This window comes from Astatotilapia calliptera, chromosome 3, assembly GCF_964374335.1.
Source record: "Astatotilapia calliptera chromosome 3, fAstCal68.1, whole genome shotgun sequence".
In the NCBI taxonomy this organism is placed as follows: Eukaryota; Metazoa; Chordata; class Actinopteri; order Cichliformes; family Cichlidae; genus Astatotilapia; species Astatotilapia calliptera.
Window position 1 is genome coordinate 51,172,659 of NC_137424.1, and position 105,875 is coordinate 51,278,533.

The 105,875-nt window shown below is 39.9% G+C and overlaps 1 protein-coding gene and 1 long non-coding RNA gene across 2 annotated transcripts; one reads left to right on the plus strand and one right to left on the minus strand.

Moving 5' to 3' along the window:
• Window positions 1-10,889: 10,889 nt before the first annotated feature.
• LOC145421541 (uncharacterized) lies at window positions 10,890-13,919 on the minus strand. The gene is made up of 2 exons (XR_013902926.1): window positions 13,783-13,919; window positions 10,890-11,311 (listed from the first exon to the last, which is right to left on the minus strand). It is a non-coding gene; the product is annotated as an uncharacterized LOC145421541 (long non-coding RNA).
• A 366-nt stretch (window positions 13,920-14,285) lies between these two features.
• On the plus strand, window positions 14,286-82,186 carry tnfsf10l (TNF superfamily member 10, like). The gene is made up of 7 exons (XM_026162602.2): window positions 14,286-14,809; window positions 43,781-43,930; window positions 76,521-76,557; window positions 76,657-76,764; window positions 79,986-80,149; window positions 80,495-80,605; window positions 80,719-82,186. The coding sequence occupies exons 1-7, from the start codon at window positions 14,567-14,569 to the stop codon at window positions 80,902-80,904; spliced, it is 999 nt and encodes a 332-aa protein (XP_026018387.1). The 5' UTR covers window positions 14,286-14,566; the 3' UTR covers window positions 80,905-82,186.
• The last annotated feature ends 23,689 nt before the right edge of the window (window positions 82,187-105,875 follow it).

Consider the following 105,875-nt stretch of genomic DNA (forward strand, 5'->3'; position numbering starts at 1 on the left):
TTACTATGTTTTGACATTATTTATTGTTATATTTATTAATTTATCCTCTTCTTTTAAGTCATCATCTCTGTGTTGTTTCCTTGTTATGTTACTTGCTGTTTTATTTTGATAATCCTTTGTCTCACAGATCTTTATTTTAGTTATATTTCCCTTGTCTCATCACTTTATTTAATGAAGCCGCGTCTAGTTTCCCAGGTGTCTCCACTCTCAGCCTCAGTTTTGTCAGGTTGGGTGTTTTCACGCAAAGAAAAGTCAAAGTGAACTCCAAGCAAACTAAAATGCAGCTCTACAAACCACGTGAGAATGTTCAGCCTGCTAATTGGCCAGATGTGTCTGGGGCAGGAGCAACAAAAGTAAATAGAGGAAGAAGGTGCTGTGTTCTGGGCTATTGGAAAACACAGAGAACTTACCTTTATTTCATGGCTAGCTGCTAGCCTTTACAGATTATTACACATCTGTAATAGCGTCCAACAGTGAGAATACAAAGCATTCTAGGCTTGTAACATACAGTAATTAGTTTGGATTGGGGTCGGATCACATTCACACCACAAAAGTGATATTTTGGCAAGTGTGAAAGCACACTTTGGTATGCTTTGTGTGCTATATGTGTTTGTAAAGACTTTTGGAAACAGGAATTTATTTCCTGTTTTGGAATGTGACTTTCTTGGTCCCCTGTACTGAACTTTCTTAAAGTCCTTTTTTTTTGTGTCATTCTTCAAGTCTGTTTTGTGAGTCCTACATTTGGGGCCTTTTGTCCAGAAATCATAAGAGTAGAAAACATTTTTTCCTGTGAAGGGGTATTTTTTAACCAGCGATGGGCACCTAAAGTCTCAAAAGTTTAAAGCTTTACTTCTGTTTTTGGCAAAAAAGATCCAAAGTTTTGAGGCAAAGAACAACATCTGGTGGCAAAATGAAGGCAAAGCAACCTCCAGAGCACAACTGAACCACAAGCATACCTTATTGTTTCAATCTCAGATCATGAATAAAAGCTCTGAAAAGACTAATGAATGCATCACTATTATGCATTAAAAAAATAATTATCTGTTGTAACTTTCATTTCTGGTAAAATGTCAGTCTGTAAATGTACATTGTCGTGCATCTGGAGGAATCCGAGACCAACCACCGTGGGGTCTGACAATGGGTCCAAAAATTTGTCTTTAAACATGTCAGTCATCAAGGTACAAAAAAATCAAATCAAAAAATCAAAGTTGATTCTTTACTGTCCCAGAATCAACTATATGGGTCATCCAGATAACTGATGGCAGTCAAGGTGCAGTTGCCTAGAACTGTAGAATCTCATCTGTGAAATGCACAGGGTGCCAGTGTTGGACCTGCCAATTTTAGTATTCAATAGCAAATGTCAAATGGGCTCCGTGGTACCAAGCAGTGAGCAGCAGAGGATGACAGGCCCTCAGACACCCTCGTGTTCCTGTTTTGGTCAGAGACATTCTCACCATTGGCCTACTGGAGGTCATTTTGTAGGGCTCTGGCAGTGCTCATCCTGTTCCTCCTTGCACAAAGGAGTAGATACTTGTCCTGCTAATGGGTTAAGGGGCTTCTACAGGCCTGTCCAACACTCATAGAGTAAATGCCTGTCTCCTGGAATCTCCTCTCAGATATGATGCTATACTCTGATTTGAACTTTTTTGAGCAGTGTATTTTTATCTTCCAAAGAAAATGTTTTTGGTATGAGTTACAGATTTTTGTCAGGGCAAGCAAAACAGCAGTGCTTACTAGAGCAGGGCGATATGACCAAAAATATTTATCACGATACACATTTGAAAATTTGCAATAACGATATAACTGACGATATAAATGACACTAGACAAAATACTCCTCAACTTTATTAGTGCAAAAAAAACAAAACAAACAACCATCAATGTATTTTCACTTAAACAAGCAGCTTTTTTATGTGCATTAAAGTTATATAAAAACGTAACAGTGCAAATTCCTTGCTGACAGTTTAACCAAAAGGCATTTCCAGTGGAAATTGGCTGACATATCCTCAGCATAACCATGTATAATATCTACAAAACTTAAAAAGAGGTTATACACACACAATACAGTAATATTATGTTGAAGCACAGTACGTATCACTCCGCGAGGCGCCTGCCTACGATAGCCGTAATGCTCCGACAATCCATCAAGCGGTGCGGCTTCGTAGCTTAGCAAAGTTGTACTAAAACATTTGACAGATTTTTGAGCACCATGTACCACATAAAATCATTTCGAGGTCAGTAAACACAACCAGAATTCATACATAAGGCGCACGGGATTATAAGGGGCACTGTCGATTTTCAGAAAAATAAAAGGATTGATTTTAAGTGTGCCGTATTTTCCAAACAACACGGTAATAACGACGGCCCGCTAGCATGCTCTACCAAAAATAGTGCTCTGTTGTGTATCTGACGGACGAAAGCTAGACCAGTTCCACACCAGTGAAGTTGCAGCATTTTTACAAACCAATTCTGGTTCATCTGTTTCATTCAACGATCCGCTTTCACTCTTCTCATTCTGCGTCGCCGCCATGTGCGTATGTAAACAAAGGCACTGCGCATGCGCGTTTTACCCATATTCTATCGCGATATTTCCTTTTCTTATCGTTGCCCAACATTACACCAGTATTACCGTGAACGGTATGATACAGCCCAGCCCTAGTGCTTACCCGTTTAAAAATAGACATCGATTAAAACCTACCAAAGCTCTTTCCCTGCATGTCAAACAGCACTCTCTTATAAACCTGTTTGTATGCATTTAAACTCAGAGGTGTGGACTCGAGTCACATGACTTGGACTCGAGTCAGACTCGAGTCATTCATTTTATGACTTTAAACTTGACTTGAAAAAATGTTCTAAGACTTGTGACTTGATTTGGACTTTTACACTAATGACCTGGGACTTGAATTGGACTTGAACCGGTTTACTTGAAAAGACTTGATATTTCACCCCAAATATAAAATTTAACATGCATATTGTATAGAAAGTGTGCATCATGTATTCAAACCACACGCTGTACGTATGTGTGTGTGAACTGTAGCACAGCCAATCAAATTAACCAGATTTTTTTTAAAAGAAAAAAAAAAACGCTTAAAAATTTTATTTTTTTCAGGTACATAAACTATGAAGTAGTCAACAAAAAACCGAAATGCAATATGCAAAACATGCAAGAAGAGAATCACAGACAGATATGGAACAACTTCCAACTTTCTCCGACAGTTGAAGTTACATAAAGAACAGGAGGTGGTGCTTCTCTTTTGCTACAATGAGATAGCTGACTTCATCTAACTAGCAAATGTTGTCCAGGCTCCGTTGGTGATACAGTTTTTTTTAATGTGTATGATATTTTTGTCATGCTATTTTAAAGCCGGTCCTACAAGCGCATCCAAGAATAACATGCAGCTTATCTCAGAACTGTCGGTGAAAATTATTCTTGGAGCTAAGTTAAATTGAGCTGCATTTTATAGAGGTGCAACTTCACAATTTGTGTATATTTTCTAAGTTCACTATTTTGTCATGTGTTGAGAAAAACACAGATTTTAAAATTACATGATCTAATATTTACATTTAGCATATAACTGCAACATTCTTTTTTCATTTTTTTTAAAGACTCGAAAGGACTTGAAATTCAAAGTTTCAGACTTGTGACTTTACTTGGACTTTTACACCAGTGACTTGAGACTCGACTCTGACTTGCCTGACATTACTTGAGACTTGACTTGTGACTTGAGGATAAAGACTTGAGACTTGAGGATAAAGACTTGAGACTTACTTGAGACTTGAGGATAAAGACTTGAGACTTACTTGAGACTTGAGGATAAAGACTTGAGACTTACTTGAGACTTGCAAAACAATGACTTGGTCCCACCTCTGTTTAAACTACTGCAATATTGTGGCCACAGCTGGCTACAGTTTCTGGAAGCAGGTTTTTCCTCTGCTTAATTACAAGCTTTTGAAATCTGTAGCATCCATCAGTGTCATGGGTATGTCCGTGTTTTGTTATGAAGGTTGGAACTGGGCAAGCTGAGGTAACCTTTCCTGGTTTGCAATGTGAGGGTTCTGTCTGCCCAGGCCAATGAAAATTGTGAAGAATTTTATTGCTGTGTCCCCACTCCACAGAGATCTAAAGTCCTCCTGAGATGACTAAGGTAGATTAAACCTTTTAGCATATTTTGTTGCCTTAATGTCAATTTTAAATGCCTGACACAGCTACTACTAAAGTCTCTTGGCCTTGTTGCCTTGGTGATATAGCATTCAAGCACATCAACAATAAACTCCTCTCACCTCTACACAGCTGGCTAATCTTTCTGTGATGTTGAACAGTTACAGAAATGGACATTATCGGGCTCCTTTAATCAGACACTAGGGATGTATTCGGTCATCGAAACAAAAATTTTGGCCTTTAAAAAACGGAAACTGAAGATTTTGGACCTAAAAGGTGCAAAGCATACTTGCTGACTTAAGGTAGAAACACATTCAAAGAGACCACAATACACACACGCTGGCTTGGCTGCAGAAGTATGTGATAGTCCCTCAGCTCTGATACATAATATGTCATGGAATGCTTACGCTGAACTTTTAACTCCCACTGCTGATCACCATTGTGTTTTCCTACCACGGGACGCTAACTGACTGACACACTCACAAATATACACACTGACACACAGGCGCATAGATAAGCTGCAGGGCTGGGTGGACAGCTGTGGTGTCAGAGGAAACACACACATCTGGAGAAATGCTTGTTGTGTTGTCAGGTGGTTGGCTGCCAGAAAGACAAAGGGGGTGGAGAGGGGAGAGATGGAAAAGGGAAGAAGTGTAATGATACACATAGGAGGCATAGCAGGGGGGTTCTGTATACCCTAGTAGTAAATAAATTGCTGCAGCTGTCTCAGTCTATGGAAGGTAAAGCCATTGCTCATATGAACCCTGAATTAAATTAAAAAAAAAAAATAAAGAGAGCACCAAGATAAGCATTTTAGGGAAAACTAGGAAAAACTTGGGGTTTTACACTGTTATCACATTTCTTATGAAAGAAAATCACCAATGAGTTCGTAAGATTTAACACCAAATACTCAATGTATTCATAAATCAAGATAGATTTCTCAAAATCAAGCCACACAACAGAGAAGTTTCAAATAATGAGGTCTGTATATGTGCAAGTAATAATTCAGCTGCTTGTTTCAGATAGTTTGTGATCATTAAGGCCAAGTATAATTAGATAACATTTATTTGCAACTGTCACGAATTAAATTTAAAGCAATAAATGAGCATTTGATGCCTTCAGTACACACACATTGCTTTCTATGTGATAAATGTGATTTAATAAGCAGAACACCTTAAAATTCTTGGTCTCAGAGGTTTCTCAGTATTGCACGTAGAAAAGGAAAACTGCTGATCTGTGTGCTGATCTGACCATCCTCCATAAAGCTTTGTGGTCCAGAGCATTACAAGTGCCGTACCAGGTCGTGATATAACCAGACAGAAATCTCTTGATGGTGCATCAATAGAAGTTGGTGAGTATTCTAGAGTCCATGCCAAACCTCTTCAGCCATCGCAGGAAGCAGAGCTGTTTCGCTGCTTTTGTGATCAAATCCATGTAATGTGACCAGCTCAGGTCCTCACTGATGTTGACGCCAGAAACCTGAAGCATCTGATTCTCTCCAACCCTGTCCTGTCGATGTGAATGAGGGTGTGCTCTCCACCCCGCAGTTTGCTGTAATCTGCAATGAGCTCTTTGGCCTCGCTGATGTTGAGCAGCAGGTTGTTGTCCCAACACCATGATGTCAGGGCTCTCATCTCTGCTCTGTAACCAGACTTGTCTCCATCTGAAATGCAACCAATAATCGTGGTGTCATCTGCAAATTCGATGCAGTTTGGACTCTAGTGTCGAAAGGGCGTAGCCATGTTTTTTTCTCCAATTTTAAAATTAAGAAAAGGAAAACAAAATTGCAATAATTAAAATCTTTTATATCTTTAATAATCAGATTTTTAGATTTATGGAGTACTTGAGTGTATATTTCAATGGCAGACACTTTCATGAAAATCTCTTAGAGGATTTTAAGTGTTTCTTGCATCACCAAAGTGTTGCCAGCTGCGTTTCTCCCTTTGCTCCTTAAAGTACCTGACTACTCAAAGACCTTTTTCACCAGTCCTCCACTTGATCTTCTTTGATTTCATTTCAGCCCAATGCCAGGACCGCACAGCGTTGCCATGTGGATGGTACTTTTTGTTTTAAATAAGAACACCATGTCTTCTGATTTAATCCTGATCAAAAACACTGTATGAAAATCGTAACATTTGTTTTCAGTATCTTTCCAGTTAGTTATTCTATCATTTCACATAATGTCAGTTTAGATTAAATGGATTTGTTTTTTTAAAAAAAGACCCTTAAAGCTCTTTGTCGAGACCTACATTGATCTGATTGTGCAGCAGCAGGAGAACTTTATACACTGACTTGCTGTACTACTGGTTTCACTGCTTTGACTCACTGAGAAAGTGGTGTCTTTTATTCAACTTCAATTAAGTTGTTTGTTAAAGTCTTAAACCACCAAATTGTGTGCTGAATTGAATTTCTTAAAACAGCCAATAAAACTGAAAAACTAAAATCTCAAAATACAATTGAAGCAGGTATGAAGACAATTTTTCTTCACTGCCAAAATAGCCTGCAAAAACCTGCGCAGTGTACAGATTGTTCTATTTTACGAGGGTAAAACTGGCTCAGCATTCATAAATCAGAGTGAAGTGTAAGTTGGACACATGCTGTGCAACGATACTCGTATCGATATTGAACCGTTCGATACAGTGCTTTCGGTTTGGTGCGCATATGTATCGAGCAATACAACGTTTTTAATTTAGTTTATCAACTTTCCTTCTGACGATGCTGTCTGTGTTGAGCGCTCAGTGGATCTGCGCTCGACAGTGCAGCCTAGGCGGAGTAGTCGAACGCAGATTCACTGAGCGCAGGGCAAGCTAGCCAGACAGAAGTTAAGCTCTCCTTGCAACATGGCAAATTGAACCTCCCCCACCCTCATTCAGATCTGGTGTTTGGAACTATTTTGGTTTTCATGTGACGTATGACCCTGAAGGTAAGCGCGTCATGGACTAAAGTAAAACAGTATGTTGGATGTGCCATGCAATGCTCAATTACATTAGTGGGAACTAGTGTGTTAGCGCAGTTAGCTCGTTAACGTGTTGGCCGTCCAGCCCCACGCACGGGGCGATCCGCGGTAGCTCGTTAACGGAGATTTGCCGTGTTGTGGCGTTAACGTCATTTCAACGAGATTAACGCTGACAGCACTAGTGGGAACACAACGAATATGACTGCACATTTACGCCGACATCATCCTAGTGCAAAGACAAGTGGAAGCAGACAAAAACAACAAGCAAGCATGCTACAAACGTTACCCGAGTCATTTAGACAGCCGTTAGCACATGATTCTCCTCATGGGGACCTGATATGTTTAATATGCTGCTGAGAATATAGCCCAGAAGAAGCGGATAGTATAGCTTTTATTTTGGAAAGAGACATTTCTCTGTAATAAACTGTCTTTTCCAAAGATGAGTGATTTCTCGATCAGATAGATTTATTTTTTTTATTACTTTGTTGTTTCAGCAACATTAAATTTAAAAACTGTAATTTTGAGTTAATATATATATTTATAATTTTAATAAATGACAAATTAAAGAGGGATGAACACTTTTTTTTGTATCGAAAAAATATCAAACCGTGACACCAAAGTATCGAACCGAACCGAACCAAACCGTGAATTTTGTGTATCGTTGTACCCCTGCTGAATAGGGCTGATAAGTTAAACAGCTTTTCATCAGAAAAATGTACTGCCATATTTGAAAAAACAACAGACAATTTAGCATGGTATCCACTGATGCTTAAATACTTTTCTTTTTCCTTTCCTCTGACCATCTGGTTGTGAAAATACTCCAACTGTTTGGAAAGTTGGCACTTTGTTCCTCTTTTTTCCAAATTGAATAAACATATCAATTTTCTTGCTGACTTGTCCAACAGCGGGCTGGAGTCCATCCCAGCTTCCATAGGGCAAGAGGTCCTGAACAGGTCATGAGTCAGTCATGTGGCTACTACAGACAATCAGACATTTGCATCTATTTTGAATCACTGGTTAATCTAACATGCGAGTGTTTGAACTGCATAAACCCATGAAGGCACAGGGATAGCATGCAAACTTCACACATAACGCGCCCAACTTACTTGTTGCGCAATGACAGTAGTAATCAATTTAATTCAACCCAATTTTATTTTATTAATATAGTGCCAAAACACAACAACAGTTGCCTCAAGGCATTTGATATTGTAAGGTAAAGACCCTACAATAATACAAAGAAAAACAGAAAACCCCAATAATCATATGAGGAAGCACTTTGGCGACAGTGTGAAGTCAAAACTCCCTTTTAACAGGACAAAACCTCCAGCAGGCTCAGGGAGGTGCAGCAGTCTGGACTCACCTTGATTCCTCACAAACTGTTTGTATGAGGTTACTGCTGAGTGTAATCTAACCTGCTTACATGAATGACAATTGTGAACAAATCAGAGCTAAGGAGTTTTCTAAATATGTAACATTAAATAATGGTCAAATTTAAAATTTCACCTGAAGGAGCAGACATTGTCAAAGTTTGGATCAAGCTGTAGACTTTTGTGATCACTTAGAAAGAATAACCTGAAACTAAAGAGAAATGCTGTCTTGTTCTCTGAATATACATCATAGAATCACATGAACTGTGGAAGAATACATACAGCAGCCCATTCTTTCCTTGTCATGCTTGCAGGCTGCATTAAATGCTCCCAAGGGTCACTATTAAAAAATAAATGCAAAAGTGAGTTGAGACAAGGAGGTCCAGATCGCCTTTCTCTGGAAACAGTTAAGTCCACCTTAATGCATCATGACGTTATGTCAGAGTTGTTACCAAATTAAATGAAGATATTTTTAGAAGGTAAAAAGATTAGATATTGTTTTGTAACTGTGACAAAGTCCCAGTATTAGTTTTTTTAATGGTAGTATTGCATAAGTTTAAACATTAAGCAGATATTAGAGAACAATAAGGGACATTACCACTTTATTGCCCTAACTGACAGTTATGGACAGTTTTTCTTGGCTTTTCTGGCAAAGTTTAACTTGGATTTTAAGTGATTTGAAAATATCCATTCTACACTGATTGTACTGCATGCCAGCCACATTGTTTCCAGGCTGAATCACTTGCACATCTCAACACTTACAACTTGTCCGAGACTTGCATGTGTATCAGTGCAGGTGCTGTGTATTACATGTGGGGTCAAACCCATGACCTTGCAGTGCTGAAACATCATCCAGTCAAAGACACCTCCCACAGTGGTGGCAGAATCAGCCCACCAGGGGTTAACTTTTAAACCCAAAACAGTGTCCCCTCCATCATAACAACCATTTTTGTGGACATGGAAAGAATCTGGCTCTTCTTTCACCATCTGTGTTTTTATTTCTTTCATTCCAAATTTGATTAGGTCTCACCTGCAGAGTACATCACAGTCTTCTTGGACACTGAGATTTTAAAGTCCCAGCAAGATGTCCCAGTTGGAATGAATAGCTTTTACATCTGGTTCTAATACCTCTGGCACTTCTGTATCACACCACAACAACTTCCAATCTTCAAAAGGCTTTTCCCAGAAAAAGTGGCATTGAGAGCAGTAAACGCTCTCAGATTGTACTGCTACAGAGTTTCACACATAAAAGTATCACCTATTCTTCAATGCAACAAAACTGAAAGAAAAACGAAACACACGGGGAAGTGCCTCCGACTCTGGTTTCTCTGGTTTAAACATCCTCGGAGGCCAGTCCTGAAAATGTTTCAGTTTTTCTTCAGACTAAAGTTTTAAAAACAGAAGTGTTGCTCTCCAACTGGCAGCAACCCAAGGTTGCCTCCTTTGTCAACTCATTGCCTCCCATCATTGATAAACAGCTCTGATGCTGAACAGACACACGCAGCTGTTTGTGGCAGTGTGCAAAGGGCGTTGTTTAGAGCTGAACTGCAAACACTGTTTCTGACTGTCCACTAAAGCTTTAGATATGCACTAAATCATGATTTTATTTCCAAAGACAATAAGACAACCAAGACATTGGTGATTTAAAGCAGGATGGAGTCTTTATGCAACATTTTGACTGCAGACCCTAATAAAATCATCCCCAAAGGTCACATCTCTGAAAAGACCCAAACGCTGCTTTGTGATGTTTTTGGAAACTGATGTTAAAATATATAATTGTGGCTGCACAGATAAACTGGGGGGCGTTGGGTAAATATTTGCTCTCAGACAGGGTAAAGATTTAGAACAGACATGCACACAAATGTGGCTCAGACAGCCGCTCAGAGAATACAAAGATTACAAGACAGAAAAGGAAAAACATTATTTCATCAATCTGTTTCAGCATATTTATTAGTGAAGACTAAGTAATGGGCAAAAATTCAGGTTTGAGAAGTTGGAACCACAAGATTCAGTTGTGTGTGTGTGATTATTGAAAGGTTTTTGTAAACAGCAATCTGATTGGTCTTTCCAGATCTCAACAAGCAGAGAACCTTCATGAGATCATTAGAAAGACTGCGTATTTAAGGCAACAAGATCCTGTGTTGAATGTCACTGCATTTTTGTGCTACTCTGCATTTAAATACTAGTATATATTAATGTCTGGCTCTCTTCCACAGCATCTTTGTCAAGTCTTCCTCACACACAACCAGTTGAGACGGATGGATGCCCCTCCCAATCCTAGTTCTTCTGGAGGTTTCTTCCTGTTAAAAGGGAGCTTTTCCTTCCCACTGTTGCCAATACCTTGCTCATAGTGTCACGGACTGCGATGGCAGACCGTGGGGATGTGGGGAAGTAGGACCCAAACAGACTTTGTGTGATGAAAGCTGTGAGTTTATTTACAATGAAGTAAATTATATACAACAACAATAAATCCCCGTGCTTCCCCGACTCTCGTGCCGTGTCTTCTCCCTAGTGACCGTTCACCCCGTGCTCGCTACCCTCTCATTTTCGCAGTCCTCCTGAGATAAATCACAGAAGCAGACGTACGAACACTCTCACAGCGACAAGCTTACACTCAGACTGACTTGCCGGGAAACTGACGGGAACTCTCACGCAACGATCCAGCGTCCAGGGGAGCTGAGCCACACTGCTAAGTAGCTCCCCCCGATGAGGCTGACCAGCTGAAAGTGTGTGTCATCATCCTTGGGTGTGGCCAGCCACCTGGAAGGGTACACTCGCCGGGCCTGATGGTGCTTGTAAACCGGCCTACCGGATACACCAGCACGCACACCTGCAGCAGGGACACGGGGACATCAGCACAATACGCACACACCTGCCATCAAAAATATAAACAAGTCCAAAAAACACATGAGCTCTGGGTTCCCAGACTCAGGCCCATGACACATAGTGTTTTGATTGTTGGGGTTTTCTTTGTATTGTTTTGTATATTGTAAGGTAAAAACCCTACAATATAAGGTGCTTAAGGTGACTATTGTTGTGATTTTGTACTAAATAAATAAAACTGATTTGAACTGAATTAAATGTCTTGCACGAATGAAAGTGTGACAGTTTTTAATGACAGATGGATGCTGACACAGCAGGCTACAGCTGGTAGTTCTCTGCTAGGTTGTGACTCAGGATGTACAGCAGGTTATCTATTTATTGGAAGGTTAATAGTTTGATTTCCAGCTCATCTAGTCTGCATGCTGATTTTTCTGTTTTGTGCCCTGCTTTTAAGCTATGGAGTCTTGTTTATGTTCCTTATAGTTCAAGTTGTTTTTGAAATTTCAAGTTATTTCTCATATGTTTGAGTTAATAAATCAAAATGGATTGGTAAATATGTGGAGTACACATGCTTGTTTCCACAACAGCAAGAACATAAAATATATATAGATATAATCTTTATTTTTTATTTTTGCAGTTATGGAAACAAGCTTCCACAGTAATCTTAACAAGTCTTTTGTTGTGATTTTTTTAATAGACTATGGCACTCAGACTCCTTTCACTGCCTTTTTATAGAATCTGGCTCACTCTATACTCACTCTATAGAAGTAATCCTACTTACTTTCAGAAGAGATGTTTGTTGCCTAAGTACCTCTTAAGCTTTTGACACGGTGTTGGCATTAACACAAAACAATCCAGCTGAAGCCAAAAGGCAGGTAGACTTTTGCAGGAGCTCCTATTGACAGCCTTCTTTTTAAAAAAATCTTTCGGAGATGAGTCACCAGTCCACCAGTGGTTTTTGTGGTTTGCTGCACACGGCAAAATAATGTGTTCTGATCATCAATCTCCCCGTTGCTGTCAAAATGTTTTTTTTAATCACAGGATCTTCATAACAAAAGACCAGGGCACACCTTTCCTCACAGCACACCATTTGTGATCCACTTTTGATGAGTTGAAATGTGTTGTTTTAGTTGTACTTTACACACAGTCAAAGCACACACAGGTAAAAATGCACAGGCCAAAAAGTGTGTTTTATGTTACTTTGAAATTATATTAAAAATACAATTTTTGATATAATTTTAAGCTATTTAAAGACATGAATCGCATCACACCAAAAGTCAATTAAAAACAGCATTACTCAAACTCACTCTTCCACCAGTAGACAGGATATTTAAAATGCATAGTGGAGGAACAATAACCAAACCCAGTGCAACACACTTCAATCTGTGACAGGTGGTTTAAATCAACTTTGCAAATTCACATCTGAACTTTAAGCAGCTTCGCCTACCGCCTCCTCCTCATCAAACCAGGAACAACCAAACCAGCAGGCAGCTAACGCAGAGAAATAATAAGAAACGCAACTTAAACTACATAACAAGATAATGTCAACTAACATACAATACAGTGGAATATAATAAAATAAAGAATTATTATTAATGTCTGATTTATTTATTGATTGTAGGATGACAATGCTAATAATAATAATTATTGTTGTTGTTATTATTACCTCATGTGTTATTATGTTGTCATGTTGCTTCAGTTGTGTGGATGTGGATTCAGCTGTAGCCAACACCATTAAACAGCTGTCTGTGTCTGTGTGCAGTGCACGGCATACAGTTTGAGTGCAGGTTACTAACCCAGCTGACCCGTTTGTTGATATGTCCAAAAACGTTTTATTTATTTATTTATGGCCTTCAGCATTGTATTGGCAGGTGTCCTGGTCCTCTAGATCAGCGGTCTCCAACCTTTTTTGCGCCAGGGACCGGTTTATGCCCGACAATATTTTCACGGACCGACCTTTAAGGTGTCGCGGATAAATACAACAAAATGAAACTAGTACCGGTACCGAAAAAGAAGATTCATTCATAACACACGTGAAAAGACCCAGGAAAACCGAGTTAACGATAAAAACGATAACAAAATAACACTGAAAACCCTGAAAACCATACATTTCACACCTGAGCCTCAACTCTCGCGGCCCGGTACCAAACGACTCACGGACCGGTACCGGTCCGAGGCCCGGGGGTTGGGGACCGCTGCTCTAGGTGAAACAGGAAGCTACTTACATGTACCAGCCACAGGTTGGGTTATCTATCATCTGTCACCTTGTATAGCATACTGAAGGACATCAGTGTAAACATCTTGTATTCTTCTGTTACATCATTAGACACAGTATTCAATTCACATTTTATTTATACAGCCCCAAAATCACAACAACATAAAGGCCCTACAATAATGTAAAGAAAACAGAGAAAACCCCTACGATCATTTGCCCACCTATGAGCAAAGCTTTGGCAATGGTGGATTGGAAAAACTCACTTTTAACAGGAAGAAACCTCCAGCAGTACCACACTCAGGAAGGAGCGTCCATCTACCACGACTGGTTAGGATTAAGGGAGGAAGACAAAAACATGCTGTGGAAGAGAGCCAGAGATTAATAATAACTAATGATTAAATGCAGAGGTGTATAAACACATAGTGAGTGAAAAAAGGTGACTGAAGAAGAATGCATCATGGGAGTCCCCCAGGAGCCTAGACCTGCACACATAGGGACACCACAGATCATTAAAAATGATGTGGGCGTGTGTGAATGTTAAAAGGTAGATTTTTTAAAAAATCAGTAAGAAACAGTAAATTTAAGGAAATAATGAACCCTTGAAGTTGAAGTTAGTCTCTCTGTTTTAGTTTGTGTTTTTGAAACATTTGGCAGCAGAGTCCGCGCTGAAACTGAAAGAACAGTGCATGGGAGAGAGAGCGAGAGAGAGAGCGAATTCCTCCACAGCTCCAGGGTGATGAAGAGGTTAAACCAGCCCCTCTCCGCTGTGCTCTCTGCCTCCTTTTGCGGCTCCAGTCCCGCTTTAAACGGCAGCTGAGCGCTGAGCGGACATGGACACATCCGAACTTTAACTTTCAGGTCTTTCTCCTCTCTTGCCCGCGCTCCTCTCCTCTCTTGTCCTCCCTTTCCGTCTCCCGCTGGGCTGAGCTCCGAGTGAGAAGCTGCGCTGGCAGCTGCCGTCTCATGGAAATCTAATTTTGCTCTAATTTTCGGTCAGTCGCTCAGGTCTGTGGAGGCTATTGTCGTTTCGCTGCTCCCTTGGTTTTAATGGTTCACTCATGCGTCGGGAATGCCATGGCCACTCCGAGCGCACAGCAACAGGATTATTTCAGATCGGTGAGCAGCGAATCAACCACCTACATGATGGTCCCGGCAGGCGGGCCGACCGCGGCAGCGCGCCGGGAAACGCCGTCCAAGATGTGGGTGGCTATGGTGGTGATAGTGGTGGTAGTGTTGCAGATTGCTTCGACCACGGGACTCTTTGTCTACCTGAATATGTCGATATCACAGGTGAGAGCTGGTTTCCACTCACTTTAACCTTTTCCCCCTCTTTTGTTTGTTTGTATTTGGAGCCACATGTGGTTCCTGTGTTGGCCCGATTTACCAGAAAGCCTCTCGTGAGAGGTCCTCGCTGGGCTCGGAACTTCCAAGAAACAGATCCAATGTGCGTTCAAATTCACAGCTCAGCGTCACATGCACACTCTGAATATTGTTGCAAGGCTGAAAGAAAACATACACAAACACACACACACCAAAATCTGTGCACAGTATTTGGAGTATTGCAAAATAAATAAGTAAATAATAATAACAGTCACAAAAAGTCGAGGGAAACAAGGCATTTGACAGCAGAGCTGCTGCAGGTGATTAAGAAATGTTATAGGAGCATTGCTGCTGGTTTATTTATTTATTTATGTATTTGTTTATTATAGAGTTAAGCGGGTTTACACATTTTTTTCTTCATTTATTTCTGGAATGAGGTTTATGAGTAAAGTTCGCCCCGGGAGTTTGACTTGCCGGGCGCTCGGAAGGCAGATTTGCCTGATCGGACTTGTTAAACAACGGAACGCGGAATTTACAAGCAGTCAAGGTAGACGGAAATACACGAGCTTACCCGCGTGTGTAAAAAAAACCCAACAAAAACAAAACACACACACACATTGGAGGCATTTGGTTAGGGCGGCAAGTGGAGAGAAGCTGTAGGGCAAGAATGTGTGCAGAAATATGGACGTCGCTGGTGCATGTGTGGATGTGGGCTCCTCTTCCACTGGGTTCGGTTTTATTTACGCGTCTAGTAATCAATAAAACGCTACTGCAGCGACTTGTTCTGTTGCACATGTGCTCCTTAGAGGAACACAAGTGGCGTCAGTGAGCTGCTGCTCATTTAGTCCCAGCAGGGGAAAATACACGATGACAATCAGAGTCATTGCTGATGGTGCTTGAGTGTAGGAGGGGGCATAAAATACGGGAGAGATAGGCTTATCAGTCAGAACTGCTAGTTACACAGCAGAAGTTTATTTTTGGCATTAAGGAAATGTGTTGAGAAGCGTTGCCTGTGATTTCTGATACACTGCAGTGGGAGGTGCACATATATTGGTCTGCAGGGATGAAGGAAACTGATGTATGATCCTGATGGTGCATGAAATCTGCTACAGTGGTGCGCTGTGTCTATCTCTATATGAGATCAACAGCTGTAAGCGTGTGACGCATAGAAGACGAAAAATGACATTTTGCATTGGATACGCTTCATGGCCACTTTTTTCAATCATGATATTGCAGGTTTGCATTCAAAGTGACAAAGAGAGTCAGAGAAGTTTGGCAGGACTGAAATGGTCCTATCTGTGGTTCAAAGATGACATCATGTGAAAACATAAAACCATTATAAAACCATGTATTTTATTGTTTGTCCCCATCAAGTCAGAGAGTCCAGCTTTTATTTCATTTTAGTGAAAAGTTTAATACCAGTCGCGAATAAAAGTGGATGTAGAGACGTTAAAAAGACAAGGATACCCCGTAGTGATGGGGCAAGGTACTCACTTGAAACACATGACATTGTCTTAAGATTAGCAACGGGACCTATACACTATTAGATAGGTGGTTTTAATGCTGTGACCTGATCTGTGCTTATCCAACTTAGACTCACTTGGCATAAAAGTAACAATCCTGTATCAGAAATTGAGCAATTTACCATAATCAGGATTTATTGACTTTTAATGTCAATATAGAGATTCTTGTTATGGGTTTAAAAGGTTATTTTATAAGCAGTTCACTTGATTTTAGTCTTTCTGGAGTTTTTTCTTTTAAACTTTTTTTGTTTGACATGTCAGAGGTAGCAGGAAATCGCACAAGGAATAGTTTAGAGATGATACTGGACAGAGACTAAATGAATTGCATGTGGGGAATCCCCCGGTTCTCATGCGAAGGCCAGCTATTCTGGAAACAGGCCCTTCTTTGAATTGCAACAGAGTTACACCCCATGCCTGTGCTGGTTGTTTTAAGACAAAAGATGTTTGCAACAATAACCATCGTACAAAGAGGAATTCTCCGGCACTGCCTCACATCTGTGGCATTCACATACAAGCAAACAGACACATGTAAACACCGAAGCTTCTGAACTCATGGGTGTGTCGCGCGCCCGCGCTTCGTTTTGTGTCCTTTGCTGCTGGATCAAGCACGCTTAGCAAAACAGTGAATCGCATCAGGCATAAATATACATGTTCTCTGAATGTTGGAAGCGTTACTTTGAAATAAGCAGCATTTCTTAGAAGGAGAAACTCTTTTAGCAGAGTCACATCCTAAAGAGTTAACATGTAAAGACATAAACACTAAATTAAAGCCTGTTCAGTGATTGGTTAGAATGCCACAGTACTCGTCTGGGCCGATACATCATTCAAACCTCAATATTGGCCAGTATCGGTCTCGATGAGTAATATCAGTCAATCACCATTTACCAGTGACAGTGGACAATGACAGTGGCTTGCTAAATGTCCAGAGGTGGTGTGATAAAGAGCTTAAAGAACTTAAAACATTTTAGATATTTAGTTCTAATGAACATTTCTTTGATTACCAAATGCTGGGATTAAATAAATAAGACCAAATGTCTTTTATCAGAATTTTCTCAGTTTATGCGACTTTGGTTTTTAACAACCTATTAGTGTGTTAATCAAGAAAAAATTTGCATATTATTTGAGAAACTGGCTTTTAAGCCATTGTTTGTATTTGTCGGTGTTGTGGTTGGTTAGGTCCTGGTAAGAGTCCAGCAGACATAGCTGTATCTGCATTTATAACTGTTAATAAATGAATATTTAAAACGGTAATAAAGAAATAGAAGAGGCATCCCTTCAACCATAGTATGTCCACCAGAGGGCCCTTTGTAACTTCATTGTTTACAATATGTTTGAAATGTATGTATGAAATTTATGTAAATCTGTTTGTTTCATGTATCGGAAAGAAAAAAAAATTGCTAATATATCTGATTTTTAACTCACCAAATATCAGTATCACTTTTAGAATTCCTATATCGGTCAGGCTCTAGTCCGAGGGTTGACTCCACCAGCCCGCTGGGCCCTTCCTGTGTGGAATTGGACCTGTGTCTGGAGTCCAAAGGACATGCTTGTTAGAGAGCCTGATAATGTGGAATTGCCCATAGGTGTGAATGTTTACCAGTTTCTCCATGATAGCCTTATGATAGACTGGCAGCCTGTCCACGGTGTACCACACCTCTCACCCTATGACAGCTGGGATAAACGCCAGCTCCTTATGACTGTGAGTGGGATAAATAGGAGAAAATAGATGGATTGATGGGTGGCTAACTGAGCTTCCTAAGACCCGAACTCTTCCACAGCATGCATTTTTAATTTCTCTTTGATATTTGGGCATATTGGGGCCCGATGAATGTAAAAACAAAGAATTACCAGATTTTTTTTTACCCTATTTTTGTTTTTAGGAAAAATAAGAGCCACGTATTAGGATATTCATTTAAAATTTTGAAAGAACAGTAGCAGTATAATGTCCTCATAAGTGGATATCAGGCCCACTTATGAGCAAAATTTAGTATTTTGGTCTAAATAACCCAAAATGTGATGTCCACATATGTGGACGCCAGGTCCTAGGAGGTTACATACATTTTTTAACAGCAAAATCATCTGTGTTTCATCCAGTCAAGAGATAAAAGTTAGCGATCATGATGACGTATTGAAGACTTGGTTCTAAAGAATTTCACAAAAACTACTAGTGGGTTCTTCTTAAAATGAGGAAATTACTTTTTTGTACAACAAGTAATTTGTCATATATATTGGATATCTTTTAATGACTTTCTGAAGTTAAAATCTTCACTTCCGAGAAAGAGGTAGAGATTAGATTAAGCTGTGCTTGCTACGATGCAGTGAATTACAAGTCTCATATTTTTGTAAGGAAACTTCTTTTATCACACACAAGCCTCCAGATCCGTATCCTGTAAGACTGTGGGTTCTCATGCCATTTCTGTAAATTTGTGTGAAATTTGGGGCTTTTTGGCGTTATCTGTGCTTTTGTGTTTGACTGACTGGCATTCCATTCCTTAAACTTCACTGGTCCACTTTATTATTGTTTGGGTTCACTGATAGGGTCTGACTCACCCTTACATGCAACAATAGAGCCGGTGTGTGTGTGTGTCTGTGAGTGTGTGTGTGTGGCCAGATTTACACAGATGTCGTTTTTACTTATTGTGGACGGTTGTTAGGGTGTGTGTGTGTGTGGCCTGTTCACCCCCAAAGATCAGCACTTTTTGTAATCTGTATTTGTGCGATTTAAGCGTGTCTTTTTATGTATGTGTTCTCATGATTTTATCTGTGTTATGAACAGATGGGTTCCAAGCTCAGGAAGAAAGAATCTTCAAAATACTGAAAAATCCACGGCCTACAGCGTACCCTTCACAGTTTTGGTTTCAGGTGTAGAATTACTTTACATTTTTGATTAGAGATTAGTGTTAGGTTACTTTATAGGTTAAAGGTCAAAGCAGAAGCCAAGCCAAGAAGCTGGCTTCTGAGCTGAGCTGTTTGACATCTTGAAGTCACAATGCAAACAAACACCCGCTCAGATGTTTTTGAGGGAACGGCTAAATTTAAAAGCAATCTCTTCATTTTTGTTCTTAGATCGACTTGTTTGAGATATTCAGCATGGGAAAACGTAATAAAACTGCAGGTGATGGACATATTTACAGGAAGTTAATCAGAAACCGTAGTGCTCCACACATTTATTAGACCACCACCCAGTGTAAGAGTGGTGCCCTAAATGAACACTGTTGCTAATTACTAAAGGTCTTTTTTTTTTAATTCACCAGTATTCACAAACTTTGGAATCAAAATTCACATTTTTAATGCAAAAATATAAGTATTTTTGTTTTCCGCAAATGTTCAAATTTACTGTTTTAAAAAAACGCAAGAGAAAAAATAGTAGTAAGTTTCTATATTACTACTAAAATTATATATATATATATATGAATAAATAATTTTAGCGGTTGAATCTTACACTTAATTGATTTCTGTGTGTCGGCTCAAAATTAGGTATAAAAAATAAAAATGTGAATTAAGTTTCTTATTTGTCTAATAAATCATTTTTAGTTTCAAACAGTGATTTGGGATTTCTGGTTTTTATTTCTGTTTATTTTTATAACATGAAAATTGAATGTTGGTGATGTGTTTGTTGGTATTTTACAAAGTAGTGACAGTGATACAAACCTATCTTAGTTTTTGATGCTATTTTTAAAATGCCTTAAACCTGCTTTCTTTTAGATAGCCAGTAGGGGGCAACTCCATAGAAATCAAATTCTGTAGAAATCCATGGAAAATGACCCACTTTTCACTTGATTTATCACCTGAGTAAACATTTTTCTAGCAAATTTATGATCTCAGCCATTAGGTCCATTAGGTTTATTAATGTTCATTTTGTAAGCCACTGCTGCGTTTGGAAAAAAAAATTGATCCCACAATTAAGACTTCAAAAGAGAACAAACCAATCAGTAATATCAAAGTAGCTGTTCCCATCTTTTAAATTGATTAAAAAATATACATTTCTCCCAGCCTGTCTCAGAGAAAAAATTCTCAATTTAACAGCCGTAAAATTTTCTTTATAACACGGGGAAAGTAGAAGGAGCAGACTGGACAAATCAACCAGTTTAACATTCACTCGCACCAAAATTAAACCGGGAATCTGGTAGCAAGAACTTAATGTCCCTTCAATTTTAGAGTTGATTTAATATGGGCTCCGCTGTGTTTGATTGCTGTCTACAGCTCACACTGTTGGACTGCTGGATATCTGACTTCTTGCAGATCTCTGCACAGGGGAAGGCCATTTAATTCACAAATAACATCCCATCAAAGATGCCTGTGGCTCTTCAAGTGCAACCGATCCACGGGGTTTGTTTGGCAACTTGTTTCAAAAAGCACTTCACTAGACAAGCAAAAGTCTTGTTACCTCCCTGTGTGGCCTCGGACGTTCTTGCCAAGGACTTTCTGACGCAAACTCGGATCACAGGATTGAATAAGATGAGCCAGTTGTTTCACTGGTACATAAATCAGTCGTATATTTACCCCAGCCTTTCACACTGGATTAGGTTTTATTGGTGAAGGCCAAGGTTAAAGTTACCATTAAAGAACCAGTGGTTGCCCTAACGAGAATGGAAATACATGCATGTGCAGAGGGGGTGCAGCACGTGTGCATAACAGGGGGTTAGGTGTCAATGTGTGGGCAATAGTGTGTGTGTGTGTGTGAGAGAGACTGACATTCAAGCTTTAACTTCTCTTTTGCACACACTCGCATGTTCATGATTGGCAAACAGTTTTGAGAAAAATCAAATCTGTCACTGCAAATATTTAGATTTAATTCAAAGCTACTAGTAACTAACCACCCTACACCAGGCTCCACTGCCAGAATACACAAATCTCCCTCTCTCTCTTTAACCTCCTGCCCCCTCCGTGTGCTATGCTTCAGGTCCACATCGGGGAATCGAGTTACAGTCAGTTTCAGGACTCAAGGGTGGGATGGATTTTTCAAGAGTGACACAACCAGAGGTTTTCTTTTTGCCTTTTATGAGAATTGCAAGTTAAGTGATTCTTTGGCAGCTGGTGTGTGTGTGTGTGTGCGTGTGCGTGCATCTAAACAGGGCCTGGGCACAACTCCAAAGTTACGTAAGGTGTTTACAGTGGTGTAAAACATAAAACGAGAGAGAGAGAATGAGGAAAGAAGAGGCTTGCATGCACATGATTACTTCAAGAAGGTGGAAGACGAATATAGTTGGCGTTGCTTTTAACCTCATGTCTACGTGACTTAAATTAAAATGACAAGGTCCCAGTGACGTCTGTTAAATAACCTCTTGACAAATATGAATCAGACGTGTTGGCTGGAGCAAATAAACAGTTCTGGCTTTTTTCTGTCAAGAGTTGGTTGGGCTTAATAAGATACCATGATCATAAAATATTTTTGTCTTTTTTGATCCCATAAGAGAGAAGCTTTAAGAGAAAAAGGTGATGCCTCTGCTTTCTATATCACACACACACACACACACACACACATACACACACACACACATTGGGAGACTTGTGGAGACATGTCCATGGAACACAGTGTGGCGTCAGTGCCTGGATGTGCACTCAATGTTTTCATGGCCAGGTCAGTTGGAGCAGGATGAAAAAGAAAGCAAGGATTGCAGGAAGATAGAGGGAGGCAAGAAGAGAAATTGGACCTGAGAGTTGACAGAGGAGGATTTGATTTGAATATTTAAAACCGTTAACCTGCCGTGAAGCAGTATATACACAGAAACAAGAACAATAGGCACACTTCCTTGACATCCACATTGTAAACACAAGTTAAGCTATGAATTTTACCAAAAAAACTCCAGGGTTATTTTTGCTGTTGCCCAGTGAGAATATTGCCATTTAAGGCATCTCATTTTTAATATTAAAGGTAGAGTGTTTGTCCAAGGAGACAGAAAGTATGAATGTGATACTGTCAAACTCTGGGTTTAAGCTTTGAAGATAAACACGGGGGCCAAAGTTTAGCATAGCATAATGTACATAATTCTTTTTTCCCTTTTTTTGGAATTTGAAATTCTTCAAATAGCAAGTTAGATTTTTTAATTCCTGTTATTGTGCCAAAAAGCATGTTTTTTTTTTCAACTTTGTGAGTGAGTTAAGCATCAGTCATGGGCCTAGAGGCCAGCTGGTGAGCCCCCTGGGAACCTCCAGCCAGTGGGGAAAAATCTGTGTTCCAACAGACTGCCATAGTCACACAGGTTGAGATGGAAGATGCCGACATGCCTACAAACACAGTATAAAAACCTGATACAGAACCGTAGAACGTTCACCTCCAAAGTCAAAGCTGCACCTTATGAAATGTGTTGGTTTCAACAGCGAGGCACAACTCTTACTTACTCTGCGTGGCACAGTTTTGCGTGGAGTAGTTGGTGAGTGTTTACAGAAAAGTCTGCAATGCCATGCAAACTACTGGCAACCTGCTAGTGACCAAAACAGTCATATTTAAGGTCTACCATTTTGTGCCAAATTTCACACTAGAAACTATCCAGCAATAATACATACAGAGAAAAACCCAACAATCGTATGATCCCTATGAGCAAGCACTTTGGCGAAAAACTCCCTTTTAACAGGAAGAAACTTCCAGCAGAACCAGGCTCATGGAGGGGCGGCCATCTGCGAGACCGGTTGGGGTGAGAGAAGGAAGGCAGGATAAAGACATGCTGTGGAAGAGAGACAGAGGTTAATAACAGATATGATTCGATGAAGAGAGGTCTGTTAATACATAGTGAGAAACGTGAAAAAGAAATACTCAATGCATCATGGGAATCCCCCGGCAGCCTACACCTATTGCAGCATAACTATGGGAGGATTCAGGGTCACCTGGTCCAGCCCTAACTATATGCTTTAGCAAAAAGGAAAGTTTGAAGCCTAATCTTAAAAGTAGAGATAGTGTCTGTCTCCCGAATCCAAACTGGATTTGGATTCGGAAGAAGTTTCTTCAGTTCTAAAGGGTCAAATGGTGGAGAGATGACTGAGAACCTTCACTGGCATAATTTCGAAATATTTTATCGTTCAACTGTGAAATTTTTAAGTAGAACCAGCACAATTTTCAATATCATTAAAGACAAATCAAGCAATCAGGGGGGAAAACACTGCTCTTTTTCTTCTTTCTTTATGACAAATGCTTTAATGTGTCAACCTGCTAATTATTGCCATGAGGCAGCACAAAATTGTGTTTTTGGGTTCGTTTAACAAGTTTGTGGTTTTCATTTATACTTCCAGTCTTTCCCGCTTCTCACTGATGAGTCTGGTTTCACTACATGTGGCCATGCTCCTTAAAATCACTGTGATCTTAAATTGTAAAACTTCTAAAGCACAGGGGGATGCCTGGTTTCTTCACCAAAACATGTGGTAAAAAAGGTGTCTCTAAATTAAAATAACTAAAACGAGGAAGGAGTTGTGCTAAAAGAGGCAAATGATTAATAGAGTGATGTGCCGCATAGATTATTAGTAAGTTCAAAGGGAGCAGGACAGGAGTCTGCTGCTATACATTATGCTATCTGATTGAGTACAGATACAGAGACCCACCACACTCAGACACACACGACCTTGGGTTGACAGCTTGACACTTAAAAAGAGGATATTTGTGTTCCCACACTGGAATGCTCATTAGGCTGTGGCTACAGCTGTGTGTGTGTGTGTGTGTGTGTGTGTGTGTGTGTGTGTGCGTGCGCGCGCATGTGCCAACAGCTGGTGCAGCACTGTGTGTTATCACATTGTTTGCTCGGTCAACATGGCTATAAAGTTCTGATAAATGTTGCTCATGAGGTTTGAGGGCATTGATGCTCCTAACAGAGCTATCTCATAACTGTCATCCTTGCTGCTCATGTTTATAAACCTGTTTCAGTTTTTAAGAATCTCAGCTTAACTGCAGCGTTAGCTTTCGGTTTACTAAATCAATATGTTCACATGAGTTTTTGTATTAATTATTGATGCCTGATAACAGGCAGTACGTATATCAAACCCCCAAAACAACAACAGCAACAACAAACCCCTACAATTGTTCTATTAGAAGTCTTCTAAGAGAAACCATGTTTTTGGCTTTAGATTAAAGACCATTTTCTTTTAGTAGAAGCTTATTAAATTATACAAATGTTGTTCATTAACAGAGACCCCCCTCAAGCTAATAAGCTATAATAACCACCAAAACAGTGCCTGTGCAAAATTAGCCAGGTGATACACAGATACCTCTGCAGAGTTTTTTTACGAGTCTTGGAGTTGCCAAGAAACATGTGAATTTTATTGTGATGTAAACAAATTGCATTTGCCTTCTACAAAAAGTGGCTCTCCTCTCATTTCTAGTCTTCACTGTAAAGATCCACATGGCTTCCATCACATGGTAACTAAAGCCTTTTCATTATTTTCTATACATGTGTCATCAAAAGAGACCAAACCACAGCATATGGTATTGGAGTGGTTGTATAGGATGAGTAATTTTGGTAATGGTAAAAGGGTTTCTGAAGGATGAAAGTAATGGCAATGTAAAAACGAAGTCACTGTCAAATGTGAGTGTATTGTATATACAAAAAAAAATAAAGATAAACTCAAACGGAACGGTAAAAAAGAAGCAGATCGACTTAACTGGACAATAATGAAAGCTGGAAAAGAACAAAGAATGGAAGTAAAAGCACAAGAAACCAGTCTTCAAAGGGGCAAAACAGAAATACAGACAGAGGGAAACCTTATATCACTACTTCTTTTTAAATAAGAAAAAGTAATAGGAACAATACATGGAGAATAAAAAGACTACAACAGAACAATACACCTTTGTTTTTGAAAACCCTGCAAATTTTTATTGTACAAGTTGTGCTATAAAATGTGTCATATCAGAAACTCCATGGTTTCAGTTCTGAATGAGGCGCTCACCTAAAAAGGCCTTTCTGCTCGTCTCTCCCTTGAGTGATGATAAATTGAAAAAGACAAAGCAACAACTGAAGTCACTTGAAGTGAAATCAGGTTTCATATTGACATGTGTTGTTCCTTTGCATGTTGTGTTCAAAAGGGTTAGATTTTAAGTACCGGGAGCTTTCTGGTTTTCATTTACTGTAAGTTTGAGCAGGCTTTATGGAGGAAAGCAGTCTTTTTTTATACACTTTTTTTCATTTTCATCATGGAGCAGGAAGTCTTGGACTGGATAACCGCTAGCCTAACTATTACCCTTGAAATATTGGACATCATCCCCAGAGGCTAGGCCATGTAATGATAGTCGATGGGTTCCCAGACTGTGTGTTAGCTGATTAGCCCTTGGTTCATTAGATGGGAAGTTCTTAGCTGCTTTTACATTATCTGTCCTTGGGAATCGACAGATATATCTCTCCTGGCATAAAGAGGAGACCCTTTTAGTCATTGCATAAAGGTTTTCTAAATCCAGTCTTTTCCTTCCTCTCTCTGTCAAACACACACATACACACACTTATTCTCCCTCTCATATCAACATTTTGTTTCTGAGCTGAGTAATAAGGCCAGCCTGATCTTCTGTCAGCTCTCATTCCTTTACCAATTAAACAACCACTGAACTCCTTTCTGCGCTTTGTCTTCTAATCATTTCCAAATTTCTCCAGCTGCTCAGGTCCCACTTCTAAAAACAGTTACCTCCCTAAACCACAGTGTTGTCTATCCTTTTGTTTTCCCCCAGTCTGTCACTGACTGTAAGGAATACTGTGGTTTTGGCTTGTGATCAGAGCCCATCGTAACCTATCATCATTGCTTTTTCAGATCAACAAACCACAAAAATATTATCGCCGCTGTCCCACTTCCTTAGCGCCTCACTGAGCTATAAACCAAAACATATTTTTTTCCAGCTTCGTGTTTCACAAAATAACACTACTTCATTAGAAACCTCTAAAATTCTTGGACAGGCCATCCATGAATCAATGAATCAACCTCTGAGCGCTGATTTGGCTTTGTCTGCAACTGCTGGACGAAAAACCCTCAATATATAAAGCTCTGGGAAAAGAAGTGAAATCATGAACCTGTCAGGCAGCCGCTTTCCCTTCGGGCCTTGACTTGTAACTAATGTTGTCAGTGCGGGTAGATATTTTTGTCTGTTAAAAGCTGGAAGGAAGGAAATTTTGGAAAACAGATCTTGGTTTGATTGCTAAATTAGAGCACCTTTAACACTGACCTTTTAGCTCTCAATGTAATGGGACTTTGGATGAACAAATCAGATCTAGATCAAGATGTGAAGCCGGGTCATCAGAATACAAGAACTAAAACATTCCTCTGGCATGTATGTAAAAAGATTGCGATTCAGTGCTTTCATTTAAGGTTTCATTGACCTTATTTTCAGTGCCTTAATCAAATTTCCCAGACTTTCCAGAGGCGGAAAGAAACATTAACATGCTGCAGTTGTTTGGACAAAAAAAGACTTGTTTCCAAAAATAGCTACATGGATGTCTTGGCTTCTTGTAGGGGAGATCTTGCCTGAATATTATGAAAACAAGACCAATGTAGAACTGGGTCTTCCAAAATATTGTGAACAGGAGGGGACGCCAAGAAACCTCTAGATTGTAATTTGATAATGATTTAAATGATTTAAACAGCCTATTTTATACTGAAGACCCTTGTAGCCAACACAGAGGGGCTGTTTTTGCTTCTCCAAGAAGTCAAGATTTGTAGTTTCACCCAGTTTTTCTTAAAGGTTATCAGGATGAAAGCAGTAGTTGACATAACAGACTTACTCAAATATTGAGCTGGTAGAGCTGCATAGTCAACAGTAAGAGTGTCCGTAAGTGTTACTATTCAACTTAAGGGGAAATTAAGGATGATACCAAAGTGCATTGTACTACATCCTGTTTCTGTTCAAGCGTTTGACTTAATTTCACCTCAGGGTGGTGATAGCAGAGGGAGTTTATCAAAGGTATTAGGGTTCACTGTGTGGCAATCTTGGACACCCATTGGCCTCAAGGAACCTTTTGGTACTTCCAGTTTCACCAGAAAATATCTGGACTAAAACTTCCTGTTTTGTGTTGTTGTCACTGTTTATGAAAGTTGATGCATTTCTCCATAGGGACTGTTACTTGCATGCAACCAATGCGTAACTGGTCACTACTAACAGATATGTACTGGGACCACAGACAGAATGCAAATAAAACCAGAAATCTACCATTGGCATAGAGATTAATCATAAGAAGATTACCTATATCTTTAACAGTCTAGTCCTCACTGATAAGCTTAACTCCCAACCCTCATCTTCTCACGTAAAGGAAGGTTTTTAGTTGTCAGCAAGAGCTGGAGTAACTTCACCATCTTGCTTTGGATTCCAGGAAGCAGCATAATAGTAGCAAAGAATCACATCAGTTCACATGTCGAACAGGTTTTGGGAGTTGGCAAATTCTCGAGTTGGCAGCTTTAATCTTCTCATGGGGTGTTCAAGGTGTTTCTCAACAGACTGCACAAATACACAATGATTGGCTTTAACTGAATGGAGGAATTGGAGCGCATTGACAAATAGCAGCCGCGGAATAGGTTTTAAGTAGTGCCACGCTGGTGAAGCTTTGTATTGCAAGTCATACAAAAGATCTCAAGTGGTCTGGTTTTATTTAATAATGCCAGGCTGATTCAGTTCACGGCTAAAATGAACAACACGTTGAAAAGAAATTCTGAAGAGAACGTGTCGGAGCTGTGCTCTTGTAAGCAAAGTGCAAATGTACTGCACTTGTAGTGAAATCATGAAAGCTCTCAAGTAAGAAATCTGAGTATATTTCAAGGATCTGAAGCCTAAGGTCAGTCATGGTTTTAGCGACAGCTCCTGATAGCCTTTGACCTAGCAAGCAGGGAAATAAAGCAGACAGGATTTACTCAGTTATCCAGTGCTATAATGTTACATCTAGCAAATGTTTAAACTGTTCTCTGCAGGGGAGAATTTACTTTGGGAATTCTTCTGTCAAGATTTAAATAACTGCAATGTGTGCCAATTTGCTTTCTGTCCCCAAAAGTGTCCACAGTGTGGTATCGGAAACACGTTTATGTCTCCACAACATAGGTACTATAAGGACACACAAACAAACTGCACCATCCAAGTAGTAGAGTTTTGTATACGACAGTGTAGCCAGAGCGGTCTGTGAGGTCAACTGTGTGTTTATTGTGGCGGCTGGTAACACTAACAGCTACTCATGTCTGAACAGTAGCTTCGTAGGCAGGCAGTCATCTATGCATGAAAACAAAAACACAGAAATGGTGGCAATGCATTTTTACCACCAGGAATTCAGTTGAGATGTTTTCAAAGTCATTCAAAGAAGGGACACAAAAACTAACTTACTGATGAGGAAGTATTCATTAAGTACTAAGTAACTAAAGAACAACTGCTAACACAAATACAAACTAAAAACATAGCAAGAAGGGCTTCTTGGGGTTATTGTATATTACAAGAATAGTTACCCCTTTAGTGAAACTAAAGGTTTAGATTAGGACCAATCAGCAACACCTAAGTAAGAAAGTGTAAATGAATTTACTAAAGTTTGTAATACAATTTGCTCTGAAAGAGAGGTCACATTACTTCTGTGTTAGTAGCCCTACTTTCTCTCCGTGGACAACATTTAAAGCCTTAAATGATTTTACTCCTGCTTATTTGGTACATATGTTGGATATGTACACTTCCTTAATGACTAATTAATGATTCATTAATATTAGAATTTCAATTGTTTTTCTGTAAATAGTAACTACCGAAAGACTTGCTGTTGCTAATGTGTTCCTCATTTGTTCTTCAAGGGCTAATAATGTTTTTCGGAGGGTTGGTAAAAGTTGTCTAATCCTAAATAATTTTAATTAAAATAGTCATGGAAACAAATTTAGTGCCACTTTTTCTCTCTACTATTATTTAATTAATTTTGAGAATTAGGGCTATAGCGTGTTCACATCACTCCCATCTTATATTCTTTACATTGGCTCCCAATAGAGTTTAGAATTCGCTTTAAAATTCTTGTTTTAACATACAGAGCACTAAATGGCCAGGCTCCAGATTACTTATCCAAGCTTCTTATAAAATACACTGCTGCTCGTCATCTCCGCTCACAGACTCAGAGTCTCTTAGTTGTTCCCCGTACACGATTGAAGACAAAAGGGGACAGAGCCTTTCAGTCTGTTGCACCAAGGCTGTGGAACAGTTTACCACTACATTTATGTTTGCTTGACTCTGTGGATTCTTTTAAAAAACAGTTAAAAACTCTTCTGTTCAAACAAGCCTTTTGTTGATCTACATATTTTATATTTTTTACATCATTTACATTTGATCTTTTACATTGTTTATAATGTCTATTGATTTTATTGTTTATTTTAATATTTTAATATTTGTGTACAGCGCTTTGTGATTGTCTGTCTGTGAAAAGCGCTTAATAAATAAAGTTTACTTACTTACTAAGTTTACTATATGAAAGGAAAATGCACTTCTAACACAAAACCCTAAGATAACTCAGACTTTCCATGCTTTTTCCTTCTTGTGGAGCCGCCTGGACATCAGTAGAGAAAACACATCAGCTACAATTTGTACCATTATAGTAACACTTGCATAGACTCCTCTTGAATCTTACTTGCTCAGCACCTCTACACAAAAACACATTTAACTTAACACCCTTGCCCACACATGGTGGACTTGCCCACCCAGAAGCATCTACAGGACCCCACAGCAGCATTCTGACCCACTCTGGTTCCCATAGTGACATTTTCCCCACACTTGCTGTGTATTATTTGGTCTAACAGCTGCTTTTAACTGGTCGTATTGCGCACAGTTTTAGCATTCTGTTCACTTTGATTTTTCCCAAGTATGATTCATGATGGGACGGTACAGTAGTATAACATCTAATCTATAATTTGGGTTTTACTGCATACAACAGAAATGTTAAGTGGTTCTTTGGAAGAACTACAGCTAAACAGTTTAGGGTTACTTCAGGTAAAAGTATACATGTGGGCTGCTAATGATATCCAGCTGTTTGTCTGATTGAAACTGGTTGTCCCCACAACCAGTACACACATGTCAGCTGGTGCTTTCCCACATCGGGGCTTGTGTGTTCAAATATCTACACAGACTGTGTCATGAGTCTAAACAGATCAATATAAATGAATCTTTTAAAAAAGTAGAATGAAAATCATCTTTGTAGTAGTTCTTCTAACACAAAGCTCATTACGTTCAAAGACAACAAAAACCAACCAACAAACAAAAATATCTTCAAACATTCGAACCAACAGTTAAGCAGAAACTGAGATTTTTAATGTTGCTTTTGAAACACTAGATTATAGTCAGCAGGAAAGTTGTTCCACAGGAAAAATAAAATAATCCACTCGATGACCTGGATTTTAAATAGTGAGTTAGATGGACATATGCCAAGGGGCCGGAGCATTAAGTGCTTTATGCGCTATTAAATGGATTTTAAAAGTATTTTTATTTCTGTAATTTACTGACAGGACTTAAATTGTGAAGTATCCGGTTTAAATTAGGTTTAAATAGCACAGGTGCTAACTTGTCTTGTATACACCATTTTCTAGCGTGTGCTGAAATGCACCAAATCCTTTGCGAGAATCTCCATGCTGATCAGAATAAACATTTTTTTGCTTTCGCTGAGACTCGACTCGACTTTCATATCAGGCATAATTAACACATTTACTGTAAGTGTTTCTGTTGTCATTTGTGCACAGGTGCCTGAACCAGAAAGTCCTGATCTCTTCTCTTCCTCGGCTTCGCTTTTGTCACAATGTCTTTTTCCCTTTCTTTCTTCTCGGAAAGATGATGAAGAAACAGAAACTTAACCCTTGTAACCAAATCAAGCAGCAAAACCAACTTAGATAACGCAGCTCGCATAACCATAGCCTTGCATTACAATAGGCCCTGTGTCCTTATCACAACTAATCTTAACAGCTCTTTCTTTCTTTTTTTAGTTAAACAGCAATATTCTCAATTGTTTTACTAACAAGGAAGTTAAAAAAGAAAAAGGGGACACAGCCAGAAGAACAGCATGCAGGTCCGCCCTGCTTTTGTATGTCTTTAAACTTTATTTAAACTGGAGGTACTCCAAAACAGCAAAGCTGACAAAGAAAGGTCATAGTTCCACACGCTAAAGCTGGGAGTGGCGTTCTGCGTTCTCGATGGGGGTTGCGTACACTGTCACGCATATTGGCAGGGAAAGGCGTGCATGAATGCATACGCCCGAATGCACAGAGATGCATGCATACATTTGTATTGTAGCCGGCAGGTAAACTAATGATCAATAAATATGTCAAAGGCCTCAAAAAACATACTTGCTAGATAAACAGAACAGATAAGTCATCCAAACGCACATACGGGAAACCAATAAGAGCAGAAGGAAGTAACTGCCTGCGCCTGATGTCATTAATGCCTGCAAGCAGAAGCAGCCCGTCTTCTGGATAGAATTAAGAAAGAAGCAGCTATAGCCTTATTGACATCTTCCAAGCATGTATAAAATCCAGACTCTTTGTGATTTAAAGCTCAAAGAGAAACCTTTGACTTAACAGTGGGAGACGAGCTTGTTCAATTGTGTATTTATGGGCTTTTATTGGTGCAATTCATCTCTTGAATATTTATCGAATCAGATTAGGTGAAGTTTCTCTGAACATGTGTGCTGTCTTTTGTTAAAATCATGTTCGCACATGGTTACCTTCAATTTGTCTTGATTTGGAGGAAATGATCTAGTTCCTGAGTGGATCTGGCTGCGGCTGAGTATCTTTTCTCACCAGGAAACTCTGCAATAAAACACTCATTGTTTGAATGTAGCGATATATCCATCCGCGCTATACCTGCTTTTATTCTGGAGAAACTGTGGGCAGCTGGAGTCTGTCCTGGGCGCCAGCGGGGTACATATAGACAGAGAGAAAACCACATGCTTCTCATGGTCAAATTCAAAGGGAACCTGGAGAAACTGCACGGCTACAGGGTGCACTGGCAAAACACAGCCACCCGTGAACCCAGAATAGTCTTGCTGTGAGGCAATGACTGTGCTGTGCATTGCAAAGCACTGCACCACCTGTAGTAACATCTTCTGAAGCAATTATACACATGCAATGTAGCCCTGAAATGTTCTTGACATTACTTGATGTATGTGAGAACCAGTTTAACTGGACATAACACAGTCTTTAACCAACCAGCTTCCTAGTACAAAATCTGTGTGAAGTCCCACGTAAGAAAAGAAAAGGTCACTGTGTGAATTCAGTGACAGAGCAGACAAACAAGTGTTTCCAGTAGTGAGAACACATCTGGAGCAGATTTCGGACACTGATGTAACCTGAGTGACATTGTCCGAAGTTCCTTTCTGAATAAGTAGCACTGTGCCTGAATATTTGACGATTCGACAATTTGTTTTTTGGCATTTTTACCCAATACCCAACAGCAATCATGATATTTCAGTTCACATAGTAACTCTGCCACAAGATTCAATAACTTTTCATAGCTTTTTGTGACATTTTTTTTTAGACAAAACCATCCAGGACTCTGTTATACTCATGTCACATGGATCTGTGTACTCTTAACTTGTCTTTGAAGGCTCACTATTATTCTCACAGAGCCTGACTTGTTCTTTGATTGTGATTAAAAATCAAGATTTTTCAGGACCTCCCTGATTAATTTATAAAATTGCCCTTTTGGCTGCAATCAGTGGAGCTTTTTGTGTAGGAGCTAGCGGCTAAATACACACTCATTAAAGGCAAATAAGCAGAAATCGAACTTCAGAAAGATCAGAGTCAGAGAGACGTCACGGTGAAGCAAAGGTTGTTCTAAATTGGGGAAGATTATGGCAACAGCGTGATTGAAATTTAATGCAGAAGAAATTTAGGCAAAGCCGTGTGATCCGTTAAACCGATAATGGCTTTTACATAGTATTTGCGGCTCATAATGAAAGCGCTTTCAGTGCTGCACTAGGGCGACGGGGTCAGCTAAATGGCACCGAAAATGCGGTGTGAAATGGCAATATTTCCTTATCACAGGGCATGAGTGGCGATCTTGTCATTTGAACTCTTCTTCTGTTTATTCATGTCATCAAAAAAATTGTTTTGAAAAATATGGTCTCGACCTTGACAGAGTCCGCTCATCTTTACATTTTACGGCACCTGCTGCTGCTGTCTGGGGGAAATTTGCAAAGACCAAACACTGACTCCCAAATAATGACTGGCATGTCACTGCAAAACAAGCGAGTCACCGAGATGGGGAAGAGGATGTAGAGTTTACAAGTCGAGGATTGGTTTTCGTGGTTTTTAATCACTTCCATGCCAGAACTGGCACTTCCTCATGTTTTCTGATAAACAGTGAATCAAGTTCTTTTGGTCACAGTGGGACCTGAAGGACGAAAGAAGATAGCTGCCTTCCCTGAAGTTAGTTCAGCCTGAGGTTTTTCTTTTTCCTGTTTACTCCATCGATCGTTGCCAAACCGTTACTCATAGTGGATTGCTGTGTCGTTGGGTTTCTTTCTATAATGTTTTAGAGTGTTTAAGATGTTGTTGTAATTTGGATTGGTTGGAAATAAATCTTATGCCACCAATAGTCAGAATTTTAAATGATGATTGCAAATGTAGTTGCATGTTGATGCACACTTTTTTCAGTTTATCTTCTTTAAAAATGTCGGCATTTCTCCAAGACTTTCCCGGGTTGGTTACTCTCCTGAAGCAAACTGATGTTGGCATGTGAGGCCCGGCTGGGACTCATGTGGTTGCATGAACCCATGTTAAAAATGGTGGTTTCTGCTCCCCGGTGCTCTAATGATTGTGTCTTTGGCTCGAGTTTTCAAAATACTCCCCTGGAAGCTGTTTTGTATTTTGTGCTGCAATCTGGCAGGCCTCATGTGGGGGAGTGTCGGCCTTTTCTCTCCAGACAAAAACTTGGCCCGCACATTGGAGTGAGGTAGAAACTCGCAGTTTACTTCACTATTTACAATGAAAGCAGCCTATATTTTTATTTTCCCTCGTAAATACCATTTGTGCCTTATTGGCAATCAAGAGCTCCTTAGCAAAAAGATCCTGGTGTTTAACGTGATGGATTGCTGAAAAAATGGCCGGCCATTAAACGTGTAACGGACAATGCTGTCGAATAAATCAGTGTCAGCACCACCCTGGCTGCCTGCCAGATACAGCAGATAGTGAAGCTTGCACACAGTGTGCTAATAAACCTGCAGACACGCATGCCTTTAGACTGAAAACCGTCTCAAACCTATCTGTTAAATATAAAACTGCTCTTTCCCACCCATGCACAAATAACCAGAAGCTTGTACACCGATGCAAACACATGACTACATTCACTGCAGCTTTTAATGATTGCTCTGGGCCTTTTACTTAACAAAGGAAAGTGAGTAGTGGATGAAGAGTCAGACTCTCTTGCCAAAGGCTCATCTTTACAGTGAGCTGGGTGTTGCTTTTAAGTGCCGAAGTAATAAATCACCACAACGCCTACAATACTCCAGTGTTTATGACTGTATAGACTTTCTCTAAATTAGTTAAACGTGTACTTTTCTGAAGGTGTCACAACCTCCAGAAACATACGTGCTAATCATAGGTCTGAAGTATGTAAAAGCTATTAAAGCTAAAACATGTTGCCTGTTTTTTGCAGCATTTACAGATATCCCTTAGTTTCTCATGTTATTGATTTTCGTGTGCGTGACTGACCTGCTGTTTCATTGAACTTTATTGTTTCAGTGTGGTATGGTGTTCTTGTTTAGCTGTTTGTATTCAAGGAGGCGGCTTATTTCATTTTCCTTTGCATAAACCAAACAGTGGAAAGTGACATAGCCATTACTTCCAGTTTACCAAACAGCTGTGGTTGCAGTTGCTAGAAACAGTTTGGATGAGGTAGAAACAGATTTCACAGCTGTGATAAGCTCTTTCTTTCTTGAGGTTCATCCTAGCTGTGGAAACGGCTTTTTGTATAGTTAGCTATTCAGCAAGACGAAATCATAGTGTATCTTAATACTGCCAAAACAGGATACAGGCTACACTGTGAAGTGACATAAAAGAGATTTTTAAAGTTGATAAATTTACTGTTCAAACATTTTGAACGTGCGTCAGTTAAATAATAACCGAATGCACAGTTTCACTCAAAACTTTCCCTCTGGCATCTTATATGATTAAAAAAAAGAATATTTTCTTTTATCTAATGTGAAATGATTGTTTAGGCATTTTTGTGAGTGGCAAGAAAATGATTGATGGAAGCATTGTCAATTAGAGCCCCACCGATATATCAGCTGAAACTAGCTATTCACCAATATATCAGTCTTGGCATTTATAATGGCCATGACTTGTAAGACTAAACCAAGTTTATTTTTTAAAAGCATGGTCGTGTTACATGTTGTAACACGTGTTGCCAACAGTGGACAAACTGTGTAACATCAGCACCCATAAAATGGCTAAAGGGCATTTTCCATATTTTCTTTACTTTTTAATGTTTTTATGTATCTATATCGATACATCAGCAGATTGCTAATACTGGATGAGCAGGACGGGCTCTGCCTCTATACCTCACCTGTTGAGGCAAGCAACCATACCCCGAAGGTTACTGTAGGAGCCTTGGTTCACTTCTGCTTCAGAGCATTTCCTTCAGAGGCATTCACGAATGGTCTTCAAATTTGACATACAGTTTAATGAACCAGTGAAAGGCTTTTTTTTCTCCAAGTTACTACTTTCTTGTGTACTGTTGCTACTGATTCTCCTTCTGCCTAAAGACACGGATCGATTTGATGGTAATTTGTAGTGATACCATGTAGATTGCTCCCTAAAAACTAGACTCTTCCCTCCCACAGCCACGGGCTGGGGTGTAACTAAACATGATGAAGCTCGTTCCACCGTGTTGCACACTCAGTATGTTTTATTTGACTCCCGCACTCGTGTGTCTCCCTGCCGCTGTTTTTGGATGAAGTGATTTATGTGCAGTGCCACTGTGAGTGAGGCCTCAGCGGTTATTTCACCCTGCTCTCTGTCTTCCTCTACGTTCATCTTGCAATGCACACACACAGACACACACACTCTTGGATCGAGACCTCTGGCCTGCTGGATTTGAGTTACGTGGTTGCCTTCTCCTCTTCCTAATCCCCTAAAATGAGAGTTGTGGACTGCCAAAGAACTCCCAGACACACACATACACAGTGAAACACAAAATTGTAGCTTGGTTTCCAAGTGGCCCTCTGAGATATTCTTTTCAGGCTTTGGTGTCCCACCGAGGGCCAAGCATACACACAAACGGTCATGCACATAGACACACATTCACTCAACTGCACATATGCACACACACACAGATGTACATGCACACACACAAAAACTCTCACACAGGGGAGGAAACAGTGAAGCATTGTTTGCTACTTCCTGAGAGAGCCGGCATCAGGATCACAGGAGCTCTGTCAGCCTCTCTCTGAAGCCCAGGCATCTAATTGAGTATGGACAGCCATGAGAGACCACATGTCTTTTGGCTAAGCACGCTTAAAAAGCGCATAGATCACTCATAAATGCATGTGTTTGTGTGTGTGATTTTCCACTCGTTGCAGCGAGGATCAGTTCCAAAGGCAGACCAATGGGGAGTGTATCCCAGTTTAGCTCTTGTGTCTGGAGAACAGTAGTTCGCCATCAATTATTCAAGTTCAGGTTCAGCAGTAAAATAACTTTTTGACAGGCTGAGAAATGTTTTCTTTTTTCCTGTCTTTGTTTTTAAGCAGTCTGCTGCTGTACCACAAAACTGGCAAGAAAAAAATATGATTTGGATGTTGGTGTGCAGAGATATTAGTCAAGCTACAGAGTCGTTACATACCTTGTGCTTTATTACATTTTAAAGGGAAAAGTGTAGTTGCACCATGTCAATACAGTTGTCAGTACAGTATACATTTCTACTGAGTTACCAGTCTTAGATATGAGATGCGAGCAATGATTACTATGCCATCTAATTTTAATTTTGGATTGTGCACTCATCCCAGGGCATCTACTGAGGTTTAAAATATACTCCAATATATTCTCTATACTACAACCACAGGCCTGAGGGACAGAATGGAGGGTTTTAAAGGGTCCTGAAGTGGTGTCTATGTACGACAAGTCGTGCATTTCAAAAATTTGTCAACAGGACCAGAACGAGCATTATCTGGTGGTGCAATATTTAGCAGAGCAAAAAGTCTGTGTTTCTGTGTCTTTGTGTTTGACTCACAAGGACAATTAATCTTCGCTTGACTCATAATTCTAAACTGATCATACATACATAGAACTGTCCCAAAGTCTTGAGCCACCCCTCACTTCTTTATATTTTGGTTGGAAAATGGGAAATACATGCAGTGATTTATTACTTGGTAATACAGTATATAGGACACAAACAGAGCTTGTATAATTCCAACAACCTTCAAAGTCAGTATTTGGCATGACTACCTTTATTATTTAACACAGCCTGAACTCTCTTAGTCAACATATCTTGTAATTTCTTTAAGTAGTCTTCAGGAATAGTTCTCCAGGCTTTCTAAAAGACATTCAGAGTTGTTCTTTGGATGTTGTCTGCCTTTAGATGATCCCACACTGGTTTAATAATGTTGAGGTCTGGGCTCTGGGGAGGCTAATTCATGACTGATAGTGTTTCATTGTGTGTTTTTCTATCCACGTCGGTTTGTGTAGGAGTGTGTTTGGGATCGCTGTCGTGCTGAAAAATTAGGCTGCTGCCAATCCAAAGCTTCCAGATGGTATTGCAAGTTGGATTAAAATCTGATGGTACTTTTTGGCATTCACAGTTCCATAAATTTAGACAAGGTCTCTAACACCACATGTAGCCTCAAACCATGACACGGCCACCACCATGTTTTACAGATGGCTGTATACACTCATGGTTGTACCTAAATTAAAATGACTGAAAATGGAGCTGGAGAATTATTGCTCTCTTTAAAACTGTGGAAGCGACATATGAAGAAATGATGGGTGGCTCAGAAGTTTTGCAGAGTACTGAAAATTCCAGTATATTCAACTTAATTGATGGTAGATTATTTTTTGCCCAATGTCCTCGACTAAACTACCTAACAATTCAAAAAAATCACCAGCCTTGCCATTTTATCACAAAAACAAGCAGCAGTTACAACACACACACACACTCAGAAAAAAAGACTCCATCTGACCATTTGCGCACAGGAAAATGATTTTTTAATTGCTCCATTAAAATCTTCAAAGTCAGTTTTGATATGGTTTTGATGTACTAAGTGTGTGACACTGGAAACCACAGTTCATGTTGTGTCTGATAACAACAGTTAAAGCTGGTTTGTTTTAGTCGTCAGAGTAATTGTTTTCTAACTTTAGCTGCCAAACTGTAATCACAATAGAAGCACAGGGTCCAACGCACTGCAAGTACGTTTTGGAAAGACAATGATAATGAACCCATTTTTCTGTTTTTCTACAAACTTCTGCCAAAGAGTTTAGCCAGATGTTTCATCTCTTAGTCCTCTTAGCAAGGCTGCCTGAGGGTGCATTACATCACCATGTAACCTGGATTAACAAAATATATTTTTTATGATCCAAATATATTAAAATTAATCTTCATCGCAGTTTTCAAATGGATATGTCGCGATGCAACAACTGTCAGGGGTCTTTCCAAGGAAAACAACATCTACAGACTCTCATATCTATTTTTCTTTTCTCTTGACAAGCTAGCCAACATTATACAGTTATATTTGAGCAAGTTTAACAACACAGTTGAGAGTTACAAAAGATTTTTGCATGTTGCAAATGCTTTTAGCTTTTGTTGGTTTGGATTGGGCTGCGGAGGGGGCCCGATGGACTCATTGCTTAGGAGCCAAGGGAAGGATAAATGATTGATGTCAATACACTGAGAAAATACTTTGCTCAGGGGATAAGTGCAGCAAGACCAGAATTTAAGACTGTTTGTGTAAAATATATCATATGGCTTCAGAGAAAATTAAAGTGTGCGTTCATAAAATAATAACAGCAAAACTGCAAAGCAGATTACATGCTATCAATAAGATTAGAAACCCTCTTTAGACCATTGTTTAAGAATTAAAAGTAATTAAGTCTTTGTCAGAAGACATTTCTGCAAATTGTAAAGAAGTAATTCTGTCCTCTCACCAGCTTATTGATTTGTTCTTGTCAAATCACAGGGGTGTAACTTATTCCTGAAATGATAGCTAATAAAGGCAGTTTTGCAATTTAGGGGTTTTGGCAAAGAGGATTCAGGAACTGGCTGACAAACTGCTGTCAGTGGAGAAGTCAGGATGGATGAGGGGAGGGACCTCTTCATAATGCTCATGCTTAAAAACCTGTGGAGCCGTTCCAGATGGATGTTCTCAGGGCATGGTAATGATGTAGGGGCTGATTCCTCCATCTCTAGAGGCCTGCATGTCCACACTGGCCTACAGGAAAAAAAACACACTCACATTTTCTTTGCTTTTCCAACAGCTTTAAAAGGATTTTGAGTTCTGGAAATGACCGATGCAATCGCTTAAATGAAGAGTTCGTTTTAATATTATGGTTTCAAAATGAGTAAATGAAAGACAAACTGCCAACCAACAGATCGGAAGAATTTGGTTTACACGGACAGATCAGACAATTAGATTAAGTATTTATGGAAAGATCCTCCAGGGGAACCAAACATGGAAAGCAAGAAAGGCTGTGCTTGGCTCTGTGGTGGTACTGGCTCCCAGCTGAAGCCAGACACCAGCCAGCTTTTGCATTGTAATCATGAGAGCTACAGCACGAAGACTCTAAATAAATGTGACAAAATTTGTTCCTCCAACCCATCTCTCAGTTGGGACTGGAAGTCATTGGGTTGTTTGTTCAAACAATGATCTTTTAGTCAGATTGCACAGCATTGGGCAAAAATCAGCAATGTTGGTTTGCTAGCTGGTCAATCCACTATTGGTCAGGTTGGTCTTCACTAATGTGTCTGAACAATTTTGTAGAGACAGCCAACATTAGCCAATGTTTCAAAGGTTTTATTCCACACATCTGCATCACCTACTGAACGTGTCGGTATCAGTCAGGTCGGACAGGTTGTTTTTTCCTGTACACTGGGGAAATTAAAGTACCCTAAACAAAGTATCATAGCTTGCATTTCCATGACTTCTGTAAGGTCCCTTAGATCTAAGTGGCTAAAATTTTGTTAACAATTTTCTTTTTTTTCTGACTGCAGAGATTTGTCTGTGGAGAGGTATTTATTATTTATACATAACAGAATTCCAGCTGAGGTAGTCAAACCTTCAGTGGATGGTTCATATTGTCCTGCAATTTCATTGTATGTGTACAACCGAAAACCATCCATCAATCCATCTTTTTCCAGTTTCCCAATTCTGGGTCAATTACCCAATGCCAATTGACACAGAATCAGAAGAAAATGATCACAAATTAAGAAAAGCATATGCAATCATAATTGGAGGTACATACAGTGGTAAATTGATGGTAAGTTGTAAGTGCAATTTAAATACCTTTGGGTTATTTCACATTCAGTTAGTTTACTGCAAATTACAATTTGTTTCTTTTTAAATATTCAAAGGTTTAGTCCTAATTAGTGATGATGTCATCATTTCTCCACTGAGAGGACGTAGGATGTTTTTTTTTCACACTTAACTTACTATTAGTTTAAATTCAGAAACAAATAAGTGCATTAACTTTGTGATAATGTTTCTGTGGAAGCTCAGTTTGGCCTCTGGCCTCGTTTCCATCCACTAATGGAGCAGAAAGATTACTTCTAATCCTGTTTTTAGCTCTGTGCACTGATGTGCATGGGCTTTATCTCTTCACTAACATGGACAAGACTGTTTCCCATAATAGATCAAACACTCCCTACCGGCCCTGTCAAAACTTAATGGACACACATGCTTGTGTGCAAACACACTTGCAAAGCATGGTCTGTAAAATCTTTTATTTTTATATACAAAGGAACTCCTTAATAGCAATTAAATCCTTCAACCAGATCCACCAAAGCAGGGAGTGTGTTTTGGCAAAGGCGCCAGAAAGAAAGGCAACTCACTTTCATTCTGTTTCGTGTGCTGAGTGAGCTCAGATCCACTCATGCATGTGTGAAACTCCCTATCACTTCTGCTGTCATCACTCCTCACAATGCACGGGGTGTCTCTGCCCATACTCCACTGTCAGCAGTTTTTGTTGGGATGTATCCTGCTTGTATTCGGATGATCTAAAATGACCTGCTGTGCTTCCTTTTCTCTCATCGCAATGGTGAAAAACAATAGAGAGTAGATAGATGAGTGAGTTTAAGTCACTTCTCAAAGAAAGACGTTTTTGAGCCAAGTCTTCAAGAGTGACGCCAACAGTCACAAATGACCCTTAAAGTTTCACAAAACGCTTAAAATGAGCGTGTACTCTAATTAACTCAGCGGTATGTAATTTTGTGTGCGATTAAGTTTAACCTCATCGCATGCAGAGAATACCATTAAATGCCATTAAGTTAAAGGATTTGCACATTTTTACCCTCTGCAGGTTTAAACAAGGAATACGTGGGACTTTTTTGGTAGCTATTTTAAGAAGACCTTTTATGCATTTCCTTATTTTCTGCCTCATATATATACTAGTACAGCTCTCAAATAACAGGGCCAGCATATAAAATTAATTCCTGCGAGCCACAAGCACCTACTTGAGGCTGCTCAGTTTCATATAGTATAATATGTAAATAAAAAGCTGTACAGATAATCTTAAAATGCTGAATTAGACAAAATGTGGCTACTTTGAAAGAGTTTGTTCTGTAGAGCTACAACTTAAATAAAAACCTTGTAGATCTATGTGATAACTTCAGATGTCGACTTGTTTTTTACAGGAGAAACAGTCAAGTTGCAAATGCTCTCCCTAACAGTAATGTATCCAGTGAAGACTCAACTTTCCATTAGATATTTTGTCTTCTTGTCCTTCTCCCAAAAAGCTGTCGGGTTCATGCTTGTGTTGCTACTGACACCGTCTTATATGAAACACAGGTTTTTGGGTCATGCAAAGGTCAGATAGGTCAAGAAAACCTTTTTGTCAGCTTTGCACATTTTGTAAATTTGACTGTAATGGATAATAAGAGCCTCTCAAAGTTGACCTCAAACTAGACATAGACTTGTAACTGGAATGTGTACCAACTGGAACCGCTGACATGTGTGTCTAATTAGACTCATTGGGATTTGTCCTTGAATAGAAGTGAAGTCATTAGAGACGTGAGTCATCTTTTGTCAGGGCTGGGCAGCAATGTTGAGATGTGGCCCCGGTGGTCTTTCCCGTAAGGGTTCTGTCCTTCTCACTTGGTTTGAATTAAATTGCCCACACAGTCGCAGGAAAGGGAGACAGACGTTTGCATCAGCATGAGCTGGTGTGGGAAAAGAAAAGGCAGGGGATGGAAAAGAACACAGAGGAAGAAAAGGGGTTTCATTAGAAAATGGAGGTCAAGCAGAAAGAAATTAATAAAAATACAGAGGAGGGTTGAAGGAGGGCAGGACTGTAATCTCTCTCCTCATCAGTGCTTGTTACAGAGTCATTAACAGGGCTTTCAGATCGTGATGCCGACAACCTCCCTGAAAGATATCCACACACGGATACACACACTTACACATCTGTGTGCATAACTCCAAAGCTAGAGCACCGTAGACAATCTGGTTCCCAAAGATGTTTTATTTGACCCATGCTGCCTAAAATTACATGAAAACATTTCTTATTTGGGATGGAAGTCGCTGCCAAACAGGAGGCGTAGCAAAACAAACAATTTCCCCTCTGCCCACTGAGGAATTGTTGATTCAATTGTCTCTTATTAGACTCCATATGTGTGTATGTCTGCACACATGGTAAGAAATGTTCACACTAGGAAAAACCCTTTACTAAGTGTTGTTGCATAAGTACCTGCATTTCAGTGGTGCACCTGTGCCAAAATATTCTCGTTACATTTGGTCTCAGCCTACAAATCAATCCGAGACGAATGCCATTTCCCCCCCAAACACTTAAAAAAATGCACAAATTCTAAAATAATCCTCAAATTATTATTTTATCCTAGTTGTTATTGCTTCTGATTGACTTTTATTTACTTAAACCTGCTTATATCAGTTATTTCCATCCTTGAAAACCTGCAGAAAGGTTTGGTGCCTCAAGATAATGTTGCAGAAAAAAATAGCAGAAATTAGAAACACGTGCTCAAGGAAACTGACAGCACATGAGCTGATGCTCTGAAAATGCTGACAGAGTGATGATACACAAGAGTATGACTAACTGACGTGCATAAATATCAAGAGTAAAGGGAAAGAATAAATCAATTTAAGGATGTTTATGGACCCATGTAAGCGATCAGAAATGATTAATAAGACTTGATTTTGGGATAGTTATTGTGGAAACAGTTGTGATAACGATTGTCTTCTAGCTACTGACAAATATTATATGATACGCTGGATCTTTGGGTTCCGCATCTCATGAGGATCAATTTGCATCAAGAATTACTGTCATTTAACAGTCGTTTAACTTTCTCTGTTTTTGTCTCATGTTTGTCCTATAGGTGCGTAGCCAGGGAGTGACAGAGGAGTTAAAATGCCTGAGTTTACTAAATGCTCTGGATAAGGACCAGGACATCCCAGATCAGCTAGCCCAGCTCTTTGGCGAACCCTGCATCAAACTGGCCGAAGGCATCAAAGCTTACATCTCCAAGGTAAGAGATGGAAGGAAAGGAACATTACATTTACCATGCATCAACCAAATGAGTAACAATATTATTATGCAAAACATGTTTAATAAATTGATTTAAAAGATTTAATTGCCTCTCGTATTAGGGCATTGTTTTTAGTTTTAATACAGCCTTCAACATTGTAGGTCTATTAGTTTTCCAGTGCCGATATTATCTTGAAATAATAGCTTCACACACACTGACGTAAAACTGCCTCAGTTTGCATTCTTCCATTAATACAAATCCAAAAAGTGCACTGTGCAATACTTAGCTATGTAGCATGTATTTTGGCAGAGTAGTGTTGTCTTAAATCAAAAAAGATTGAATGATAAGTGCAATGTTTGACAGTGACTCAACCTAACTACTGCGTGTATCTCACAATTGCAATTTGTCAAACACCTGAACAAACACAACACTAGTTCTTTTACATTAACCCTCTGCAACCCAATAAACTTCTAATAGAAAATTCCAGATTCCCAAGAATTCTGAAAGAAACTGGAAATCTGATTGTCACTTCAAACACCTAAATATATATATAACAAAAACTACTGGAAGCTATCACAAATAGCTTTTTCAAACCATATCTGACCACGTAAGATTTGTGCCTTTGTATGTACATCATCTGAGTTTTTCTTTAATAAAGAGTTTGATTAAATTCTAATATCAAATGAGAGTTAATTGGCTAATTGCCCAAGTCTGACAGTGTTAGATCCACTTCAAATAAAGTTCCAGTCACTGGTGTTAGCAAACACTAGCTAAGACCAGAAGCAATAAACAAACTGTTGCAGAAACCTTTCTGTTGTCAACAGCTGTTATTGTGGTACAGAGTACAGACGGTAAAGACTGCAATGAAAACTGCATGAACCCAAGTAATGCCACAATATGTTAAAAGTTCATATTTAAAAAATATATATACTCTTGAATGCTAGCCAGTTAGCATTAACTTAGCTAACTAGCAAACATCATTGTGATGACATCACCAACATGACGTGCACACTCTTAATGTGCTTAATATAAGACTAGATATCTTTTTGAATATGCACTCATGTGCTTAAGAAGGGCAAGTACAGAAGTAGAAGGTTTGAGATACACTTAACATGTTATAAAATTGATTTCAAGAATGCTAATTTAGTCAATGGCTATTGTGTATGTCTGGTACTTTGTATAAAAAAACCCAACAACGAACAAAAGTTAGAATGTAGTATTGCTCATTCAAGAAAAAATATTGCAAATATACTTTTTGTAGACTGGATGGTACATTAAATGCATCTTTACCAGCTAATACTCATCCAGTACTTTTCTGAATGATTATCTTTATATCCCATTAAGTTAACTGATGAAATCCAGATTTGAATTTTTAAAGCCCTCAACTAAAAGTTTTTAATGTTGCCACTAATGATGTGAGCCCAGACAACTCCGCTGACCCTGGGTTAAAGACCAGATGGAGCCTGGTTTCAGCATGAAGGAATCTGCACAGTTACAGTGAATTTAGAAACATCTGCAGTGACTGATGCAGAACTGGAACTCTGGCTGGAAGTAATTGGGTGTATTTGTCATTATAATAGAAAAAAAACTTCAGCTCCAAGGGAGAATCACTCAATCATCAGATAACTATATATGTGTATAGGACATGTGAGTTGAATTAAGAGGAATGGACAGTTTCTAAAGATACCATCCAAGGTTTTTGTCTGAAATATACACAATGTCCCACAGCATCTGACAGCAGTCCACTAATATACAGTATGTGTAGTAAATGGCTAAATGGCTTTTACTGAGTGACAAGTTTCAATGGCCTAATAGCTGTATCCAGAACAGATTATTTAAATAAACCAATCGTATGTGTGGCTCTTGTGAAAGCTTTCCGACTCTAAACTTTTTTCATGGTTTAATTGGAACTCATTGGTTGTTCATTGTACTCTCTATTACTGAAAATGGCAGGATGTTTTGCCATTCTTTCAATTTTACTTCATGGTCTTGGCTTTGTGGTCAAGTGTACCCTTTCAACAAAAAAATAAAGAAAGAATACCATATCAGTCATATAAATGTCTTGGAAACCCAGATGTTTATGATGGATTAAGTGAAAGGGAATCATTATTAGTACTAGAAATGAGAGCGCTGTAAGTAAAACACCTAATTTTTCTAAGTTTGTGCTCAACAGTCAGAATCCCTGCATGTTTTTTTTATAGTTTGGCTTATTTTCTTTGATTCTGTGGCAAGTTTATTGATAGTATTAGTAGAGATGAACCTTTGACCCAACAGACTGTCAGGTGTTTATAGAGTCATGCAGTCATCACAACACCAGTCAATAATTGACTGCATCAGGTGTGCCACTGGAGCCTTAATCCATTTATAATCTAACACCGCTGTTTTGCTAGACGTTACCATATGTAACCTCTATCTTACGCAATTCTGTACTTGTCAACACAAGCTTGATTTGAAAAGCTTGATTTGCAAATGTGTTTTTTTTTTGCATGTGTTTGCCTGCCAAATGTTTGGTTTAAACCTGTTTGGCCTTTATCATTGTAATCTGTAAAACTGCTCTCTTAAAGCACTTGGGCCAGTCAAACAAATGTGGGCAGTGACTTGCAGGCAAGATTCTTCATGCAGGGTTGTTACAAATTCTTGTGTTACTGAAAAAATTGTGGATTTTGTGCAATGCCTGATGGATTTTGTGCAAAGCTTGCATTCTCTGGTCATCATTTCGAAGTTGTAAAATGATGTTCTTTTGTTTGCAGATTGAAGAAAGGTGTGTTGTTTTTTTTCTTTTCCTGGACCCACAGCTCAGGCACTAGAGGGTTTGTTTATAGAACTGATAAAACTTTGTGGGAAGTCTTCATCTCTTTCAACCATATTCAGATTTTAAAATGTGGTCTTCCTTGACATTGACTTATTAGAAGTGATTATACAATTGTAGTTTTATATTTTAACGATGAAAAAAACTCTCAGTTTGTTTGCCTGCAAGCTTCTCCTACATGATCAAGAGTTGAGCAACCAAAGCTGGCACACAAGTTCATTTTAGGCCCCTAAGGGTTCTGTGGAGCAGGGAAATTATTTTACTGCTATTGTTAAATAATAAATATAATCTGCAGCATGGATATTGCATTCAGGGGCTGAACAGTGTGTGTCTTTCAGAAAGGCTAAAAGTCACAGGCTGACAGGAAACAGGCTTGCAGAGAGTTTGCAGAAGCAGGAAGTTATTTTGAGCAGCAGGCTAAGACGAGGCTTTAACAATGTAACAGATAGCTTTAAGAAGGCCTTAAGATGTTTATGATGATGTTAATTTTGTATTTCAGATGCAGTTATAACTATTTTATACACAATGCATATCTGTGCTTATTAAAGAGTTGGAGCTCGGTCAATTAATTGGGGGTTGGAAGCTTTGTTCGGCGCGATGTCCGGACAATCTATTGTGCAAGTGACTTGGAGCCATAGAAGGAATTGCAGTACATGCTTACAAAACACTTATATATCAGGTCATTTTATATTAAGGTTTTAGTAGAGGTTCTTGGTTAAAACATTTATTTAGTAGAAGACATACATATAGTCTCAGTGAGCTTCTGGTCTGGTGAAAGGTCAGAAGTGCAACAGGTGAATTGAGAAAGAGCATTTGAGGACGAGACACAGACAGTTAGTAGGTGAAGAGGTGACACAAAGAGCATGTGAGGTCAACATACACACACACATGAGTTAGATTTATTTAGAGGAGAGATTAGTCATGTCTCGGTAAGAAAGAGGAACAATTCACTTTAAGACAAGAACGGAAAGTACCAGCCATGAAAATAGAAGATGATCTTCTGGGTTAAAAGTCATTGTGGTGTTGATCTGATCTATGTATAAAATGTATCTGTGACGCATGAAGGGGCGTCAGTAAATCAAACCCTGATGCTATAAAATATCTGTTCATGCTTTGATTAAGTCGGAGATCACTTGCTGTCGGCATACAGAGTGTTCTTCCCACACGTGTGTAGTCATTAAAATCATTGTTTGACCAAGACCTTCTGGACCAAGGGTGGTTTGTACTCTCCTTCCTCAATTTTGAACCTTAACAGTTCTTATCTTTATCAGATATTAAGACAGCATCATGTTTCCTAGCAACCAACAGGCTAAAGTTAACAATTTCTTTGCTTATGCACCTAAAAGACCATGGAAAAGCTTAGTATCATTTCGTTTCATGGCAGTAACTTGTCATTTATATTCACAACATATGAATTCTATTTACAAAATATTGAATTATGCTTAATATGATATGACGTCATTGTTTTGCCTAACAACGACCTAACGACAGACTAACGTGACATGCCAGAAAATACTGCTGCATTCACATGTGCTAGTTTGTGAAAAACCTCACACGTGTCATGAATCATGCTTTTTTTTCTACACTAAAGCATTAAAACTACTGAAGGGTGAAATGAAAAACATTGACCAGATGGGAAACCTTGCATACTGACAGCTATGTAGATGTTACTTTGACATACACCACCCACCTAAATATTGGTGGAGACCTAGTACACTGTGACATTTCAAGTGAACTCCCCGATGGCACTGGTCTCAAGCCACAGTACAATGCATCCTGCTGCGATCTGATGCACTGACCCTGCTACAAACTACCCAGACCCCATCCTGAGTTGTGCCAAAACAAGCCAAAGATCGAAACCCTCAAACCACAGGGCCCAAAGTAGCTGCTGTTAACCTTCTGGCATTGGATGCCCCAGGACACACCGGAATGTCATATGTTTATACCCCAATGAATATGATCTGTTTTTTTGACACAAGAGGGGGGGGGGGGGCTGCACAGTATTTGTCCAGTAGTTTTCCCACATGCCAGACGATGTGGTCGACTGGCATGTGGTTTCCTTGGGGCTCAGAGGTCCAAACTTGGCCACCACATAAGCAATGTAGACCACCAATGTAAGCCCGCAATACAATTACCCACACAACATCCCTGCTGTAGGTAAACAAATTGCAGCTGACACACATTAACGTCACACTCGTCTCAGTGCATATGTTGAATCAGCTTCAACATACCAGTGACTCCAGAGAGCCCTTCGAGAATCCCACCACTGCTCTCACACACACACACACACACACACACACACACACACACACACACACACACACACACACACACACACACAGTCATTCATAAACCCACTAACCCACTCCACTGATATAAGTCCTCCTCTTGCAGACATTGCCAACAGGACTTTTCCCCTCAGTCTGAATGTCTGGACGCTCACAGCAGTATATCTTCAGCCCCCTTAGTTCCTGTTGCCCCCACTCAAAATCTCTTTTTGTGTCTGGCTTACATTCTACCTTTTTTTTTTTTAACCTCTTCACCCCCTCCTCTCTCTCTGCTCTACTTGTATGAAACAATCAGAGAGTGCTGCTCCATGCCCCTGTGGTCCTCAGTGGACGGGAACAGGAATGTCTAGTTTTTCTCCAATGCATAAGTGGATAACAGAGAAAATGCAGGCGGGCAATCGCTGGTGACAAACACTTAAACATGTTTACATCTCATTACTTCCCTACAAATGCTCACACATGCAGACACACGTACTATCGTGCTAATTGAAACCCCCCCGGAATTTTCCTTCGGTTCATTTGTAAGCCATTGGAAGCCTGTCCACTTTTACTGATTCCTTCGAGCTGGTTTTGAAACTCAACACGTTCTGTTCTTCTTCAGCTCGCGTCACTAGATTGACTTTTTAAAGAGTGGAACTGGTACGCGAAAAAGCCAAGATGGTGGTTAAATCAAGCTGGCAGACCAAGGAGGCGCCATCCCTTTTCTTATAAAATGTTCCAGTGAAGTGACCGGAGAACCAGAGATGAAACTCCAAAGTTTTGTTGCCATTTTTTTAACAGATGAATGGAGAAGCTGGAAAGCAGTTATACATTCTCAATTATGACAGCTTTACAACAGCGAGAATGTCATATAACAATCAGACTGTGTCCTTGAGACAAACTAAAGCTAATCAGTAGCTTTCACAGGAATCACAACACAGTTGACTCAGAAAAACAAGCGTCCACCCCATCATGCCAGACAGTTTAAGATGACAGCAGGGTTAAGCCAAGAGCTCTGATGGGAACGTCGTGATCTGTGTAGCACAGGGCAAAATATACCCACTTATCACCTGACTGTCAGTACATTAAGAGGCTGAGAGCTCTTCCGTTAGTCTCAGAGTCAGTTTCCCATGCTAAACTAGTGATTTGCTAAGCCTTTGCGATTCACACAGTCTGCTTCACTGAACTGACTAACATTGAGACGTTTATTCCTCCTTCTCCTCCTTCAACTGATGACCACAGCAGGTCTTTGTGTAAGTGGAATAAAGCAAAAAGTCACTGCCAAACAACAAGCACAATTCTATATGACAAAAATAGGTCACGTCTGACCACAGCCACTTATAAGGCATGTTGTTGGTGTCTGTAAGGCACACCAGCTGTTTGCAGCTAACAGGTGCTGGAAGCGAGGAGCTTATCGCGGATCCTCACTGCAGCCACTTAAAACCATTTGGTGCTGCACTCTTTTGCGACATGTTGACATTTTGTTGACTTTTATTACTGTGCTTGCGTGAAAATGCGTTAGTGGGTGATGTCCATTTAAGTGCATAATTTAACAAACAAACGCACATGGCAAGAGGACATGGTTAATCTTGGATAAAGATTATTAAAGAGATATTTGACAAGTCCAAGGTAAAAAAAAAAAAAAGATCTCTAGTTATCCACATGAAAGCAAAAAAGCTATCTAACCTTTCACTAATAATTTTGAGAATTCACTTCTTTCTTCACAAACTCTCTCTCAAGCACACGCAATGGCTCTGTGCCTCTTAGATTTGGCACGAAACCGACAATCCAACAAGTCCAAAACAGATGCTTGGATGGGATTCACTGATGAACTATGTGTGTTGGATAGGCTTGGGCTTGGCCGTGACGTTTTGGTTAGAAAAGAAAAAACAGACTGATGAGTAGAGAGTGTGAGAAGGACAAAGTATTAAGAATGAGCTTGAGAGGAAAGAATGTAAAACTAATAAAGAGGCGACGATAAAAAAAAAAAGTAGCATTAAAGCAGATCTGGCTTGTCGTTTATCTTATAAAATGCGTTGGCTCCACATGGAGATTCCTCATCCATGGAGCGCATGGACCAAATGCACATTCCTACAAACTGTGCATGAGTGATGCGGTGATGATGTAACAAATAGAAACCGGTAAGAAAAACGAGAAGCCATCAACAAACCCAACCAGGCAGAAACAAATGGAGAAGGGGAAAAATATAGATGAGAGGCTGAAGAAGAACGGAAAACAGGCAGGAGAGAAAAGAAATAAAAAGCACACCATGAGATCAGACATTTTTCGCTTCTGACTGCCATTAAATCTCATGACCATTTAGACCTCTTCTCTTGGTTCATTTCAACTTGCAGACACTTAAAACCTGCCTGCGGTGTTCCTAATCCATCTTAGTCAACACTCTTCTTGGCACTTTCAAATTGGAATGGAAGTGGAAGCGATGAACATGGAATAAATGGAAACTAAAAAGCAAACTAATTTCAGACAACACCATAAAAAATGTAACTCTACCAACGAAACATAAGAGAAACATAAGTAAATTTGAGCACGGCTCATCATATGCACTAAATGTGAAGGATATTTACTTTACTGGTTGCTGTAATCACTTGTCTACCACAACTCTTCAAAAAGACATTTCATTGATTACAATCTCATGGGTCCATTGCGGTTGCCGCACTGGTTGTGTTGCTTGCAAACAGTGACACCGCCATAGCTTTGTATAATGTATATCAACACTTAGACCGTGAGTACACGTTGCAGTATTATATACTTTATGAAGGACAGGTGTAGCCATAGAGAACAATCTTCCAATCTACTAATTGGAAGGTCGGTGGTTAAATCTTTGGCTATGCTAGTCTGCATACCCCAAGTTGTTAAAAAAGCGCGTAAGTGTAGATGAAGTGCTTGGGCGAATGTGTCATGTTGTAGAAAGTACTTTGAGTGCTCAGGTAGCGTAGAAAGGTTCTATATAAGTACCAGTCTGTATACCGTTTACTTTTTGGCAGTAGCGTATATCACAATTATTTTAAAAAATCACACTGATTACTTCTTATCGTTATGGAGAAGAGTTATTGTACATGAAGCTAATTTTAAAACTGTCTATCTATCTCCAACTGCAGATAAACATGTGTTGTGTATTCATCCATGAGTGTAGATTGTAAAAAATAAAATTATTTCGTAATTACGTTGAAACAGCGAAAACTGAAGCAGTTGGATTCCATGAAAACAAATAGTGATAACTGCTAAATGAGACATCTTCATGTGTAGCAACAAACATGTTTCTTTCTGTTATTAATACCACATTTAAATGTGTCAGGTCTGCTTGATTTTATTTTTTCAATGTACCGTAGGAGGAAAAAAAACATTTGCACAAAAATACTTTTGAAGATGGATTTTCCTATTTCATACAGTTGAAGCCTCATGTGTACTTCAGCTGCAGTAAAAAGTAAAGAGAGAAGAGAGGGAGAAGAGATGTAGATGCAAACAGGAAACACGTAGGGGCTCTGCAGATGAAAGAGGAGAGAGAGAAGCTGACCCAGAATCAATAAAACGTCTCACAGCACGGTTTTAATAACATACACATTGTGTGGAGGCGAGGAAAGGGGACCAAGTTAAACTTCACTCTAGATAAAATTATTTAGTTGACTCTAGTATATCTGTCTAACACTTTTATTGCACTGTGCTTACCGGTGTATGCATCTAAATAAGAGACCAGATGGTTCATGGCATAAAACAACCTTGCCGATATCCGCGCATCAGTTCACAGCTCAGAGTTTGCAGTGATTGATGACGCTCAGGGACTGGGTTGGTTTGAACTCAAAACACAGCAGGAAACTATATTAGACCTCTGCATGGTCTCAGCGCCACTCTATCTTTATCTTCATTGACTTGCAGACTGGCTTCTTGTCTTATTTTGCTAACTTCTGAAAACTGAGTGAATGAAACTGGAAAGATGAATACAGGGATTGAGGAGAAGTTCATTTTGTTTGAGGGGGAATTTTTGTTGCTCGCTCTGCTATAGGTCAAAGGGTCAAAACCAACTCGTCTTGACTGTTCAGAGCAAAGGAAAAGGATTTACCTTTCAATTTAGGGCGAGTGAGTCAATCCACACCCAGCTGTAGAGCTGCAGATTTACTAAGACTTTTCTGACCTGTAGCGAAACATTATCATAGCTATCCTCATATGACCTCAGCTTCTATTTAACATGAGCTTTCATGTGGTGTTATCAGGAGACAGGGCTGCTTATTGTCATGGAAAGGAAGACGTTTTTACATTTCCTTTCTGTCATCTCAAAGTCCACATAAAGGAGCATTAACCTTATTATCTAAACCTGCTGCTTTATCTTTGGCCAACATGGAGGGAGTCTCAGAAAAAGTGAAAATCTGAAACCCCTAACTTTACAACTGGGATGATGGAAAGCGCCCATAGAGACATTTAATGACCTTCAGATTCTTCTGTTATTAGCTTTGCATCTTGGCCATTGTATGCAAGCAATGTGTGAAAAGTTAACAAAAAGAGGAGACTACATTAGAAATCCCATTTACTTATGTTCCTCAGATCCACCTTTGTGACCGTTGAACAGCTTCGCTTTAATGAAATGTTACCAAATATCTGATGGTTACCAAAGTTCACAAAATATAACTAGGCTTGAGTATCAAGAAACATAGATTTTCTCCAGACCAAAATGACAGATGCTGAAACCTTCCCTGGAGCACAGTTTGGGACAAATAGCCAAAAGGTCGTCTGACATGAAAAAAAGTTGTCTTGGTCTGGATAAATTCTAACCAAGGTTTAGTTTAATGTTCCAGCATTTTCTTCATGTTTAAGACATTGAGACCTACAGTAATCCAGGAAAATGGGAACCGATCAGTTAGTATGCTGATTACATGTCTGAGGTCAACAGCTAATATATCAGGGATTCCAGTGTGGTGAGGGGATCCCAGTTTAAGACTTCCTCTGCTGGACGTTATTTAAGGTTTTGCACATAAATTTTAAAAAGCCAATAAAGAACTGAATCCTGATTGGACAATGGCCAGTGTTCTTGCACTTAAAAAAAAAGTTTCATATTTTTGCTTTCCACACGGAGTATATCAACACACAACCATAAGCCAAGCACTGGCCAGTACTCCTCTAACTAAAAATCTTATCTTTTGCCAGCATGTTCACCTGCAGATATCAGCGCTTACACAAAGTTTAGCCAGGTTTTAGAGGTTATAGCATATAAATGGGTGCCAGGAACACCCAGTTAAAGGAGCAGGCAGAGCCTAATGTGAAAAACAGTTCAATGTGTTAGAAAATAGACAAGAATTTCTCAAAGGATGAGGGAGAGAATGGAATGGTTATGCCACATAAAGCATCAACAGCATGTGAGGCGTTAAGAAAAGGATGTTGTTCATTCACTTTATTTGATTCACCCAATTGGCAATAGTAGGCTACCTGCTGAGCTTACAGCATGCTGAGGTCAGATGAACGCCCATCTGGGAACCCATCACTGTCAAGTAGGTGGAAGCATATGGATACTGGATACGTGGTGAAAACAAGAAAAAGAGGAAGTTGTGGTGAGAATTTTCCACACACGCCTCATGGACATGAATGTTGAGATAATTTGAGGGTTTTAATGATTTCTTTGAACTGTTCTTTTTGGGTGGGTGTAAGTAAACTACTACCACTACACCAACCTTAGATATTTCAAATAAGGTTTAGTGTGCACACATGACATCAAAGTGAAACCACACCTAACCATATGAAATGTGTACAGTTTAAGACGAACATTGAACCTGTTTTGGTAAAAAAGAAATAAAAAAAAACTAAGTAAGTAAAATTTAAAAAAGTTTAAAAAGAAGTAATTTCTCGCCTCTTTAATTCTTTTTTTACTCAATAGTTATATAACAATAATAATAATAATAATACTAATAATAATTTCAGAACTGTTTCAGATGACAAATATGAAAGTTTGTGCCTGTAGACACGTTACGCTCCAGTGTATTATTTGCAATCGTAGCTCAGTTTCCTTAGGAAACAAAGCTCCGTTGGTCTCTCTTTGTGAAAGCATTGTTATGTTATATCTCTAAATCTGCCCCCGTCTCAAAGCGGTGATGTCACAGCAAATATTTAGCTTTTGGCTGCTGATGCAGAACAGCTGCTTTGACATCAGTGTTTAGGGTGTGGATAGACGAGCTGCAGGCTTCAAAGGTTTAACCTTCATGCACCATGCAATGTAGTATTAAATTACTCTTTGAAGCTTAATTATTCACTGTGACTTCTGCTATTAAGACAAGAATGTGGTCTTGTTCAACAGCTTTATTATGCCACACCAAAACGTCTTTAATTATATTAACCAATAACAGAAAAAAGTGTGTCTTTGATTCTCTGCCGCTCTCGTCTTCTTTCGACACTTGAAGTCTGAGCGAACCCTGTGTCTGAAAGATGTTTGTGGTTTATAAATGCACGGTTTAAAATCTTTGCTGAAATAACTCTTTTATTGCACTCAAATAATACTCTACACATAAAGGAAAGTAAGTGGAGTCAAACTTAACAACAAACAGTATGTTATGAATTCACAAAGCCCTGATAGACGTCAAAGAGTCGGACCCATGACTCACAATTTATTAAGCGTGAACATTTCATCACCATTGTGAGTTCTCAAGGCAAGGCTTTGATGATGAAAAGGTCCTTAAAATAAGTTTTGCCAATATTAAAGTCAATGGTCCCAGTTCACTTTAGGACTCTGATGAAGACAGTGTAGTGTTAAAACGTTGGTGTTTACCGTTAAAGGACGTATTTGCTAGTGTCCTCCGGTCCCTTTGTTGTCCTCAAGCTGAAGCACCTGATTTGGCTGCATTTTGCTGGAGGAGAACCCTGACTTTTATTTTATCTTCTAAGAATTAGCATCAGTCAGAAAACTCTTATAAAATAATGTAATGGAAGTTGGTCAACAGGATTCGAAATGGGCAATTTGCCTGCTAGCATTTGGTTGCTAGCCACATGCTAGCTGAGAATAAATACCTTATCGTGGTTCTGACAAATTCAGCATGAATAAACACCAAATAACGTTAAATACATATAATGTCACACAAAAAAATCCTGCTAGCTTGATAACATTACTTTACTAAGACTAACTAGCTAATGCTAACTCACAGCATCAACAATGTGTCCTCGTTCTTCTGGCTGAAAACTGGTTGGTGGGCCTTCACCTTCGATTTTATATGTAAAATGATGGCTGATAATGGTTAGTGTTCCAACTTTTTGACTGTCACAAGTACACAGGTGCTTGTAATGCATTTCGTAGCCTTTTTTAAAAATATTCTTTCCTGCTAGTGCACTAGCAGGAAAGAATAGCAAGTGTGTGCACCAATGATACTTTGTGTAATTGTAATAGGTATTTCCTTTTTCAGAATCAGAATCAGAATCAGAATACTTTATTGATCCCTGATTCTGATTCTGATTCTGAAAAAGGAAAAAGTTCCTGAGGAAAAAAGAGGCAGAAATCACACTTTATATTTTATCAAGAGCTTCATTGTTATAACAGTGGGCATAAAAAACACCAAGTACCACTGTTGACAAAAAACAGTAGTGTCTTGTTTCTCATGAAAAGTGTCACAATACACAACTGGTCTATATTCCACATGACAGACCTCGCAAAAACACATTTGCTCTTACAGTACCTTAACTGTTTCTTTGGCTGTCAAATGAAATAGATCAACTGTCACGTTATTCCATGGAGACAAACATGTGGTGTCCTTTAGGGACATCGTTGTCTTTAATAAACAACTCCCAGTAATGATTTGTGGATTTTTATTTGCTTTTTTCAACCAGGGAAAACCCCACAAATGGACCTATTTTAATTCTTCCTTCAGTTTACTCTAAAATCTTGCTTTGAGTTTCTCCTCCTTGTAGATGTGTATGAAGTCAATGTGTGTGAATATACTCAATGTGGTCAACTCAGGACAGCGCAGCCTGGGCTGATGAATAATGCAAGAACGGTTATATTTCAGTAAAAAATATGAACTTGAAACTAACATAGTAAGTTGTTTCAACTTTGTCAAGCTAGAAACAGTAATACTTTCTGATAAGTTAGTGAAAAGGTTATTGCATCCAAAGAAATAAAGTTTTCTGTATTCAAAAGAACACTAATTTGCATCTGGTAGCATGGTCCTGCTCTGGGACTCCTCGGTCCTTCCACTGGAAAATATGGAAAGCTGTGCAGTTGTTCATGAAAACAGATTCGATTTTGATGCTGGGTTACAAAGTGGCTTGCAAAATACTCACAGTGTTCAGTATCTTGCAAGAACATCTCGCTCACTGCTGTTGCTAAATAATTTTTGAATGAGCGTTAGTCTCCATGAAATAAGATGAGGTCATTGTTGGGTTTGATCTTTGGACTTTTTGACTGTGAGAAACATGGAGAACATAATTTCATTAATTCATATTTCACTGAAATGTAAATATATATTTTTTTAAAAACAAAAATTAGAAGGCACTTGTTTGACCTTCATCTGTGATGAAGAGATTGAAGGCAGCATGATGTAACTGGAGTGACAGACTCTTGGATTTGTCTGAGGATTTGTTTCATGCCAAGGGAACAAGTTGGCTTTTGAGCAAAACTCCCTTATCTTATTCTGCTCTACAGTTGGCTATTGAAAAGCAAATGTCAGTCACTGACATACTGTTTATGCACTAGCACACACACAGGGTGGAGTGGTGGGCTGCTGTGTTGTTAGTGATTTCCAGCTGATAGACAAACACAAAAGACCTCTGTGTCTGGCGTCGACCACCCTCCCTCTCTCTCTCCATTCATTCCTTGGGACGTGTTCCTGTCCAGCAAACCCCTGAAAATCCCCCTTACCTCCATCTTCACATCCTAAATACCTCACTGTAGCTTTCACATTTGCTGAGTTTCTTAAGCATCAGAAAAGCTTTCATATTGTCACGAAATATCCATTAAATGCTCAATTCCAGACTCACGTTATTTTTTTCCCCAAAGCAGAAGTTTTTCCTCACATGACCAATGCATCCATCATTTATGTATAGCACATCCCTAAAGTATTTCAACTTCATGTAATAGATTTCATACAAATTTTACATTAACTTTCAATGCCTTAACTTAAAAAACAACCAAAAAAATAGCCTACAGTGACCTTGTACACTTGGTGCTAACAAAAAGCAAAGCTTACAAGATGTACAGGTGCTCCAATCAATTTTTCACTCTTTCCAATAACCCATAACAGATGTATTACTTTCTCTCGGGCTCTTGTATTGGCTTACACTGTATGCTCTCTGGCCAGCATTATGAAAATGCAAAATATTTTGTGGATCTCTGCAGGGTTTTCACCAGAAACCAACAGACGTGGGCTTGTTGGTGAGACCATGGCACAGCTGTGAGTCAGTTTAGGCTCAGTGAATCCTGTTTATATACCCAGTCTGAATATCCTTTAAAGTTGTTGTGTTAGTCTTTTTCAAAGGTTTTCTAGAAAAACAACGAGAGAGAGAGAATCTGATTTAGTGCAGAATATCGATAACTGCTGCGGGGATCTCTAACCCCTTCTAGTTAATAACATGTTTCAAAATGTCTGAGTTTATCGGTTCCTGGCATCATTTTCTGACAGCTGCACCTTGAAAAAACAATGATGTCAAACTCATAACAGCAGAGTTTTTGTATATGCAAACTTTTCCACTGTTTCTCCATTGTGAGAGATACTGAAACAATTGGATGGCTGCAGAAAACCAGTGCAGGCATATTTTTTTCTACAAGAACCAATAAGTAGAATCAGTAATTAGCAAATAGAAGTCAGAAGGGTTAAAAATGAAACTTGGAACGAGTAAAACAAACGTCACCCGATTGCAACACACTCAGCTCACACCTGGGGATCAAAAACACACATAAATCTTGGTATTACACTTCATATCCAATGAAGGTTGATTGGAAGAGCTTTATTGGAAAATCACTGCAATGAGTGGATTCACTGGCATACTGCCAAAAAAACAAACTGTCAACAGTGACTTTCAAGGGAACTAAATGTCAGACTTCAGTAAATGGAAAAATTCAGACTAAACAGAAAGAGGCTGCAAGAGCAATTCCGACCAACTCGAGTGAGCTATTATGCTCTGAGCTTGCTAGCTTTAGTTAGAGGTTTTCTAGTGTGGTAGCAGGTGAAGATTCCTGTGGTTTCAGAAAGCCTGGTGAAAGTCAATGAGAAAACTCTTCTGCTGATTTTATTTACAAACTCATTGGGCGCCCGTTTCGCTGAGTGCGTTGAGCGGGCAACCACCACATACGGCCGAGAGCGGCCGGACCGGGTTTTAGTCCGTCCCTTTGCCGCATCTCTTCCCCCCCTCTCTCTGTCTGATCTACCATTTCATTAGTTTAAATGTTAACGAAAATCGTCTTTTTTACAACACTTTTTTTTACAAATGTTTAGGTTCTAGTGCCTTTTGTGGTCTTATTATCTTGCTTTTTTTTCACAGAATCTGATTTAAACATATCTTTGAGGGTAAAACAGGCAAGTTGCTCTAATAAACCCGTATAAGGATCTAAAGCCTCTGGGAAACAGCCCCTCCACACACACACACACACACACACACACACACACACACACACACATATTTGTTGATGGAGCGTTCACAGACGAAACATTGTTAGAAGATCAAAACTGGTTGGTTTCCTCTCTTTGGCTTCTAGCCTTGGTTAAAAATTTTACAGTTTGTCTTTTGGGATAAACAGTATCTGTTTTAAAACATACTGTCTGCTTTGTTGCATCCTTAAAAATGTGACATTTGAGTCGGGTCTGATGAAGTCATGGTTTCATACTCACAATCAAGGATGCTCTTGTTGAGGGTTTATTGTTTATTGAGTTTCCTTCAGGGGAAATAACAGTCACAGGAAGAGCTTCTCTGTGGCTTCTCTGCTGTGTACTATGGTTTTATCATATATTATCTGCAGCCCTTACTTTTATCTTTTTTTTAAATTTACAGCATTTCTTTAGATGTTTTTTGACCTCTTGGAGCACACTCTGCCTTTTCTGCTATCGGCATAAAAATTAAAAATGGAAAAACTGGCGTAAATGCAAATTGGAGATGAAATAGTAACATATTACCCCAATGAAGTCACAGCATGGTAAGAAAGTCTAAAGCCACTTTTGATAAATGTGTCCTTTTTGGCAGGATAAACAGAATGAGTTAGAGTTTCACCACCTTCCAAGTCTGGAAAGACCCAACAGATTTGTTTTTTTCATATGAGATATTTTGCTTAAGGGCTTGGGTTTTTTTTCACGGTATTAAAAGAAAAAAGCTGTCATGTTAACCTGAGAGCTTTGTTTTAACCTGCCAGATGTAGCAAATGGGTGGGGTCACTGGACAACACACAGAGGTGAGCCAAGTTAGAGAGAGATATTCATCTGATGAGTCAGTGTGTTTATGGTGTGCTCTTATTTTGGATATTTGCCATAGTCAAGGTGCAACAAAGAAGACACACAATCGTTCTAATTCATACTAATCACTGAAGCAGCAGCTGAGGAAGGAAATCAATAACAATCTGGTCGAGACTTTTCAACTTTGGAAAAAATGTCAAATGTTTTTATCCAAATGTCACATCTCAGTCCAGTCCATTACTGACTTCCCTTCAGTAGTTTGGGGCGATCGTGGCTCAAGAGTTGGGCGTTCGTCTTGTAATCGGAAGGTTGCTGGTTTGAGCCGACAGTCTCGGTCATTGTGTCCTTGGCCAAGACACTTCACCCGTTGCCTACTGGTGGTGGTCAGAGGGCTCGGTGGCACCAGTGTCCGGCAGCCTCGCCTCTGTCAGTGCGCCCCAGGGCGGCTGTGGCTACAATGTAGCATGCCATCACCAGTGTGTGAATGGGTGGATGATTGTGTATAGTGTAAAGTGCTTTGGGGTACTTAGGACCAAGTAAAGCGCTATACAAATACAGACCATTTATTACAAGTGCTACCCAATAGTTACCCTGTAGTTTTTACCTAAACTACTATGGAAAGTAGGGCAGGTGATAAGCACAGATTCTGGTGCATGCCCATGTAACAGTATTGTTTGGTTTGTTTGTGCTGTTGGCAAACTGATGTAATTAATCACATTGAGAAAAAGGAAAAATTAAGGGTGATAGATGCTTCATAGAAAATAAAAAAAGTGAAATATGGGACTGAGTGCTAGGCAATTTTTGCCTGTAATGCCCCTGCTCTACTGTAGTATATATAAACTTTCAGAGGTTAAGATGTACCTAGCCAACTGGCTGCTTAACTCTTGATTGTGTAGGAAGACTCAAGGAAGGACAAACAGAGAGACGGGCAGGAGATTTAGTGAATTATAGTAAGACTACTATATGCTACAGTGTTGCTTGATCTGGGATTTTAGTGGCGATTGAGAGGTAACAAATGACATCATACTATATCATACCCGAAGTACATTTTTATACACATGTATCATAACTTTATAATATCACTTTAATTTCACAACAATAACATCTAATTTATACAAAAAAACCTTTAAATGTAAAATGGTACGCAGATAAAGATGTACCCGAGCCCTAAGTTTGGTTGCTCAACTTCTGGTTATGTAGAGGAGTTTGCAGACAAACAGGGAAAAAAATTATTTTGAGTCTTTCTGCTGAATTTTCTCTCTAAAATCTAATCAGGACATTGCAGTAGAACTGCACATTGTATTACCATGGGCAATGAATTCTTGGTGTGCAACACTGTGAATATCAACAAAAGAAAAGGCCAAGCACAGTCCTGTTTACGCTCCTTACTTGGCGCATTGGCTCCTTGGTCGTTAGAAACTGTGGACTCTTCACCCAAAAACTGCCAGTGACTGCTGGGTGGTACATCAGTTACAGTTTCTGCACAGAGGGTTGGTTTGATGTAAAAGTTGATGTCTCCACAAGTTCAGAACAGCAAGTTAAAAATAGCAGCCACATTAAAACAGTCCAGAGTTGCAAAGAAGATAGAATCAGAAGGAAAATAAGCTAAACATTTAACGGTGAATTCACAAATGTTGATATGGTGCCTAAAGCTGTATATTCAACCTGTGATGCAAATTCAGGCATCCATACTCGGTCACCTGCAGCAACTTTGTTTTTAGTTTTGTTGGCCTGTAAAATGTTTTTTTAAAATGTTTTTATCTCCTTTCTCTCATCCCCGTGATGACCAACTGTCCTTATGGGTTGGTGCCAACTGAGGAGCCCAAAGTGCTTCCTGAAACAAGAAAAGTGGTTGCAATGGGAGATATGAGGATATCGTGCAGGTCAATTATCATGCACAAGTCACTGCTGAGCCAGTGGTATTTGTTTTAGTGCTTTATCATGTCATAGTCAGAAATGCTTTTTATAATTCTTGCTGGGAAATGACACAAAGCAGCACTGATGACTCCAGCTGTGTACGTGCTGCAGTTCTGCTGAGATTTTTTTATTGTTTTATTCCCTCAATTTGATGTTATGGGATATTTATTGGGAACACAAAAAGAAAATGCTTTTTTCAGAAACACGTGTCGCATGCAAATTCTTTTTGTCCTTTATTAAAGAACAGAGATCTCCCAGACACTGCTGTCTTCATTATGACATACCTTATAATTACTATTTGCAATGAAATGAAACCTACAATACTGAGTCAGAGAAACAGAAGACCGAGGCTGTAAGGCAACTCTGCCTCTGGCCTGTGTTAATGTTGTTTGCTTCTTTAGGGGCGATAACCAAGTTTTAAAAGAGATTACGGGGTGACTGACAGAAAGATAAAGAGATGCAGGGAGGGAGGAAAGAGAGTAAACTGCTTCCTTGAATGCAGCCCTACAGTTGATTAGCTCTTTTGCAGCAAAGCCAGAGAGAACAATACAGAAAGAAAAACACACAAACACTTATAGGAAGGTAAATACACATAAGAAAGAAGCGATAATGCACTATGTCTAGCGTATAAACAGTTTTATCCTGTTTGCGTTCTTGGTTGTGAAACTATATTGTGAAAGTTATTGAGAACAGCAGGGCTAATAACTCAGAGTCCTCTTGATGTGACTGAAACTAAACTCCAAAAGCAATAAAGGGTGATACCAATCTCCCGGGTTTTTTTTTTTTGTTTGTTTTTTCTTCTTAAGCGTGTACAGTCAATGGCTTCCTCAACTGTACACAGCATTTTATCTGGCAGGAACCTACCATGCAAAAGAGGTCAGTAATCAGTTCCTGGCATCGAGCTGGTCGCTGGTGTGTTACCTGTCATGAAACCTTTCCTTGCTGCTTTTCAGAGATAAACCTAATGAACGACTCCTGTTTAGTTGCACTGGGAGTAAATCACAGACGGACAACTGTATGCAGAGACCTTAGACTACCGCTCCAAGTTAAATAGAAATATAAAAAAGGTATTTATAGCATACTCTTGTTTTAATGTCAGTGAGGCAAACAAAGGGGATTTTAAATGCTTGAATAACAACACAAATTTAAGACAGCGTTCAGCCTCATCTCACGGCGTTAATCAAATGAATTGTTGCTATCACGTGGCTGGAAGGTTTTGGAAAAATTCCCAGTAAGAGTTCCTTGCGCCAAGAAAATCTTGTCAATCATCCAATTCTAAAGCCAATAAAGAACATTAATTAGGAAGGAATGCATTAAAGAAGACCTCTTATGGTTTCTCTGCTGTTGTGTATGTACTGTTACATTGGTGGTTGCTCTTATTAAATGTGACCAAACTTAAAATAATGAGGCCAACTTATGTGCAGGTAGGGCTGTGAGCCAAAAGCTCAGGCTTCAGACTGATGTAAACACTCTGTTTCCAACTGGATTTTATGAGGTCAATAAGACCAGTTTCCATATGTAATGATCTCAGGCACATGGCTCTGGCTGTGAGAAGAGGCAGCCAGTCAGAAGAAAGCTAGCTTAAAGGGAGCAGAGCTAAGACCTCAGTCACATGGGGTTAGAGACCAGTTGGAGATTGCCTTGCAACCACCGATCACTAGGGAAAAATATATATTCCCTGACCAGATGTGGGTGGTTGCTGGCAGTCAACGTGAAATCGATTGCCAATACCCCAGCCACACAAGCCTGGAAACCAGTCAGTGACCTCCCTGGTAACCACCATTCACCAGGAAAAATGTGTATTCCTTGACTTGCTGTTGCTAAGTTCACAAGAACGTATACGCTGCTTCACTGAAAACATCTGTGTGCTTTGTTTGGATGTTAGCACAGCACAGCACAGCTACCCACCAAGCAGCCGCAAAACTACAAGAAAAAAAACACAAACTGGACACAGAGACAGTTTCTCATATCACTTCAGAGTAAAAGTTGCACCTCTTGAAACAGGTTTCAGCAGTTACGCCCAACATTTACTTTGAAGTCAGACAGCGTCAGTTTCTGGTTTGCATCATATGCTCGGTAGTTTGTCAAGAAGTGTTTACAGATATGTGAATGTTTTTCATATGGTGGCAATCTGCTAGTGCAGTCACAAGGTTTTTGGTGCAGCTCTCTCTTTACCCAGAAACTAGCAGCAGCCTCAAGCAATCACTTGCCAACCAGTCAGGGATTACCGGGATTTACAGGGAGTAGAGGTTGCTGACTAGAGGCCTAAAGCAGATTTTTTTTAAGATTGCGAATAATGCAGAGCTACTCTAGTATTCGCTGGAGATAGTTTAAGCACAGAGAGGAAAGTTTTGTGGAATACGACACATGGAAACCTTCCTGCCTCCTCTACTCTCATCTGATTATGCAAAGGAACCACTAAAATGTTGGGTCTGCAAGTTCAGGCTCCACTGACTTCTCTACAACAAAAGCAGTGAATGATCTTTCTTTTTTTTTTCTTTTTCCCTACACTTGGACTCAACTGGCTGGAAACGTTCCTGTGGCGATGCTGGAAGTACCCGTCCTGACACCACTCCAGACCAAACAGTCCATACATTAAATAAACCATAAATGGAGCTCATGTGGATTAGAATAACACTGTTCTGAGCCTTGATTCATTTCTAATGTTATGGCCCATTATTCCTTTATTGTACCATGTTTGACTCCACTGTCGAAAGGAAGAAGTGTGTGGGGATGTTTAAGCTGCTTTCAAGTTGTAACTCTGTATCAACATTGCTGATTTGGAAACACCTGTACGACTGTAGCGCTAAAGCCACATCTCTATTGATAAATTCATTTTTAAATGATTTTTTAATTTTTAAGCAAAAAAAACAAAAGCAAATAAAAAAAATATTTACCAGTTTTTCAGCAGATATAGAACATCAAAAGGTCAGGCAATGAATCCAAAGGCCAAAACTCAAGTAAACTGGCAGTTACTCTATTTACTGATGAAAAACCAAAAGTATAAATCCTGCCATCAAATGTGAAAAATATCTTCATCTGTTCAAATTTGTGCATGGCCCGTAATGTGGTCGGATTTCTTTCCATGGAGATTTCCCTGTCAAGCATAAATTTGTGGTTTGGCTCGAGGGAGATTTAAGAAAGGAAAGACTGTCAAAGAAAAACAAAACATTGTTGATGCATACCGACTCCTGACACTGAGGTGTTTGGTTTACATTAAGGCAAATGTGAAAAAGAAACACCTTCAAAGCATTCAACCATAAAATGTTCATTTGTGCTCTTATCGCTCTGGAACTGGTGCTAGTCTTGAACAGTATGGCTTTACCAAGAAGACCAAAGTCACAGAGTCACCTTCGACCTGGCCTTAAATGACATTTGAGTTACAGATTAATCTTTTACCCACTTTTAAGGAGGCAGCCCTTGGGTACATAAACGTGGTAGTTCACCTCTGTCTTTGGTTAATGTCATTTTTTTATTGCACTCAGACAGTGTGGTATGACTTGCTTCCTAGACCAGATTAGGGCTGATAAGAGTTTGTAGCTTCCAGAAATACACAGTGAACCACACACGCACACACATACTGCCAGTCCAGGCCTGTCGGGGTCGAGCAGCATATTAAAGTATTGGGTTGCAGCTACTGCTAATCTGCAGAAGAAACGCTCCTTCATGTGCATACTTGTCCCTCTTTCACTCTCCTCTTTTCCCCCTCAATCCCCCCTTTCAGTTCCCCTTCTGTTCTTTTTTTTCCATACTTGTCCACTGTGACTCTCCTCTGTGTTTTCCCAACTTCTCCTTCTTTTTTTTTTACCATCATTCCTCTTCTTCTCTCATTTCCCATAATTGTCGATCCGTTTCCCTCTTTTCCCACCAGTTTCTGATTTTTGGCACTGGTGTTTCGCCCTAACAGCATCTGATTTTTGTCGTATTTCATCCTATTTGTTGTTCGTTTTGAAAGATACAGTCTTGTCTTTTTCAGACTGGATGTGGCCATATTTGTACACCAGGATGGATCTGGGGAAGGGCCAGTACTTGCTAGCTAACTTGATCGGCAGGTGCATCCCGTGTGGACCTGCTAAGTGGTGTGTGTTGTTGCATAAGAAAATTTTTGGTTAATGAAGACAATTCCACTACTCATTCACTCTCTGGTGGAGGCAAGCTACAGTTGCAGCCACAGGTGCCCTGTGGCCAATGCCAGTAGGTGAAGTGTTTTGCCCAAGGACACAATGACCAGGACAGACAGAGCTGGGGATTGAACCGGCAACCTTTTGGTTACAAGATGAGCTTCCCAACCCCCTGAACCACGATCGCCCCCTTTAAGCCTTAATATATGTAAGTTGTGCTAATATTCCTCTTTACAGATTTCCAAAATGAGGAAATTTAGTCATAAAGACCCAAATTGTGGTTACCATTGGTAGGGGGGGTCACAGCAAGAGTGTCCTGGGTTTAAATCCACAGGCTTGCTGGGGCCTTTCGGTGGGAATAAGGGGAAGAAAAACTGGTTAAAAAACCTGTTTATTTATGGTATAACGGAGGGAGTCTAACATTGGGATTGACTCACTAATGGAGCAAGCCTCAAGTGGCCATTAGAGTTACTCCAGTTTTTGGTCTCCTCCCCATTAGATTCAGTTTTTATCCCAGAAAGAACAGCAAGGGTGCTTTTCAGTTAAAGTGGCATTTTCAGTGATTCCAGCTGTGTGCCTCTGGTGTTAGTAAGCCAGCTTCTGGTTTCACTGCTGCCATGTCCAGGCTGCGTGTTTCCTCTGTATCACTCTTAATACATGCAGCTACTTCTGTACTTTAACTCCCATTATTGAATGGAGACTTTAATGTAAGCTCATCGATTGAACCAGTAAAATTGCCAGTTTATTAAGAAATATTAGGACATATTAAGTAGATTTTTTAATCCATAGGCATAAGATAATATGCATTCTGACAAATTAATCCAGCAGATTATTTAAAAGTTAGAACACCCTTCTGGACTCCCTCTTGACCAGTGTTCCCCCCATATCGGCAGTGCTGACAGAAAGCAGAGCTTCCAAGAAGACATTTTTAAGGATTTACTCGCTATCTTGTCTCTTTCTCTGTCTCTCTCCTTGTACCGTAACCTTAAATTTTTTCCCTCGATTTCTCCATTTCTTTCTTTTTTAAGCTTTTGGCCAGACATAGCATGACGTGAAGAAATCCAGTTATTTTTATCTCTGTCTGTTGTTCCAAACAGGGTGAAAGAGGAAAGTTCAGGGCTTATTTGTTGTTGTTATTGCAGCTGGACGGGGTTCTTTTGGACTTGAGCTGTTTCAGGCTTCCCTAAAGCTCATGCATATTTGCACAAATGCGCACACGTTCGCAGACGCACCACAGCAAATGCCCTCAGGTCGGTGTAATCAACATGCACTCGCATAAGGTCACGTTGGCAGTGAACTTGAACTTTGAGGCTTGTCACATCAGAGCCTCCATAGTGATTTACTGGAAACAAAAGCAGTTTCCTTAACGAGGGCAGGAGTGCAGTCTTTCACCATAAACCACCAGCACACAGTGGCTGATAAAATCCTCATTAAGGGTAAAGCCACAAACACATAAAACTTACTTCCTTGTTGCAGAAAATAAGCCCAAAAGCATTCACTTCATGGTGAGAAAGAGGTTTTATTGAGCCCTTTGGTAAGGTTAGATGAATTATTGTTAGAGTTATGGCAATTATTTAGTGTTTCATCTGGGTTTCATGCATTGATAGGCATTCTTTAATTTTCACTGACATAAAGACTGTAATTTGCAATGAGCAAACAACATTTGACTGCAAATGATCCTTCTGAAGAGCAGCGATTGTGCTTATTATCAGCTCCAGCTCCATATGTAGCTTATACTGGGTCTTGATGCGGCCCCTCGGTTTCTCTTCTATCTGAAAGAAACAGTTTTAATCCTCCTCTGACAGTTTTTATTCCTCAGCACAGTCTGAACTGTCTGAAGCAGCTTTCTTGTAACTTCTTTAAGTATTTTTCAGGAATAGTTGTTTAATGTTTAATGGCCCTGCACTGCTTCAAAAATGTTGAGGTCCGGCCTCTGGGGAGGTCAATCCATGACTGATGGTGTTCCACTGCGTATGTTCTTCCATCCAGGTATGCTTTTACTGCATTGGGAGTGTGTTTGGGATCATTGTCAAGCTAAAAAATGAATCCATCAGCAATCAGGCAAATTGCATAGTGGATCAATGGTGGACCATCATGTTTCAAAGGTGGCTGTAGACACTCATGGTTTTATCTCTCTCCTGACATCTTCCGTACATATTGACAACAACGTGGACCAAACATTTCAAATTAGGATCTATCACTCTGCTGCCACTGCTTTTCAGTCCGGTTCTTTGGTAATTTGCCATGCTTCAGCCCTTTCTCCATTTCCGTTCTTTAGGAATGGCTTCTTAACACCCATCCTTCCACTGAGACCATTTCTGGTGAGGCTTCAGTGAACGAATGAAGGGTTAGATAGAGGTTTTCGCTGGAGGTTTTTCTGTTTCTTAAGCACATGACTTTCAGGTGCTAGTTTCTTAGGCCTGACACTTACTCTTTTGTCCTCCATTTGTCCAGTTTCCACCAATTTCTTGAGGACACCATGGTGAGTTATGTTGTACTTTTGTCAAACTGTGTTGTTGGTGGTATTTTTCATTAGCTTCAACTATAGAAATGGGAAGAAATGATGTGCTTTTGTGAAAAGCTGCTGCTAAAGCTGCTGTGCCTAAAGATACAATTTAAAATTGGTTCTTCGCGAAGTTGTCTGTTGTGATACTACATTGATTCATCCTTTCATAGGTCAATGTTAAGTGGCTTGAAGAAAACAAAATCTCTAGAGATGGTCAGGTACAATAAGGGAAAATGAGTGACAGACCTTTAGAAAGCCTAGAGAACTATTGGTCAGAACAATTTTATATAACTGCTACTAAGTATCTCTGGCTGATTGTTCCTTTCTTTCCTGTTTCCTAATTCTTCTTCCTGAATGGCACAAAAAAGTTCAGTAGGGTGAAAAGGTAAAGAATTCCTTTCTCAGCATTGGCGCCTTATCTTTGAGCCTTTCTTGATGTTCTCATTTTTAATCTTGACATATGAAGCTGTAAAACAAAACATTAGTGTGAGTGTGGAGGATAGTGTGTGCATGTGTGTGAAGGAGGCACTTAGAAGGATTGTGTGTGATTGATTTCCAAGGACATGAATGAACAGTTTAGAAAAGACAGCTTAAAAAAAAAGCCTTTTCCGTCTTATTAGACGAGCAGGCAGCTGACATGAGAAGAAAAAATCATTTAGAAGAAGTGAAGAGTCCTAAATTTAAAAAACTGTCAGGATACACCATAAATGAATCAATGCAAACAGTTCTCAAAAAAACATAAAAATACCAAGTGAAACATCAAAAGTAAAGAAGATAAAACCCCTGAAAATAAACAACCTCACCTGAAATGCAGCAGCTCCAATGCGTTGTCAACGCAGCCTTTAGTCATTTGCGGGGAGCCATTTAAGTGGCGAATGACTCAAATAACTGTCTCGACCTCCGACACGCAGTAACTCTTTCCAGGCTTCAGATTTTAGATGGGCTCCATGGAATGCAAAGTCCAGTGGGGTTCAGTGGCTGGAGTGTAACTCACAGGAAACTGATGTGCATCAGTGAAGACTTTTATATTTTACTTCCAGGCAAGAAGTCCAATGTGTTATCCTCATTTACGGTACTGACTTTATGACTCTCTGCTCTCCAACAATACTGTGTCAGACATACATGAAGCAAAAATAAATAACAGATAGATGCAGAGCTGATGATTTGGTGTAACTGACATTTTTAATGAATGACCACCACTTAAAATTGTGATCCCATGGATGAATAACTATTTATACCTTTCTAGTTGCAGTTTGTAGTCCCAGTAATATCACTCATGTTTGACCAGGCTTTGGTTGCATGCAGATACAAAACATGAGAAGGAACCTATTTGCTGAAATGTAAATTAGACTAGAAGCTGTCTGATTTTCTATGACCATCATTTTGCTGTTTAGTTGCTTTTGTAAATTTATTTACATTTGTAAACAGCGATCAGTGGATGGAACAGGAAGTCTTGGTCTCGCAGGTCCAAAATATTGGCTGAAGCAATCCTCAGATAAATGGCTAAGATAAGGTGGATTCTTAGATTGCTCAGAAGATAAACAGGCAATCGACTTAGTGCTTCTCTAGTGCCGCAAACAGGTTGACATTTTTGTTTTTTAATGAAATGTCCATAAAAATATTTTACCTCAACCTTTAAAGCACCAGCATTGTCATGCCTGGTATGTTTGTACCCACTCACAACAGTCTCCATGCAAAACTGATGAGTATTCATGCATATTCATTTTTCTTTGTTTGTGGACATGGGCATGAAAACACACTTTAAAGGCCATTTGTGAATTGTTATTGGCAAAAACTGGCTGAGCAACAAAGTCTACAAGATGGCAGCAGGCCATGAATGAGCTGGCTGGAGACCTCCAGTGTGGTGTGTGGCATCAGTATCTTCTTTCAGCTACTTTGCACGATTACAAGAGGTTCTAACTTTGAAAACATATCACAATCTTGATACGTCTTCTTCTATACTGATGGGTCCAAGTCTCTTTTTATTTCTCGTTCCAACAGTGAAGCCTGAAATGGAAAAGTCCCCTCACTGGAGGTCTGCTGCCAAATTAGGAAAACAGATCAAATTCAAATAGTTTCCATAGTTTCATACCAGGAATGACTTCCATGTCAGTGTCACACTTAGCATGTTAGCATGCTGGAAATATTTCACAATGTCAGTCATTACAGCATCAGTTCAAACTAACTGTGATCAAGCATGTGCCCTTTAGCAACAATCAAACCTATTTGAGAATGTAAGGAATTATTTTTATTTACTTGTATTTAAGGCCATAACAGCCCTTAACTCAGCTAAAGAACAGGTGTGCATGCTGAAGTTTTCATATCCCGTGGATTCAAGACCAGGATGGCTTTCTGTGCAAAACTTTTCCATGTTTTTTATTCAATTAAAGTATGTCCCAGAGTAATCCAAATGCAGCTTCCAGCTTTTAATTTAATCGAGTTATTTGTTTTTAAAAGTGTAATTAAATAATTGAAATTGTTTTACTCCTACAACAAACCCCTATTACCTAGAATTATCTCTTGATCCTAGCCATAATTAACCTTTCATTAAAAGGGCAGAGTAATGACTTCAAGCTGCAACCAGAGGGGAAAGTTGGAAAATCAAAAAAAAAAGAAAGAAAGAAAGAAAGAAAGAAAGAAAGAAAGAAAGAAAGAAAGAAAGAAAGAAAAAAGTTCCCTTTATTACCAATTAATCATACTGAAAACAAGCCATGCAAGTTTCCACTGAGGTATAATTCATGCGATCGGCTCACCTGAAGGAAATATTGTGTTTACTTATGCAGAACAACACTTAGATGTGTTTTTACGTTATATGTTTAAGATGTCAGAACTCATTTTCCTTCCCTCACACTCCATTTTTCAGCAAGTGTTTCTTAACTCTCATAGCAATGGACTTGGACAGTGCAAGAAAAATCATCCTCGCTCAGAACATGATTTACTTTCACTGCGGCCAGTTGTGTGTTTTATGTCTTTATGGAAAATCCCGCAGGAATCATTTTTATCTAAAATGTGCTTTATCTTTTCACATCAGGGCCTGCCATTTATTTCAAGCAAGTTTGACGCCTTGTACACAAAACACACAACACCCACTCAAGTACACATTCTAAAATAAGACTAAAAGTGAGAATGTGCTTTATATGTATATGTGCAATATAGTCCAATATATTGTCCAATATGATTAAGTCTGTGTGAACTGTAGCCTCAGTTTCCTGTTCTTAGCTGACAGCAATGGCACCCAGTGTGGTCTTCTGCTGCTGTAGCCCATCTGCTTCAAGGATTGAGCTGCAGTCTGTTTAGAGACACTCTTCTGAATACCTTGGTTGTAATAAGCGATTATTATTACTTCCTTCCTCAGCTTTATTTCCTATTTGGTATTTGAAGGTCGTATTGACCATGCCTATATACCTAAATGCATGCAGTTGCCACCATGTGATTGGCTGATTGCATTAGTGAGCGGTTGACACCTTGTACCTAATGAAGTGGCCAGCGAGCATATGTTACTGCATACAGAAGGTTGTAAATAAAAACCAGATGGCAAATGGCAGTAAAGGAAACAAAGCACTATAACTCCAAGTGACACTGGTTTCACATTTAAAAGTGCTGCTGGTCTAGAATCTTTCAGGATGCCACTGAAACCTTCCAATCCTGTGTGCAGCATTATGCATGTAGCTGATGTCCCGCTGTAGCCATCCCATAGTTTCCCAAGCGAGAGCTTAAGCATCAGAGCCAGCAGACATAATGAAAACATGTTGCTCCAGAGTTGCCCTGAAAGAGCTTGAAAGCTTCTGAAACACTGTGTTTTTCTGGGTTGTTTTTTTTTCCCTTTCTTTCTTCAACTGCAGCCACATGCAGGGCAGAAAGTCTGTTGGCAATTTTCTCTCTTTAAGTGTGTGTGGGGGTAATTTTCTGGTTTCAGGACCCAAGGAACGTTAGGCAGAGACAGGCACGCTACGCCGAGCGAGACCAGCCGACACTCTGTGTTGCACTTTTCTATATTGTGTTCCCCCCTTAGAGTACATAGGATATACACAAGCCGTGGTGTCACGCTGACACACACACACACACACACACACACACACATACTGAACCCCAGAGCAATCATGCTCAATTTGCAGGTTGAGCTGAGTGTTCAGTGCAGGAGAAACAATCCCACTGCCAAGAATAACATCACATGGGCAGCTGGGTGACCATTAAAAATGGAATTAATCATATTCAGGATATTGTGGTATTTCTGCAAATTAATCGCAGAGATTTATTTCAATAGGAGCTCAGTGCCCAGCTTCGGGGCACTTCAGATTGACCACATGAGCCCAACAGGTGGGCAGAGTGGGCAGACATGTAGTAGAAAGGGGGGAAAGGGAGAGAGAACAGGCAAAAGGGGGGAGAGAAGTAAAAGGAATTATAAATTAAAAGCTCGCTAAGTAAGTTAAAGCTGAGGGAAATCTATTTTATGCACAAAAGGCAACTGAAGCTTGATTTACAAAGTGGGAGAGACAAAAAAAGGAACACGTGTCAGTAGAGAAAGCAGTGTGTAGGAGAAGAAGATTTACTGAGTGTGTGTGAGAGACAAAACGCATCTGTGTGTGTGTGTGCACGCGTGACAAATTAAAGGAAGAACTTTGACCCTTGACCCTTGCCGTTATGGGGTCTGGTGGCTCTGTTAGGGGTTGGCTTTCTTGATTCCTTAGAGGAAAAGATCAGTTTAAAACACTTGTATTCTCATGGCAGACTCCAGGATGACAATGCCACCGAGTGGTTTGATGAGAATCATATGCTTTCGCTTTAAGTCACCAGCTTTCAGTTCGGTTTAACACCTGTGGGAGATCTTTGGGCCCATGCTTTGGACAGCACTCTCCACCACATCATCAAAACACTAAATAAAGGAATATCATTTGTTAGATTGATGTTCCAGAGACTTGAGGAATCAATGCCAAGGCACACCGAAGCTGTTCTGGCAGCACGAGCTGCCCAAACACTTTACTAGAACATACTTTGTGCTGTTGAGGGTCGGCTTGTTTTTTTGGCTGTTTGTTCTTTATTCTTTGAATTTGTCAGTTGTTTGTATTTTGGTCCTGGCTGTGTCTACACCTGGGATGAAACAAAAGCCACTCCCTGGGAACATAAATGATAGAGAGGAGCAGGAGAAATAAACCAGAGACTGGACGACGGGGAAGTGTGTGCTGTTGAGGGAAGAAAAGGAAAGTTTATATTTAAGAGTTGAGATGATGAAAGAAGGCAAAAAAGACAGGAGAGTGTAAAATGAAAGAAAAAAAGAGCATGTAGTGTATTGTCCAATTTTAAAACTAAGCTAAGTCTGAAACTTCTCCACACATTCTCTGCTGATGAAAATGTCCTGAATGTTCTTTCTCCTGTAGTCATTATTCATCAGGATCAGGTCCCTCTCCCTCATTCTCACTGAGAGAAGTGTACCAAAGTTAGTTGAGCTACGCTAAAATAATTCAGATTAATTATACCAGTTCACAGCAACACTCATCTCAAGGCACTTTGTTGTGATGTGAAGACCTGCAAGGTCTTAGAGGAAGAGCTCCACTAGCACTTTACGATGGCGGGGAGGAAGAAGCAGAGCCAGGCTCAGGGAGGGGCAGCCATCTGCTGCAACTGGTTTGGGAGTGAGGGGGTAATAGACCATAGGCAATAAACAGGACAAAAGGCAGTCTGGGACAAAAGTTAATGACATGCAATAGTGGTGTACAAAGGAAGAAAGAAGGGATTGGAGGAGTAATGGCATCATGGGAAATCCTCCAGCAATCTTAGTCTTTAGGAGCGTAACTAAGGGATGGTTCAGGGTCACCTGGTCCAGCATAACTATACGGAAAACTTCATCTTGAAAGAGTCTGTCTAACAAACCTTAATTGGAGCTGTTTCCACAGATGAGGGGCCTGAAAGCTGAAGGCTCTTTAAGATAAGATGGGGCCTGATTATTAAAGACTTTATATTTTAAACTTGATTCTGGATTAAACAGGGAGCCAAAACTAAGCCAAAATGGGAGAAATATGCTCTCTCTTTCTAGTCCCAGTTAGTGCTCTCAGTGCAGCATTTTGGGTCAACTGAAGATTTTTCTGTGAAAAAAGAAAATATCTTTTACCTTTAGCAGCTAAACTTAAAAAACCAAATATTACATCTTTATCTTTATCTGATATATTCACAATGATTCGTGTTGTAATTTCAATACTTCTGCTTTTGTCTTGTCCCTAGAACATGTTTGTTGCCTTAAGGTTTCCTCTCTTAGCAAACTTTCTTTTCCCTATGTGAATCAAAGCTGGGACGGTGTCGTAAACATCACGAAGCTCAACCATGACACATTGCTACTTTAGGGCTGTACAAATATTACTTAACTATAGAATCAATAAATTCATTACAGAACAGTCGACACAAACAAAACAACTGTGTCCACTGCAGCCACTTCACACCCATAAAACTGGCTCTGGCTGTCTGAGGAGCCCAAAGAAACAACTGCAGGTTAATGATTCACTTTACAGTCAGAGTTAAATAACACCTTCGACTCTCACTCTAGCTGGACAAGCTCATCTTTATTAACAGTTACAAAGCTGTAAAAATGGACTGACAGACAACACTTACAGTACAACACAGTGCCTTTATCTTTAAATTGACTTTCATACACTTAGTGTTTTGTACTTTATCCAATTACAGACAACATTTGTGGGGGAGTGATTTATGGGACCAATAATTCACAAGTTCAAAACCTTATTGTGGTGCTGTTTAATTGCTTTAATGATTAATTAAAGACTGATTCCGTGCATAGTTTAAGGATGTTGTGCTCCTGTGGCTATGCAATGTGACTGTGACTGGAGATCCTCTGATTTCCTGAAATAATTCAATCAAGCTATTTACAATTTTCTCACTTATTTAATATGTACTGTATGTACTGTAGTTAACTTAAAGAGCAGTTTTCCCTCTCTCTGGAACATTATGGAAAGTTCATGTAACTTTGATTTATGCTCGTGTATTTACAACAGTCATCAGACCTAAGTTGACCTCCTGTCAGGCATTAGAGAATTAAGTTAACCATTATATTTTATTTGCTTATTGCTAATGTTTTATTATGCTTCAAAAAGCATTGGAAAAAATAGAAATGTAATAATTTAAATAAATAAATGTATTTAAAACATGTAAATAGTATATAGAGATTTAATTTTAGACAAAAAACAAAAAGTATACAAAATATACAAAAATAAATTAAATAAACTTTAAAAATTACTTTATTTTTGCTGATTTAGTTTACTTATCAACAAAAGTTTGAATGTTAGATTTTTACACAAATATTACAATTTTATATCGTTTTACATGTCCGGTAATTGTGGTGGATGGCATTAGATGAATCAGCTGTATCCTATCCAGCCCTGTGTGAATAATCCTTTGTTATTTGCGTTACTCAGATGAAACAAGCTAGTCTAGCTCACCATGTTACATTAACCTCCTTTTTATCCAGCAGTGAGTTTGCACATTCTTTTTTTTTAGGTCACGCTAAGATGTTAAATTTAACAGCATAAAGTGAACAATTCCTTTTTTTTCTTATTCTCACATTTTTGTTGACTTGTATGTTTTTCTATATTTTCTTTTAGGTGGCAGATAGCATCATCTCAAAGCGCATCTTCACTGGTGAGCATCCCTTTGTCTACAGACACACACACAAACACAGACAGACACACACCTTCTCACTAACTTTTTTAATGTTCTTTGATCCCCTTTCTCCCTTAGAGGCGAGAACCATGCCTCACAATTTCAACAACTCAGGGTCAAAGTTTATGAGCCCCGTGACCCAGAGGCCATCTGCCCACTTGACCCTCAGAGACGCCAGTTCTCAAGGTGAGGCATCTGTGTTTAAGCGGTCATCATTAATCTAGGCGAAAGATTTCGGGAAGTCGGAGAGGAAAATGAAAGTTTTGCCGCTGAGCCGTATGTTTTGCATGTGCCGAGCATGCACAAAACTGTGGGTTGATTGGTTAAAATCAACGATAAGCACATAAACAGTTTTGGTTCCTACATGGTTCAGACATCTGGACTGAATTAGACTAAGGAACACTGACGAGCATTGGGAGCAGCTGCTCATGAAGTTTAAAAAATATCTAAAGAAAAAAATCTGAAGAAGCTTCTCGGATGAAAGATAAAAAATCTTCAAGAAACTTAAAGAAGTCTAGAGCTTTTCTTTCCAAGCTCCTTAGATCACAGAAATGTAGCGCTACAGTCCGTGAGTGTCACGCACACCCAGTGGCTATTTTCAGATTTACACACACTACAGTCCTGTTTAGGAAGCTTTGTTTATTAAAATTATTCACAAAGAAATAAAATGTATTATTATCGAGTTCTTTGGTGCACACTGGGGCCTCTGGTTTCCCAGAAACCAAAAACATGTATGTTTGATTATGTATTTAATCAAAATTAGTGAACTGTGATGGAAGTCAACCTGTCCAGCCTGTACCCCACTTTTTGCCCAATGATAGCAGAGATTGGCTCCAGTCCTTCCACTGGTCCTATCTGTATAACCAATTAAAAAAGATGAATGGGTGGATTATTAAGTTATTCCATCTGTTAAAGTTCCAAATCACATTTTCTTCCCCATTTTCCTGTGTAGCATGTTTAGAAGCACATTAAAGTCTACTCTGCTGCTCTTTTTCGTACCACTTCCTGTGTGCCCGAGGCATTTACTAAGAAACACTGAAGTTTTAAGCTGGGTCTGTGAGGTCTACCAGTATGCTGTATGTGGCAGTAAAGTAGATATTTATATAGTTCACAGATCAGAATCACACACGTTATAAAACATGGAATTTAAAGTTGGAATGTGTTTTTCATGACTTTGGTATTGTTTCATCTGAATCGGTCGTGCAAGCTGAAGGGTGTTGACAATCTGGCAAAGCCTTCCTTATGTTATTTCCACTGAGTTGACAAAGGGTAAGAAATGTGCTGTGTGTGTGTGTGCAAGAGCTAGAAAGACTGTGTGTGTGTAAGAGGGTGAGGTTCACACATTAAGCCTGGATTTCTCATAAGGAAGTACTGGAGGAACTTTGATCCGCGATGGGTGTTTCTTAGAAAGAGAAGTTATCCTACACATGAAGAAAACTGTTTCACGCTGGCACACACAAGCTATGACCCGACTAATTACAACTGAGAGTGTAAAGAATTGAAGTCGTCACCATGACTTTGCCATCTGGGTTTCGACTGTCCGTTTTGAAGCTTCAGAGTTTGCCTTTTGGCTGTTGCCACGTTGGTTTGTTTGGAGCCCTAAGGTACCTTATGTGGACAGCAAAAGCACAGCAAAAGCACAGCATGCTTACGTATTAGTTAATGAAGATAAGCTTGCACACATTTTGCAGACATTAAGAGTTATGCCATGAATTATCGCCATGTTGGACATCACCATTTGCTAGTTGCAACTGCGTCTTTCCTGACTGGTTGTTAGGGTTTCTGATAGTTCCTGGCTGGAAATTGGTTGCACAGAAGTTGCTGCACCAAAAACCTCCAAGCAATCGATTTGTTTGGTAACAAACTGCCTCAGTTTCCTGTTTTTCATGTTTGTCTGCGAATGCTTGCTAACTATTAGCTGAGCAGCAGTGCAACTTGAAAAACTGTACAATAAATTTACTTTTACATTCAAAGTAAAAGTTGCACTGCAGAGGTGCAGCCAACAAGTTTCAAAAAATGCAACTTGTACTTAAAGGCACACCATCTCCGTTTACCGTTTTCCAGTTTCAGTGCATCTTGAAGACCAAGTTGTCACGACTGTCACACAGACAACAGGTCAGTAACACACGTCTTGGATGGTTTGTTCCATACAGTAAGTCATATTATTTTTTGGATAGTACCTGCTAAAACAGCACGTACACAATGGTGCAGTCCACTTCATTGACTAGCAGAGGTGAAGCTCTTTTGGGAAAACTTTTCATTTAAAGTGAATGTACCCCCCCATCCCTTCAGTATCCAGGTGGATGTGTTCTAAAATAAAAAATCACCCAGCATGGAGTTCTTATGAAGAGAAAAGCTAATGCAGTTTTTGGTATCAGGCTGTAAACATGTTTTTTAATGCAAGCCTTTGGAAAGTGACTTGTTTTTGGAGCCTCAAGTGGCCACTAAAGGAACTGCAGTTTCTCGCACTTCTGGATTGAAAATCATTTTTCAGCGTTGGATCAGATGGAAGAGTTTATTCAGTTAAGGTCTCTGCGATGGTTATGTGCTAATAAATCACAGCATTTACATTGTAGTGTTATAGACTTACGCTTCTATTGTTGATGGCAGTGTTTCAGATTTGCACACTAGTCACACAAGTACACGTGGCAGAGGAAATAAAGCCAGCATGCACGAGAAATCACTTGTGTTAAATGTTTAATTTCTGCCATGAGGAAAACTGCTACACATGGTTCTAGTCAGCAGTATTCAGTATTTCCTGCATCTTACAGGACTTTGGCTTCAAGTTGGTGCCTCTTACCGGTGAAACAGGCTTAACCAAAGATTAAATCACCACTTCTGCTTTAAGTGGCCATTGTACAAGTTTGAATGTGCACTTCAGAGTGCCCTGTTACAGAGTACTCAGAAGGAAAATCCACATCGCCTACATTGTCCAATAGACATGGTGGCTCAACTGTGTAATGTAAACATCGTTCACCAAAATTTTAAATAATACTGTAATTAAAAGTGCTTTTTTTTAATCACAGGATTTTATCTTTTTTAACTCAGTATTTCAGATGTTTCTCAATATTTTAAGGGCTTTAGGGGAAAAGGCAAACTATTGCTCAACTTTGGCGGCTGTAAGAAAGAAGCGCACTACTCTGGAGTCACAAACTGTATTTATTCAAGGTTCATTTTGCCAGCTGCTGCCGCTTTTGAGCTTTAGGCAAACACTCACTGATATGTGTCTTTGCTTAGTTTTTAAACCTGGTATTGATTTTTTTTTTATTACATCCAATCTATGATTTCTAGGCTTTAGCTGGTTTGTTTTTCCCCACTCCTTTTATTTTCCATCCCCATGTGACAGTTTTTCTTCCCTCTTCTGTTTAGAATTTGTCTCTTGACACTTTTTTAATCTTTGCCAACAGGGTTTTCTTCCTCCCTGAGCATCATGCCTGGTCTTCATCAGTCCTGCCGCCATTTGGTCCGCTCATGGGCCAATCAGAGCCTAGGAGCTCACCTGCACAACATGACCCTGTCTAATGGGAAGCTCCGAGTGCCCCAAGATGGGAGGTACTATCTGTACTCACAGGTGAGAAAGCTATGCAGATGGAGGAGATGCTCCAGGCACTTTGCCATATTTTTGTGTGTTTTAACATGACAAGTTTGTCATTAATTAACCTTGTAGTGATAGCTGCTGAATAAAGGTGTCTGTGACTGTTGTAAATTCAATTTTATTAACCATTAATTGTTGTTTACAACATGATTGGATTCATTATCGTAGGGTCTACCTTACAAGTAGGGTCTACCTTACAAGTAGGGTCTACCTGTAAGGTAGACTGCAGGAAACCTGCTTTTCTGTCAAAAACAAGGGCACGTCAAAGAGGAAAAAACATAAAACAAGTCACTGCATTAACTTATTTCCACCTTTGTCCAGGTGTATTTCCGTTATCCATCCCCATCTGCAAATGAGGGGGACCAGCGCAGCGTCAGCCACCAACTGGTGCAGTGCGTCTACAAGAAAACGTCCTACCCAAGCCCCATACAGGTACAGCATCTCTGTTTTCCTAAAACAATCAAAGATCACCCTGAAGTATTTGTACCTTTCAGCACTGTCATTAGCACTGGGATGATTTTCTCTACTTTGTAATTTTTTTCCAGCTCCTGAAAGGTGTGGGAACCAAGTGCTGGGCTCCAGACGCTGAGTACGCCCTACACTCCGTTTACCAGGGAGGACTTTTTGAACTGAGGGCCGGTGACGAGATCTTCGTCTCTGTCTCTTCCCCCACCATGGTAAATGCAGAAGAATCTGCTAGCTACTTTGGCGCCTTCCGTCTGGACCTCTGAGAGGAAAGGATTGGAGAAAAAAAAAAGAAGCGATGGGACAATGGATGGATAAACAGATGGGCTGGAGAGCTTGGGGCCTTTTGAATATCCACTGATTGGGGGGAAAAAAATGGTCCTATAGACAGAAGAGGAAATGGAGGTCTGGATCGTCAGTGTTTGCTTGGGCAGATGCACTGAAGGATGAAAGAACTGGGGTTTGAAAGATCTACATGGGTGAAGAATACTGCAAGAGGATAGTGGATTTGCCTTTCCTGCTCTCTCGATTAAGAGAAAGCAAGACTTCAAGATAAAAGACATGTGCAATTGTGAAAAAGAAATAAATGTGAGGACTTTGATTTACAGTTGATTCTTAAGGGGGAATTTGCCACAGGAAAAAAATAAAATCACAACCTTCTAGGTGAAGTTCAGAAATTAGTCCACCATGCTATCTAGATCTCAATATAACATGACCCTACATGTGTGAATATGTCAGTGACCTTTTTATGGGAAAAAATTAAACCCTTGGTTTGGATTTGAAGAATTTACACAAAATAAAAACTTTACTCTCCACATCAACGGCTGCAGAAGAAAATGAAACAATCAAACCAAAGCAAAAACTTCTTTTTTAAGTGTGCGATGGGAGTTCTGTACATATGTATGGCTGAGAATGAGATTTACACAATGGACTGTGGTGATTTTAAAAGTAATTCATTTTTATTTTACCTTTGACTGGACTTAAAACCACTTGGGGAATCTAAAGACTTCCTACTTGCGAAACACTAAAACTGTGGATTTTATGTAAAGACCTTTAGTGGAGGAAGGGGATTGCCTCTGTGACAAACTGTAGAAAGAGCCAAGAGCTTTTTGAAGAGGAGTCTGCAAGCCAAGAAGAAGTGAAAACAAGGAGGGAGAAATCTTGATAACGCCAATAAGAATTAGCCCGGCACTGAAAGATTAAAGGACAGAGAGCGATGCTGTGGGTAGTATGCAGCCTGACCACTCTGCGTGGTTGATGTCTTTTCTTTCTCTTTCCCTTGATTCCTTCTCTTATCTTTTCATGTTAACTATTTTATCTATCTTGTCGAACCTGTGAAGCTGCATTATATTTGAGTTCATGGAGCAGTTATGCAACCAACCACAAAGCAACAATGTGAGAAGAAGATGACAGAAACACATGCAAATAGTCTAGTTTCACAATCACAGAGAGCATGGATTAAAGTGACATTTAGGTTGGGTTACATGGAGTTGTTGTTTTCACTGCAATGATCACTGGTTCCATAACATAAAAATCTCATTTTGGATACATGGAGTTAACATTGGTGTTATTGGTGTATTGCATTATCTTTCCAGGGTAGTAGCTCAACTTGAACATGGCAAAATGTGCACTTACCTAAAACAACTGCAGCATTTAGTAAAAGGACTGGTTCTTATATAGTGGACTCAAAGCAGTTCATACAGCTTGCCTCATTCACCCATTCACATGAGCACTTTTTTCTATGCTTTCTTTCACTGTAATTGTTGGTCTAGCTTCTGCATTTGGGGAAAGTTTAAAACCTGTCAAGCCTTTAACAATGTCAATGCTTCAGTTAAAAAAAAAAAGAAAAATCCTCTAGTATAGTAGCTAACACAGAGAAGGTGGAGATCCCTGGGAGGGTTGCATCAGGAAGGGCATCCAGCCTAAAAATCTGTGCCAAATCAAATATGTGGATGCATCCGCTGTGGCGACTCGTTTTAAATAAGGGAACAGCCAATAAAAGCTTTCTCTGTGCTAGCTAGAGTGGAACATATTGTCCTTCTATTTGCTGAAAAATGATTGGTGCTAAACATTTTAACCACCATCTGGACACTCAGAATGCAAAAAATCCACACCTTAAGCAAGAACATGGGTTTAGCAGAAAAACTCAAAGGAACATTTTGATAGTTTGAATACACAGTCACCCACTGGTTTGTGGACATTCTCGAGCTTTGAGTTTAGCATTGTGGTGGTCGGTATCTTCAGCTTGCGTCTGCAAACATTTACTCATCAGGAGATTGTTTACTGAGGTCAGACTTCGACATGATCGGACCTGTTTCTGCAACAAGAGATTTGCCCCCTGCTGGTTATGAGAACGACTACAAATGTAAAGCACTTGACTTGGCAAAAAGGCTGGTTTTTAAGCAGCCTGTGCCCAGGTTAAGGGAAGATAAACAATACTTTCATTATGTAACCTCAGCTATGTTATTATTGTAGACGTCAGTGACAGTGAAAGAAATAGGGTATGGAAGCTAATTTAATGCATCGGTGCTGAAATTGTTTGTTCAGAAACACAAACAGCTGACTAAAATTGGCTGACAGTCACTTAGTAACACTGGTGCATACACATAACAATTGCAAACATTATGAGCAGTTCAGAAACTGTATTCTCAAACACACTCGGATGCTACAAATCTGAAACACAGGATCCCACACCAAGTCAAGCGAACACAGCCCAAGATTTGGAACGAGTGAGAGAGGATATTTGCAGACATAAACCATCCACCGCCTAGCACAGACACAACCCCTACATGCTTTTTTTTCTGTGTGCACATAAAAAAGTACACACATCACCTCACACTACATCCAGGCTAGCCTGTGCTATGTAGACACACACATCATCCAATGTCACATCCAGCGTGAAGACATATGCCCTGATTAATCTGGGCTGTCTAGCCTCCCTGTGCCATCTGGTAATTGTCAGTGATCTGGCATACAGCGAGGGTGCGCACACAAGAATATATGTTTGTTCAAAGGGCTTGGTTCACATAGATGATTCAGAAAATGCGGTAAAAAAATGTTTTTCACATGTGTTTATTTGCAAATGTGAGCTCCAGTTTGCTTTGTACACTTTGTACACTTAAGCACACATTTGATAGGGTAACTTCCAGACTAAGCCCCTCCTTCCCATACAGCACAGGATATCTTTGTATGCATACCGTGAAGAAGGTTATTTTATGGTGTAGTTTTGTCAGGCATGCTATGAAAACACAGCAACAGAGCTGGTTTATTTTCTACTCAAATCACAAAATGAAAGGCAAATCTCATATTGCATTAAATTACTGTTTTAAGCTCAATTTTTGCTGGGTGGCACGCACCTGCACATGTTTCTGTTGCTCTAACGCTCCCTGTGTGAAGTCAAGTTATATTCCAGTTAAAATAATATATGGTAACTTCAACAATTATGCAACATGTTAAATAATATTATAACTGTAAATCTCTATACCACGCATACAAAGTTTTCCTACCTTTTGCAGTTTAAATGGTTATTCTTTTGAGTGAAAAAAACAAACAAACAGACAAACACCTTTACCACAAATACCTTTTGTGGAAAGGTATTTGTGGTAAATCTAAAATTGTACTTTCTGCCAACTAAACTGTTAGCCAGACACAAAAAAGTGTGATTGCTTTGGTTGCTAGCAAATTACTGAAGTTGCCGATAATTTGCAGGAAAGTTGTAGAATTATCTGCAAAGATGTTCCATTTACTGGCCAAGCCTTAGTAAAACTTAAAAATATACAATTCAAACCAGAAATCTAGAAAGTTAACTAAGTAAATGTTGTGCTTTGCTGCTATAACCAATGCGTTTCAAAAGATGCACCTTTTACTTTAATGGAGAACTGTCTTCATGTTGTACTTTCCTTAATTTCATTGCCTTTTGGTGACTAATTGGTGAGGGTTTGCAGACAAGTCAGTGTTTCTCATGCAACAGCAGCAATCTGCTAACAAGGTTTTTGGTGCAACATCCTCTTGGTAGCCAGTTTCACATAGTGACTACCAGTAACCTCCATTAATCACTCAATAACATACTGGAGACTTCACACTTTTACTTGTTGCTGCCACAGCGGTCATTCTCTAGGCCTGTATGACTGGGGTGTAGCTGGCAATAGCTAATAGATAATTAGCTTAGATTAGCATAGGTATCAGAAACAGTAGAATTGATAAGAAGTTGCATTGAAACTTTTCAAATGTTTACTAGTAGCAGCTTTATTAAATTCACAGTATAGAAGACAGGCTATTTGTGAGCAATTAGTGAGCATTGGGAAAAGTCGTGGTAATGGCTTCCATGTTTATTTTTTTGTGCTATGCTAGGCTAACTTAGGTTTCACAATTTGCAGGCAAAAACAATGTTACAAATTTGCTCCAGATTTAACAGAAAGGATTATAAAATAACATATTTCAGCATTTAGCTGTGTTGGGGTCTCTGTGCATAGTGATTTAGTGATTTAAAATGTTTCACAATGTGTCACAGAGTCACAAGATAATAACTGAGAAGTTTATGTCACGTAAAGTCACTTTTCCATCCATAAATGATTGTCCTCTGAGATGTATTCATTACGCTGAAGCCAAAGATTTTCAGAGATCCATATGTTGCAAGTAATTGGACAGTTGTTCTGTTATGATTTGATTTACAGATCATTTCATTACATTTCTGTGTACACACTCGTTACTCCTGCTGGTTGGTTAATTAAATTTCTGAAGCTAAAATGTTTTTCATGTGGAGTACCCTGCAGAGTGAGTGTGTTCATCTCTCAGCATTTCACTTTCTGTTAGATAATGTATAAATAAGGACACACGCTGCTTTAGTTTATCATTTAAAAACATAAAACATGAGCTTGTCAGCACACTGTGGGGTAATGTCACAACAAATCATCCAAGTAACTCAAAACATCTGCATCAGATGGTGTTTGGTGGGGGTGAAATAAATCCAAGTCATTGGATTTTACTAGGCTGATGAGCAACAATAGTCGGTCCTAAACTCAGAGTACATTACTGGGTCAATAAAAAAAGCTTTCCCCAAACTACTCAAGGTTATCACAGAAATATTAACTAACACGATAGTAATGTAAAACAGTGACAAAAATGTTGCAACTTGAAATGAATCAAAGATTAGGTATTGCCACTGTCTAGTCTTGTGGTTGTGGGTGTTCTTTTATGTGTTGGACATAAGATGGACATAACATTCATGTGCCTTAAACCTACAGTCTTACTAATACCCAGCAGGGGGCGACTCTTGTGGTCGCAAAAAGAAGTCAGATTTTATGGAGGCCAATGAGCAAAAAGTCTAACTTTTTAACTTATCTGCAGCCACTCTAAACACATTGCTGATGTGTTTATGGTCTCAATTCCTACTTTTAAGCCTTACTAAATACAAAATCGTTGCTATTATATTGGCAAGATTGAAAGTATAGTGCATGAGAAAGCGAGAGCATAAAGTTAAATTGATGAGGCGACTTAAAGTAAAACCAAAGTTTATCATATGTAAATGCTGCTCATCCAGCAGATGATAATTAGAAGGGTCGTATTGTGAGATAGGAAGAGTACAAATATATGTGTGGTCTGCTGTGAACCCAACACGTGTTTGGTTAAATCTGTTGGATTGTGAATGATAAAACATCACCACCTAGCGATGTTTACCTTTGTAGTTCAGTTCTTATTATTGAGCAAGGCCTGTTTTTGATGTGTTTTGGTAAAATATTGCTTTTAGTTTGAAATCAGATCTTGTCTGTTTTCCTGTGCGTGTATCTGTGTGTGTGTGTGTGTGTGTGTGTGTGTGTGTGTGTGTGTGTGTGTGTGTGTGTGTGTGTGTGTGTGTGTGTGTGTGTGTGTGTGTGGTTATGCACAAAAGTGGTTTTGGACAACAGTTGAAAGCATTGCGCTTGAAACTGCCAGACCGCGAGTCAGACATGTCCATCTCTTGCTCTCTACGAGACCTGGAAAGAGAAACTAAGCCATCACCGTGGGGCACTCTAAAATCTAGACCTCATGTAAGTCAGCGTTGAGATCTTTTCCAGTTATGCTCTTTTTTGAGCTCCCATCCAAGATTCATGCTGTGTTTATATTTTGCAAGCAGCGTGGCTTGTGGAACATAGATATATATTTTGAAGGGGAGGGCTTCACAAGTCCAGTTTCACTTTGACAAACTGGGTGTCCAAACACAATAGCTTCTCCAGTCTTGGCTTTACACGGGGTGGGAAAAACACCACCTTCAAGCTCCTGTTTTGATCCCGGTGAGGATGTAGCTGTATTTAAGAGTCTGAGGTCGTGATTCCCCGACACAATAAACCATTTGGACACTAATAAACAAGCTGAATGCATCTTTTCTCATAAAACACACACTGAGAGCCAAATTTTGGAAGAACTTGAAGCATACATTTTAAATTCATAGCAACCATCTACCTTACATATCTTAACATGTTGCCATAATGATTTTGCACAGAACCACAAGTGAGACCATTATATGTTATAATTTGACCACAGTTCCTGCCAGTTAGCTAATTTTCTATGATTCAAGTTGTTCCCCAGGTGCAACCCAGCCATTATATTTGGTTTCAACACCAGCTCTAAGAAACATCTGTTGCTTATTAAATAGCTGCATGTTGCAGGACACTTAAAGAAATAATCGAATTTAAGTCTATTTAACAGCTCGAGTGACTGGCAGATTTTGAAATACACCCCCAAATGTTGGCGGAGTACCACATACACAGCAAATATGCCGCAGTGCTCTGTTGGCACCGACATGAAACAACTAACTCTATCAACTCATCAGGACCAGATTAGTTTTCCTTTTGCCAGTTTTTGCAGGGAACTGACACAATGATAAATACTGTTTTGTATTATTTGGCAAATTTATTGAACACGGCAACTGAAGAGGACAAACACAACCAGATCCCCCAAATGTCTTTATATCTCCACAGGCGTACTTGTCAGAAGTCAAACATTTATATTCTATTGCAAGCACCGAAACAGCCCTCGAGGAGCTGAGGACAGGCAAATTTCCCCCACTGCAGAGGATTGGAACTGTGTACATATTTGAATATCTTACAAATAAAAGACAATCACTGTTACGCAATAAGTCGAACATATGCCAAACAAGCATCTGAAAACAGCAGAGTGCTTTTTTTAAATTGCTGCTTCTATTTCTGACTTTGATGTGCACCACTATGCAGATTTGTATCAGTTGTCACTAAGCAGCACCGCTTGCATAATTAAACATTAAATGTTTTGCACAAAAGCAGAACATGTGCTGTTTATGCTTTGCCTGCATGCCTGTGTTTTCCAAGGATGTGAAACAAGCAATCTCATAATCAGCTGGCTGTCTAAGCTTTGGTCCAAAACCTCACATATAATTCTGTTCTTTCCAAAAATGAACACATGTCCTTTCCAATGCTAGCTTGACTAAGAGTACAAGAGTGAATGTGCTTTGAATTCCGGTGACCCACTCTACCACCAAATTACACATTTAGAATTTCTCCCAAGAAAGTAATCGCTCCATGGCCTAAAATGATGTAAACATCACTTTTACTAGTCATGGCTCAATAGATATGTAAATTAGCCCCAACCTCACCCTTTGGCTCATGGAAGCTACACTCATTTACTCACTCACAAGATTTCTTTGAACACAAACAAGAACAGCATTAGACCCCACTGTGTGAAGAAAATGCAGGGCTGAATTTGTGAATCAGACAGACCCATAACAGAGATAGTATTCTGTTCCTGCCAGTCAGAGTAGAGAAAAAACTCCCTGAGCGCATGAAAATGTATACAGTTCCTGTAGCAAACTATCATCACAAGCAAAGAATTTAGGTGGATTAGCACTAGTTGGAAACTTTTTATTACAGTCACAGTAGTGTATTGTATTTTCCTGAAGTCGGCTGCTGTGGTTTTCACTCCTCTTCTCCACTCTGCGTCACAAACACAGTCTAGCAGAGGACACACTCGGTGAAACAGAGAGCAACTAAACAGCAGCAGACTTACACTGAGCTGAAATGAATCACGTGCACACAGACAACATAAATCTTAGACTTCATTATGAAACAGCTTCTAGTGTGTTGTTAGTGTTAGATAAAGCTTGTTTCCAATTCCCCACTCTGACAAATCAGCTACATTGATGACTACACTACAGTCACGAGGCGGAGATTTTCGTTCATGATTGTTTCTGCTCATATATGTCTTCTAGTTTACAAAAAATGACATGTTAATACACTACAAACTGATTCTCATCACAGGGATCACTGAAACAAACAGTTCTCCATTAAAGCGGTTTATGAATGTAGATACTGTTCAACACATATCCTTTTGCTTTTCTTAAAATCACATTTGATACCAACTGAAGAATGTACATGTAAAGTTCTGCTGATTGCCTTGTGCCTTTTAAAAATAATGCTCTTCTGTGTCGTTTTGTGCTCAAATAAAGTGCCTACTGTCAAACAGGAATATTAGTGCCAAGTTGTTTGCTTTAAATAGAGATGTAAGTGACTGTGTAAGTGAATGTGGCATGGTTGTTGCTGTCACATGGGCTGATCTGCTGAGATGTTTCCACATAACCATCTCTAGGATTTACAGAGAATGGTCTGTAAAATGCCTTCTTGATTTCAGAGGTGAGGAGAATCAACACGCTCTCACTCCCAAAGCGTAACATTTTACGCTAGGTGACAAACCGTCGATATATTACGATATATTCTACATTACGAGATCAGAAAAAATGAAAACGTGAGAACGGTTTGGAATGAATCTACACATGTACGCTCAGGAGTGAGAACGTGCTGGGACAATGGCCAAACTCGACAGGAAGGTAACAAAAAGCATTCGTTATGGCCAAGTTATGCAGACGAACATCTTTGAATGCACAAAAAACTTGAAGCAGCCATGCTACAGCAGCAGAAAGCCACAGCAGGTGCCACTCCTGCCTGATAAGATAATAGCAGCAAACTGATGCTTCAATTCACACAGGCTCACCAAAATTTGGACAACAGAAAACGTTGCCTTGTCTCATGGGGGTCGATTTCTGCTGCCACATTTAGATGGTAGGGTAAGAATTTGGTGTAAGAAAATACAAAAGCATGAATCATCCTGTCTTGTATGGATGGTATAGGTTGCTGGTGTTATAATGGGAACACCAGCAACCTATACCAATTGTTCATTTAGGATCTAAAACTCTTACAGTTGATTGTTCGGTTTGTCTTGAAACAACAGACCCAGTTTCTCAAAGCTATCTTGCCTGCCACTATGATCGGCTGCAGACGTAAACTCTTTGGCACTGTAATTACAAGATTTTAGTGTAATTACAACACATGTTTACTGTGTTCAGCTTATGTTTGCACCTTTTCCTACAACTGCTCCCTCTGTCCAACTGGTTAAAAGGTTAATCCAGAACCAAGGCTCACCTTTGTTCTACGTCTCAACACAGGAATTTTATTGAGGATATCCAGTAATTTGTAATAATTGCTGACTCTATCAGTAATTTTAACCCTCTGTGAATTCAAAATGTCTCCAGTTTGTCAAGTACAAATTCCAACACAAATTGCCCACCATAATTTCCTTACGATGGTCTCTTGATAATACTGATCCTGTGCAAACTGAGCACTTTGTAATTGCAGCTGTAATTTGGATTTTGGCAGGATACTTCCATTTTCATCAAGTGGAATACAGCCACAGAGGTGAAATTAATGACCAAAGGAAATTTTGGTTTTACTTTACAAAGAAATCTTCAACTAAAACTTCTGTATCTGAACATGGCATCTTACAGTATTGTGCAAACGTCTTGGGCGACCCCCTATTTCTTATATTTTACTAGGAAAATGTGTGTGAAAGTTGATATTTGGTATGACCACCTTTATTCTTTAGCTCAGCCTGAACTCTTAGGCAATCATTGTTGTAATTTCTTGAAGCAGTCTTCATGAATAGTACTCCAGGCTTCTTCAAGGACATTCAAAACTCTTTGGATGTTGGCTGCCTTTTGTTCTGTTCTTCGTCAAGATGATCCCACAGCCCTTAAGTAATGTCGAAGTCCGAGCTCTTGGGAGGCCAAACCAGGACTGATAGCATTCCATTGTGTATTTTTCTATTCAGGTATGCTTTTACTCCATTAACAGTGTTTTTGAGATCATTGTCATGCTACAAAAATGAAGGTGTTGCCAATCAGATGTTTTCCAGATGGTATTGCACCGATTTTCATTCCAGTTCTTGTGTAATTCGTCATAGCTCAGCCTTTTCTCCCTGTTTCCCTTTTTACAGCCACCCTTCCAGTGAGACCATTTCTGATGAGAGTTCAGCAAACAGCAGATGGGTCTACTGGAGGGCCAGATGCTTCTCAGCTCAAGAAATGGTTTTCTGTTATGTGTAAATGATTAATAGTTCAGTGTTAACCAAAAGAAAAATCTGAAAAAACATTCCTCCAGACTGAAAATGACCCTATTTTTTGGACAAAAAGCTGCACTTAAAATACTTCAATTTTCTCAAAAATCGACCGTGCGCCTCATGTATGAATTCTGATTGTGCTTACTGACCTTGAACTGATTTTACATGGTACACCAAGATCAGAAATTTGTCAAAAAATGTTTTAGTACGACTTTGGTAAGCTACGAAGCTGCACCACTTGATGGACTGTTGGAGTATTACGGATACTGTAGTCAGGAGCCTCCCAGGTGTAACAATCAAGTTTAACATCCAGGCATCCATGAAAACAGAATTTATGAAATTTAACAGAGTTAGAAGTTAGAAGAAAGTCTGGCTGCTTGGAAGTAAGATATAAAGAATTAGGGACAAGAGATGGCTCAAGACTTTTGTACAATGTTGTACAATGAAATACACTGGTGGGGAAATTATGCCCAAACGCTCCATACAAATATTTAATATAACTGCTTTTTTATTGTTTTTATTTATCTGTTTCTTACCTTCTTTTTTATGTACCTGTTAGGCATGTTAGATATCACATACTATGTGACTGATACCAAAATGTATTTGGCATGTTTGTTTGTTTTATGAGAAAAGAGACTTTTAAAATTGTAACCTTAGAATCTAACCTTATATAACATAAGCCACTTCAATACCCAAGTTTTGTGCTGTGCTGGTTTGAATTGAATCTTATGTAATGCATTTTTCTTTGACATTATGGAGTAATTTTCGTTGCCGTTTTCTAAACCAACCATCACTGAGCCAGTGAAGCGGCTTGAAAAAGAAGAACAGCAGGAAGCAGCAGAGATGTGGAGCAGGCCAGAATTGCACGGATATCTTCCTGTCAAACTCGATAGGACTTTCTTTGGGTTCATTTCTGTGTTATGTCAGAGAGAGATAATAACCAGCAGCATTGTTTCTCTGAACCAATGAACCAAACACACATCCACCAATCCAAATAAGATCAGTGTGTGTGTGTATTTGTGTGTGCTGCTTTAGGACTGTATGGGCCACAAGTACCATGTCAGCACATCACAGAAGGCGGCTCGTTCTTAAGCAGAATATTTATTTATTTATTAAAATTACTTAGTTGATGAGAAGTTATGCTGTGCATGCCCATCTTATCCTCTGGGGATGGCTTTAGGGTATCTAATTTCTGACTGCCCCACCTTTAAGGAAAAAAAGACAACACCAACATTCCTTCCTCTTTCATCTTAGATGCAGGAAATGCCGATGATGCCCTGTGATGTGAATCAACAGAGCAGTGGAGCTTAACTAAGGAAGGTCTCCGTTCAAAATTGCCCCGTAAATTTAAAGTTACCAAAGATGTGGTTCTTGCTTGGACCACAAGCCAGTTTCAGTTAACGAAGTAACCAGTGAGTTCTTTTGAACATGAGAAGCAGAAAGAGCTGTTCTCTTTTCTTAGTGGCATTTTTCATCTGAAGCACAAACACATGAACACTTTTGTGATGCTCAAAGCTCTTTGGAGGCTCTTAAAGTTGGTAACATCTGCTGCCTATGGGTTCAAACGGCTGATGGACATTTTAGGCAAACTGCTGACAGGCGGATAATGAAGCTGTTCCCTGTTGATGCCCCTCATCTTCTCTGCATGCCACATGAGTAAGGTAACCAGGATGGTTCTGTACAGACCACCAGGGTGAAGCAAGGACAGCCACGGTGACACAAAACACTTGAGGGAAACCGCATTAACATCTGAGCTTCATGTTCAGTTTACATTGTCTCTGGCTTTGCTTAACGTCCTGCTGATGTTTGAAAGACTATTAGCATAAACCAGAACCATTCAACTCAAGCCGACTTTAGACATTTTTCTTTTCCTGAATCTGAGGAAACCGACATGAAATCAGTCACTCCTAACTCAAGAGGTTTGCTTTATGTGTGTTTTAGTGGGCACAGTAGAAAACTTACCAGACAAAAGAAACCGGTTAAATAACAAAGACGGCTGGTTCATAAAGACGCATAACGAGTAGTGTAAATTCCCCCTGAGACTGTGTGGACAAAGGGACAGTGTGTGCATCCTGGTAAATGAAAGGAAAGCTCAGTTTCATTACCCTGCAGAAGGGCTAAGAATGTGTGTAATTTCAGCATGCTTGGACAGCATGTAGATCCATCAGTGATAACTGGCTCCAAGACTAATAAAGACCTAATCTGAAACTAAGGAAAGCACGTGTTTGACCAGAAGAATGCATTTCAAAGTCAAACATAGACATAAATTATTGCATTGTTGGTGTAGAGTTTCAAGATTGAGCATGAGATTTCACCTGGTGAGGCTACAACCGAACTGAAGCAGGTGGAGGTGGTTTTCATTTTATAATAATAATTGGGACTTAATGATCCTTGATTACCAAGCAGTTCCTGGCTACCTGTCTGACGAGTATTATACTTTCTGTATCCATGAGTCCACTAGAGTCTGCATAGAGCCATGCCATGTAAATTTCATTATCAGATGGTGAACAGAGGATCCGTGCAGCTTTAGGCCTACCTGCTTAACCCTGACCCTGCCCTTTTTTTTTAAACAGACTCATCTGTGGAGAATTTACATTAGAAGCAGACTTCAAAGAAGTATAACAGAAGCAACTACATGTCTGTCGGGTCTCCACCTGTCTGTGTCCAAAACTGAGTATAATTGAACCAATAGTAATACCTAAGTTGTACCAGGAATGTAGAAATTGTAGAAACACTTTCTTTTTGTGCCAATTTTAACCAACAAACTGCTTTTGCCAGTACAGTAACAGGCATACAAGCAGCTCCACAGACCAGACAGACGTTTTGATTAATGGAGACATTGGTCATATTAAACACTTAAATGACTTTTTCTCTGACCTGCTGTGTTTGCATAGGAGTGTTAACAAAAGACCTATTGGTTTTTCTAACCTGCCCCCATCCATAGAGTACCACCCTTCCTGACACACACACAAGCACTGTGCAGTCACCTACTTACTGTTATCTTCATATCAGCATTCTCCTCATACTGGACCCGCTTTCCCTCCATCTTCTCTCTCTCTCTCTCTCTCACACACACACACACACACACACACACACACACACACACACACACACACACACACATCCATCATAACACTGCAGCATATCAGCAGCGCTGCCGTTCTCTCCATGTCGCCTGTATTATTGCCCAACATACACTCTGTTTTCCTAAGAGCCAGCCAGGAAATGAGTTTTATAAAGCTGGAAAGCAGACATGCACAAACTTATACATGCACACAGACACACACAGAAAATCCCAAACATCCTGAAGAGACTAAGTGGGGCCAGACAAGCGTTCAACCTGACACACACACACACTTTTTTTGGAAGAACAATACTACTGCTTCAACCCCGCTGCCCTGACTACCGGCCATTGGAAATGGGAATTTCAGAATCAGTGGGAGTGGTGCTATCAGAATACCTTACAGGGCACCTAAACAATGCAGTTATTCCTGCAGCGGAGCAACAAACATTATTAGGCCTTTGATAAGGCCTTTAAAGCAGCCCTCCTTGGCACACAAAGGGTTTGTCACAGGAAGCTGCAGGAAACTACCCACAGAGAATGAGAAAATAAAAAGGTGTGTGCATCAGAGAAAGTGCTTTTTCACACAGAGATTATGTGTTTGATATTTTTATAACTATGAGAACAAACTATATAATCTCACAGGACACTTCATTAGTTACACCTTATTGGTATCAGGTTGGACCGCCTTTTGCCTTCAGAGGTGCTTTCATTAGTCGTGGCTTATTTCAGGAAACATTCCTCTGAGATTTTTTTCCATGTTGGTATGACAGCATCACAGTTGCTGCAGATTTGTCGGCTCCACATCCACGAGGTGAATCCCCTGTTTCTCCACATCCCAAAGTTGCTCTATTGGACGGAGATCTGGTGACTGCGGAGGCCATCTGATTACAGTTTAAGAAAGCAGTTTGAGATGATTTGATCTTTGTGACATGGTGTGTTATCCTGCTGGAAGCAGCCACCATAAGATGTCACGCTGTGGTCATAAAGGGATGGACATGGTCATCTACATTACTCAGCTAAGCTTAAATGATGCTCAGTTCATACTAACAGGCCCAAAGTGTGCCAAGATAATATCGCCCACACAGTATCATCTTGAAACTTTAATCCAAGGCAGGATGGATCCAAATGTTCATGTTGTTTACACCAAATTCCGACCCCACCATCCAAACGTTGCAGCAGGAACAGACAAGGCAACATTTTTCCAATTTTCCATTTTCCAAATTTTGATGAGCCTTTGTGTCACACCCAACCAGCTGCGGCACACGGCCACCCCTCCCTCAGCCTGGTCCTACTGGAGGTTTCTTCCTGTTAAAATGAATTTTTCCTTCCCACTGTTGCCAAATGCTTGCTCATAGGGGTTGTTTGATTGTTGGGTTTTTCTCTGTATTATTGCAGGGTCTCTACCTTAGAATATAAAGTGCCCTGGGGGCTCAAAGTAGTCTCGCTAGTCTCATCTGACCTCTAAAATCAACAATCAACATTTTCACCCAGAGAACTTCCACTCACTGGATATTTTCTCTGTTTCAGATCATTCTCTGTAAACATTTGAGATGGCTGAGTGGGAAAATCCCAGCAGATCGCCAGTTTGTGAAATATTCAGACCAACAGGTTTGGCACGAACAACCATGCTATCTTGGCTGTGCAAACTTTGCATTGATGAGAGTGTTAAGGGCAACTGAAACAAGAAAGCTTGAGCTCAACCAAAAACAACCAGCTTAGTGTCTTGATGTGTGCTCAATCATCCGGGTAAGGAAATCCTAAAAAGTTGATGAGACTGTAGAAGTCACCTGAATGAGTGATGAAACATTTCTCCCACTGAGAACATCCAAATGAACAGATTCCGCTTCTTGGGAACCAACTTAGAGACATTAAAATGCTCTGTAACATTTACTTCCTGATAAGGAAGTTGTCAATAGGTAGGTGTCAAACTATTTATGCTCCATGAAGCTGATTTTTTTAAAGAAGCTTTTGAGGAGGACAGGGAGCACCTCAGAATTATGAGCCTGTATGTTAATATTTTCAACACAAAAGCATGCCTTACACCTTTAACCCCGGGTTGTGCTGGCAGCTTGTGCAAGTGCTACCATAAAAGTGTGTTATTTTACTGATATTTATGTGCTGAATTAGTCTCTTGCAGCAATGCACGGATCAGATATTTTGTAGCCTCTAGGCTTCTGCTCATAGTTTATCTAATGGAACAGCTGGGTTGAGGTGGCACGAGCCGGCACCTCTTTGTTTTAAGAGCTCGCGGGGAGCAGACTTCTGATCAAAAACACAGGTTAAAGAGGTGAAAAAAAGCTTGATTGAATCCAGAGAAGTGGGAAATGGAAAAGAAATCCTATACGGCCAACACGTACTCTGGAAGTGATCTAAATGTACTGGTGGAACGAGTTTCTGTTCTCTCAGGTAGTTTTAATGAACCCTACACACATAAAGTACAGGAATCCTGATCACTGAGGGGCTTGGGTCACGCCATCGTGTGATGACCTCCGTGACAAAGCCAGAACATAGACCTGTGGTTGCAATCATGTTGGTTTTTATCCAGCATGTTGTTCCAGTGTTAAACAGTGTGTCGTAATTTTCCTCTCTGGACACTGGAAGCTAAATTGAGGTCACTGAAAGCAGCAGAGCCAATTTTTGTCCCCAGGCTAAAATATTTTCCATTTTGTGCAAAAATCTAGCCCTTTGTGTAACTTCATGAAACTCACGCCAGACTTTTAACATACTCAACTACAGCTATTCTTCTTCTGTATTTTATTCTGAATCCCAGAGTGTCAGTATTACTTTTTGTTCTACCAACTTAAAGACTGATGTTACCATTATCAAAGCATGAAAACTCATGTCATGTCAACTTCGAGTGCATTCTTTAAAGATGTAGCAAACTCTTTCAGTCTCATTTATTTATAATTCAATATTTCCATCCATCTATTTATTCTCTTCTGCTTATCCTTATCAGGGTTGTGGGGGGCTGGAGAGGCGGGGTACACCCTGGACAGGTCGCCAGTCTGTCGCAGGACTAACATTTACACCAGGGGTGGGCAACTCCAGGCCTCGAGGGCCATTCTGGCATAATTTTGCCTGGATATTTGACTAGTCTTCTTGGCAGAATTGGTAGAGTTCATTTAAATTACTTGTTGTTCTGTTCAGCTTTTTAAGCTTTTAAGAACAAGCGTTACTGAAACTTTAACAATGGCTCCATGTTATCTAAATGTTTGTCGTTACAGTGAGCCAGCATACATACCAGTGCTGTGACATGGAAGAGTTTAAATGGAAAACATCTCTTGTCGAAATCTGTGCTTTTCAAAAAAATTGAAAAACAAAACCAACAGGGAAATGGCTAAAATTCCTCACTTGAGGCTGGCACCAAAGCAATTTAGCCCCCATAGACTGTCATGTTTAAATGCCCAAGTTTACAGCATCAAAAAACATTTTTACAGCATGGAGGAAGAAAACGTTTAAGCCTCTGTGGTTAGTCTCACCCTGCATAACTTCTGTGCAGCGGGCAAAATATTTAAGATCCATCCGTGTGCGCATTGGAAGGGCTTACAGTTAGAAGCATGGCTGATTTTACTGACAGGTATCTTGACAGAGTCTGCCAAGCCTCACCTTTGCTAATGTGAGTCACTCACCAGTCCTGCAGACCTTCCAAGAAGTTTCTTGTTGAAGTTCAGCTAAAGTGAGAAAAAAATCTATTATTTCATTATGTTGCTGTGCACAAATTATTAGAGTCTTCACTCTAGTTCAAATATAACATCTGGCTCCAACAAAACAACATGGCAACAACCATAACGGTGAAACTTGGGCTTCACAATGTGAATTTATGGTGGCTATGTCCACGGGTTAAAGCCCGTTTCTGTGATGCGTTCATGGTGCAGATGCTAAGTTACTTTCGCAGTAACTTTAAGTATCTAGCTAGCTAAATGAATTTGAAAGATTGTTTTCAAAAGAACTATGCAAGTGACAGGTGCCAGACTAGAAATTGAAATATAACTATCATCATTCAGTTTGTTAAATCAGATACTGAAGCTTTACATGATGGTGAAGTTTATAGAGATCCATATGTTGGACTGATAACAACTGGTGGCGATGTTACATCAAGGATAGCAGACATTAATGTAGACATGCATTTAAGTCAGAAATGTTGGATTTACTCAAATATGCTTGCTAGTATAGCGTCCAGGGACTAGAGAATCAGCCTTACAACTTGTGAAACATCTGCCTATGGGCTTATATATTGTCAAATTCAGTAGAGTAAATCCCCAAAGAGCTGGAGCACAGGTCAGCTGATCATAGACTCACACATTTCTATTATTTCAGAGTAATTAGTTTCCTCCTCCCTCACCACTACATCCAGTGTTAGGGTTCCACCACTTGCCAAATCCCACTTCAACCACTGGTTACATTTTCTTGCTCTGTTCATTCAAACAGGCCTAGCAGACATTAAAATAACCTGAAACATGTCAATCATCTACTGTGACAGAATTCTCATCAGGAAAAACTTTATTTTGAAGATGATTAGAAAGGGAATTTCAGAATTACTACATCTGTGCAAAGCACAATGTAATACCTTACGTTTTAGGAAGACAGCACATGCACTGCTTGCTTTATTACTGTAAAATGAGCAGACTGATGACTTTAGCTCGACACAAATGGACTAAATGAGGTTTAAATCAATCTGCCAAATGCTGATGAGTGACCAGTCCTGCCAAGAGTTCCTCATGTCTAAAAATGTGCTTTCGGTGCTTGTTTTTATAAACAGTTACAAGACAGAAATATGGCACAGCTTAATTCTTTTGCATCCTATAAATCTGCAGGTTTAGCTGAATGTTTGGCCGGGGATCAGGATGACATGTTGGCTGTAACATTTTAAATACTGTGACCAGAAAAATACAAGCATCTGCACACTGTAACGCAATCCAGGCCAACACCGTAATAAATATTATACCGTTAGAGAGACGTTGATTTAGCTTTATGGCGATGGTTGTATTAAATTATAGTGCAGCCTGTGCTTTCCATGCCTTCACATTGATTTTGCCTGGTTGAAACAAGCAGCACCGTGTATCAACATGAAAACTGGATGGAAATCGTGTTTAAAATACATCTGTTTGCACTTTTTCTCTACGGAGGGTGTGCCTGCTAAACTCTTAGTAGGCCTCATATGTGAGAAGTGCTGTATTTTACTAAAACAGGTCTCACTGGCGCAGTATTTGTTTCTTACTTTATTTTTTTGATGTGAAGCGGAAATGTTGCAGAATAGATTTGATCAAGATTATGAGCCCATTGAGGTTTTCCACCATAAGCATCTTCAGTTTATTTAGTGCAGGAAATATTGTAATTTATTAAATATATTTGTCATCTCATTGCTCTTCTCTGCTTATTACTCACTGCTGTAGCATCTGTTCGAAAATTATTTCAGACTGTTCTGAAGTTTTCCCAGATTTCAGTTCCACAAACAACCAATGAGCTTTATTTGTGCCACAATCCATCACGCCTGCCACTCAGTTAATGAACAATGCCACTGTGACCAATCCACTCGACCGTGGCACCGCGCTGCCCTTAGCTATTTCTCTTTACAAACATTTTTCATGCTGTAATAATCATACTTTTTGCAATGTGGCTTAAAATCTATGCAATACTTTTTTCTTTGTTTTGCATTGGATATTTTTTCTTGATGTTTTTTCCAGTCTTTTCAATAATGTGAGCCAGATTTACATTGCAGTAACCCCAAGTCAAGTTTATTTTCATACCATACACCATTGTACAGAAACTCTACATGCTCCCCACACACTTCGCCTGCTCCCGGTCTGGATGTTATTTAGCCTTTCCAAAACACTCTGCAGATGTGTTTTAGTAACCTGAAGTCTCGTGATATTTGATGGATGAGTAGTGGCTACGTGGCTTTTTAACAGCAGTCCCATGTAGTCATATCTATAAAAAAAAATTTTGTTTGTTTTGACTTAGATCATAGAGTAAGACCCCCTATGCTAAGCGAGCCTACCGCAGACATGAGCGAGACAAATAAATATGAAGGCATGCCGGCTCGGACGTCGCCCGGATCAACAAGGTCCGCGTCAGGTGTTGAGGAACCAGGGCACCCTGACGAAAAGTGGGCTACTGGAACAAGAAGGCATCGGTGGGCAAGAGACGAAAACAGGGCGTTGTTGGAATGCTACTACGCAAGTAACCCCGGCGGAAGGGGCTACATGAATAGGATGAGGGACCTATGGATTCTTCGATACCCAACATCCACAATGACGGCGAAACAACTAGTAGCTCAGTGTTCCAACATTCGAAAGAAGGGACTGCTCTCACAGCTAGAGATTGACGAGGTACAACACAAATGCTACGGCAAGGAGGAGTCAGGACGCCAGGTCAGGGGGGCGATATCATCACCCCCACCCGAGATTGGGTACATAGCCCCAAGTGCGATAGGAGAAGGATCGTTGAGTGCGAGAGGAACTGACCTGAAAAATAGGATCATGGCCAAGCTTGAAACCTCGATCCCCCGTAGCCGGTTACCAAGATTACGTGAAGTACCCTCAGAAGGTCTGCTAGATGATGTTAATGCAGCACTACGGGCAATACCTACAACCACGATTACCGACACTAACAAGCTGATCTACAATACGGCAGCAGTGATCAGTGAGATGCTTGGCTACACGTTGAACAGCGACAAGGGGCAGTACCCTCCATGGAGAAGGAGGCTAGAGGGCAAGATCAAAGTAGCACGGAGGGAGGTTAGCCAACTAACGGAGTTGCAGAAAGGTGCGACAAATAAGGTGCCTAAGAAATACAGCAAGCTGTCCATACCTGAGGCCTTGGAAACTGCCAAGCAAAGACTCACAGCCTTGGCCAGCCGCTTGAGGAGGTACACCAGAGAGATAGAAGGCAGGAGAATAAACCAGCTGTTCTCCACAGAACCAGCAAAGGTGTACTCTCAGTGGCAAGGGAACAATAAGAGAACAGCACCACCAAGGCTGGAGACGGAGCAAGCATATGGGAGAAGGATGCAACCCATAACGGCAATGCTCAGTGGCTAGAGGATCTGAGGGCAGACCACAGCGACCTCCCTGAACAGGGTCCAGTAACCATCACAGTGGCAGATATCCAAGAAAGAGTCTCCAGTATGAAAAGTTGGACAGCACCAGGGCCCAACATGGTTCATGCCTACTGGCTGAAGAAGCTGACTGCACTCCACGAGCGTCTGGCAGCACAAATGAACCAGCTGCTAGTTAACGAGAGACACCCGGAATGGCTAACTGAAGGCCGGACGGTCCTGATCCCCAAGGACCCCAAGAAGGGACCGGTCCCCTCCAACTACCGACCAATAACCTGCCTCAGTACTACATGGAAGCTCCTGTCAGGCATCATATCGGCTAAGATGAACAGGCACATGGGTCAATACATGAGCGGGACACAGAAAGGAATTGGCAAGAATACCAGAGGCGCAAAACACCAGCTACTGGTAGACAGAACAATCAGCCGAGACTGCAAGACCAGACTGACCAACCTGTGCACTGCCTGGATTGATTACAAGAAGGCCTATGACTCAATGCCCCACAGCTGGATACTGGAATGCCTAGAATTGTACAAGATCAATGGGACCCTAAGAGCCTTCATCAGGAACTCAATGGGGATGTGGCGTACAACACTAGAGGCCAACTCCAAGCCCATAGCACAAGTCACCATCAAGTGCGGGATCTACCAAGGAGATGCTCTGTCCCCACTGCTGTTCTGCATAGGCCTGAACCCCCTCAGTGAGATCATTAACAAGACTGGCTACGGATACCGACTACGAAACGGAGCAGTTGTCAGCCACCTCCTGTACATGGATGACATCAAGCTGTATGCCAAGAGTGAACGAGACATCGATTCACTGATCCACACTACCAGGCTATACAGCAATGACATTGGAATGTCGTTCGGACTGGAGAAGTGTAGTTGGATGGTATCAAAGAGAGGGAAGGTAGTCAGAACTGAGGGGATTGAACTACCAGAAGGCAACATTGCAGACATAGAGGACAGTTACAAGTACCTGGGGATCCCGCAGGCGAATGGGAACCATGAAGAGGCCGCTAGAAAGGCTGCAACCACCAAGTACCTGCAGAGGGTCAGGCAAGTCCTGAGGAGTCAGCTGAATGGTAAGAACAAGATCCGGGCCATCAACACGTACGCCCTGCCCGTGATCAGGTACCCTGCTGGGCCAAAGGAGGAGATAGAAGCCACTGACATAAAGACAAGAAAGCACCTTACCATGCATGGAGGGTTTCACCCCAAATCCAGCACCCTGAGGCTGTACGCTAAGCGGAAGGAAGGGGGCCGGGGACTGGTGAGTGTCAGCACCACAGTCCAGGATGAGACAACGAACATCCAAGAATACATTGGGAAGATGGCCCCAACTGACCGAGTGCTCAGTGAATACCTCAGGCAGCAGAAACCCAAGAAAGAGGAGGGAAACGAGGAACCATCATGGAAGGACAGGCCCCTGCACGGTATGTACCACCGGCAGATAGAGGAGGTGGCTGATATCCAGAAATCCTACCAGTGGCTGGACAAAGCTGGACTGAAAGACAGCACAGAGGCACTAATCATGGCAGCACAAGAACAAGCTCTGAGTACAAGGATCCATAGAGGCTGGGGTCTATCACACCAGGCAAGACCCCAGGTGCAGGCTGTGTAAAGATGCCCCAGAGACAAACCAGCACATAACAGCAGGGTGCAAGATGCTAGCAGGCAAGGCATACATGGAACGCCATAACCAAGTGGCCGGCATAGTGTACAGGAACATCTGTGCCGAGTATAACCTGGAAGTCCCGAGGTCAAAATGGGAGATGCCCCCAAGGGTGGTGGAGAATGACCGAGCTAAGATCCTGTGGGACTTCCAGATACAGACGGACAAAATGGTGGTGGCTAACCAACCGGACATAGTGGTGGTAGACAAACAGAAGAAGACGGCCGTAGTGATCGATGTAGCGGTTCCGAATGACAGCAATATCAGGAAGAAGGAACACGAGAAGCTGGAGAAATACCAAGGGCTCAGAGAAGAGCTCGAGAGGATGTGGAGGGTGAAGGTAACGGTGGTCCCCGTGGTAATCAGAGCACTAGGTGCGGTGACTCCCAAGCTAGGCGAGTGGCTCCAGCAGATCCCGGGAACAACATCGGAGATCTCTGTCCAGAAGAGCGCAGTCCTGGGAACAGCTAAGATACTGCGCAGGACCCTCAAGCTCCCAGGCCTCTGGTAGAGGACCCGAGCTTGAAGGATAAACCGCCCGCAGGGGCGTGCTGGGTGTTTTTATATATATATATATATATATATATATATATATATATATATATATATATATATATATATATATATATATATATATATATATATATATATATATATATAAAATACTATAAGGATACAAAATGGAAACAAAAACCAAAGAAAAAAAAGGAAAACTATAGATAGACATTAATTAGTGTATGAACAAAGATAAAAATATATATATTTTTAAACTATATATAACCTATGTATTAATTTTTCGGTTTAAAAAAAGAAAGTAAATCGAAAATATTGGTAGATTTACATAAGTTAAAATAGATATATTAATTCTGCTATATAGTACTGTGGAAAAGTCTTGAGCCAACCATAATTTCTTTATATTTTGTTTGGAAAATAGGAAATAGGTACATTAATTAATTGAAATATGTGCAAACATACATGGAAATATAGTATATGAGGCAAAAATAGTTTATATTTTCCTTTGTACATTTCTAGCAATAATTGGTATGACCACCTTTATTCCTTAACATAGCCTGAACTCCTTTAAACTTTTAGCCTTCTTGTAATGTTTTTTAAGCAGTCTTTAGGGATAGTTGTCCAGGCTTCTTTAAGGACATTCAACCTGCGTGCCACATTTCGCAGCCATATAGTGGCCTTCATTTTATGTTAACCCGCTGGCTGGCAGTCTAAGCTAGAAGCGTGCAACAACTACCAATATATTTACAATGACTCTCTAAAGCAAAAGTCAAAACATACAGCTCTGCTGTCACTTCTGACAAAAGTGAAGACAGAAAACTAAACAGCAGTGGCGTTTGTAGGGTTACTGAAGTTGGACTAGCTAATGATGTGCTAGCGTGGTGGCTAACTACACAGCTATGGTTAGCATAATATAAACACAGTGACGCTAGAGGATGAACGCTAACTTTTTTCCACTCAATAAAAGTTAATGTGAGGTTCCCTGATCGCATGGCACGATGCTGTAAACGGACCGGAGAACAACTGAGATAATCCATCCACAATGTGAGGTTAGTCATTAATATACTGCTGCATGGGCTGGGCTGTAGTTACACGATAAGGTTTTAACAACTGAGCTTTAAAATGATTAGCGGTAATAAAAACCGAGAGCGGCCGACAGTGATCACTGACTGTTTTTACAGACAGAACAAAATATAAAGCATTAAAACATGTTAAAAACACAACAGTCTTAATAAACGCAGAGTAGTTTGGACCCGGAAGCAGGTTTCATCAAGTCATCACTTAAAGATTGGATATCCTACCTGCTGTGAATGTTTTAATGCACTACAGTTGTTATTATTACACTTGTCACATCCTGTTTATGACAGTTAAAATAAATAACATTCATATAAGAAATAAAATTGTATGTGGTGGTAAATATACTACTGTGAGTGTTAGGGCGGTACTTCAAGAGCCAAATATTTTGTGAGATGGTACTCACTGTGAAAAGTTTGAGAACCGCTCCGCTAAAGAAAGCAAAATCCTCCGGACAGCACCTCTAAACATCTTAACGTTGTATAATTATTACTTTCTTAAAGGTAGGACTCATGTGCTGACTTTTTCAAAGGGTAGGAGAGCAACCTAAGCTAGGCAGGAGGTCACTTTAGCTATGAATTTACAGTACATGCTTCTTGTTCGACCCCCATCCTCAAAGACTACACACAGTGGTATCCATTGCTAAAATATCTTGGCCTTAGCTTGTTTCTCATGAGAGGTCAGTTTGTGAGTTACACATCTTTTAGCAGGCAACTGTGGGAAACTCCACCTGATAACCTCAGGTGTGCCTTGCAGGGCAGCACTGTGGTGCAGATTGGATTGCATACACATAGACACTTAAATCACAAAGGCAGTGATTGATCATAAATATTTGCTCACTTTGTACAGCCCTCAGGAAAACAAACAAGTCATCTTTGCATGCTTCCTTTGTTCCTTCTGCACTGATGAACACAGACCCAGACAGGTAAGGCATAAAAACAGAGAGAGAGAGATCTGACACTTTAGGGTGTAGGATGACAACTCAGTTTGGCCTATTACCACATCAAGATGTTTTTGCTGCTTTGTAATGTGCACAGACACAATGGTGAGCCTGGGAACTGGATGACTGATATGACACAAAGAGCAGTAAATGAGGCAAGGAAGCTTATCTTAGAGGAAAGTAACAGAACACAGGAAAGAAAAAGTCAGAGTTATTACGGAAAAAAAGTAGGAAGGAAAGACAATATAAAAGTATAAAGTATAACCTGTGTGTGCGAATGTGTACGTGAGCGTTTTTCAGGTGTGAGAGTGTAGAAGTCATGAGCAGGCAGGTAACCCGAGCCCCATGTGAAGGCTCAGCCGCAGGAACTGAACTCAAGAATACACTGAGTCATTTCTAGCTGGCTACAATACACTCACATTCCCCAACACACACACACACATACACACACAGATGCTAAACACTCATGTGCAAAAAGTGAATCCATATGCAGACGCCTACGCACGCATAAACAAAT

Coding starts and splice junctions, on each gene's coding strand:
- tnfsf10l (XM_026162602.2), top strand. CDS start 14,567: ATGGTTCACTCATGCGTCGGGAATGCCATGGCCACTCCGAGCGCACAG. Junction 43,931..76,520: donor TCAAAGCTTACATCTCCAAG/GTAAGAGATGGA, acceptor ATTTTCTTTTAG/GTGGCAGATAGCATCATCTC. Junction 80,606..80,718: donor CCTACCCAAGCCCCATACAG/GTACAGCATCTC, acceptor ATTTTTTTCCAG/CTCCTGAAAGGTGTGGGAAC.